Raw genomic sequence first — 144,179 nt, 5'->3', positions numbered from 1 at the left:
GTGGATACGAGTGAGTACAAGTTGATTGATCAGTTTAAGCCATACTGGTTAAGTGCTGGAAACATCCATAGATAATGGAGTTTTGAAATTGCGAATAAAGGGACTGACTCCCATGGGCTGAAGAGCAGAGGCAAAACCCATTAAGTTGAATTGGCCATATTGTCTTCGCAAACTTGTCTTTAATTAGTCTATAATGAATATCATCCATCTTATGACATTTTATGGCATGAGCAGTTTAATACATTTATGCTACAAGGAATAGCCAAAGTGACAACTTCTCAGTATGAACTACATGTATATACATGTGATATATATATACATTGTATTAATAGCAAGTCTCTCATAAACCGTCAAAAGATATCATACTAGATGTATGTGTGGTTAAGGGTCAATAGGATTTATTGTAACTGTTTTAGTTAAAACTTCATGTCATATTTTCAGCTGTTAAGGAGATTGAAACCACAGCTGATTTTCTCTGCACATTGGCATAAGGTAACATATAAGAAAAAATGATATCCATTTCAAATTGTAATTTATTTTTGATTGGTATAATAACATATCATATAATATATGATGATATATAATTGTAATATATAATGTTGATTAGATTTTCAATAAAAATCGGCATATAATTTGTTTGTCATATATCCAAACATCTCCTAAAAGTGACATAAATACGAACAGTGCGGTAACTGTGACAGATTTTAAGTGTGTGAACACAGCAACCTATAGCTATGCTCAGAGACAGCAACCTATAGCTATGCTCAGAGACTTTCCCCCCGAGAGCAAATTCATTTGAAATTTTAAGGGAATCAAAATATCACTCATTTCTATGATAAATTCCGATGAGTTCAGGAGGGGACTGGAAATGATTTTTCCCAAAAAACACTAACAACACACTAGACAATCTATCTCCTTCTGCAAGTATTTGTTTGTTATTTAGTTATATATGATTTAGGATTTTATACGTTGAAGACATCTGCTGAGTCCTGAGTATTTCAAACTATTTCCTTTGCAAATTATTATGCTTGCTGCCTGGTTTGTGCGAGGGGAGGTAACTCATACACACTCTAGTTGATGCGAGATAGGAAAGTACGTCAGCTCTAGAGTTGATAAAAATGGCCCTCACCCATCGAGTACTGTTTTTACTCAGGCATTTTCAAATTGGCAATCAATAAGTGAAATTTCAAATTGCTTCTACATTTGATACTTAAAATGAAAGAATATTTCTCATTGGTTCTGACCTCATTTCCAAGAAATAGGTCTGCAAAAATGACTGTGCTGGGTGAATTGATAATGAGGGAAAACCTAACGTTAGCTTGTTTCCGTAACAAATTCAGATAGCAATAGAGGTTGCATGGTTTAAATCAGTGGATAGTGAAATGCCTGTACAATGTATATAGCATGAACATGCGATTCAACATGTCACCGGAACTGATAAAGTATTCATCAATTCATCAGTAACAAATTCAGTTTCCGAGACAAGTTTCTTCTTATGAAAGTTGTCAAATACCTAATTATGAAACAGATCAATTAAGATATGGAGAGAAAAGGGCAGTAGATTGAGTACAATTTAAAAACTTAGGAACAAAAATGTACTGGGAGAGTAATTCGCAGGAATCTTATTTACATAGGGAAAATCGCTATGTGGTTTATCAAGAAACATGACAAACATCACAGATTAATCAATCTAAGAATTAAAATTAATCATTTAATGCCAATTCAAGTGAGGTTTTGAAGTAATTCTTAACCATTCAGCAGAACTTTAATACAACCACTGCCTTTACAAAGTAAATAAACTTCCTTAAAATGATACGGGATAATAATCAATAAAACAAATGCACCTTAAAAAGTCTTCCCTGCCATTTTATATTTATATTCTACTTCAATTTGAAGTCTGTTCCCTGTCCATTGTGTCTAATGTAACATTACCCATTACTGTGATGTCAGGTGTCTGTCCATTGTGTCCATAATGTAACATTTCACATTACTGTGATGTCAGGTGACTGTCCATTGTGTCTATTATGTAACATTTCCCATTACTGTGATGTCAGGTGTCTGTCCATTGTGTCTATAATGTAACATTTCCCATTACTGTGATGTCAGGTGTCTGTCCATTGTGTCTATAATGTAACATTTCACATTACTGTGATGTCAGGTGTCTGTCCATTGTGTCTATAATGTAACATTTCACATTACTGTGATGTCAGGTGTCTGTCCATTGTGTCTATAATGTAACATTTCCCATTACTGTGATGTCAGGTGTCTGACTGTCCATTGTGTCTATAATGTAACATTTCCCATTACTGTGATGTCAGGTGACTGTCCATTGTGTCTATAATGTAACATTTTCCATTACTGTGATGTCAGGTGTCTGTCCATTGTGTCTATAATGTAACATTTCACATTACTGTGATGTCAGGTGTCTGTCCATTGTGTCTATAATGTAACATTTCACATTACTGTGATGTCAGGTGTCTGTCCATTGTGTCTATAATGTAACATTTCACATTACTGTGATGTCAGGTGTCTGTCCATTGTGTCTATAATGTAACATTTCACATTACTGTGATGTCAGGTGTCTGTCCATTGTGTCTATAATGTAACATTTCACATTACTGTGATGTCAGGTGTCTGTCCATTGTGTCTATAATGTAACATTTCACATTACTGTGATGTCAGGTGTCTGACTGTCCATTGTGTCTATAATGTAACATTTCCCATTACTGTGATGTCAGGTGACTGTCCATTGTGTCTATAATGTAACATTTTCCATTACTGTGATGTCAGGTGTCTGTCCATTGTGTCTATAATGTAACATTTCCCATTACTGTGATGTCAGGTGACTGTCCATTGTGTCTATAATGTAACATTTTCCATTACTGTGATGTCAGGTGTCTGTCCATTGTGTCCATAATGTAACATTTCCCATTACTGTGATGTCAGGTGTCTGACTGTCCATTGTGTCTATAATGTAACATTTCCCATTACTGTGATGTCAGGTGTCTGACTGTCCATTGTGTCTATAATGTAACATTTCACATTACTGTGATGTCAGGTGACTGTCCATTGTGTCTATAATGTAACATTTCCCATTACTGTGATGTCAGGTGACTGTCCATTGTGTCTATAATGTAACATTTCCCATTACTGTGATGTCAGGTGACTGTCCATTGTGTCTATAATGTAACATTTCCCATTACTGTGATGTCAGGTGTCTGTCCATTGTGTCCATAATGTAACATTTCCCATTACTGTGATGTCAGGTGTCTGACTGTCCATTGTGTCTATAATGTAACATTTCCCATTACTGTGATGTCAGGTGTCTGACTGTCCATTGTGTCTATAATGTAACATTTCCCATTACTGTGATGTCAGGTGACTGTCCATTGTGTCTATAATGTAACATTTCCCATTACTGTGATGTCAGGTGACTGTCCATTGTGTCTATAATGTAACATTTCCCATTACTGTGATGTCAGGTGTCTGTCCATTGTGTCTATAATGTAACATTTCCCATTACTGTGATGTCAGGTGACTGTCCATTGTGTCTATAATGTAACATTTTCCATTACTGTGATGTCAGGTGTCTGTCCATTGTGTCCATAATGTAACATTTCCCATTACTGTGATGTCAGATGTCTGTCCATTGTGTCTGTTCAGCTGCCACACCATTGACAGTACATTTACACCGACCAAAACAAAACAAAAAACAGATAATAACAGCAGAGGTGGAGTATGATAAAAAAAAGTCTCTTGAATTCAATTAATTGATTTTGTCTCTTTAAATTTAGAACTTCATATCAAGATAAAAAGAGGAGCTTAAAATTTTAAAGGATGGACAGTCCATCATGATGATAGTAATAGTTTTAAGTACAGTATGAGGTAACTTCAAACTTTCCATTTTAACATATTTCTGTTGTTTTTTTTAGTCTATTGTCTTTGTCTGTGAAAACTGCATGGTGGATGATGACTATACTTGGCCTGTCCACCGTCGCAATCTGGCATGGATGACAGAGTACATGTCTGTCAATTTAACTATCAACCAGAAGGCACTGACGGAGGTGATGGTGCCTACTTGTAGTTACCGTATGGGCGAGAAGGATATGGGATATGGGGTGGCTGTTATAGGTAAGAACATTATTACAACAAGTGGAGACCTTTTATACATTTCTGATCTTTCAGTTTTAAGTTTTAACTATCCATTACTTTGTTTATAATTGCTAACAAATGAGTGAATGATCTGTATAGGAAACCAATCCAGTGGTTACAGTTTGCTGACATTTGTAGCAAAATAATTATTTTTTTCCATTTGTTACAGAGTCAACAGGAGAGATGAAGTATACAGTACTATGGTCGCCACGACGATATACAATGCTATATGCATACTTAATAGTGTTTGTGCCACTCCTTCTTGTTCATATGTACTTCAAGTTCCTTCCATATCTTATGAAGAAAATTCATAAAAGACGGAAATAGTTTTGTTTCAATCATGTTTGATACACATTCCAGGATTATGCAACATAAACTCAGGACTGATCCCAAACATTTTTTCTCTGCTAACACACAAACACACAAACATTGTTTTTCTGCCAACACACAAACATATTTTGGTCATCTGACCCGAAGGGGCCGGATGTCCTATAGTCATCATGCTCGTCGTCGTGTGCCGTCCGCTGTGCGTAAACTGTTCACATGTCAAACTTCATCTCAAGTTCCACTGGTGGGATTTAGCTGAAACTTGCCTGGATTGATCCTGAGATGGTCCTGACCAAGTGTTGTTATTTTTCAGGTCTGTCAGAAATCCAAGATGGCCGCCATGGCAGTCATCTTGAAAAACACATTTTAAACTTCTTCTCCAGTTCCACTGGTGCCATTGAGCTGGAAATTGGTGAGGATGTTATGGATGGAGAGCCAACAAAGTGTTGTTATTTTTCGGCCTCGTAAAAACTTTGACATGGCAGCCATGGCGGCCATTTTGTAACATGATTGCGCAATCATGGTTTTCCTGAACAACACCTTTTTCAAACTTCATCTCAAATTCCACCAGTGGTATTCAGCTCTAACTTACCAGGAATGATCCTGAGATAGTCGTGATCAATTGGTTTTTTTTTTTCGGATTGGTCTAAATTCAAAGATGGCCACCATGGCAAACATTGCCACTATAATCGCTACAGAGAATGCATACTTCAATAGTATAATGGTCTTTAATTTAGAGTCAGATGACCGGTAAGGCCCTTGGGCCTCTTGTTATGTTTAAAGACATTTAAGATATATATAAGTTATAGAAAAAACAGTTAAAATCATGCATACTGATCTGTTTTATCCCTGAGCATTCCGAACTATTTTCTGTGCAAATTATTACGCTTGCTTATACCAGAGACCTACATGTATATTAATATACAGGTCTCTATGTAGGTCTCTGCTTATACTGGCTTGTGGAAGGGGAGTTAGCTGGTATACACATTAGATTGTTTCCGCAACGAAGATTTCGATGGCAATAAAGAGGTTGCATGTTTAAAATCAGTTGATAATAAGATGCTTGAACAAAGTATATAACACGAACGTGCGATTTAACAAGTAACCAAAACAGATAAGGTAGGCCCATTCATCGGGAACAAATTAAATTTCCGAGACGGGTTTCTTCACAAAAGTTATCAAATATTCAATAATGATACGGATCAGTTAATGCACATATAGAGAGAGAGAAAAATTGGGTGCCATTTAAAAACTTACGAACCAAAATATACTGGGAGAATAATTCACAGAAATGTTATACATAGGGAATCGCGATGTGGTTTATTAAGAAACATTACTGACATCACGGCTTAATCGATCTAAGAATTAAACTTATTATAGTAGGCCACTTCAAGTGAGGTTTAAACACGTAATTCCTAACCGTTCATCACAACTTTAATGCAACTGCAGCATTTTTAAAGTAAATAAAATTCCTTAAAATGACATAGGATAATCATCAATAAAACAATCAGGAATGCAATTTTTAAAAACAAATCTTATTTACTGCCATTTTATATTTATATTCTTTCTTAATTGCTGCCATTTTATATTTATGTATATACTACATGTACTTGCTTTTCTCCTTTGTTTCATCCCCTCATGTACAGCACCTATGAGTGGCTTTGGTACTTTAATTTTCTCTGCTAATACAAACATGGTTTCTCTGCTTAACACACCTTTTTCTCTAAACATTTATATGTGTAATGTATTCGACCTTTAAGTGCACTGTGCGCAAGCAAAAATTCAAAAGGGATGCGCTTAATAAACCCAGGTACAGGGAAAAGGACTCTTTTTCTCATTTGCATATACTAGTACATTGGAACTTCGTTAACTCGAACTCGGATAGCTCGAATACCCCGCTTAAATCGAAGTACCTCGCCGGTCCCGGCCGAATTCTCTCTTTATCTTAGTAAAAAAAACTCGGAAAATTCGAATTCGGATAACTCGAAAAACTCGGATAATACGATAATACGAAGTTTGGTCCCAACAATAAAAATCCTACTTGAAATGTTCGAATAACTCGAAGTATAATTTTCGTCGATCGGTGGCAGACGCCGACATTTTTTAAGAGCTAAATTCCGTTTGTAATACTGAACAAATCGGCACTACTAACCTACATGCTATTATAAGTGTTTCATGAATTCATAAAAGAAATTGTCGGTTGAATCTTATAACAACAAGTCTTGGTGATAAAAAGTACTGCTTTACTTACATCAGGTAATTTCCCAAGGCGGTCGCCGATATCAGTACACACGATAGTCAACAACTCATCTACCCGTTCGCTCAAGCGGAACCAATCTCTGACACACCGGTAGATCTACCCGGCTGATGTTTTTACAGGTGTAGAAATGACACAGTCACCGGCGCCTATTAAATCTTTAAACTGCTGAAACAATAGCGTAATTACTGCCGAGGTGTTCAGAGTACAACTGTAACGGTCAGTGCTGTCTATTAAATCGGATAAAACGCCAACTCAGTTACAGCAGAGACCTATACTAGTATATAGGTCTCTGGTTACAGTAACATTTTATACGCACATGCGCAGCCCAACTTCTGGTGCTAATACACATGGAAATGGCGTGGTTATCAATAAAAAGTAAGTAGGCCGATCAAACAGTATTTTATATATGTCCAATAAAAGGTAATGGTTCTGTTACGTTTTGTATGCAATCTGTGTTAAACTTAAACGGTTATTTGTTTTGACATTAATAACTTGTTATTTTGTCGAATTCCGTTTTATCGTTTACCTTTTGCAAACATGACTTGCACATCAGATCGTTATTGAAGTGACTAAGTGAAAGAAACTTTATCGTGACTGTATATCGACAAAACTACACCAAATTACAAGTGACATAACGAAACATTACATATATATTTACATGTATTGACCAGTCTTCACACTAAACTGATGAGCGACAGAGCGAAGTTATAATGATTATATAATGTTGACAAATATTGACCAAACTTTTCACCAAAAACGATAACTCGCTTAATTCGAACACTCGGATAACTCGAAGTTTTTCCGTGGTCCCGTCGACTTCGAGTTAACGAAGTTCCACTGATATATATATATCGTTTTGTAGTCAAAATGATCCGAAGTCTTGGGGTAAAAAGACTGTAAATTAAGTGAGCACATTAGTGAGGCATCGAAGCTTTATGTTTTAATTAGCACTCGCAGGGACGTACATACATGTCCCTGGCTCTGGCATCCCATTTACTGAAAAAAGGTTATAGGGGCAGGTTATTATAAGGTCGAATACCGTACATGTAATCATTCTGACTACTACTGTCTCATAATATATATTTATATATATGTACAATGTAATATAGAAACTGAACACGTAAAGTTTTAGTACTACTTGTATGGATGGTCATGTGAGCTAACGCTCTGGCATAGTAGCAGTGTGCCACCATCTGTTACCTTCGCCTGTACTTGTAACAACTAGACAACAATTAATGTGGGACTGGAAGAGGTCTCGCCTATTTCGTCGAAAGGGGAAATTGCCTTAAAAGTCGTATGTACGTGTATTTGCAATGACAGCTGACATAAGGTGAACGATTTCTCTATTAAGATAAGGTGAGCAATAATGGCCTTGTTTATTTCGATGTATTTTAAACCACTGGGTCTTCTTTTTAATGTGTAAAATACCACTTGCGTTTTTAACGTATAACCAGAAAAGCAGGTAAACACAATAGATAATTCAGGGGCCATGAATTCATGCTTGTATGATAAAACATTCTCCCACCGGTGGTTAATCTCACCGAGTATCATGAATCTTGTATGTTTTGTACAGTGTTACAGTCGAACAATAGATGAGTGTACTAAGTATGTATGAAGTATGCATTTGGTTACGAAACTAAATATGTATCATAATAATTCGTGCAAATTCTTTTTTAGAATAATTACATGCGGTCACTCAGCTTTCTAGCTTAGCCCTTAATCAGTGATTGACTTCAACTAACCACCTGCTATAAATAAAATCCATATTTTTAAAGCCCTGTTTGTTATGTAGATATAACAGAAGTTAGGATCCTTGATCAGGCAATTCAGGATAAAATCGCCCCTGATGAAGGACCAAGGTAGAAAGCTTGGGAATGGGTCGACTTTTCACACTAGCAAAACATATCGAGAACAGTATTTTATATTGTAGCAGCGAAAGGGGGCATTTCTGATCACATAAATATATGCACATCAACAAATTTGTAATATGCTGTAACCTTTGTTACAGGTTTTGTGCGAGTGTGTGCGTTAATTGTAAGTGTAGAATGTTTGTTGGAGTTTTGTTGGTCTACATTATATGTTGCCCTATATGATTATAAAGGTTTTTTATGTGCATAATCCCTACATAACATTTTATGTTTGTCCTGTACAGATAGTCGTGGTGTATGTCCTGTACAGATAGTCCTAGTGTAACTATAGTGGGTTGAGTTGTACTGTCATCTTATTATTGAATTTCCACGGTTACTATGAAAGGATGTAGTTTTAAATGAGCATGAAAGCTATCCGTGACCATTATTTTATGTGAAGGGGATTCTTCCTCTCGCCGACAAAACAGACTACAGTCGGTGAGACGACGCCTAGCGATTGGTGGTGTCACGTTGGGGAAAAAACAGTATCTAAGAAATCATTTTACGTTATATAGCATGATCCTTGTGTTAAAATAATCAATTATCATCTTTTTTATCCAGGCGATCGATAGCCATTTGATAATACAGCCTTATGTTCTCGTTGTGAATATTATCTCACAAAACAAGATAATTATTTTACCATTTCTCTGCAGGCCTGGTGACAAGTCCCACTACAGTTCATTTGTCATACATTTCTTATGTTTAGATAAGTAGTGGGATTTATATTCGTTTTATTGTTTTTGAGAGAAAAAAAAATCGATGGTTCAACAGTGCGTTATGTTGAAAGGCGTAAGGTCTGTTGAAATATGTAGGCTTCGGTTTCACCTTCTGTGGACACACCGAAGGAATCTTCATGTTATCATCGGTAAAACTACTAATGGAAAAATAATAGGGATGTGGAGCTGAGTAGTTAGCAAATAGCATAATATAGGCATTGACTAAGTTTACTCTAAACTTAAAATGCTTGTATTAATCAAGTCAATTGTAAACTTAAAATATATATGTCTTAGTTAAGTCAACCCTAAACTTAAAATATATAGGTCTTAATTAAGTCAGTCCTAACTTTAATACATATTGTATATATATCAATCACATCAATTTTAAACTTAAAATATATCCTAAACATAAAATATACAGATCTTTAATAAGTCAATCCTAAACTTAATATATATAGGTCTTACTTACGTCAATCCTAACTTAAAATATATAGGTTTTAATTCAGATTAACTAAGTCAACTCGTATTCATTAAAGCAGTAAAGTAAAGCATTTGCAAAATCCATCATAAACGTCAGTAAAAGGTCGGTACCACCAGACGGACTAAAATGATGGTAAAGTGATTAAAAAATAAAGTGGTTACGTTTGACTATTTCTAATTCAGAATCAAATAAAAAGCTTATATATACGTTTATACTAGTCAGAACTGACTCAGAACTAACTCACTACTGAAGTCTAATATTGTATCTGCTTTCGGTGGCGTTTTTACAAGGGACATGCATACAGCTGAGGTTATTATGTTTTTATAGAAGTCTATATTATCATATTTTCGAGGATGTGATGACGGTCCTGAAAGTTAATATCAGAAGTTGTGTTCCACAGAAGTACACATCCGCTTTGGTTTATTTTTTGTAAAACTGCGGAAATATAACTAATGAGGGGAAACGTTATAATAGGTTTGTAACCAGAAATAGCGGTAGGATGCACGTAACACCGACGGTATATTTGTTTGCTTAGGTCAATATTAACCGTTGTGCTTAGTGTCAAGAAATATGGAAACGTGTATAATAAGTGGACTGCTGGACAGGTTCTTTTTGATTAGCTCTAAGAAACGTTATAAACAGCATTTCGTTACTTTACATCAGATTGTTAATTATACGTGTATATGTTATAAAGCTGGTTGTGTTTTGGGAGTCTCAGAACATTTGTAACTGTGTTCAGTTTTCACGCGGATACATGCATTCACTCTTCTTAATTCTAGTCGTGTGGCGGAATTTCCAAAGATTCCAAAAATATTTACACGGATATTTTTTTAGATTTAGTTATTAAAATAGCATAGATTCTCATCTACAAAATTTACGTGTAGCAGGCTAATCAATGTGTTGTAACATGGTATATTAAGTCTCTGTCTGCCGATACAGAGGACCACATTAATGACATAATTACGGGTTTATGAGGATAGAAGTTAATACTTCATTATTTTCCATCTAAGACGAGCTAATTTCGAGATGGGCTCTGAAGTTAAATAAAATACGAAGGTTTTGTAGTTAAATTGAGGTTGGATATGGTAGCCTTGTAGTTAAATGGAACATTCTTCGTTTAAATGTCAGATCGGAGTTACATAGTAATTAATTATATGGTCTTGTAAATAAAAAGATGTTTCCACTCCTATTTGTGCCTAATCCGAAGGTTTCTGATGTTTTATCGGCCTGTTAAAAATGGAATGTGGACCGACCTACATACAAACTCCATTAAAACGAGGGGGAAAGCCGACCCGCCCTCAGGTCTGCACTTCAGATTAGGTTTTCGTCATCATTACCGCCGTGTGGATAGAAAACATATATGGAAACATCGATTTTTGACACACCTGACCATACAGACTTCCATATCACCTCACATCAATAGATCGGTCCACCCATTTTATAATCTAACTCAACCCTTTTCGCGGTAACAGGTCGGAATGGCTGTACATGAATGTAAAAGCTTGTGTGATAACTACTGCATTCCTGTTGGTTTAATGGTTTGTTTAATTGATGTGACCTGATTGTGATACATTAAGCATTTCTGCACAATATTGTTTTACTTTATTATAATAATAAATGAAGATTATATACAGTGTCTCTTATTATTACTTCGGCTTGTTAAGCTGGATCCTTCATCTTCTCTTCCTGCGTTTTCTTGTAATGAGAGCTTCCTTTTCAAAGAAAGACTAGCAGCGATATATACGGAAGTATACGCGTATTTCGTAAAACATACGACTAGAGCTCAAAATAAAACAAGCTGAAGATGAAATCGTGATCTTATCGACAACATCTTTGTAGACTCTGGTTACCAGGTCTTTCAATAGACTATTAGCAGGCATGTTAACAAACTGCGCCCCTCTGTTAACTGACATGTTTTCACACGAAGCTGATTATGTTGACCAGCTTATCAGAACAAGTAACAGCGACCTTGAAAAGTCCTTCAATTTCACCTGTAAATATATTGACGATGTGTTACATTTAGATAACAACGTTATGTATCATGTCGATCTGATGTACTATGTAGAACTTGAAATCAAGGACACTACAGACTCTTAATATCGGCCGCTTACCTTGATCTTTACTTATAATATAACAAGGGCACTACAGACTCTTAACATCGACAGCTTACCTTGATCTTTACTTATAACATAACAAGGACACTACAGACTCTTAATATCGGCCGCTTACCTTAATCTTTACTTACATGTATAACGTAACAAGGACACTACAGACTCTTAACATCGGCCGCTTACCTTGATCTTTACTTATAACGTAACAAGGTCACTACAGACTCTTAACATCGACCGCTTACCTCGATCTTTACTTACATGTATAACGTAACAAGGACACTACAGACTCTTAACATCGACCGCTTACCTTGATCTTTACTTACAACATAACAAGGACACACTCTTAACATCGACCGCTTACCTTAATCTTTACTTACAACATAACAAGGACACTACAGACTCTTAATATCGGACGCTTACCTTGATCTTTACTTATAATGTAACAAGGACACTACAGACCATCGGCCGCTTACCTCGATCTTTACTTATAACATAACAAGGACACTACAGACTTAACATCGGCCGCTTACCTTGATCTTTACTTATAACATAACAAGGACACTACAGACTTAATATCGACCGCTTACCTTGATCTTTACTTATAACGTAACAAGGTCACTACAGACTCTTAATATCGACCGCTTATCTTGATCTTTTCTTAAAACATAACAAGGACACTAGACTCTTAATATCGACCGCTTACCTGGATCTTTACTTACAACATAACAAGGACACTACAGACTTAACATCGGCCGCTTACCTTGATCTTTACTTAAAACATAACAAGGACACTACAGACTCTTAACATCGGCCGCTTATCTTGATCTTTACTTACAACTAAGCTGTATGATAAGCGTGATGCTTTCCCCATTGTTAATTTTCCGTTTCTAGATAGCAACATCCCTGCATCCCCTACCTACGACGTTTACATGTCCCAGTTGATTCGATATCCAGGAGGTTGTTCCTAATTACCACGATTTCCATGACAGAGGACTACTGATGGAGAAATTAACAACAAGGTTTTGAGACGTTTTGAAGTTGAGATCATGACTTCATTTGGAAATAGTTTCTTTCCTTAAGCGATATGAAGTCTGGTGTGTTTGATGCTCGATACGCCGTTTTTGTTAACCTAACTCTAATTTGAGATTGTGACTTAACCTGGATTCAACCTATATTTGTATGGCGGGTGTCGTCGTTGAAGATTTCATGGAAATCTATTATTTGTTCATATTTTGCCCTTTTAAAATCGATTTTTATTTTGAAATATTTCACTTAGTATTCTTTCACTTCGGCAGTGATGTCCGTCTCTCATCACCTTATTGCTGAGACTGTCAAAGTTTCCATCTTTCCTTCCTCTTGCTCCATATCCAACTGAAAGCGACTTCTTGCTATTGTGGTACTTCGAATTCCTCCTCGGTGAAATGATAAAATCCCTTGCGCGCTTTCATCCGAGCTATCCGAGCATCTAACCAATTCGGAATGTAATCGACTGGCTCGGGCATAAAAGGGATATTATCAGTACAAGTAAAATGTTCTTTCATTAAACACCTTGTAAATACCATTAATATACATGGTATTGTATTATTTCGTCAGTTATTTTACTGTACAATTAACTGGGACCATGAAATACCGGGGCGTCATAAAAACAACCTCTACTTTCTATGTATGCATCGTCAGTGAATCGGATTATTTAGAGCGACAGAATATATCATAAAATAGAAATTAAGGTGGTAGTTTATTCTCTATACGTGTTTCTCTACAGGGACAATCGTGTGATGTCATTAATCTTATGACGGTAAAATAGTGTCATTACACATGTGTGTTAGGTAGGGTATTTATGACATTGCCGTATTACATGGTAGATCGGACCAGTGATGTGATAAATTCGGTTTAATATGAAGCTGTTTTAGTAAAAAAAAAAAATTGAAGAGAAGAAAGATATAATAGTATTGTTCATGTAGTTCCTAATAGAGTGAATGCAGATATGTTTAGTCTTGTATTTAAATGAAAAACAAAACAAAAAAACCGAAATGATAGATCTGTTAAACACATAGTTAAATGAAATATCGAGAATAGATCTGTCAGTCTTATGTTAACCTTTGTAGTTAAACTGAATAAGGAATAGGAATGCTAGTCGAGTTTGTTAGTGTTGTAGTTCCATTACAAAAGGGATAAGGATCTGTTAGTCTAGTTTGTAAGTGCTGTAGTTAAATTAAATAATGGAATGGAGATGTCAGTCTAGTTTGTTAGTGCTGTAGTTAAATAAGGGGAAATGTTAATCTAGTATGTTAGTTTGTAGTTCAATTAAATAAGGGAATAGAAATGCAAGTCTATTTTCTTAGTGTTGTAGTTCAATTAGATAATAACTAATAAAAGACCTGTTCGAAATTAACGACTATATCGACAATTGCCATAGGTGTCTTCCTTCTCTGATTTGTGCTTACATTGATGTGATTGAGAATCATTTGATGACAGCTTCCCCTACGACAACGTATAAGCTACTCCGTAAACAAACAGTATACCGACGGGCAAACACACAAACAGTATACCGACGGGCAAACACACAAACAGTATACCGACGGGCAAACACACAAACAGTATACCGACGGGCAAACAAACAAACAGTATACCGACGGGCAAACAAACAAACAGTATACCGACGGGCAAACACACAAACAGTATACCGACGGGCAAACAAACAAACAGTATACCGACGGGCAAACAAACAAACAGTATACCGACGGGCAAACACACAAACAGTATACCGACGGGCAAACACACAAACAGTATACCGACGGGCAAACAAACAAACAGTATACCGACGGGCAAACAAACAAACAAACAGTATACCGACGGACAAACAAAACCGGATTTCTGATATAAATTCGATAATTTATGGGAAAGTATTATTATGATATAGATTGGCAGAGAGATTCTTGAACAAGTTCCTAGAGGTGCATAAAACAAAAGTGGAGGGTAAGTGTATCTTCTGCTTCAAATCAAGCTGAATTCACATCCTCAACCAGAAAGTTGATAACAGAACTACCAAACAATTTAAGGAATATTACCAGATGGAATTATGACGTCGAACATAAATTCGTTGTCTTCATTGTCACCGAAATACTGGCAACAGGAATAAGATCATAATTTCGAGCAAAAGCGCCGTTGCAGGGATCGGTGCACAGAAAGTGATGTTGTTTTCATCATCTTAAATTGTAAAGAATCGATTTATTTCGCTTGTATTGGATTGAGATAAAGGGATTTTTTCTCTTTCGTTTTGTTTGTACTCCTATGATTCTGAAGATGTTTTGTCCGAAAATAATGATGAAGGTATTGAATGACAAAGTAGCAAATTTGAAACTGAATTCAATAAATGTATTTAAACTTGTTGTCCTTCTGGTGGTGGACAAGAAAATTGCTTTTTGATAAGGAAGCTATATATATTGAGATGGCAAAACTTGTGGACCAATCAAATCTGTCTGATCTTCCCAGGAAGTGCTGTGCAGCGTTGACAACTTTGTTTTATTGTCATTAGGTGAGATATTCAAACAATCTCTATGAAATGTATATACAATGTATTGTAATATTCCCTTCATGCCATGCTAGTTCTACGGTGACTGATTTGCACCATTTCGTTTTTCGACTTTCAGCCCCGAATGCACGCAAATTAGCGACTTCAATTCTTGTCTTTTCGGGTTCATTAATCTCGACTTTTCGCCCCGAAAAGACGAAAGTTAACCAACCTTAATTTTCGTCTTTTCGTGGTGAAAAGTTGAAATAACGAATAACAAATCAGTCACCGAATAGTTCTGTGTTAAACTTCATACGCATGTTGGCATGCAATGTATAAGCTTTGCTCTATACATATCCTAATTTATACAGCTTTCTCGATTTCTGAGACGACAGTGAAAAATATTCAATTTTCCGGGTCGATGATGTAAAAGAAAGTTATCGGGATTGATTGACTTTTTACGTTACTTTTTAAAGGAGAGTGTTTTATAATGTTATCCATATCATTCCAATACCAGTTTTTATGTAGAAGGGGAAAAAGACTGTTGAGATAATTTTAAGCGAAAACGTTGATCTCGCAGTAATACGTACTACATAAATGATATGGAGCTGTTTTCCGAGATTCATTGGTAATAAGTTTATAAGAAAGTTAGGTGTTTTGTTATTAGATATAGAATAAAACAAAGCCAGTTTTATAGCTTCTGGTCTCTTGTTAAGTGGTATCAAACCATCAAACCAGTTTCGTGGTATAATAATTCTGTTTTTGTGTATATATATTTGCATAATTTCTTTTAAAATAACAGAACAATAAGTCTTCCGTGATAAAGTGCAGTAGTCCATCTTTATTTTGTTTCATTAGATTCGTTCATATTGTTACGGTAAGATGTTAACCCCAATGAACGACTCAATTTACCCCGTGAAAGGAGATAGCTCAGACAGCCCCTTCTCCAGCAGGACGGCCCTGGTATCATGATCAGTACATGACAACAAAGACAATAGCCTAGCGACATAGGACAATATCCAAGGAAGTTGTGGCGAACGGTAGGCTACACTGTTTTGTACATGTATGTATATGATGTTTAAAACCGATGAGTCGTTTGACTCAAGGTAATAAAGAACTTGAACTTGTTTGATACATTGCTAACACCATTAGATTGTAACATGGTGACGAATATCATGTTCTGAAAATCACAATTTGAAAAAAAAAAATTAAAAAAAGACTCATGAGTCATTTAACTGATGTTATTACTGTAAACGCCGTGGCTGCATGAGGGCATGACTATCTGATCATCTGACTCGTTTGAAGAGGTTTATGTTGTGATACATGTCCATTGCCACAAATCTATATACGTAGTGTAGTGAAACATAGCAAGTAACAATTGTAGTCGATAGATAAAGTACGTCGTGAAGAAAACATCAAGGTAAAAATAGAATTGATAAAATAATTCTTGTTTGTATTTTTGTAGTAGAACGTTAGACAGTCGGCACCTTGAAACGTGGTAACACAACACAATATTTATATCTACCTAACACATTATCATCTTGTTATGCATGTAGGTATTGTAATGATAATTGATACAACTATGGTTTATTGAGGTAATAATTGATATACATGTATGTATGGTGTATTGTAATGATAATTGATATAACTATGGTTTATTGTGGTGATAATTGATATATGTATGGTGTATTGTAGTGATAATTGATATATGTGTGGTGTATTGTAGTGATAATTGATATATGTATGGTGTATTGTAGTGATAATTGATATATGTATGGTGTATTGTAGTGATAATTGATATATGTGTGGTGTATTGTAGTGATAATTGATATGTGTATGTGTTGGTGTTTGTCGTGCTCCTTGCTCTCTGTCTGGTGTCTTGTCGTGCTCCTTGCTCTCTGTCTGGTGTCTTGTCGTGCTCCTTGCTCTCTGTTGGTGTCTTGTCGTGCTCCTTGCTCTTGTCTGGTGTCTTGTCGTGCTCCTTGCTCTCTGTGTTGGTGTCTTGTCTGCTCTTGCTCTCTGTTGGTGTCTTGTCGTGCTCCTTGCTCTCTGTCTGGTGTCTTGTCGTGCTCCTTGCTCTCTGTCTGGTGTCTTGTCGTGCTCCTTGCTCTCTGTCTGGTGTCTTGTCGTGCTCTTGCTCTCTGTTGGTGTCTTGTCGTGCTCCTTGCTCTCTGTCTGGTGTCTTGGTGTCTTGCGTGCTCCTTGCTCTCTGTGTGGTGTCTTGTCGTGCTCCTTGCTCTCTGTCATGGTGTCTTGTCGTGCTCCTTGCTCTCTGTGTGGTGTCTTGTCGTGCTCCTTGCTCTCTGTCCGGTGTCTTGTCGTGCTCCTTGCTCTCTGTGTGGTGTCTTGTCGTGCTCCTTGCTCTCTGTCTGGTGTCTTGTCGTGCTCCTTGCTCTCTGTCTGGTGTCTTGTCGTGCTCCTTGCTCTCTGTCTGGTGTCTTGTGTGCTCCTTGCTCTCTGTCTGGTGTCTTGTGTGCTCCTTGCTCTCTGTCTGGTGTCTTGTTTGTGCTCCTTGCTCTCTGTGTGGTGTCTTGTTTGTGCTCCTTGCTCTCTGTCTGGTGTCTTTTCGTGCTCCTTGCTCTCTGTCTGGTGTCTTTTCGTTCTCCTTGCTCTCTGTGTGGTGTCTTGTCGTGCTCCTTGCTCTCCCTCTCTGTCTGGTGTCTTGTCGTGCTCCTTGCTCTCTGTCTGGTGTCTTTCCGTGCTCCTTGCTCTCTGTCTGGTGTCTTCTCGTGCTCCTTGCTCTCTGTCTGGTGTCTTGTCGTGCTCCTTGCTCTCTGTCTGGTGTCTTGTCGTGCTCCTTGCTCTCTCCCCCTCGCCGTTTTATGTAACTTCTTTTAAGTAAACCAAACCTATGCTATTTACATATAGTTGTCCTACCTTAGGATATATCATGTTCGGCGATATTGAACTTGGATAAAATTTCAATTAAATTAACCACATACCGAAACCTCACCATGTATTAATGGATTCCGTCCTTTACCTTTGGTCAAAATCATCACCATTATTACATCTCTGTTATATTTAGCTCGTCACGGAACGTATAAAAAAACTGTTCATCCCGTAAAAACGATAGCTGATACGTGACCGTAAGTTTATGGAGAGTTAAAAGGGACATAAGTCAAACATAATATTTTCATTCTTATTTCTTTTCTTTTTTTTTACTTTTCTAAATGCAACTTCTCATTGTTTGTCATTACTGCTTTATTTTCCACAATTTTAGTGCTTCATTTTACGTTATTACTATTTTGAATTCAAACTCTCCATTTTAACATTTTATCTTCATTATCGCATTTTATCTGGGTTTTTTTTTTACTGTTGTGTAGATTTTATATTTAAACTTTAAAGTTTGAAATATAACTTTATTGTTCTCCAATTTTTCAACTTGTAAAATAACTATTATTGCTAAAACATGTTACATGTAAGATGAAAACTAAAAATGAAGAGGAAAAAAAGGGGGGAAAGTAAGAAATAGAAAGTTAGAATTATGTCCCAAAAAACCCTAATGCATTGTTCATCTTCATTTTAACGCCAGAGGGTGCTCAAATCAATCGCTTCGGAAGTAAGGATTACTCCCTACAGCAACCATGGCAACAGTGACTCTCAAATTCCTACCAATGCCCGATTGAAACACTTCATCATTGTTTGGATTAAGCTTAGGCCCTAAATTATACACTCACTGCTTTTTATCCTTAATATTCGAAATAATATCAATATTACACCGAGCCCGTTTTTTCGTGTCTGCTTTCGTTTCGTGCTCCGGTTGAATGGCACAGACAGTAGGCCTAGAGCTCGAAATACTAGACTGGTCTTCGTATTCCCGCAAATCATACAGCGCCCGCGCTGCCAGTTCCAAGACTTCGGATATATCAACCGATGATATTGCAGAAAATTGATTCAATATATCAATTGTTCTTTCCAGTTCATCTTCAATGTTAATCTGTCGTTCTCTTATCTGTTTGCCAAACTAATCAATTTGTCTGTCTTACCACCTCAAGATGATCCATACTCCATAGGCCTATAGCTATCGATCGACACACAGACCTAAGGTCTAAGGCACCGACCATTTAACTTAAAGGTGGGATTTTTTTTTGTTTCTTTTATTTATAAATGACATTGTGAAAGACATACGAGCTAATATAAAATTATTCGCAGATGAAACCTCTTTGTATGTCATTATCGACTCACCTAGGATAAGTGCAGTCGATTTGAATTTCGATCTTCGTAAAATTCATGAATGGTCAGTGAATTGGTTGGTTAACTTCAATCCTACTAAAACAGAAACCTTATTAATATCCAAAAAGACTAATTCCCCAATTCATCCTCCTCTATATATGAACAATATTTTGCTTTCTGAGGTAAGTTCACATAGGCATCTCGGTTTGACTCTGTCCAACAATGGCGGTTGGACTGATCATATCAACTTGATCATATCCAAGGTTTCACCAAAATTGAATATTTTACGCAGATTCAAATTCACTTTAGATCGTACTTCCCTTCAAACTCTGTATTTTACTCTTATCCGACCTATTTTTGAATATGGGAACATTGTTTGGGATAACCTTACAAAAACTCAGTCTGACATGCTAGAAAATCTCCAATTAGAGGCAGCGCGTATAGTTACTGGCGGAACTAAACTCACAAGTAGAGTAAAACTTTATCTTGAAACAGGCTGGCTTCCCTTAGAACAAAGACGTAAACACCACAAAATAATTCATTTCCATAAAATGGTTCACGGTCTCCTTCCTCAGTATCTACAAGAAATTCTTCCTCGACGTAATAATAGCATCCATGATCACAATACTCGTGTTGGAAATAACTTTCGCCCTCCTCCTTGTCGCACAAGTCTTTACATGAAATCCTTCCTGCCATCTGTAATCCCTTTGTGGAATTCCTTGCCAGATGCAATCAAAAGTGATCCGTCCATAACTAAATTGAAAAGTTATTTGAATAAACCACGCCACAAAGTTCCACATTACTTCCTTAGCGGTAATAGACTGGGTCAGATTCACCATGCAAGATTAAGGATGGAGTGCAGTCCACTAAAATTTTATCTATTTCATAAAAATCTTATAGATAGTCCTCTATGCATGTGTAATCATGAAGATGAGACCAACGAACATTTTTTATTACGTTGTCCACTTTTCGCGCAGTTTCGCTTACGTTGTTTTAGCGCTCTAAACTATCCCTTATCAACTGAAATACTACTCTTCGGTGATAACGAACTCACGTATGATGAAAATCTTTTGATTTTTTCCAGTGTTCAAGAATTTATAATTATTTCTAAAAGATTTGAATGATTGTTTTTATTTTTTTTTTATTATTCTTTATTGTTTGCACAGCTGTTACAGCAGGTTGTAGATCTCATGTCATGGCATAAAATTCCTCTCTAATCTTTTTCTTCTGGTCGTTTCATCTCTCCTCTTTCCGAATTTCCCCATTTTTCATTTATTCAAGTATTACATTGCTCACTTACGTATTCTCCCACTTGCTGCCGTTTACTCAATGCGTCATAAAAGGAAACGGATTAATATAAGTCTTATACTTGTTTCCGAATCCTATTCACATTATGATTGTATGATTGTGTATTGTATATGTATGAATTGAATGAATAAAATAAAGTTTATATTAAGGTGGGATTTTTATCAGGGTCATTACTTTTTTTACAAAATCAGTGGAAAACAGTTTATTTTTTTCTGCCTAGAATGAAAGGCAAACTTTTTTTTGTCAAAACATTTAGCAAAATTTAATAATTCTAATATTTTTACTTCCATTTGAACTTTTCATTTTTTTTTATTATTTTCCAATGGCATTGTGAATATTTCATTCGTTTTGAAAATTAAGTGTTAATATTTGTGTTTTCATCATCCATTGCTATCTATATCAGTTTTATCAAATTTGATCATTCATCGTGTACAGCAGTCCATCTTTTAATTGATCAGAAGGATACAGATCTAATGTACATGTCAAATATCAGAAAATATCTTGATTGCCCACTTAGTAACGGCAGATATATGTCTCTGGTAAAGGGAGATAATTAAGTGTGTTTTGTGTGATCAATAGGTTTAATAAAATAAAGCAATACTAGCTGTTATATATGCAGATTGAAACAAAACAACAATTTAATACACCACAATCATTTTGATTATGCTGATGTAAGAACAGATTTCACACAATAGTTTTGAATATATAATTATGAAGAAATTCACAAATTACACACGTATTAGATATTAAAAACAATTATCACCTAGTAAATTTTTCAATTTTGGATTCTTTCAATCTTTTAAATGCATCAAATCAATTTTTTTTTCTTTTTTTTTTTTTTTGTAATCTTAAAGGAACAAATGGTTGGTGAGGTATAATAGTAGTGTCGTTTACGATCTAAGAGCCTTGTCATGCACCTTGCTCTGATTACCAATCAGACCCACTTCCGTCACACAAGTTGAGCGATGTCGTAAAACGACACGGACAAATCGTTAATAACAAACATATTATTGGTACACAAACGGTTTCTCAATACTAATAATTACATATCTAATTAGCACAATGCCTTGAATTTAACCGTTTTGATAAAATCATAATATGAATTTACCAGTCGGTGGTTGTTGGGGAGCGCTCCGTGATTATATATTTATGTTTAGATTTTACTGCCCCCTGGTGTTAGAATAGTTTGAAAAAATGCATCAAGGGTTTTTTGGGACATAATTCTGATACATTAACGTTGTTGTTGTGAAATGAAATATACTTAAATAACCATTCAGGATAAGAAGAAAATAAGATATTTAACCACTAAATTTGAAAACCATAAAACTATCAAGCTGAAACTGAAAAAATTACATATTAAATCAAAGTTTTTGGTCACAAAATAGAAATACCCGACTAATATCTAAAATTGTTAAACACAATTTTACTTAGTTTATAACATCAGTCTGCAGCAATAGGAAAATAAAATAAAGAAACAAAAACTATCTAACGCTGAATAAAAGAAATTAAATATCAACACTTATCACCATGTAAAAATAAAGAAATGAAAAAAATTAAAAGATAAAGGAACAATAATCAAAATAATAAGTTAAATGGTTAAACAAACAAGAAAAGTTAAATATAGAATTATGTCCCTTTTAACCCTCCATATAAGTTAGGCCCGCCCTGGATGTCCGACGTCATTCGTAAGCTGATATCCGACGTCATTCGTAAGCTGATATCCGACGTCATTCGTAAGCTGATATCCGACGTCATTCGTAAGCTGATATGTAACCGTAATGTCGGCCCGCCCTGGATGTCCGACGTCATTCGTAAGCTGATATCCGACGTTATTCGTAACATATCCGACGTCATTCGTAAGCTGATATCCGACGTCATTCGTAAGCTGATACGTGATCGTAAGTTCGGCCCGCCCTGGATGTCCGACGTCATTCATAAGCTGATATGTGATCGTAAAAAGCTACATGGTAAAGCTAGAAAATATACTTCAAGACAACTCGTTAATTTTAATCAAGTTCGAAATAAGAGCGTTAACTTTTGAGTCAGAACATCAAGACATTGATAAACTTTTCCCAATGTGTTCATAGTCCGCGCATGGTTGGAAACAGTAAATTTTCTGATGTCCAATTCAGATAAAAACTCGCGTGTTCCTTCTTGCTGATTAGTACTACATTATATGACGAAGGTATACATAATACAACTTTGGCAATTGCTTAACTTCTTAGTATTAGTTTTATTTTCAGTCAAACGTAGATGACACGTCACGCCAAAGCTAACTTACATGCTGAATTTTAATCTGAAATAACAATGACATCTGGAGATATACATACCCTAGACCGTTCGGAGGCCGCCCGACTTAATCAAACCTCGCTTGTTAAAAGAAGCACCTGATATACTGTACCCATTTCGAACGTTATTCAATATTTCTCCATTTAAATCAAACTTCCCTTGTGAGTGGAAAAAAGTTTCACCAGACTATAGAAAAGGAAACTCCTCTTTATAATGCAATTACCATCCAATATCGTTCGTCTCAGGGTACGCTGCACTGAGGTATATTAGTTAAATTATCCTGTTCCGTTATTATCTGGAAACTGCTCTCCTGGTTCAAAAGATATCATGAAAATTGTAAAAAGCAAATTTGCATACTTGTACGTTAAAGCTAGCGTACCAGACCCATATTAGGTCACTTTCTTTTCCACAAATAAAATGTTATTAGGAAGTCTTCAAAAATCAATCTATTGTGTGCACTTAGATTTGAAAGTGATCGCTTATCTCTTAAAAAATGTACACGAATTGTCCTTCATCCGTCCATTCTTGGAATACATTATTTAAAACAACATGACGATTGCTTAAGTACAAATCATTGAAAATATTCAACTGGAAGTGGCACATATTGTGACGGGTGTAACGAAACTAACTAGCTTTCTGCAACTTTAAAAACAGGATGAGAACCCCTATAGAATTATTGAATTTCATAAAATGGTTCACAAGCCCCCTCCCTATCTACAAAATATCCTCTCCTAGAAACACTCTTATTGCCCACAATACTAGAGAGGCCAATAACGATCTCTCTAGAGAACAAATTAATATTTTACTGCCTTCAACAATTCATCTTTGGAATAACCTTGGAACTGCTGTCGTAAACGGTCCGTCTCTCTCTAGACCCAAACAGCATTTAAAGGCTAACTCTACTTTAATGCTAACCTATTACTCTTCTGGATTCAGACTTGGACAAATCCCTCACGCTAGATTACGCATGACAATTTATTCAGGAAATGTTTTAAATCTCAGTTTTATAATTACAGGTTTTCATATGAAACTGTTGAACATCGTTAACGTTATCTGTAACATTATTCCAAAGATATTAACAATAAATAAGATTATTTCGCTGACTTACCTTTACAAATAACCTTAAATAGTCTATGGAAGTACTAACTTACCGAGAAATACGAATCACCTAATATTTAAATAGAGTTTTCAAAATTACATATTACGTACAACAAAAACTTGGATGATTTGTTCATCATGTATTGTATGTTACTTATCATTCCTACTATTGTTATCTGGACTGTATCGGCGGGTCACTAGTTGGTGCAATTACTATTGTTATCTGGACTCTATCGGCGGGTCACCAGTTTGTGTAATTACTATTGTTATCTGGACTGTATCGGTGGGTCACTAGTTGGTGTAATTACTATTGTTATCTGGACTGTATCGTTGGGTTACCAGTTGGTGTAATTACTATTGTTATCTGGACTCTATCTGCGGGTCACTAGTTGGTGTAATTACTATTGTTATCTGGACTCTATCGGCGGGTCACTAGTTGGTGTAATTACTATTGTTATCTGGACTCTATCGGCGGGTCACTAGTTGGTGTAATTACTATAGTTATCTGGACTCTATCGGCGGGTCAGTAGTTGGTGTAATTACTATTGCTATCTGGACTCTATCGGCGGGTCACCAGTTGGTGTAATTACTATTGTTATCTGGACTCTATCGGCGGGTCACTAGTTGGTGTAATTACTATTGTTATCTGGACTCTATCGGCGGGTCACTAGTTGGTGTAATTACTATTGTTATCTGGACTCTATCGGCGGGTCACTAGTTGGTGTAATTACTATTAGTATCTGGACTCTATCGGCGGGTCACTAGTTGGTGTAATTACTATTAGTATCTGGACTCTATCGGCGGGTCACTAGTTGGTGTAATTACTATTGTTATCTGGACTCTATCGGCGGGTCACTAGTTGGTGTAATTACTATTGTTATCTGGACTCTATCGGCGGGTCACTAGTTGGTGTAATTACTATTATAATCTGGACTCTATCGGCGGGTCACTAGTTGGTGTAATTACTATTAGTATCTGGACTCTATCGGCGGGTCACTAGATGGTGTAATTACTATTATTATCTGGACTCTATCGGCGGGTCACTAGATGGTGTAATTACTATTAGTATCTGGACTCTATCGGCGGGTCACTAGTTGGTGTAATTACTATTGTTATCTTAACTCTATCGGCGGGGCACTAGATGGTGTAATTACTATTATTATCTGGACTCTATCGGCGGGTCACTAGATGGTGTAATTACTATTGTTATCTGGACTCTATCGGCGGGTCACTAGTTGGTGTAATTACTATTGTTATCTGGACTCTGTCGGCGGGTCACTAGTTGGTGTAATTACTATTGCTATCTGGACTCTATCGGCGGGTCACTAGTTGGTGTAATTACTATTGTTATCTCGACTCTATCGGCGGGTCACTAGTTGGTGTAATTAATATTGTTATCTGGACTCTATCGGCGGGTCACTAGTTGGTGTAATTACTATTGTTATCTAGACTATCGGCGGGTCACTAGTTGGTGTAATTACTATTGTTATCTGGACTGTATCGGCGGGTCACTAGTTGGTGTAATTACTATTGTTATCTGGACTGTATCGTTGGGTCACTAGTTGGTGTAATTACTATTGTTATCTGGACTCTATCGGCGGGTCACTAGTTGGTGTAATTACTATAGTTATCTGGACTCTATCGGCGGGTCAGTAGTTGGTGTAATTACTATTATTATCTTGACTCTATCGGCGGGTCACTAGTTGGTGTAATTACTATTGTTATCTGGACTCTATCGGCGGGTCACTAGTTGGTGTAATTACTATTATTATCTGGACTCTATCGGCGGGTCACTAGTTGGTGTAATTACTATTAGTATCTGGACTCTATCGGCGGGTCACTAGTTGGTGTAATTACTATTGTTATCTGGACTCTATCGGCGGGTCACTAGTTGGTGTAATTACTATTGTTATCTGGACTCTATCGGCGGGTCACTAGTTGGTGTAATTACTATTATAATCTGGACTCTATCGGCGGGTCACTAGTTGGTGTAATTACTATTAGTATCTGGACTCTATCGGCGGGTCACCAGTTGGTGTAATTACTATTGTTATCTGGACTCTATCGGTGGGTCACCAGTTGGTATAATTACTATTGTTACCTGGACTCTATCGGCGGGTCAGTAGTTGGTGTAATTACTATTGTTATCTGGACTCTTTCGGCGGGTCACTAGATGGTGTAATTACTATTATTATCTGGACTCTATCGGCGGGTCACTAGATGGTGTAATTACTATTAGTATCTGGACTCTATCGGCGGGTCACTAGTTGGTGTAATTACTATTGTTATCTGGACTCTATCGGCGGGGCACTAGATGGTGTAATTACTATTATTATCTGGACTCTATCGGCGGGGCACTAGATGGTGTAATTACTATTGTTATCTGGACTCTATCGGCGGGTCACTAGTTGGTGTAATTACTATTGTTATCTGGATTCTATCGGCGGGTCACTAGTTGGTGTAATTACTATTATTATCTGGACTCTATCGGCGGGTCACTAGTTGGTGTAATTACTATTATTATCTGGACTCTATCGGCGGGTCACTAGTTGGTGTAATTACTATTAGTATCTGGACTCTATCGGGTCACTAGTTGGTATAATGTCTAACCGACATACATCTACTAACCATTTCCTTTCTTCGGTCTCCCGTGTTTTCTCCTCCTCTGCCTTGATACCTCAATATGATTCCCTTCCTTCTTCAGTCTCTTAATATTTGAACTATTTATTTATTTGAATATTAACAATTGTTTTCAGTGCTTTTACGACCAGTGAAAGAGACAGATTTATATAAGTGTTTATCACTTGTTTCTGAACATTTTTCTCCGTTTATCTTGTTTGAATACCATGTTCTGTATCCAGGAAAGAAATAAAGTTTAAACTATTATTTCATCGCAGACATAACGTTATCTTCTTTACATGAACCATTTTAGATATTGGTCAGAATTCAATTTACCACTTTCTCTTTTCTTTTAATATCAATAAATTATTTGTCATAATATTTTCATAATGTTGTGTCCGCTTTGACAGGAAAATTGATGAAACATGCCGCCTTAGCCCTGTTATAATGAACTTTTCATTTCCACTAAAACACCACGCCTTGAGAAGAGGTTTGGTATAATTAACACAGGTAATCTATAAGTTAATAAATTTACTATCAACGGGTAATGTTAAAGAATTAAGTAATCTGGGCAAGTTTTTATACCAATCATCGCTACTACGTATTACTCTGTTGGCTTCTGGTAACTAGCAGTTTGATCCATACTATTCATTTCCTTATTGAGTCACACACACTAACACACACACATATATATACAAATATGTGCATGTTATAATGTCATATGTGCATTGCGCTACCCGAGCTCACTTGTATTATTTTCTTGTATTCTTGTAATATTGTATTATGTCGATGAGATGTAATTCTCAAGATTAATAAAGAATTGTATTAACTAAAACAGGTGTCAGGATTGTACAGCGACTCTCGTATTCATTATAATTAGTATGTACTATATAGTCTCTAGATAATTAGGACTATATCTTGGTTAATTAGTTTATAAAATACAACCGAGGAGGAACAACAAAGAAAAAAGGACTAAACTGGTCACATGTAGGTAGTTGTTAGCGGATTAAGTTGTATTTACATGTGTTTGTAAATAAAAATACCCTTTTAAATTTGGAAACTTCGCCTAGAAATCAAGTAATCTATAGTAATGCTAAAAATAAATTGCTACATGTAACCAGGGACATACATATGTATGTACGTCCCTGATGTAACCTGTCTTTAATTCTACATCCTTCATTATCTATTTCATCTTCAATTAATTTGTTTTTTATTTACAAGAATTGAATGTCTAAAAACTAAAACTGATTCCGTTATCATGAAATAATGTGATAAACACTTGATTATTTTGAAAAATACACGTATACAATCACGTGTATATAGAACATTTTATGTACAAACTAACTAATATATTTAAATATCATTAGTAACAGTGTACACGATGTATTTGTTTTTGTAATCTCGATGTGATTATACCGATAAATTTTACATTTGTGATATTCCGTTTGGAAAATATACAAATAGTCAATGTTATATTTCAATACATTTCAAATGGCAACATTAGTACAATATTAATATACTTATATGGGTAATATCAATTTTATAAACCATCAATGTTATATTAGTATTTAATCGTCAACATTTCTAGCCAGCTACGCAGCGCATTGAACTATGTGCAGAGCGCTGCGGCCTCAGATATGCTAATTTCTGACGTCACTCGATAGTATTATGGGATGTGGTAGCCCTAGCGTTGTGGCGATCGAACGTATGTGTCGGTCGTAATATTTATCGTATTTGGGGGCATATTATGGAAATAAGGACTATGGGGGAACGCGTTTTTGCTGCCGAATGCATACAGAAGAAGCGTATACGCAGGGTAAGTTTCTGTGACAGCTGGTACGGGTATGAGAGGGATATTCTCGATCTCGGGGCTCCCGGATTTCCGTGATTTCGACTTGACACTGTTGGCCTACAATAATGATATGCTTTACATTACAGGGAAAAGTCGAATTCTTCGTCAAGTGGAAAGGCTGGTCCCCAAAGTAAGTACTCGTATTCACGGTCCCCGGTCAGTCTACACATGTCACGTGCCGCCCGCCCCCCGGGCCGGTGCCCTCGATCTTGTTACACCTCTTTGTTTTCTTTCCTAGGTATAACACGTGGGAGCCGGAGGAAAACATCCTGGACGCCCGACTCATCCAGGCCTTTAACTCGCAGTGAGTAACACTTGATTACCGTCCTCCAGTTATATACCAACAACTATTTATTCGGGAATGTTGTGCATGGTTGACTTTCTGTAATTGCACCGATTTCAGTGATTATGTAATTCGATCTTTCGAATGTACTTTCTATGTGAGGTTGGGGAGGTGTTGATGGGGGATGGTGGACTCCAGCACGCAAAATAAATAGGAATACACTTTTATTTTGAAAATCAGAAAATTGGCAAACTGCCGACGTTCTCTTTGATTCTATTCTTTTTGTTTCCATGCTATTAAAACTACCAGTTAGCCCATAGAGAATATTGTGTTAAGCAACTTGACGTATCATATTTTCTCAACGTTTATTTAAATTCTGGTAGAATATGCATACTTACAGCACAAGTTATTACAAAACTATCCATGCACTTTCCTTAAAACATCTGGTTTATCTGACAAAGATATAGAGATGTACACAAGTATTCCATGCGGTTTTTTTTTAATTATTATCCAATATCGAAATAGATAATCCAATTAAATTTTATAAGTATCCATCTATAATTATACATTAGTTAAGGCCTATTTTGGTTTTCTTGGCTCCTTTACTGGATTAAATTATCATTTTTAAGCCTTAGTATCACTTTCAAGTACAGAAGGAGTTTGATACAGTTAAAATACATGAAATGTACATAATGTATAAATGCGTACCTAATCCATTAGTGCTAAATATAGATACCTGAATATGTACATCGAATGAAATGCGATTTTTAAAGCGTTGTTCGTAAACCAGAATATACATGTATTACTTAAAAAATTGTGCACGATTCTTAATATTAATATATTTGCGTCTACTGTATCAGTTTTGCTCCGAAGAGATTAAACGAACTTGATTTGCATATATTTATATTTCAAAAATCAAGGAAAACGAAACTCCTTTGTAGATGGCAGCGGAGAAAATTCGAATCAACAGTTAAAATTTACAGTTAAATTTCAGAGGTCGGCTAGCAGTTTTAAGATTTTAAAACAATTAAAACTATTTTAAAATGTTTACCGAGTGAAATTCCGTTTCAGCTGCATTTGCTAATTGGCGATAAAATGAATATTGAACGCTGATATTAATGCTTTAATTCTATAGTATTTTTGTGCTATTTTTCAATACCACAGCGATAAAAAAAATGTGTTTGAATGGTTGCGTTATTTTAGCGGATTCTCTTTTGATAAGATCAACGACATGCCTCTTAGTGGAAGCGATAATTGTGTCGTCCGTCCTATTTTCAGCATGTTGCAAGGATCAATATTTAATCTTTGGAACCAATTATAACCTGTCATTGTTTCCTTCATATTGAATAGTTGATTATTTCAATCCTACGATCTGTTTGATTAAATTCCCAGCTTTGTTTTGTTCTCTCTAGATATTGCTGCTTGCATTACTTACACGTGCCAAATAACCATTGTCGTAGGAAATCGGTTGATATGACAACTCGTATCGTGTCTGTTTCCTTGTCAATGTCAAATGTCATTTTTATAGTCTGGTGTAAATAAAAAATACGAATTGGCCCCTTTTCATGTATGTCCATGGGGTAGGTACAATATTGCTGCAATTAATAACTCACTGGAGATATTTATCTCGTTATTAGAGTCATTGTATGTTACCAGGGTGTACATTTATATTCTTCTCACGATTGCTATAAATGAAGAAAAATATTTAGAAAAGTAAAGTTGAATACTGAGCCGTCCATTTCTTACTAAAGTTCCAGATATATCCCTATCCCACATCGGATGTCAAATTCATAATTCTGATTCGGATGTCAAATTTGTAATTCTGATTCGGATGTCAAATTTATAATTCTGATTCGGATGTCAAATTTATAATTCTGATTCGGATGTCATATTTATAATTCTGATTCGGATGTCATATTTATAATTCTGATTCGGATATCAGACTTATAGTTTGTAATTCTGATTCGGATGTCATATTTATAATTCTGATTCGGATGTCAAATTCATAATTCTGATTCGGATGTCAAATTAATTCTGATTCGGATGTCAAATTTATAATTCTGATTCGGATATCAGGCTTATAGTTTGTAATTCTGATTCGGATGTCATATTTATAATTCTGATTCGGATGTCAAATTCATAATTCTGATTCGGATGTCAAATTAATTCTGATTCGGATGTCAAATTTATAATTCTGATTCGGATATCAGGCTTATAGTTTGTAATTCTGATTCGGATGTCATATTTATAATTCTGATTCGGATATAAGGCATATAGTTTGTAATTCTGATTGGGATTTCATATGTATAATTCTGATTCGGATATCATATTTATAATTCTTATTCGGATGTCATATTTATAATTCTGATTCGGATGTCATATTTATAATTGTGATTCGGACGTCGGATTCATAGTTTATAATTCTGATTCAGATGTCATATTTATAACTTTATTCGGATGTCATATTTATAGTTAATTCTGATTCGGACGTCAGATTTATAATTAATAATTCTGACGACGGACGTCAGATTTATAATTTATAATTCTGATTCGGATGGCAGATTTATAATTTATAATTCTGATTCGGACGTCGGATTAATAATTTATAATTCTGATGTCGGACGTCAGATTTATAATTTATAATTCTGATTCGGATGGCAGATTTATAATTCTGATTCGGACGTCGGATTAATGATTTATAATTCTGATGTCGGACGTCAGATTTATAATTTATAATTCTGATTCGGACGTCGAATTTATAATCTATATTTCTGATATCGGACGTTAGATTTCTGATTCGGATGGCAGATTTATAATTCTGATTCGGACGTCGGATTAATGATTGATAATTCTGATGTCGGACGTCAGATTTATAATTTAGAATTCTGATTCGGACGTCGAATTTATAATCTATATTTCTGATATCGGACGTTAGATTTCTGATTCGGATGTAGGATTTATAATATATAATTCTGACTCGGACGTCGGATTTATAATTTATAATTTTGATTTGGATGTGAGATTTATAATTTATAACTCTGATTTGGATGTCAGATTTATAGTTTGTTTTACCTAAATGTCTTAACTGTGGATAGGCAGTAGTAAAATAATGCACGCAATGCAAAGGAACAGTTGATATACCAGTGAATCTTAGTGATGTGTCGATAATCGGGAATGATCGATTAACGGTTGATTATTGTCAACCGATTACGATCATCGATCATGTTTTGTATAATCGATTAATCGGGTCCCTATGTTTATATACATATAATGCCATCAGAATTTTTATTCTAATTGTTAACTAATTCAATATTCTTTATTCACATGAGTTCGACATCTTTGGCTCTAATCTTTAAGCCCTTCAGTATTAAAAAATCATTGTCTGATTGAGGCAATGTAGTTGTCTAGTTGATACTCATAGCTCAGTGAACCATGATATTTCAAAACATATTTATTTAAATGTATATACACGCAGTATGTTGCATCTAAACAAAACAAAACATTAAATGATAATAAGTGTTAACTTAAAAGCTGCAATCATATGTGTATTTTCTAGTCATAATAAACTTGTCAAGTTTTATAAACACTAGTTTGATAATTTTTAATTTCAATAGCATGTTTTAATGGCATTATACATTATTTGTCCCAAAGATATAAATAGCAAATGAATAAGTAAGTGCCAGTTGCCTTCTCTGGCTCAATGTTGTTTGCATTTTTAATTTCAAACAGACTAATCCATAGCAACCGATTATAATCGTATAATCGGTTACCGAGATCATCCGATTACAACCGATCATCGGTTGCCGTTTTCAACCGATTACCCAACACTAGTGAATCTATTTACTGATGTATTTCGTTATTTATTTACCACATTACAAGATTAACCCTCATATTACAACACTTGGTTAGGAAATATCATTCCACTTGTATTTTAAAATGACAAGTAAACCCAGACTGTAGAACGGAACATATTAATTCGGGTATGCTTGGCATAACTTGAGTACAACTTAAGTTTTCAGCGATAGAAAAATTAAGATCATGGACTTAGACATACAATATTTATGTGTTTAAGATAAACGTATTGTTTAATGATAAAAAAGATGGAAAGTACTCGCTTGGTCAGATTTACTGAAGTATGCTACTTTCCGAACTCCAAGTGTGTGTGAGAAATCCCAGTGTGTGTGAGAAATCCCAGTGTGTGTGTGTGTGTGGGTGGGTGAGTGTGTGTGTGTGTGTGTGTGTGTGAGAAATCCCAGTGTGTGTGTGAGAAATCCCAGTGTGTGTGAGAAATCCCAATGTGTGTGAGAAATCCCAGTGTGTGTGAGAAATCCCAATGTGTGTGAGAAATCCCAATGTGTGTGTGAGAAATCCCAGTGTGTGTGAGAAATCCCAATATCCCAATGTGTGTGAGAAATCCCAATGTGTGTGAGAAATTCTAGTGTGTGTGAGAAATCCCAGTGTGTGTGAGAAATCCCAATGTGTGTGAGAAATCCCAGTGTGTGTGAGAAAAGATAGATTGGAGACATGTTTAGACGGAATAACTGGAACATAACATCTTCACGGCCTCTAAGGTTTAGTATCTGTTTTTAGTGTCTGTTCTCCCATTATGACATTTGTACTAAGAAGTAAGCAGCCTCGTGTAGCCATTTGGATGTTTTTCTTTCAACAGGTACGAGAAAGAAAACCATGTACGGCGAAGGGGGCCGAAACCCAAGAAGATGCGACTTCAGGTAAAGGACGTTTAGTTTTTTCGTTATCGGTTAATACATATACTACTTGAGTATCGTCGCCGTTATAACAACATAAGACCGCCAGTATTAACTTTGTGAATGAGAATGAAAAAGAACAAATGATAATTTCCATCAGTTTTGAAACTATTTAACCAAAGAAGATAGACCTTTAAGTCTGTTGTGTATCTTTGCTGGATGTGGGTGATAAGTCATCACGCTGTATGAACATTCTAAAGATTCGGGTGTTTTAGCTCGCCTGCCCGAAGAATCTTTAAACGACCTCTCAATAATCAAGAGGTCCAGAGACCTGATTTGGGCCTTTAGCATGTTGGCGCAAAGGGCTGCCAAGTTTGTTTAATTAATGATTTTGACCTACTTTCATGGTCACAGGGATCAAATATGCAAAAACGACTTCTGAATAACCAAGAGACTAGGGATAGCCTGCAGCAGTTTGGCTTGAGGGGTACCAAGTTTGTTCAAATGAATTACGTTGACCTACATTTGAGATCACAGGGGTCAAATATGCTTAAATTTATGGATGTCTTCTTGCAAGTATTATGCCCGAATGAAGGGCTACAAAAAATAATTAAATGAATCAACCTTGCCCACTCTTATATTTGAATCAAGTGGATAGGAGCAGGTGAGCGATAGAAACCGATTGGGCAATAGTAGGTGGCTTTATGTGGTCTGTCTCACAGACCACAACAGTTTGTCTTTGTCGGATAGATGACAATAGGTTATCTATGACTGGTACATCACATAATGATTGATTTTATCTTTACAGTTCAAATATCGACTGTAGTTCTAATTCTTGGCAATCTAAACGACAAAATGTAATTGCATGCCACCTTTCTTTAGCTCTTTATTATAGATTATTAAGATATTATAAATAGGAATAGGAGGTTATTTCGTGTGTTGTCAAAAGTTATTATAAATAGGAATATGAGGTTATTCCATGTCTGCCCCTGTTGTTCGGTGGTCCTTTGTGGTAACCTATTTCAATCGTTTTCCATTTTGATGCATGACATAACGTTTCCTTTCAATATGTGTCGAAAAAAATGCTGAAATTTATACTGAACTACTGTCTGTTTCCAGGAGTCGGACGACTCCGACCAGAGACGACAAGACAGTTCAGAGTTCTCGGCAGCAGACAGCGACAAGGACCCACCCAGCGACGACGATACAGACGACTCCAGCTCGGAAGAAATCTCGTTTAAGATATCGGACCGAAAGAGTCCGATTTCTTCTCACCATGGAGATGGCGCTTCCAACTCCGTGTTGCCAGAAGGCGACCTTTCAGTATCGAAGGAAGATACGGAATCGCCACAAAATAACGATTCATTCAACTCTATGTCCTCTGGTCCACGGGTTCTCTCCGCCCGACGGATCCCATTCACCTCCACCACCACAACTGATACCCATTAAACGGCCGCGAGGTCGTCCCCGTGGCCGACCGCCTTTGTCTGGAAGGGGCGGTCCACCCACTTTGAGGCTCAATGTTGGCGTTATTCGTGGTCGTGGCCGTGGACGAGGGCGTGGTTCTCCTGGCAGAGGACGTGGACGAGGCCGCCCTCCTCTTGGGGGAAGGGGCCGTGGTATATCTGGAAGGGGAAGAATGTCACGCGGGAGAGGGTTAGGTAGAGGGTTACGTGGTGTGGGACGAAACACCGTTATCAGAAAGCCGAACTCGAATTTATTATCACTAACCAATAAACCCAAAGTCAAGAAAATCCACGAAGGACAAATGAAAATTAAAGATATGGAATTTCCCAAATCTAAAAAGATTGAGACGGGAATGTTTCTGAAAGACAGAAAAGATAACCTACAAGGTGTTAGTATACTTGAGAAGGAATCTCGACACGAGTCTGGCAAATCGATCCATTTTTCACAACCTGTGGAGCAGAGAGACTACTGGCGTCCTCCTTCAGACGTCAAAACCATGTTGGACCACGTGATGGTGACTGACGTCACAACAACAGGAGGGACAATAACAGTGCGCGAATCTTCATCCAATTCCGGATTCTTTCAAGAGAGAGATAGTGAGCTTTCTGTCGAACAAGCATAAACAATGCGTCACGCATGTCCAGTTTGTGCAGTCATCACGACCATTGAAGTGATGTATGAACGGTGTTTTAAGTTAATTAATGTCATATGATCGCCATATTCCGCTCAGACGCAATTGTACAGACAGGGACCAGACGCACTGTTAGAGGGACACTTTAGGGAAGGTTTATTTATCTTGTTATATTAGCAATTTATGCCAAAATATATAGGAAGGGCGCAGTTTTCATGTAAATTAAAACTAAATAACCAGAAATGTCCAGTTCTTTGATTGTAGGTGTACGAGATAGCTGATAAACACTGAACAACTGAAGAGGAAGCGTGGAGGAAATTAACGCTTTCCTGTTCACAATCATTTATTCTGCATCAATATACTGTAGCATGTATAGCTAGGAATCCGGTATCAACACATAATTTAGTTTATCATTTAAACATGCTGATATGCTGAATAAGTACAGGACGTCACCGGCTGTCCCAAGTAACAAAACTGACCACAGTGAACAAAGGTGTCTTTTAATTTATTATATAAACTTTGGTGATAATATGTTCAGTTACTGTTGGATTTCATTTATAAGCGGTAGTTGACTAAATTGTCCCTTTAAAGCGGACACAGGGACAGCATGTATACATACCCTACAGCCAGTAGTGTGTGTTCATACTGTCCATGTGTTTATGCGTCAATGTGACTGGTTCGTGTGGTTTTATGTATTTCATTTTTACATATTCATCTTGTTGACTTATCGTGATTTGACTCTTAATGATTTAAATATTGTGGTAGTCTAGGAAATAGCGTTACACTGAAAGAGTGCTGTTGGTGGTATTTGTATATATGTTGAGGGCCAGCCGTATACCGACAGTGTGTTATATGTATGTATACCGATGTTGAGGGCCAGACGTATACCGACAGTGTGTTATATGTATGTATACCAATGTTGAGGGCCAGACGTATACCGACAGTGTGTTATATGTATGTATACCGATGTTGAGGGCCAGCCGTATACCGACAGTGTGTTATATGTATGTATACCAATGTAGAGGGCCAGACGTATATCGACAGTGTGTTATATGTATATATACCAATGTTGAGGGCCAGACGTATACCGACAGTGTGTTATATGTATGTATACCAATGTTGAGGGCCAGACGTATATCGACAGTGTGTTATATGTATGTATACCAATGTTGAGGGCCAGACGTATACCGACAGTGTGTTATTAGCTCACCTGCCCGAAGGGCAAGTGAGCTTATGCCATGGTGCGGCGTCCGTCGTCCGTCCGTCCGTCCGGCCGTCTGTCCGGCCGTCCGTCCGGCGTCAACTTTTCATTTAAACAACTTCTTCTCAATAACCAAAAGGCCTAGGGACTTGATATTGGATCTGTAGCATGCTGGGGTGAAGGGCTACCAAGTTTGTTCAAATAAATGACCTTGACCTTCATTCAAGGTCACATGGGTTAAAAAAGCTATAATCTTCAAACGACTTCTTCTCAATAACCAAGAGGCCCATGGACCTGATATTAGGCCTGTGGCATGCTTGGGTTAAGGGCTACCAAGTTTGTTAAAATAAATGACCTTGACTTTCATTCAAGGTCACATGGATCAAATAGGCTGTAATCTTCAAACGACTTCTTCTTGATAACTAAGAGGCCCAGGGACCTGATATTAGGCCTGTAGCATGCTGGGGTGAAGGGCTACCAAGTTTGTTCAAATAAATGACCTTGACCTTCATTCAAGGTCACATGGATCAAAAAAGCTATAATCTTCAAATGACTTCTTCTCAATAACCAAGAGGCCCAGGGACCTGATATTAGGCCTGTAGCATGCTAGGGTTAAGGGCTACCAAGTTTGTTCAAATAAATGACCTTGACCTTCATTCAAGGTCACATGGGTCAAAAAGGCTATAATCTTCAAACAACTTCTTCTCAATGACCAAGAGATCCAGGAACTTGATATTAGGCCTGTAGCATGCTGGGGTGAAGGGCTACTAAGTTTGTTCAAATAAATGACCTTGACCTTCATTCAAGGTCACATGGATCAAATAGGCTATAATCTTCAAACAACTTCTTCTTGATAACTAAGAGGCCAAGGGACCTGATATTAGGCCTGTAGCATGCTGGGGTGAAGGGCTACCAAGTTTGTTCAAATAAATGACCTTGACCTTCATTCAAGGTCACATGGGTCAAAAAGGCTATAATCTTCAAACAACTTCTTCTCAATAACCAAGAGGTCCAGGAACTTGATATTAGGCCTGTGGCATGCTGTGGTGAAGGGCTACCAAGTTTGTTCAAATAAATGACCTTGACCTTCATTCAGGGTCACATGGGTCAAAAAGGCTATAATCTTCAAACAACTTCTTCTCAATAACCAAGATGCCAAGGGACTTGATATTAGGCCTGTAGCATGCTGGGGTGAAGGGCTACCAAGTTGTTCAAATAAATGACCTTGACCTTCATTCAAGGTCGCATGGTTCAAAAAGGCTATAATCTTCAAACGTCTTCTCCTCAATAACCAAGATGCCCAGGGACTTGATATTAGGCCTGTAGCATGCTGGGGTGAAGGGCTACCAAGTTTGTTCAAATAAATTACCTTGACTTTCATTCAATGTCACATGGGTCAAATAGGCTATAATCTTTAAAAGACTTCCTCTCAATAACCAAGAGGCCCAGGAACCTGATATTAGGCCTGTGGCATGCTGGGGTGAAGGGCTACCAAGTTTGTTCAACTGAATGACATTGACCTACATTCAAGGTCACAGGGTTGAAATATTTTTAAATCTTGCCATAGCCAAGAGTCACCAAGACCTGATATTCTGCCAATAGTATGCTGGAATGAAGGACTAGAATATTTATTGACATGAATAAATCTAGCTTACTCTGATATTTGAATAAATTGGTTATCGGCATAGTATCTGTAGAAATAACTTCAATCAACTGCAAATTTGCTGTATAGCCAGGTGAGCGATACAGGCCCATTGGGCCTCTTGTATGTATGTATACCAATGTTGAGGGCCAGCCGTATACCGACAGTGTGTTATATGTATGTATACCAATGTAGAGGGCCAGACGTATATCGACAGTGTGTTATATGTATGTATACCAATGTTGAGGGCCAGCCGTATACCGACAGTGTGTTTTATGTATGTATACCGATGTTGAGGGCCAGACGTATATCGACAGTGTGTTATATGTATGTATACCAATGTTGAGGGCCAGCCGTATACCGACAGTGTGTTTTATGTATGTATACCGATGTTGAGGGCCAGACGTATATCGACAGTGTGTTATATGTATGTATACCAATGTTGAGGGCCAGACGTATACCGACAGTGTGTTATATGTATATATACCAATGTTGAGGGCCAGACGTATATCGACAGTGTGTTATATGTATGTATACCAATGTTGAGGGCCATACATACCGGTATACCGACAGTGTGTTATATGTATGTATACCAATGTTGAGGGCCAGACGTATATCGACAGTGTGTTATATGTATGTATACCAATGTTGAGGGCCAGACGTATATCGACAGTGTGTTATATGTATGTATACCAATGTTGAGGGCCAGACGTATATCGACAGTGTGTTATATGTATGTATACCAATGTTGAGGGCCAGACGTATATCGACAGTGTGTTATATGTATGTATACCGACAGTGTGATATATGTATGTATACCAATGTTGAGGCCAGACGTATATCGACCGTGTGTTATATATATGTATACCAATGTTGAGGGCCAGACGTATATCGACAGTGTGATATATGTATGTATACCAATGTTGAGGGCCAGACGTATATCGACCGTGTGTTATATGTATGTATACCAATGTTGAGGGCCATACATACCGGTATACCGACAGTGTGTTATAAGGAATCGAAGATGATGATGAATATAACTTGTTGTACAATATAAAACTAAAGAAACCAGTGAAACAGATCTTAGTCGTTCTAAGTTGTTTTCTGTAGTTACTCCACACAATTACAAAAGACCATAATATTTCGGATGAGTTTGAGTTTCAGATTTGTTGGATCAATGTCACCGTTACTATTTTTAGAAAACCTTGAGCGAATTTGGTCAAACTTGAAACACTTGACGTGACGACAACAATACAATGATGTCACGTCGACAATTCAATAACGTCACGTTAACATTGTGTGTGTGTTTTAGGTTACCTGAGACGAAGTCTTAAGTGGCCTATTCTAACCGCCTTTTGTCTGGCGTCGTCGTGCGTCGGTCGTGCGTTTCACCAAAACCACTGAACCAAATTAACGGAATTTGACAGGAAGCTTTCATGGCCAAAGATCAACAGAAAGTGTGAACTATATGGCCCCAACCTACCAGGTACTTGAGGGGCAGGACTAAAAAGGGTCAAATTGACTAAAATTTCAAAACTCTTCTTCTCAACTCCTAGATAGGGTAGAATCGAATGCTCTCTCACAGATAGAAAGGTCTTAAGGTGCTTTACCATAACTGAATTTCATGACCCTGGAGTCTCGCGTTTCCCCTTGGGGAGGGGGTAAAGTTTACTATAGTTTATATGGGGAAATTACATTTTTGAGCATTATTTTTTTCGATTGTCAGTGGAATTAATACACGTACAGACTTGGTAAGAATTATCATTATGGGATGCCTGTCGTAAACTACATGTATATTGGCACTCACTGACCCCCAGGGGCTTATGGGTGGGACCGAAAAGGGTCAACTTAACTGAAATTTCAAGTAACTTCTCAAGAACCAAATAGGGTAGAATCAAATACTCTTCATAGATGGAAGGGTCTTAAGGTCCTTAACCAAAATTGTGAATTTCACAACCCTGGGGAGGGGGTAATTTTTAACTATAGTTTATTTAGATTGTTTGATTTCTATTGGAATTAATTCTAATTTGTTAACATTATCAGCATTAGATGACAGCTGGATGGTATGCACAAGTTGGCACTGACTTACCTCCAGGGACTTATGGGCGGGGCCAAAAGGGTCAAATTAACTGAAATTTAAAAAAAAAAAAAAAAAAAAAAAATCTCAAGACCCAAATAAGGTAGAATCAGCCACTCTTCATACATTTGTAGATAGAAGGGTCTTTAGATCAATTACCAAAATTGTGAATTTCATGGCCCTGGAGTCTCACGTTTGGCACTGGGGAGGGGGTAAACTTTACTATAGTTTATATAGCGAAATCATAACTTTGACTATCATTTGTATAATTTCTATTGGAATTCATTCTAACTTTGTTAACATTATCAGCATTGGATGACAGCTTGATGGTATGTACATTTTGACACTGACTGACCACCTGGGCTGATGGACGGGGCCAAAAAAGTCAATTAAATTAACTTAAATACATGACTCAAAATTCACGACAACAACGACCCTCATTTACCTTTCATACACACTTCACTTTCTCCCTTAAAATCAAGCGTAATTATTGAGGGTGATAGATGGTACAAAATAATCACCTTTGATTTCCACCAGGTTTCTTGACCATGCTCTACGTCACCTGCTTCTTCACCAGTCATACCTGATAAATAAAGTACAGTGTACAACAAGCAGAGAGTACAAAGTCTATATACAGTTTTTGGTTGACAGCAACCCTCTTTCAAAGGCTAAACCAATATTTTTACCAAGGTTAGTTAATTCATACACTTGCGTTTTTTTGCAAAGTATTTATAAACATTACATTTGATTTAGAAATGGAATTCGTCCTCAATGTCATTCTCATTACAAAGTGTACCTTTCCTCTTGTTTTCTGTGTAAATTCACGTATCTTCCTGTTTCTGTGTGTAAGTCATGGGCAGATGATCGTATTTCTGATAGGAAGTGTCTGGTGGTTTATTTAAATATGGTTGACAATATGGGGAAGCGATATATATCTGTATGAATTACATTTAGAAGTGTTGTTACCATAGTCAAACATTCTTGCCGAAAAATATCATTTTATTTCAACTTTAATAACTCTAGATCAGCCATATCAACCGTATCCAAATTTTATATATAACTATGTCTATATATATAACCAATTTCGCAATTATTTAGTTCCTGTTTCAAATTTACAGTCCAGCTATGATTGTTCTCTTCCATCTCCTAAGACACTTAATTAAGATTAAGTTGTTAGTTTTCTTTTTCTTTTTTCTTTTTAGGTTCATCCAATAGCAAAAACTTTCCTGATAACTGATACAGACACTCCCGATTTTTCTGATAACTGATACAGACACTCCCGATTTTCCCGATTACTGATACAGACACTCCCGATTTTCCCGATTACTGATACAGACACTCCCGATTTTCCCGATAACTGATACAGACACTCCCGATTTTCCCGATTACTGATACAGACACTCCCGATTTTCCTGATAACTGATACAGACACTCCCGATTTTCCTGATAACTAATACAGACACTCCCGATTTTCCCGATAACTGATACAGCCACTCCCGATTTTCCCGATTACTGATACAGACACTCCCGATTTTCCCGATTACTTATACAGACACTCCCGATTTTCCTGATAACTGATACAGACACTCCCGATTTTCCTGATAACTGATACAGACACTCCCGATTTTCCTGATAACTAATACAGACACTCCCGATTTTCCCGATAACTGATACAGACACTCCCGATTTTCCCAATTACTTATACAGACACTCCCGATTTTCCCGATTACTTATACAGACACTCCCGATTTTCCTGATAACTGATACAGACACTCCCAATTTTCCTGATAGCTAATACAGACACTCCCGATTTTCCTGATAACTGTTACAGACACTCCCGATTTTCCCGATTACTGATACAGACACTCCCGATTTTCCTGATAACTGATACAGACACTCCCGATTTTCCCGATTACTTATACAGACACTCCCGATTTTCCCGATACTGATACAGACACTCCCGAATTTCCTGATAACTGATACAGACACTCCCGATTTTCCCGATAACTGATACAGACACTCCCGATTTTCCCGATAACTGATACAGACACTCCCGATTTTCCTGATAACTGATACAGACACTCCCGATTTCCCCGATTAACTGATACAGACACTCCCGATTTTCCCGATAACTGATACAGACACTCCCGATTTTCATGATAACTGATACAGACACTCCCGATTTTCCCGATTACTTATACAGACACTCCCGATTTTCCTGATAACTGATACAGACACTCCCGATTTTCCTGATAGCTAATACAGACACTCCCGATTTCCCCGATTACTTATACAGACACTCCAAATTTTCCTGATAACTGATACAGACACTCCCGATTTTCCTGATAACTAATACAGACACTCCCGATTTTCCCGATTACTTATACAAACACTCCCGATTTTCCCGATTACTGATACAGACACTCCCGATTTTCCCGATTACTGATGCAGACACTCCCGATTTTCCTGATAACTGATACAGACACTCCCGACTTTCCCGATTACTTATACAGACACTCCCGATTTTCCCGATTACTGATACAGACACTCCCGAATTTCCTGATAACTGATACAGACACTCCCGATTTTCCCGATAACTGATACAGACACTCCCGATTTTCCCGATAACTGATACAGACACTCCCGATTTTCCCGATAACTGATACAGACACTCCCGATTTTCCTGATAACTGTTACAGACACTCCCGATTTCCCCGATTACTGATACAGACACTCCCGATTTTCCCGATTACTGATACAGACACTCCCAATTTTCCTGATAACTGATACAGACACTCCCGGTTTTCCCGATAACTGATACAGACACTCCCGATTTTCCCGATAACATACAGACACTCCCGATTTTCCTGATAACTGATACAGACACTCCCGATTTTCCCGATAACTGATACAGACACTCCCGATTTTCCCGATAACTGATACAGACACTCCCGATTTCAAGATAAACCATAAAACTGGATCTTTTCAATCTGACGCTTTACGAAATCCCATATTCCACACCCATAATTCAAAACACTTCTTACATAAGTATCAAGACTGATATATATGTTGTTTTTTGCTAAAATAATTGCTTACATACATTCAAAATAACGCACAGCGCTTTGTTCCCTTGCTCAGAACTCAGAAATATGCTTTTGAGTTCAAAGAATTTCCTGTTATAGTTCATCGACAACCCAATATGATTAAATTCATTTACTGTCTCTATATTTTCGTTATTGTAATAGTATCACTTCTTGTTATCTCTAATACATCTCCTGTTTCTGGTTTGGTCCACGTTTACGGTTAAACTCCATTTCTGTTTGTAATCTTGCAACGAATTCAACATGATTTTGAGATGATCAGGAGACTCGGAGTGTAACACCATATCGTCCGTATGCACGAGTATACAGACATTTATAAACTGACTTACAAATCAGAAGTACCATGTTATACACAGCATCTAACGTTGTCAAAAAGACTTCTTATAATCTTCAACATTTACCGTCAATACCTTGTTTAGTATTTTTTTACCAGAGATTTAGTTTGCTTATAAAATCAAATGTTTAAGCCTACTATTGTCATCAGATGATGATGGGCTATTCAAATCGCCTTGCGTCCGTGGTCCGTCCGTTCGTTAACAGTCATTGTTATTGCTATTTCTTGAAAAGAACTGCAAACATCATGTGTAGCTTCCCCTTAGTCCCTTGTTGTGCCAGTCGAATTTATATTTTTGATCAGAAGCACAAAATGGCCGATAGGCGGCGATCTTGGATTTTGAGATTTGAAGTTTGTTATCGTTATTTCTTGAAAAGTACTGGATGGATATTCCTGAAATTTCATCTGCAAGTTCGCCTTGGTCCTTGGTTGTGTCAATCAAATTTAATTGTTGATCAAAAATACGAAATGGCCGATAGGCGGCTATCTTAGGTTTTGAGAATGAAAGTTTGCTGTCGCTATTTCTTGGAAAAAACAAAGGGAAGGGATATTCCTCAGACTTCATGTTAATGTTCCCCTTGGTCTTTGGTTGTTGTCCCATTTAAATTTAAATAAGATTTTTGATCAGAAAAAAATGGCCGACAGGCGGCTATCTTGGATTTTGATAATTCAAATTGGTTATCGCTATATCTTGAAAACCAAGGGATGGGATATTCCTAAAACTTCCTGTGCATGTAGGTTCCCTTTGGTTCAAGGTTGTGACATTTGAATTTAGATTTTTGATCAGAAAAACAAAATTGGTAACAGACGGCCATCTTGCATATTGAGAATTGAATATTGTTATCGTCATTTCTTGAAATGTACTGGAGGGATGTTCCTCAAACCTCATGTTTAGGTTCCCCTTGGTCCTTGGTTGTGCCATTTGAATATAAATTTTGATAAGAAAAACAATTATATGGACGACAGTCGGGCGGGAAGTTTGCTCCCTTGAGCATTTTTGAAAGGAAGCAAGAGACCATGATAAATTGATAGTATAGATAGAGTACCTAAAGAAAATGGTTGGTGTGAGTCGCGCATGCGCATATCAGTTTTTAACGTCAGGGTGCCTTTGGCACCTGCCGTTATAGGCGTGGTGGGAAAATGTTGTTACTGACAGATCTCTTCCGGCTAACAACTATTCCTCTTTTCTGTCATACAAATGATATACATCCGCAGCCTAATATAGTTCCTATTTTGATAGCAATTATTGACACAATTTAAGTGATGTAAACCGTGTTTACTGCAATTATTTTAAATGAAATGTTAATGTTTGGTGTTCTAGACTATTTTAGAGTATAATTATTAACCTTTTTCCTCGTCAGTATATGCAATTTTGTTGGCGTAGGATTACGTAGTTCTGTCTCGATACTGCCTTGAAAACGAAAGTAGAAAAATCAGTTTGATCGTCGTGGAAATTTACATGCATTCACAGAGAAACTATCCACATCTGTTCATCCTGAGTTCATATGCAGGAACATTTGATAGCTTAAAACCAATCCTATTTACGTAGTCAAATGCACCCGAGCATTCCACGAGATAACTTCAGCTGTCACGTGACTCTTCACTAGTCAGCCAAAATGGCGGTTATGTCTACTGTAACTAAACCAACGACCGTTCGCAGTTTCATATTCATTTGTAAGTCGCTAGAATACGCAAGAAATATGACCAGGAATTGAGGGCAAGTTGTAACAAACTACATTGCCGTTTTTCGTGAGGATTTTATTAAATAAGGTTATTATTTGTTGTTTGAAAAGAATCTAATGATTACGATCCGTGACTGATGTACTGACGGTGTCAAAACTAGATATGTCTCGTCGGACAACGCGACCGCAATTTTCTATCAAAGTTAAAATGTGTTACTTAAGGGGTCATAAAATAGATGTTTGATAGGCCTTATTTATAACTTATAGTATAAATAAAATTTAAAAAACTTCGGCTGTGTACATCTTGGATTGTATCTTTAGTTGTAGTTACTTGACAACATGTTCTGTTAATAGATTAATAGACCAATTTGTCGCTCAGTTGATTCTTTTTTCAAAGTTTACAAGCAGCTTTACTGATTCAGGAGTGTATCAATAATCTTCCACAAGCATTAAAGAAATGGGGAAAGAACTATACTCAGCTTTTGTAAAGTTGTCAGCTGATATATATGTTATACATGTTTTCTTGAATATATATAGAATAGAAATACCAGGGCCAGATGAAGACATTTCATCTGATACAAATGTAACTGTCTGACAATAAAATCCAATTTTAAATTTCTTATAATATGACCTCAGACCCTGACGTTTGTCAGGGCCTTTGGCCCTTTGATTTGAGTCATTAAAATGGCCGTCCGAGATATTCTGGCCATGTATAAATTGATCAATATGTCACAGGGTCAAATATTTCCAAAATGTGACAACTTCCGGTGGAGCGAAAATCTACTTGAAACATCATTGAACAGCAACCTTCTACCATTAAGGCCGCCATTTGGCAACAAAACGTATGAATGTGTCATTTATGCCATTGTTTAGGGTTTAAAATCGCTTGTTATTGCCGCCATTTCGTCCATTTCTTTTCCCAGGGACTGGTTAAAGTCTAAGTTGCTCCAAAAATTCAGTGGAGTTATCGATCATATCAGTCTTCCCCTTGGAGGGCATGTAGACAGAGATCACGAGATATTTTGAGTTTCTGGTAGATACTTCAGCACACTGAATTCGATTACCGCCGTCCTTATGTATGGTGTAGTGGAGCTACTACAACTTGCGGATGATTAAAGAGTGCAGTAGGTCGGCATGGGTGTTGATTCTTTGTCTAAAACAATGACTGTTATTGTTGTTGAACCTCATGTTGAACCTCGCCATGGGATTTTTTAGAGGGGATGATATGAATACGGAGGCGGTTGATGTGGCGTGATCGTAGAAGAACAAATCTACCACGTTTTAGTGATGTGGAGTGGCAGTTGGGAAAGTGGGACCGGAGATCACATGTACATGTGCCATATCTGACATGGGATGCAAATGTGAAGGAAGAATGTCTACTTTGGAGTACACACTTACTTTACCCTCTGGGTATCCGTGTGGTTGATTAGGGCGTGGTCATGTGATGAGAAAGTGACCCGAATGACCACGATTGCAATCAGCGAATTGGAAGTCGAAAGTAAATCACGTGACTCATTTTCGCACAAGATGTCGGCATTAGACCCGTACGTAGATATTGTTCGATTAATGGTAGAGGAATGGAAATACTGCTGCTCTGATGTGTCCAACACACTCTTTGTAGACAAAATACTTTTGAGTCATCGTATGATGATTGTGCCACCGCCATGCTGCACTAGCCTACTTTCGGTTTCGCGGTTCTGGCAGTCGTGGTCATTCCGGTGCTTTGAAGAGATGAACGAGTTTTGATATTTTGGAACTTTGAACGGCAAAGGTCTTGATATCCAAAAACTCAAAATTGCGAAACGATTTTGGATATTTGACATTTTAGGTTTTTAGTCAAAAACTTGAAAAAATCTAAAAACTCAAAGCAATTTTGAAAGTTGAAAATTTAGAATTTTTTCAAAAATCTACAAAACTAAAAACTCATTATTGTTTTGAATTTTGGCATTTTAGGTTTTTGGTCAAAAATCTAAAAATCTAAAACTCTAAAACTTTTTAGAATTTTTAATTGTTAAGTGTTACACGGACCTCTTGCGAAGCGATATTTATTACGAAGTAGTGGGTTTGACTCTAACCCATTAACGAAGGGAAGTAACTCTTATACATCGGAACGCTGTCATCAGGATTTGTTTTCGCTTGTCATTGTCATTTCAATTGATAACAGAAGCTATATGACAAAATAATACAATGAATGGTTTAAGCATTGACATGTAAACATGTTAACGATAAAAACATGTAGTGACTACTCTCCGTTAGCTATATCATGCTGATTTTGAAATACATGTCACTTGTAAAGCTTACAGATATACGGACGCTTACAATTACCATCACAATAATGTAACCAAAATAGGAATATTCCTTAGAAAAGGTGAACGCAAAAGGTCATTGCCCGCTTTGTCGGAATCTGCTCCCGTGATATCTCGTGAATTCTTGAACGCATAATAATGTTTACAATAACATGAGTGCAGGCCTGTGTGATTTAATTAGTTGTCGGTGGGAAAGATCAACAATCTTATACAGTCACGTGAATTTCAAAGTAAAAATCTTTTGAAAAGAATACACTTTCAATTTTAACCAAGGTTTTCCCGGCAGATAGCGGCACAGTAACTAAAACGCATGTCAAATTTAACCAAACTAGACACCACATAGTGGACATCTCATCCACATAACATTTACATCCAGACCGTACGTTACAGTGGATCTTAAAATGGAGAAACTAGTAATACTGGGAAATCAGTTTTAAATTTAGATTTTATCATGGATAACCGGTGTTACATTATTGTTTGGACATATCAAACCACATTATAGATTACGTAATTCTGAGTTGTATTTTTGGGATAAGATTGACACTTTGAGAGATTGATTTACGTTCTAGTGTGTAGCCTCTTTAATTCATTGAAAATTAATATTTAGTAATGTTGGACCAATTTCTGTCTTATATGGTAAAGAAAAAATATCTATCATTAATTAAGTAAGGTAAACATTGTGCAGTGATAGATGATGATAAATATTACACTCAGAAAGAATAAAAATATGACCTTACCATGGAAATATAAATAATACAAAACATTCTTCTCCCCTATAAATGTATGTGTCAGCGCACAGCATTGATGGATCTGGTGTAGGGCAAGCGTGCACTGCTACATGAAAACGTGGAATTCTCCGACACGGTTTGGTGTCGCAAAGAATTTGGTGCAGACAGAATAAATTTGTTTGGCAAAATATATATGTTTGCGTTGCAAATTCTGATTGATAGAACACTGAAAATAAGGCTGTATTTCCGCTTTATCGATTATGGGAAAGCTTTCGACTTTATCAACAGACAAAAATTGTGGTTTAAATTAATTAAAAGGTAGGATAAGCAAACGAATTTTAATGGATATTCAGACAAACCCGGAAAAAATCGCGGGTCAAGGCAAGAAAACCTTGTATGCTGTTGCCTAAGTATGTAGAGATAACTATTTTAATATTGAAGCCCGATCATCTGTCGTAAGTAGTGTTGTAAATTGTGTTTCCAAAATTTGGGGATTCAATCAAACGCCCGATGTCGAGAAATTACACATCAGTTTTTGTAAAAAAATAATGTATATATCTTAGGTGTAAAACAAGTACATGAAACAGTTCTATCTATAAGGAATTGGGACGATACTCTAAGTATTATTAGAAAATTTAGAATTTTCAAATATTGGATAGAATTGAGGCATACAAGCAACTGTATTTTAAAATCATGTTATAATGATCTACTGGAGAACGGCGATGTGTGGTTAATGAATGTTAGACATACATGTATATCTGGGAGTCAAATGTGGTCGACAGCAGCTCATTTGATATAATTAAAAAAAAGATCATGTGATCTTTTTCAACAGAAATGTGAAGAAACCATAACGTAATCTCCAAAAGGTCATATTTTTTCAATATTTAACAAAGTTTTCACTTTACAAAATTATGTAATGAAAGTAAATAACAGTAAACTTTAAAAAAACGAATAGAAAGAAAAAGAGCTCGTCATAATTAGAATGTCTTCATATAAACTAATATAGAAAGTGGTTCATTTAGGAATGTTGCACGAAATGAAAGAAAATGTACGAAGTGTAACCTCGAGGAGACTGAAAACGAATACCATATTGTAATGAGCATGTGTGAGCATGTATTGATTTATATAGATGTGCGTACCTGTATGTATGCATTACCTGTCGTTCAGAACTTTAGTATGTAATACTATAATCTCAGTTTACTGCATAACGTATTACACTGTATATCTTATGTGATTCGTGCAATATTACAAATATTCTTATTTGCGAAATAATTGTTATCCCCACGATTTCATTAAATGACCGCAAAGTTCGTTGCATCATCGGGCTATTGTATCATTCGAAGACGGTTTATAGAGCGCATCAGAAGACCAACTTTTACAATGTCTTATTTCATTATTTATACAAAAAGACAAATACAATCGTATTCTTTAACAGAGGTCCTCCGATGCGCTGGTATCGAAAAATTGAAAAAGAAATGATTTAATATTAATTAGACTGACCAGAGACGTATATATCACATATACGTCTCTGGACACAGCTAAATACAAAAACAACATTATTTTATATTTTATAATTTAATTAACTTTGTTGTTAACAGGTAATAACTCATAACAGGTCTAACAACACATGTGTAACAAGTAAAAGCACTAGATATTGTCAGTCATTTACATAATTTACGAATTACAGTATATAATTAAAATGTCCATTGTATGACCACATCACGTACAATATAACAGAATTTTCCGTTGACAGTTCCATTGTCCACATATTATATACACTGAACATTTTTGCTATTTCAGTCGCGAACACACACACTGAGTCCGTATCTCATCTCGTTCTCAAATGAGTTGAAGTCGTTGGTCGCGGTGAAGGTCGAATACACTTCGCTGAGGAGGGCGTCGCCATGGTAACACGGTCTCTTGGCTGATGGTCGATGATCGAGTTCGCCGGAATTCTTCCTCTTCCTGTAGGGACGCTCCGATCCTTGGTGAGGACTGCAGAGGAGAAAGTCGAAATCAACGATCGGTAAATGTGCTGATGAGGACGACGAATCTAAACTCGGCGACATCTGGTCGATGATATAGGAGCCCCACAGGAAATCCGGCCAGGTCTCATCTATAAAGGTTGTATCTGTGCTGGATAGAGCCGTGTCTGGAGACTTGAAGTTGTCACTATCTGGTGAGCTTACTGCATCCGACATCATCAACAGGCCATCCGTGGAACCGAGCACATCATCTGTAACAGAAATTAATTGTCTTAGATTGATATAATCAGGGGTATATTTCTACTAGTGTACTGTGTATCAAGTTTTGTTTAAATTCAGATCAGATCAGCTTATTATAAGTTAACACATTTCTACGAGGCAGTAATTGTAGTATACGAATGGTTATTTTTTTCTTAAGTGTTATTTACACGGGTATTTATAACATTGATGTAGTACAGTGTAACAACAATGTTTTGACCGTTCCATTCAACTTACCAACAAATGATGACAGTTCGTCCTCAGAAGACTCCATATCTAAGCAGAACTCCTCGATGATTTCCTGGAGCTGGTCCTCGGTAGTACTGAATTCCCGTAGGATAGTCTGGAGCTCGTCCTCAGGAGACGGACATCCGTGGTAACATAGGCAAGATTCGTGGCCGGGGAGATGAAGCAGTAAGGCGGTCTGGGCCCTGGCCCGGGGGTCGTCCCAACCAGGGAACCTGGTCATGTCCAAATCATATTCCACGCTACAGTCTACATACAGTGGCTGGGTGAGATCCATCATCATGGCAGGCAAGAAGTCGGGACAGTGGTAATGTTTCGGTGTTTCAAGTAATGACAGGATCAGATGTTTTATATCGTTTTGACAATTCACGTCAATTTATGGCCCTACCCGTTTGTGTAGCGTGTAATTCTCTGTACCCATTGGTCAACATCAGCTCAGGGGGTTGTCCGGAGTCTGGCTTCTCCGCTGTTAGTTGTGGAGTGTACTCAATGCGGTCATGTTTGGACAGTAGTGACAAGTGGTTACGGAAGTTAAATCGACACTATCAAAGAGTCGTGACGTCACAAAGGCCATAGTGATCGTGGTCTTATGGCAATTAACACCCCAATTAACAACGCGTTAGCCGCTCGCCCCACACGCGGCTCCAGTATACACAAGTAGGTGGCCAGGGTTGTGATTCTATCGGGATTAAACTAACATTGGCCACAGCGTGACATCTGGTAATGACACTGCTTACAATTAATAAACAATTTATCTATTGGTTTGAAAGGTTAAAACAATGTTTTCAACGTTATATAGTTTTATTAACTACAGAAACAATTAACATTTTATCTATTGGTTCGAAAAGTTAAAACAAAGTTTTCTACGTTATATAGTTTTATTAATTACAGAACGGACTAATTCCGTGTACAAAATATGAATGGGAAGAGACCCTGTCTTTTTATTATTTAGGAATATATTTTTGCACATTCGTTACATGAAATAGGGATTGAAATACAGACAAAACACGTGATTCCTTCTTTTTATGATATTATCAATGCAATTTTGAAGATAAGAAGCCTTCCAGAACAGCCAGATAAGCTACAGATCACACATGTGACAAGACACTTATTAAAGTGATAATAACACGATAAATATTGATGTAGATCTGGAACTAAAGACGGTGTAAAAACCAACATCAATTTGGAACTATTGCTAACAAAGAACAAAGGAATTATTGTGAAAAGTTAATCATAAAATCATTTAAATTTTGACAAAAGTGGTGAGTGTTATATACTGCATATAGAATGGTTCATGTAGTGTTTATAAACTTCAATAATATGACATTTTTTGAAAGTTATGTTAGTCGAACTTCTACCTTATTTTATTTTATTTTATTTTATTTTATTTTATTTTATTTTCGCGTGTCCTACGAGGGTCTGTACATTCTTCCTGATTTTTCATGTAAACTATATAATTCGTGAAATTAACACTATGTCAGTTATTAAGGAAATTCTACTTTAATTGATGTTGTTATTTACTACAGCTAATGATCTTGATTAACATGCATCTTATTTACAAGTACACGTTTATAACTAATACAAAGTCGTACAAATTTTTCGGGGGAATTTACATTTCTATGAACCATTAACCACTTATCCTCAGATTTCTGATTTAATAGTGTCAAAAGTCAAACTGTTGAGATGCTGATTAACGTAAGACTTTAGGACTTCTAATGGGATGATAAACTTGTAATTTGAACACGTGACGCGTTGATATTGCATCGTATTGTACTGTACAAAGTCGCGCTAAAATTGTACCCTGAAATCATAAATATATATGATACACTTGCGTTTTTTCATCAAATTGTTACAGTAATAAGATCATTTAACTTGTACATAAACTATGAACTACTGTAAGGGTCATCTGATAATATATGATGGTGTCATTATAATTCTTCGGCATATAGCTGGTACACGTACAAAACAGAAAGGAAAATTACTTACAATATTGTTATATGAACAACATTTTAAGGAATTTTCTAATGAACCCCTCAACAACTGTTGAGCATGGTCAAAGATTCTTTCTTCCATACAGGAAAAATTGATTTAGTGTTCGATGGTGAATGGTTAGCCATACAAACTACGTCATGGCCTTGATTACATAGCAACCCTTGTACATTTGAAGTATACACCAGTGTTTTCCTTTAATTGATGTAATATAAGAAGTTTATAGCAATATTTAGTTGTTATATACCTCCTTCTGTATAAAGGTACCAGTTCCCAGTACACCATTACACTGATCGTAGATTGTTTAACTTACATGACTTAGACTGTACCAGAGGTATATAGGCCTTACGGTTTTTGCCCAGGAGATAGCATCAGATGCCATGGGGAAGTTTGGGTGTGGTATACGTCTATCTACTCCCTGGTTACAATTATCCGTATCATGTTGACAAAGCGGTGTGTGCGACACTTTCATGTACATTCCGCTATTCGTTATGTTATTTTGAAAGTACAATAGGCACGTGAGAGTTGTCTCCCTGTTAATATTATTATGCCGTTCAAGTACATGTTCTTGTCTCGAGTAAAATTGTCAGTCTTACACGTGACATTTTATGGGGTTAGAATATTCCAGAATAAAATGTTTTACTCCCTCAGGCGAACTTATGGTCTTATTAAACATAAACAAGTCATAACTATCCTACCAGAGGACCAGTACGATGCTAACGGTTCAATTTCCTTCAAAAGAAATTATATGACCAATGTATAAATTTACCTCCGACTTTAAACCAAAGTAAGTGGGTAATCATGGAATTCAGAATCCAGACCTCTAAAACATGATTTTTTTGCTGATAACGTTAGATCTCGTAGATAATAAACGTTTTATGTATGAGAAATTGAATCAGGGATTTCAACTGTAACCATGTTTATATAGCGATAGTGACGCCAATCTAACACATTTAGACTCAGTGAACATGACTTATAACTTTCCTGTGGCCGAATAAATAACAAACCAAGGAGGTTCACTTTTTGTCAGTTGCGAGTTGCGAGTTGCAAAATGCGAGTTGCGAGTTGCAAAATGCGAGTTGCGAGTTGCAAAATGCGAGTTGCGAGTTACAAAATGCCATTATTAATGTTTCTTTAAAAAAAGTGTTGGTCTTTAAAACATACATCCCCAGAAAGCATGTGATTGTCATCGTAGGCTTCATTTTATCGCTAAAACTTGTGCAACCGACATTGTTTTCTTGTGCACTTTCACATATATACGTAGAAAAACATAGAAATGGTTTTTTTTAATAATCAGTAGTCATAAAATCTACTTATATCTGTATTACTTCGGTTACTGAATATACTCGCAACTCGCAACTCGCATTTTCCAACTCGCAACTCGCAAACTCGCATTTTCCAACTCGCAACTCGCAACTCGAAGAAAAGAAACCCTCCAAACCAAGACCCTAAAACGAGTCTTTCATGTTGGTAGTATTATTGAAAAAGAAATAAACTGTTGTCTATAAATGTCCTTATTGTGACCAACTTAGAGAAATGTTTCTCACAGTGACATGTTTCACATGGTGATCCGTTGTTTGTAGGGGTGGGATTAAAAGGATCGCCTTGGAGTGAGCCAGGGGGATCCCGTCTCACTCCCGAGGGGATGAATGATCATTTTTCTCATATCCTCTTTACCCTTGTATATATTTATTATCGCCGTTACGTCATTCCAAGACAATATTGACGAGATTAAATTTTCGACTTGGCGTCATTGTATTGTTGCCGTGACATCATACAATTGTTGAAAACGTACCAATCTAATTAAAATCTAGATGGTCATTATCACTACGATACATGAACATCTAACAACATCCCATAAGGGGTCACGTCAGGGTGACCTTTTGGATTAGCCAATCAAATGACTGCTTCAAGAATCTTGGAAGTGAATTTAATTGTCCGAATTTGCATGACTTGAGTGCATAGCTTGTATAATCTGTCAATTTGTTTCAAGTCATTTCGTCCCTAAAAGCATAATGCTATATACTGTGCCGAAATGGTTTGCTTCAGATGCATGCTGTGACGAAATGTTTTGCTTCGATGACATCGACAAAATGCCAATTCGCCCTGAAAGCGAAATACTCACATCTCCGAGGTCATCAGAACGTGACCCCTTATGGGATGTTGTTAGATGTTCATGTAACGTATTGAGAATGACCATCTAGATTTTAATTAGATTGAAAACGTAAAATATTTGAAGAATAAGTTCTCACGCCTGAGAAGATAATTGACATGTCTGTGTAACATTAATTGGCCAGTGTATTGAGAGATTTCCTGAGGCTATACCTGAATTGTCCATGTAATAAAAGAGTGTCACACCTGTGTCAGCATGGGTTGGGAGGAGGATTTCCTACAGACCTCCATTTTCACCTATGATATATACTCAGAATTCCGTAAGACTGTCTTTATGATAACTTAAACCAGATGTAAACCTACCTTGACTGTTTAAAGATACAGTATGATTTATCATATTGTGTCGGATAAGAAAGCTCTATCGAGCTAAGAACACTTCTTTTGCATTCAAACATATTTCATTGTGCAATTGATATTAAGTACAAAAATAGTTGAATGCTAAAGAAATCAAATATGAAAATTTGACAGTATTCGAAATAATACATACAAGCTTTTACAACTACTTTTCTCCTACAATAGCTTTACATTAAATATTCCATAAGTATATTACAATCATTGTAGATATTACATAACATATGCTATAAGCAATATGAAGACTACGGAAGCGTATTATACGGAAGCGTATTAGGGCCACGTTTAAACTTTTTTAATTTTTAATTTCCACTTTAATGTGTAAATTATGCACTTTGATGTGTAAATTATACACTTTAATGTGTAAAATTTACACTTTAATCTGTAAATTTTACACATTAATCCGTAAAATTTACTCTTTCTCTTTCACTTACTTTAACCCTCGATAAAATACCCAATTACACGTCTTGTATATTGATTTCAACAAGGTCAAATAGCCTACCTTCCAATCTCGAAGACCTCTCAAGGTATCGAAATGACTCCATGAAAAGCCAAGATTAAATTTTACGGATTAATGTGTAAAATTTACAGATTAAAGTGTATAATTTACACATCAAAGTGTATAATTTACACATCAAAGTGTGGAAATTAAAATTAAAAAAGTTTACATGTGGTCCTAATACGCTTCCGTAGGTTTAAGATAGCTTTGAAAATTCAAAATTTAGACTGTGCAGATATGATATAAAATGTGTCTTTGCTACATACCCATTTAAATATATAAAATCAATTTCGGGTCAATAAAAAAAAAAAAAAAAAAAAAAACACAGAACACTTAAGCATACAGTTAATTATTACACAGACACGGTATGATTTCTACAGGTCGTCTAAGGAATTTGCTCCCCATTCGCCGTCGCCAGTTACGAGGGCTCTACCTCGTACTACCGTCCCTTCATTCACAGCAACCAAAAAGTGTAGACATGTTCGAATATTACTGTTGTAATATTACTGCTTACAACAACAGCATAGCGGATTCTTACAAAAGTTAAAAACAATTTTTTCCCTACCCCTATGAAATTAAAAAAAATACTTTTGAAATTGATTTTTAAAATCAAAACATGTTTATGTACAATAACTGATGTTATAAGGGATTCTTTTTCACAAATCAATACACAACGTCAAATGCTGTATTGTGATGTCACATCTTTCGCGCCATTTGTGGATTATATATATATATATATATATTGCATAGAGGTATGAAAACAAATCTCAACCAATCAGAAAGCCGCATTCAACGTACAAACAATGGAAAATTAATATATTACTTATGTACATGTGGTATGTACATTGTAAATATGATTGTATCGCAAGACGTGTGCAAACGTGCCGGCTGGGTGAATGTATTGTTGTGTATCATACCAACGTAATAGTACTGTAAAATGTAATACAGTAACTGTATATCACTTTAGGATGATTGTTTTAATTTGAACAGTGTATGGATATTGGCTATGAATAGTGAAATGTCGCGTCTATCGTTGTATGAGGAGTATAAAGATGAAGATGTGTGCTTTACTGTCAGTTATATCATTGTATTATTGTATTTCATATTGACCTCTTGTCGCGCACAATATAAAGTGCGCCTGAGTGAAATGAATAAATAGAAATTGATTGGCTGAAACACCAAAAGATTAAATGAATGGACTACTAACTGACATACACTTGTAGAGGAAGAGCACCGATAGATATAATAATCGACAGGACTTTGATAGCCAGCCAACTCGGGTTGTGGTATCCCTGTCGACTGTACATGTCAACGTAAGATTCTATATATCGGCTTATAACTCTGAGAGTGTGCGAGTAACTTATACATTCTTAAAACAGCTATTAGAACAGAGGAGAGTGGGCTTACATCCACGTAATCAAATGATATACTTACATTGTTGGTACTCTATGTTTGTATAAGTGTATTAATCTAGGTTATTGAAACTGTGCAATAAATATTTTGAAATGGTTTGATAATGAAATCTTTTCTCTTTTCTCAACTGCTCGATTTGACCGCAGATTTTACCAGGACAATTGTATTTCGACATGTGATTTGCTGTTCAAATCGCCCTTCGTCCCCGGCCCTTAAACATCACATGTTGTCGATATTGCTTTATTTCATGGCCTCTTGCCACCAAGTTATTTGATTTTCAAATCTAACTGCATGGATAAATAAAAAATGGCCACCGGGAAGCGTCTTGGATTTTTTTAGGCCACCGCATCATAACGCGTTTAGTCTGTCGTCCGTCCGTAAACAATTCTTGTTATCGCTATTTTACCGAAATAACACGATGGCTCTTTGTTATTTTTTATATGTAGGTTTCCTATTTGTTCAAATCAAATTTTGAAACTGATGGGAACTAAGGCGCCAGTTAAACAGGTTCAAGTTTTCGACCGCTTTTTCTCAGAAAATACTTAATCGATCTTCATCAAATTTCATATCTAAACTGATGAATATTTGTTCACTCGACCGAGGATAGGGGGAATAACTTTTGTAAGACGACAGCTAAATAAAAAACAACAAAATTATTTGTTTTTCTGTTATTTAATTAACTTTGATGTTATAACAAGTAATCACTCATAACAGGTCCAATAACACATGTGTAATAACAAGTAAAAGCACTAGATAATGTCAGTCATTTACATAATTAACGAATTATATAATTAAAATATCCATTGTATGACCACATCACGTACAATATAACAGAATTTTCCGTTGACAGTTCCATTGTCCACATATTATATACACTGAACATTTTTGTTATTTCAGTCGCGAACACACACACTGAGTCCGTATCTCATCTCGTTCTCAAATGAGTTGAAGTCGTTGGTCGCGGTGAAGGTCGAATACACTTCGCTGAGGAGGGCGTTGCCATGGTAACAGGGTCTCTTGGCTGATGGCCGATGATCGAGTTCACCGGAATCCTTCCTCTTCCTGTAGGGACGCTCCGATCCTTGGTGAGGACTGCAGAGGAGAAAGTCGAAATCAACGATCGGTAAATGTGCTGATGAGGACGACGAATCTAAACTCGGCGACATCTGGTCGATGATATAGGACCCACACAGGAAATCCGGCCAGGTCTCATCTATAAAGGTTGTATCTGTGCTGGATAGAGCCGTGTCTGGAGACTTGAAGTCGTCACTATCTGGTGAGCTTACTGCATCCGACATCATCAACAGGCCATCCGTGGAACCGAGCACATCATCTGTAACAGAAATTAATTGTCTTAGATTGATATAATCAGGGGTATATTTCTACTAGTGTACTGTGTATCAAGTTCTGTTTAAATTCAAATCAGATCAGCTTATTATAAGTTAACACATTTCTACGAGGCAGTAATTGTAGTATACGAATGGTTATTTTTTCTAAAATATTATTTACACGGGTATTTATAACATTGATGTAGTACAGTGTAACAACATTTTGACCGTTCCATTCAACTTACCAACAAATGATGACAGTTCGTCCTCAGAAGACTCCATATCTAAGCAGAACTCCTCGATGATTTCCTGGAGCTGGTCCTCGGTAGTACTGAATTCCCGTAGGATAGTCTGGAGCTCGTCCTCAGGAGACGGACATCCGTGGTAACATAGGCAAGATTCGTGGTCGGGGAGATGAAGCAGTAAGGCGGGCTGGGCTCTGGCCCGGGGGTCGTCCCAACCAGGGAACCTGGTCATGTCCAAATCATATTCCACGCTACAGTCTACATACAGTGGCTGGGTGAGATCCATCATCATGGCAGGCAAGAAGTCGGTGTTTTCGGTGTTTCCAGTAATGACAGGATCAGATGTTTTGTATCGTTTTGACAATTCACGTCAATTTATGGCCCTACCCGTTTGTGAAGCGTGTAAGTCTCTGTACCCATTGGTCAACATCAGCTCAGGGGGTTGTCCAAATTCTGGCTTCTCCGCTGATAGTTGTGGAGTGTACTCAATGTGGTCATGTTTGGACAGTAGTGACAAGTGGTTACGGAAGTTAAATCGACACTATCAAAGAGTCGTGACGTCACAAAGGCCATAGTGATCGTGGTCTTATGGCAATTAACACCCCAATTAACAACGCGTTAGCCGCCCGCCCCACACGCGGCTCCAGTATACACAAGTAGGTGGCCAGGGTTGTGATTCTATCGGGATTAAACTAACATTGGCCACAGCGTGACATCTGGTAATGACACTGCTTACAATGTTAATAAACATTTTATCTCAATTCATTTATTTTATTCCGTATGCAAATAGCATATAGGATCACAACATACATACATATGACAACATTTTACATTTGTGCAAGACGGCGGAGATCACAGCCATTGTAACACAAAGTATTATACATTTCAATAAAGCATGTGTTAATATTTTTTGCCATCACAAAAAAGTGTATATCATATAATTACAATATTACAATTGCAATTTTAAACTACACGAATTTTTAAGACATAAAAAGACAATCACATACTTTAAATTATATTCCTAGACATATTTTCTCTAGAAGGTTCTGATAAAGAAAAAAAACTGTTGTGCAATTGCTTATTAATTAAATATATAAATACTTATTAACTAAGTAACAGTGACTTCCTTTTAGCCGTTGCCTGAATTAAATATTTTCCAAATTTTTTAAAGTTTTTACATTGGTACTACAGAACAATTCAGTCGTTTTGAAAACAGATGGACGGCGATAAAAATATGGTTATAAATACTTCACCCTTAAATCCGAATACTTCGGACATAACAAAATAAAATGGACTTCATCCTCAACTTCATGATTATCACACAAAATATACAGCCTTTGGGGTCTAGGGATACCACTGTATCACCATTTAATCTGTATTTTGATATTATTCGTTTTATTTTGAAAGTTAATGGTTTACTGAGATAGTCCTGTATGATAAACGTATCAACGATGTGTTTATATATATGATGCACTTAGAAGAGCTTTCTAAACTAGCTCTCATTTCTTGGATAAAAATATCTTGTAAACGTTGTTTATACAATAACAAAAATATTTTTTTATTTGGTACGTTATGTGCATACCATCCATCGCCAAAACCAAGTGAACATAAGTCATTTTTCAAATGACGAACCCAATTTACTTTGCTATTAGGCTTTTTAATGTTAAGTTCAAATAATTCATTATAGCAAGCCCTCAATATACAGTTTTCAGTCTTCAATAGTTGTAGCCAATATTTAACAATAAAAATCTTTCTAGTCCTAGTTCAAAATAAACCATAGAATTGTTAACAGATCTTTTAACGCCCAAAATCGACTTTAAAACCATCAAGTGTAGTTTTTCAACCTGTGGCGCAGTGTTATAGCCCCACACCTCACAAGCGTAATTCAAAATACATGATACGTATGTAACAAACAATGACAGTTTTGTATTTTCATTGAATATCAACTTTTTCATTTTACGATTAAGAAGATAATATGATTTTCTGCCTTGTATAGCAATATCATTTTGTGCTATTGTAAACTTACCATTGTAATTAAAAACTAAACCCAAATAACAAAACTGGTCTACTACTTCAATAACTTTACCATCATATTTCCATTGTTCATTCGGAAACAAACGCTTATTTTTTCAAAATACCACAATCTTTGTTTTATCTACATTGTCGGACAAATTCCATCGATCAGAATATCGTTTCAAGAAGTCAAGCATATTTTGAAGGTCATCAATATCTTCAGAGAACAAAACAGTATCGTCTGCGTACATGATCAAGAAAAGGTTAAGCATCTGTATTTGATAACTTTGACAATTAGATTCAATAAGTTCTGATTCCATATCGTTTACAAACAGGGAAAACATTATCGGCGACAAAGATTCGCCTTGTAATAAACCGACCTCTAGGTAATACATAGGAGATATCTCGCCATGTAATTTTACACAAGATTTGATACTATTATATACATATCTAATTATCATTTAACAAACGTCCTCTCACCCCAGATTTCCAAAGCTTTAGCCATAAATTACTATGAGATATACTATCAAACGCTTTTCTGTAATCAACGAATACACAATACAATCTTTTATTGCTCTGAAATGTTTTAGTAATTAAACTATCAAGGACAAAAATGGCGTCTCTGGTACCACTTCCTGGTTTAAACCCAAATTGAGCATCAGATATGACGCCCTCACTCTTACTCCACTCTAACAGACGCTTATTCAAAAGTGATGTAAATAGTTTTGCTATATTACTAATCAAAGTGATGCCCCTATAATTATTAACGTCATTTTTATCTCCTTTCTTGTGCAAAGGGATGATAACTCCTTCAGATCAAGCTTTAGGAAAATAACCAACATGTAAAATCGTATTAAATAGTTTCAATAGAACTGGTGCAAAAACATCACTGTACTCAATGAAATATTCATTAAGGATCCCGTCTAGCCCTGGAGACTTACCTCTAGACAACCCCTTAATTGCAGCTAATAATTCTTCAAGGCTAAAAGCATTGTCAAGTTCAGGATATAGGCACTCATAATCTCTTATTTGATCCAAATTTACTTCAGAACCCTCAACCGTATTATTAGCGATACCTTTAAAATAATCATAAAACTAGTCCAGGCATAAATTTCCTACATTTCGACTCTTCCTTTTTGAAAAATGCTTATAAAACGATTTGGGGTCATTTGTCTTTAATATGTTTCACATATCTCCTTCCATTTGGAGATAATTACGTTTTACCTTTGATTCGTAAACCTTATACTTTTTCTTTTGACGAACTAATATTTCTCTGTTGCCAGGGGATCTACAATTATTAAACGAATGCAATGAATTTTTATACTCATTATACAATATTTTGCATTTCCTATCAAACCACGGCTTATTTGGCTTGGTTCGAAAGGTTAAAACAAAGTTTTCAACTTTATATAGTTTTATTAATTACAGAAACAATTAACATTTTATCTATTGGTTCGAAAAGTTAAAACAAAGCTTTCAACGTTATATACATCTATTCACTACAGAACGGACAATCACTTACAATTAACATTTTATCTATTACATAGCTTTATTTATTACAGAACGGACTAAATCCGTAATACAAAATATAAATGGGGAGAGACCCTGTCTATTTTTTATTGATTTAGGAATATATTTTGCACATTCGTTATATGTAATAGGGATTGAACAACACGTGATTTTTTCTTTCTATGATAATATCAATGTAATTTTGAAGATAAGCCTTCCAGAACAGCAAGATAAACTACCTATTACACTTTTTTTCACCATCTCTATTATTTACTATTATATCTATTTTTCATTTTCTATGTTTGTATTATTGACATTTTCTCTTCTCTGTTATACTTTCTCTTCATTACATTATCTTCTCTATTGTAGAGTCAAACTTTCCTCTCAATCATGATTTTTCTTTTCCTCCATTAACTTATAATAAACATATATACATATAAAATAATATTTATATATCTATACATGTATTAGAAATACAACTATATCATTAAGATTATTTATAATATTTATAGAAGTACGGAAAGGACCTGTAGGCTTAGCCTGTTGTCCAATCCATTTTTTATATCTAGATTCCATCTTTATTATTAAATATTGTATGTAAATTAATTCAAATGTTTGATTTTGGTTTTGAAATGAAATGTGACAAGACACTAATTATAGTGATAATAACACGATAAATATTGATGTAGATCTGAATCTAAAGACGTCATTACACACGTGACAAGACACATATACATGTACTAATAATAACACGATATGTGGAACAATAAACCACTACGATTTCTGTTGTAATAGCCTCATGAGTCAAACTGGTTATATGTCGGATGATGTAAGTTTTTAATGTCTGATAAACTTGTAATACTGACATATGATAGGTTTATAAAATGTTTATTACTAGTAAGTTCCTGTAAGATATTCAGACTCGTAGATACTCGTTACCGGGAATGGTATACTAGTATTGATATTTCATCTTTTCGTCTCGTGTCTTTGTATGTCGTAAGTGATAAATTTTTCATATACGGTCAGGTATACATGTAACCAGAATTACATACTAAAGTAGGTTACATGTCTGCATATCGTCACAACTACAACGACATCGACCGCACAATTAAACTGGTTACAGAGCAATCTAATTAAAATCAAGATGGTCATTCTCACTACGTTACATGAACATCTAACAACATCTCATAAGGGGTCACGTTCTGATAACCTTTGAGATGTGTGTATTTCACGGGGGAATTGTCAATTTTTCGATGTCATCGAAGCAAAACATTTCGTCACAGCATGCATCTGAAGCAGACCATTTCGGCACAGCATGTATATTATAGCTATATGCTTTGTAGGACGAAATGACTTGCAACAAATTGACAGATTATGCCAGCTATGCACTCTAGTCATACTAATTCGGAAATATAAAATTCACTTCAAAGATGATATATCTTGTCGTCATTGTCATATGATATCGTCATTGTCATATCGAATGTTATATCTTGCCGTCATTGTCATATCGAGTATTATATCTTGTCGTCATTGTCATATAGAATGTTATATCATATCGTCATTGTCTTGTCGAATGCTATATCTTCTTGTCATTGTCATATCGAGTGTGTGGTAACTATTTCTTAAAGATAACAAACATTTTAATTATATATTTTTGTTTCTTTTTATTTCACATAATACATTGTTTTACTATTTAAGGCTTTGATGGTGCAACGGTTAAAATTAAAAGTGATATCAAAGCGACCACTGTCTATTGGTGACGTGTTACTGTGCTACCGGCGATGACCGCGAGATCTTGATAGAATGACATACAACTGTGTTAAGGAGGTGTGGTCACACGGACCTTATCTGGCTTTATCAATAAAACTTCAACCTTGGTCTCAATATGTGTAGGCGTGCGAAAATAGACACAAATCTAATGTTGTTTGATACTGACTAAATTAACGCGTCGGATGCGCTCAAAGCGCATGAAGTCAGTTAAATATGGCCCAAGTGTGTGATATGTTGTCTTTTTGTTAATGTTCGCAATCAAATACCCAGTGAGCGAACGGTAACATTACGGTCATTTCTTATAGCCTGTAAAGGACTTCTATAGTCAGAACGAAATGATCTATATCCTACCGACTCCATTCACCACACTGATCACCATACTGACCCCAGTCACCATACTGACCACCATACTGATCACCATACTGAACCCAGTCACCATACTGATCATACTGATCCCAGTCACCATACTGATCACCATACTGATCCCAGTCACCATACTGACCCCAGTTACCATACTGATCCCAGTCACCATACTGATCACCATACTGATACCATACTGATCACCATACTGACCCCAGTTACCATACTGATCACCATACTGACCCCAGTCACCATACTAACTCCGGTCACCATACTGACTCCAGTCACCATACTGATCACCATACTGATCACCATACTGATCACCATACTGATCACCATACTGACCCCAGTTACCATACTGACTCCGGTCACCATACTGATCACCATACTGATCCCAGACACCATACAGATCCCAGTCACCATACTGATCCCAGTCACCATACTGACCCCAGTCATCATACTGATCACCATACTGATCACCATACTGATCCCAGTCACCATACTGACCCCAGTCACCATACTGATCACCATACTGACCCCAGTCACCATACTGATCACCATACTGACCCCAGTCACCATACTGATCACCATACTGATCACCATACTGACCCCAGTCACCATACTGATCACCATACTGACCCCAGTTACCATACTGACCCCAGTCACCATACTGATCACCATACTGATCACCATACTGATCCCAGTCACCATACTGACCCCAGTCACCATACTGATCACCATACTGACCCCAGTTACCATACTGACCCCAGTCACCATACTGATCACCATACTGATCACCATACTGACTCCGGTCACCATACTGATCACCATACTGATCCCAGTCACCATACTGATCACCATACTGACCCCAGTCACCATACTGACACCATTCACCATACTGACCCCAGTAATCATACTGACCCCAGTCACCATACTGACACCATTCACCAAACTGATCAGTATTCTTATCTATCAGAGTTACTTCCCTTCGTGTAATTATGTCAGTCCACAGATGATAGCAAAAGCTTAATAGCCGATGGGGTCCAAGAATGACGGATCACAGGCTAGTCGATATTCAAATATACCCGTGTCCGTTCCACCAAACATCTTTATTTCTTTAGCATGTAAAATTGATACAGATCTGTACAAATTAGTCAGGATATCGTTTATTTTGTAATGAGAGGAGGTATTTCTTTATACAGATACAATTCATTGTACATCTTTAATGATGCCTCACACTGATATGGTATTCATTGAGTACACATAAAAAATGATATAAAAGCTTATCATAACAAGTGAAATATATACTTTTGTTCGTGTCCTCAATATTACTGCTGAACATAGGGACGCACGTGTATGTCCTAACTGAAGAGGTCATCGCCCGTAAGAATGATTTCGCGCCAAGGTTCACGCGACAGCGGCAGGTCGTTATAGCCGGACTATACTAGTTTTTAAATCCGATCACTGATTAATGATTGTGTATATCTTGGAATTCCGACCAAATGAAAAAAAATATATAAATGAAAATGAAAAAAAAACCACGTCAATATAAGACCAAAATAATGTAGCAGCTGCCCAGTGGCGATGTCATATCTTTGTGTTTGACAGTTGTAGCTAAAGATGTTGAAATATAGTATGAAAACAAGGTTATTCTCGGAAACGTGCACATGACAGCTTTAAGATGAGCCTGTATATAACAAATGAGACATTATTTTAGCATTGTTGTAAGCGGTATGGGCCTCTAAGCACATCCCTCCACGTTAAAGGAATAGTCACAGATGAGGAACTGCGGATGGAACGCACGGCCGGGCCCACAACTCGTGCGATACGTGATACCGTGCGAACACTCGATAAACCTCTCACACGAATGCGGGTCTTTGTAGATGCCATCCACTCTGCTCCGACAAAAATCTCTTGTCCTAGTTCCTCCAAAATCTAACAAAAAAGAAACATATTGTTTCAAATGATGTTGTCTGTAATATGATACTGGATTATCTAATCATTTTTAGAATATCATATGGAATTATACATAATTTCTACAAGCATAGTTGAATTTGTCATTTAAAGACCGAGATAGTTTCGATATATACTTAATTACTCCACAGACGTTAGAAACGATTCTCGTTGGATTTACAAACTTGAAGTGTTAGTCGAGTGGTCACAAAAAGAAACTAAAGGGGATTGAAGTGAGGTGGGTATGTGACCGTCAAGGATAAGAGATTTGGGATCGATTGGGATGTGAAGAAGGGGTATTTGTCCGTCAGTGAGAGGAGATTTGGGGCTGATTGGGGTGTGAAGGTGTGTGTCCGTCAGTGAGAGGAGATTTGGGGTCAATTGGGGTGTGAAAGTGTGTGTCCGTCAGGAAGAGGAGATTGATTTGGGGTCGAGTCGGTCGAGAAGAACAGGATTGTGTCCGTCAGGGAGAGAAGATTTAGGGCCGATCGGGGCGACATAAAGGTGTGTATTCGCCAGTGGGAGGAGTTTTGTTTTGTTTTTTTGTTGTTGTTTTTTTTTTGGGGGGGGGGGGGGGGGGGGGGGTCTTTGAGCCTAGAAGAAGAGAAGAAGAGGTGTGTGTCTGTCAGGGAGACGAGATTTAGTGTCGATTGGGGTGTGAAGGTGTGTGTGTCCGTCAAAGAGAGGAACTTTTTGGAGTGGTTGCGGCGAGAAAAGAGATTGGAGAAAAATAGGACTGGCCTGTATAACACCAAAAGGTGAGGTGCTATATATATATCTGGTAACCTACTAGTATGTGTTCGTGTAATATTATATATATGGGTGCGTTAATTGATAAGCAGTACAAGCAACGCAGGGATCGCAAAAAACACCGTGGATTGTATGATATAAAATAAAAGCAAGCGGTAATCACATGACGCTAGTAACATACAGCACACCAGTATAAACATGTGATCATGTGACATTCACACAGAACGCAGCGGTCAAGCAGGTGATCATGTGACCTGTCGGTTGTTACACGATATTAGTAGAAGCAGCGCAGCAAACACCAACATGGCAAAGATCACGTGGTGACAACTGATACAACATGGCGGCTGTCACCATCAACATGACTTACACTCTGTTCTCACAAATTGTTTCCGTACAGACTTTTATCGAAATTCTGCGACTGGTGCCTATACCTGATGAAAGGAAAGAACTTTTATTTCATGTATGATTTTTTAATTTTTGTACAAATGATTTACCAACGGAGATAAGTTGGCGGTGATTGTTGTTATGACTGGCCAGTGTGTTTAATTGTAATGAACAGCATGGTACACAACTACATTATTATGTACTTGACGCACATCCCGACGGCATCTACCCTGAGCTTCAGTTTAATCCAAGGTTCTGTAAATGCAGTCAAGTACTATAGAACCGGTCTCATGTTTAATTTGGCGTTATTATTCTGATCCTTCTGTGGCATCATTAAGATAACGGTATCTGGGTAAAACTTAATGGTTATTTTACATCTTGTTGAATTGTAATATATTGTAAGAATTAGCGGAAACCAATCCAAAATCTAAATATGGCTTTTTCAAGATAAGGTCAATGCCAAGTAGCTTCGTATACTAGTAACGAGATAGCGAGATGGGGATTCGCGTGAATTAATTTCAATATTCGATGATACAAACTAAAATAGATCTCATTTGGTATTTTTTCTACATTTAGACGCAAGTTGAATGTCTGTAATATTCTCCTAAATGTCATGATTTGGTCATAGGAAAGTGCTATCTTCCCAGGAATGAATAATACAGACGAAAGATCGCAGAACACACGAATACATCGTCCACACACGAATTATATCTGTACCATCTCACGGCTACCCAGAGTGTTTCTTTCACCCACTTAATTACTGACAATGGCTAAAAAGTAGTCTGCAATATAGTTTGCTTTTTGTCAAACAGTACAAAATGGCGGCGTAGCATTTGAACATAAGCTATTTTAAACATCGACATAGAGCTCGTCCTGAGTCGTGACCACCACACACTGATATCTATATATGTTTAAGACAGATCTGGTTCAAAATTCCTTGCAATCTCGTTAATAATACTATATGTATAATATTTAGTGTCCATCTTTCATACAGGATGTGGTAACGATGTAGGGTTGTTGATGTGGTGTATGTAGATATTCAGATAGAACCGTTCCAGGTTTAGGTTGAACATGATCTTACAACAGCATGCTACAGACCTGTAAATGGTATGCAGTACAGGAAGTTTTAACTAAGATTCCTGGCGTTTAGTAGTAGACAGAGGTGTAAGTGGTTGTAAGGTACGACAACTCTGGGTAGATAGTGATATTTGTGCGGTTTGATTTATAAATTGGTTGATAGATATTACAGATAGAAAATTACTTCTGACAGAACATCGGGGAAATGAAAGGCATTCGGTAGTCAACTAGCCCGTGTGTTAAGTGTCTGGTGTATGGCGTTCTGACATTTTCATATCCCCATTTTAAATAAATCCATTAATTTTATTTAGTTGTTAGGCTGAGCATGCCATCAAACATGATTTTGAAACTTTAATATAAGAAAGCTCAAAGACTTGAATATATTACTCTGACGATAAAGATAGATATATCTATACTAGAGACTATATAATAAAAACGACTGAAAATACATGTACATGTATTTTGTTGATATACATTTTATAAATTGAAATAGATTCTGCTTAAAGTTTTCCCACGCAGACTTACGTAATGTCTACGAAAACTACAAGTGGTTCACGCTTAAGAGGGTTAACCTTATTTCATAGAAATACAATTTATAGGTCTAACAACATTTTTAGAAATATCTTTTAATCCTGAATGCTTGTTACAGTAATTGTACGCAATTACACACAAGAACTCACTAAAGTGTAAATATATGGAAAAATTGAAATTAAAAAAAAAAAAACATCGGATAGAGAAATTTCCCCGTAGACATAGGGAATGTATATATAAATATACCATGCAAAGATACAAAAAAACTTTACTTTATGCCACATACATATTAATGAACAATAGCACAAGCGAGCTATTTATTAGAAACAACTTACTGTTTAATAACTGTGTTGCTCCTTCAAAAAGTTGCGCCAACTCCATGGCTGTGACTGGGGACACATTTGTGTCCAGTGGCGCCTGTCCCTGTCCCTGTCCGGCGCTAAGCATATCTGGTGGAGGGTTCGGCGCTCCTGTTTCCTGAAATAAGCCCGGTTGTGCAACACTGGGCGTGGGAGTCATTTCCTGGACCATTGCTCTATTGGCAATATCCCAGGAGCTCGAACCTGTCGACTGGGGAGGATTCCACTGCGGCTGGTTTGGGGACGTGTCCCACAAATTTGTCACTTGTTGCTGGGGTTGTAGAGTGTGTACAGACTGTGCCACCTGGGGCTCTAGAGTGCGTACAGACTGTGCTACCTGGGGCTCCAGGCTGTTTACAGGTTGTGCCACCAGAGGCTCCATAGAGATTAAAGGTTGTGCTAGCTGGCGTTCCAGTTCCTGAACACTTTGCATCTGACGTAGGTCGGTAGGTGGAGCGGGAGGAAAGTCAGTCTGAGTCGGTTGATCCCAGATATTCTTTTGTTTGGTTGGTACGACCATATTGGTGTTTGTAGGGACTTTCTTTTTCACTGGTGTTTTAGGTTTGGAACTTTTTTTCTTTATCGAACAGTTTGCCTCCTGCGGCCAATCACACCTACTAATCACTCTGTTGAATTCCAGTTCTCCATAACAACTTAACTCGAGTTTCACTCCACCAAGACACCGAAAAAACTTCTTGCACGTGTTTTCATGAGGAAGGAAAGAACCGTCTGGTACGCCATCACATATAGAACTTATGGGTTTGTTGGTTCGGATGTTTTCTGTAGTAACAGAAACAATTTATTCCTTTATACTGCCAAACAGTCGGAAGACCGAATATATATCTACCTGGAGTTGTAACATGGATTATGTTCCTTATCATCATAGAGTGTATTGATTAATTATTTCGGTACTCGGACAATTGTAATTTCTATTTAAGGTAGAACATATTGACACGATTGTTTGGATTCAAAATAGTATAAATTGAAGTCATCTGGGGACAAGAAAAAGATAGATCTAGATCTTTCATGTTCCAGTTAGAAGGGGAAACTAATGATTCTATAGAACTTTGGCAATATATGTCCTGACAATGGTTGTTATGTGTTTTACAGTATAGAAGGGGACGTAACTCACTTGATTTCGGAATGTCTGGCGGCCTAATTACACTGGTCTGGGCTCTGGCGTTGGTGGCTGTCTGTGTGTGGATCAGCTTCTGTCTGTATATACAAATACCAACATTAAAGCAAACGTACGATCTTCAGTTTACCAAAGAAACACAGGTATGTTGATAGGTTATCTCCCTTAGATTTGGAATTATCACCCTATTATTCCACAATGGCTTTATTGAGTTGTAATCTCCCTCAGACTCTGGATAGGCACACTGGTATCCTACCACGATGGATTATTGAGTTGTTACCTCCCTTAGACTTTAGGTGGTCACTTTGGTATCCTACCACGATGGATTATTGGGAGGTTACCTCCCTTAGACTCTAGGTGGTCACTCTGGTATCCTACCACGATGGATTATTGAGAGGTTACCTCCCTGAGACTCTAGGTGGTCACTCTGGTATCCTACCACGATGGATTATTGAGAGGTTACCTCCCTTAGACTCTAGGTGGTCACTCTGGTATCCTACCACGATGGATTATTGAGAGGTTACCTCCCTTAGACTCTAGGTGGTCACTCTGGTATCATATCACGATGGATTATTGAGAGGTTACCTCCCTTAGACTCTAGGTGGTCACTTTGTACCCTACCACGATGGATTATTGAGAGGTTACCTCCCTTAGACTCTAGCTGGTCACTTTGGTATCCTACCACGATGGATTATTGAGAAGTTTCCTCCCTTAGACTCTAGGTGGTCACTTTGGTATTGAGCCCCCTTGGGCTTATTGACAGGGAACATACCTTTGTACTTTGGGCTGTAGTTTGACCCCTAGGGCCTTGTTGATAGCAACAATGAGGGGGTACTTCTGTCCCGTACACTGTCCGTTGAAGTCGTCCAAATCCAATGACCAGATCATCACTCCGCCAAATCCACTTTTCTTTATAAAGTTGACCTGAATGACAACGCCAGCGATACAATATTTCTTAAGACTCAATGACATGAAGTGAAGCACACTCCCGGTATGTGAAGGCTAGATCTACTATAACCGATTTATATAGTTTGTATTAACGTACAAGATATTTATTATGACATTTTATAGAAAATGTCAGCTTATCATGTGTAATACTTTCAATTTTAGTATATATGAATTATACATATTCAGCAAATACTGAGATTTGAGACTTACGTAATGTTACGTTCCGTAATGCCACCCTGATTGACACCGGTTGTTTACATTATACATGTTAATGCTATTAAGTAAGCCTCCGTTAGAGTTCATTTTCCTTGTTCGCGCCTGAAACTTATAACCTACCACACTTGCATCGACAACCGAGCAGCAAATCCACAACTAGGACCTAATCATTGACAGTGAAGATTTCCGGGTCATCATACCCATTCAGCGTGTACATACCTTGGCTCTAAGGCTGTCCGAAACCTCGCACCTAATCCACATGTACCTACCTTGATCCTCAGGTTGTCCGAATCATCATAACTAATCCACATGTACATACCTTGATCCCCAGGTTGTCCGAATCATCATAACCAATCCACATATACATACCTTGATCCTCAGGTTGTCCGAATCATCATAACCAATCCTCATATACATACCTTGATCCCCAGGTTGTCCGAATCATCATAACCAATCCTCATATACATACCTTGACCCCAGATTGTCCGAATCATCATAACCAATCCACATATACATACCTTGATCCCCAGGTTGTCCGAATCATCATTACCAATCCACATATACATACCTTGATCCCCAGGTTGTCCGAATCATCATAACCAATCCACATATACATACCTTGATCCCCAGGTTGTCCGGATCATCATAACCAATCCACATGTACATATGTACCTTGATCCTCAGGTTGTCCAAATCATCATAACCAATCCACATATACATACCTTGATCCACAGGTTGTCCGGATCATCATAACCAATCCACTTATACATACCTTAATTCCAAGGTTGTCCGGATCATCATAACCAATCCACATGTACATATGTACCTTGATCCTCAGGTTGTCCAGATCATCATAACCAATCCACATATACATACCTTGATCATCAGGTTGTCCGAATCATCAAAACCAATCCACTTATACATACCTTAATTCCAAGGTTGTCCGGATCACCAAAACCAATCCACATATACATACCTTTATCCACAGGTTGTCTGAATCATCATAACCAATCCACTTATACATACCTTGATCCCCAGGTTGTCTGAATCATCATAACCAATCCACATATACATACCTTGATCATCAGGTTGTCCGAATCATCAAAACCAATCCACATATACATACCTTTATCCACAGGTTGTCTGAATCATCATAACCAATCCACATATACATACCTTAATTCCAAGGTTGTTCCGGATCACCAAACCAATCCACATATACATACCTTTATCCACAGGTTGTCTGAATCATCATAACCAATCCACATGTACATACCTTGATCCCCAGGTTGTCCGGATCATCATAACCAATCCACATATACCTACCTTGGCTCTAAGGCTGTCCGGATCATCATAACCAATCCACTGATCACCATCTACAATGTACGGTACTTTCTGGTCTTCGATTAAGTATGTCTTCACGCCAGACTTCTTCCTCTTCTCACAAATCTGAGGATAAGTCAATTCTATACTATAAATATTGTATTCAGCAATCTCTAGTCGATGAAAACCCTACTTAAACTAAAGCTGATCAGATTTCATAACGTTGATGTTCGTTAATTTTAACAAACATTGAAAAAATGATGACGAGATAAAAATCGAGTGACAACAAACATCAACCGTGTTACCTAACAATAAAATGTTAGCCATCCCTAGCCATACCTCGTAATAGGACAGGAAGCCGTCTTCGCGCGTAAACTTGCCTCCCTTTCCTTTCTTTGCAGCGGCCCCTACTCCATACTGCGAGGGGTCGGTGAGGGTAAAGGAACGGCCATAAACAGCCAGTCCAATATTCAGTTTGTGTTTTGGTACTCCCTCCGTAAACCAGTAGCTGGCTGCCCAAGCCTGTAAAACACAATTAGCTTTGTATAACCTGTTATTGAACGGTTTATTACACATTCACACAACGTGTTATTTAGTCTGGCATCACGCAACTGTTTTTGGGTCTGGTATCACACAATGTGTTATTGAGTCTGGTATCACACAATGTGTTGTTGAGTCTGGTATCACAACTGTTATTAGGTCTGGTATCACAATGTGTTATTGAGTCTGGTATCACAACTGTTATTAGGTCTGGTATCACAATGTGTTATTGGGTCTGGTATCACAACGTGTTATTGGGTATGGTATCACACCACGTTGTACTGGGTCTGGTATCACACCACGTGTTATTGGGTCTGGTATCACACAACGTGTTATTAGGTCTGGTATCACACAACGTGTTATTGAGTCTGGTATCACAACGTGTTATTGGGTCTGGTATCACATCGTGTTATTGGGTCTGGTATCACACCACGTGTTATTGGGTCTGGTATCACGACGTGTTATTGGGTCTGGTATCACACCACGTTGTACTGAGTCTGGTATCACACAACGTGTTATTGGGTCTGGTATCACATCGTGTTATTGGGTCTGGTATCACGACGTGTTATTGGGTCTGGTATCACACCACGTGTTATTGGGTCTGGTATCACGACGTGTTATTGGGTCTGGTATCACACCACGTGTTATTGGGTCTGGTATCACACCACGTGTTATTGGGTCTGGTATCACGACGTGTAATTGAGTCTGGTATCACACAACGTGTTATTGGGTCTGGTATCACACAACGTGTTATTGGGTCTGGTATCACAACGTGTTATTGGGTCTGGTATCACACCACGTGTTATTGGGTCTGGTATCACACAACGTGTGATTTGGTCTGGTATCACACCACGTGTTATTGGGTCTGGTATCACACCACGTATTATTGGGTCTTGTATCACACCACGTGTTATTTGGTCTGGTATCACCCAACGTGTTATTAGGTCTCGTATCACCCAACGTGTTATTAGGTCTGGTATCATGCCACGTGTTATTGGGTCTGGTATCACAACGTGTTATTGGGTCTGGTATTACGACGCGTTATTGGGTCTGGTATCCCACAACGTGTTATTGGGTCTGGTATCACACAACGTGTTATTTGGTCTGGTACACCCAACGTGTTATTAGGTCTGGTATCACACAACGTGTTATTGGGTCTGGTATCACATCGTGTTATTGGGTCTGGTATCACGACGTGTAATTGAGTCTGGTATCACACAATGTGATGTTGGGTCTGGTATCACAATGTGTTATTGGGTCTGGTATCACATCGTGTTATTGGGTCTGGTATCACACCACGTGTTATTGAGTCTGGTATCACACAACGTGTTATTGGGTCTGGTATCACACAACGTGTTATTGGGTCTGGTATCACACAACGTGTTATTGGGTCTTGTATCACAACGTGTTATTGGGTCTAGTATCACACAACGTGTTATTGGGTCTTGTATCACAACGTGTTATTGGGTCTTGTATCACAACGTGTTATTGGGTCTGGTATCACACAACGTGTTATTGAGTCTGGTATCACACAACGTGTTATTGGGTCTGGTATCACACAACGTGTTATTGGGTCTTGTATCACAACGTGTTATTGGGTCTGGTATCACACAATGTGTTATTGGGTCTGGTATCACAACGTGTTATTGAGTCTGGTATCACACATCGTGTTATTGAGTCTGGTATCACACAATGTGTTATTGGGTCTGGTATCACAACGTGTTATTGAGTCTGGTATCACACAACGTGTTATTGGGTCTGGTATCACACAATGTGTTATTGGGTCTGGTATCACAACGTGTTATTGAGTCTGGTATCACACATCGTGTTATTGGGTCTGGTATCACACAACGTGTTATTGGGTCTGGTATCACACAATGTGTTATTGGGTCTGGTATCACAACGTGTTATTGGGTCTGGTATCACACATCGTGTTATTGAGTCTGGTATCACACAACTGTTATTGGGTCTGGTATCACGACGTGTTATTGAGTCTGGTATCACAACGTGTTACTGGGTCTGGTATCACGACGTGTTATTGAGTCTGGTATCACAACGTGTTACTGGGTCTGGTATCACAACGTGTTATTGGGTCTGGTATCACACCACGTGTTATTGGGTCTGGTATCACACAACGTGTGATTTGGTCTGGTATCACACCACGTGTTATTGGGTCTGGTATCACACCACGTATTATTGGGTCTTGTATCACACCACGTGTTATTTGGTCTGGTATCACCCAACGTGTTATTAGGTCTCGTATCACCCAACGTGTTATTAGGTCTGGTATCATGCCACGTGTTATTGGGTCTGGTATCACAACGTGTTATTGGGTCTGGTATCCCACAACGTGTTATTGGGTCTGGTATCACACAACGTGTTATTTGGTCTGGTATCACCCAACGTGTTATTAGGTCTGGTATCATGCCACGTGTTATTGGGTCTGGTATCACACCACGTGTTATTGGGTCTGGTATCACACAACGTATTATTAGGTCTGGTATCATGCCACGTGTTATTGGGTCTAGTATCACACCACGTGTTATTGGGTCTGGTATCACAATGTGTTATTGGGTCTGGTATCACACCACGTGTTATTGGGTCTGGTATCACACAACGTGTTATTGGGTCTGGTATCACAACTGTTATTGGGTCTGGTATCACAAAACGTGTTATTAGGTCTGGTATCACACAACGTGTTATTGGGTCTGGTATCACACAACGTGTTATTGGGTCTGGTATCACAACTGTTATTGGGTCTGGTATCACACCACGTGCTATTGGGTCTGGTATCACACCACGTGTTATTAGGTCTGGTATCACAACGTGTTGTTGGGTCTGGTATCACGACGTGTTATTGGGTCTGGTATCACACCACGTGTTGTTGGGTCTGGTATCACACCACGTGCTATTGGGTCTGGTATCACACAATGTGTTATTGGGTCTGGTATCACACCACGTGTTATTGGGTCTGGTATCACAACTGTTATTGGGTATGGTATCACACCACGTGTTATTGGGTCTGGTATCACAATGTGTTATTGGGTCTGGTATCACACAACGTGTTATTGGGTCTGGTATCACACAACGTGTCATTGGGTCTGGTATCACAACGTGTTATTGGGTCTGGTATCACACCACGTGTTATTGGGTCTGGTATCACACAACGTGTTATTGGGTCTGGTATCACACCACGTGTTATTGGGTCTGGTATCACAATGTGTTATTGGGTCTGGTATCACACAACGTGTTATTGGGTCTGGTATCACACAACGTGTCATTGGGTCTGGTATCACAATGTGTCATTGGGTCTGGTATCACAACGTGTTATTGGGTCTGGTATCACACCACGTGTTATTGGGTCTGGTATCACAATGTGTTATTGGGTCTGGTATCACACCACGTGTTATTGGGTCTGGTATCACACAACGTGTTATTGGGTCTTGTATCACAATGTTTTATTGGGTCTGGTATCACAACTGTTATTGGGTCTGGTATCACACAATGTGATGTTGAGTCAGTTGTACAAAACGTGCCATCAAGTTTTGTTTATCAATTACTTTACAAAACTACTACGTAACTCACCAAATTTAGATTAGCTTCGTTTCCTCTCTCCCACCGCCCCCTAAACAATGGACTGTTATGACCGGTCTTAGTCTCCCAGCCTCCATGGAGGTCATAGGTCATCACACTGATGAAGTCCATGTATCTGAAATCAAAATGAATAGTGATACCATCTATATAAGCACAATCATACCCCGACCAATAATATATCATAATAGTCTCAACCATGTCGAATTCTTTAACTACTGGTGTCTAAATCGAGTTTAACTTCCAGTAAATAGTAGCATCGGTGTTTCTATTTGGTAACATAATTATCTTTTAAACCAATTTACTTGTCTATATCGGCGATAAATGAATTCTTTATACAGTGTACCCTCGACCAGAGACGTATATATCTCTTACCAAACATCACGCACGACCGGAAGTAGCTATTACCCAGGTGTCACCGAATTCGCCGCCATATTGGCTGCATCGCCTCGTAGCGTTTCGAAATACAATGGGACTGGGGCAATATTACACTACTGTACATATCTATATGGCGATATCTTATATTCCCGTCCATATCGGCTATATCACAATTAACTGTCCATATCGGCTATATCATAATTAACTGTCAATATCGGCTATATCACAATAACCTGTCTATATCGGCTATATCACAATTACCTGTCTATATCGGCTATATCACAATTACCTGTCTATATCGGCTATATCACAATTAACTGTCTATATCGGCTATATCACAATTAACTGTCTATATCGGCTATATCACAATTAACTGTCTATATCGGCTATATCACAATTAACTGTCTATATCGGCTATATCACAATTAATTAGCTGTCTATATCGGCTATATCACAATTAATTAGCTGTCTATATCGGCTATGTCACAATTATCTGTCTATATCGGCTATATCACAATTAACTGTCTATATCGGCTATATCACAATTAACTGTCTATATCGGCTATATCACAATTACCTGTCTATATCGGCTATATCACAATTACCTGTCTATACCGGCTATATCACAATTAACTGTCTATATCGGCTATATCACAATTAACTGTCTATATCGGCTATATCACAATAACCTGTCTATATCGGCTATATCACAATTAACTGTCTATATCGGCTATATCACAATTAACTGTCTATATCGGCTATATCACAATTAACTGTCTATATCGGCTATGTCACAATTAACTGTCTATATCGGCTGCATCACAATTAACTGTCTATATCGGCTATATAATTAACAGTTTTACTGTCTATATCGGCTATATCACAATTACCTGTCTATATCGGCTATATCACAATTAACTGTCTATATCGGCTATATCACAATTAACTGTCTATATCGGCTATATCACAATTAACTGTCTATATCGGCTATATCACAATTAACTGTCTATACCGGCTATATCACAATTAACTGTCTATATCGGCTATATCACAATTACCTGCCTATATCGGCTATATCACAATTAACTGTATATATCGGCTATATCACAATAAACTGTGTATATCGGCTATATCACAATTAACTGTGTATATCGGCTATGTCACAATTAACTGTCTATATCGGCTATATCACAATAAACTGTATAAATCGGCTATATCACAATTAACTGTCTATATCGGCTATATCACAATTACCTGCCTATATCGGCTATATCACAGATAACTGTCTATATCGGCTATATCACAATTAACTGTCTATATCGGCTATATCACAATTACCTGTCTATATCGGCTATATCACAATTAACTGTCTATATCGGTTATATCACAATTAACTGTCTATATCGGCTATATCACAATTAACTGTCTATATCGGCTATATCACAATTACCTGTCTATATCGGCTATATCACAATTAACTGTCCATATCGGTTATATCACAATTAACTGTCTATATCGGCTATATCACAATTAGCTGTCTATATCGGCTATATCACAATTACCTGTCTATATCGGCTATATCACAATTAACTGTCTATATCGGTTATATCACAATTACCTGTCTATATCGGTTATATCACAATTAACTGTCTATATCGGCTATATCACAATTAATTGTCTATATCGGCTATATCACAATTACCTGTCTATATCGGCTATATCACAATTAGTTGTCTATATCGGCTATATCACAATTAACAGTTTTACTGTCTATATCGGCTATATCACAATTACCTGCCTATATCGGCTATATCACAAGTAATTGTCTATATCGGCTATATCACAATTAACTGTCTATATCGGCTATATCACAATAAACTGTCTATATCGGCTATGTCACAATTAACTGTCTATATCGGCTATATCACAATTAACTGTCTATACCGGCTGTATCACAATTAGCTGTCTATATATCGGCTATATCAAAATCAACTGTCTATACCGGCTATATCACAATTAACTGTCTATATTCGCTATATCACAATTAACTGTCTATATCGGCTATATCACAATTAACTGTCTATACCGGCTGTATCACAATTAGCTGTCTATATATCGGCTTTATTAAAATCAACTGTCTATACCGGCTATATCACAATTAACTGTCTATATTCGCTATATCACAATTAACTGTCCATATCGGCTATATCACAATTACCTGTCTATACCGGCTATATCACAATTAACTGTCTATATCAGATATATCACAATTAACTGTCTATATCGGCTATATCACAATTAACTGTCTATATCGGCTATATCACAATAACTGTCTATATCGGCTATATCACAATTACCTGTCTATATCGGCTATATCACAATTATCTGTCTATATCGGCTATATCACAATTACCTGTCTATATCGGCTATATCACAATTAGCTGTCTATATCGGCTATATCACAATTACCTGCCTATATCGGCTATATCACAATTAACTGTCTATATCGGCTATATCACAATTAACTGTGTATATCGGCTATGTCACAATTAACTGTCTATATCGGCTATATCACAATTACCTGTCTATATTGGCTATATCACAATTACCTGTCTATATTGGCTATATCACAATTACCTGTCTATATCGGCTATATCACAATTACCTGCCTATATCGGCTATATCACAATTAACTGTCTATATCGGCTATATCACAATTAACTGTCTATATCGGCTATATTACAATTACCTGTCTATATTGGCTATATCACAATTACCTGTCTATATTGGCTATATCACAATTACCTGTCTATATTGGCTATATCACAATTAACTGTCTATATCGGCTATATCACAATTACCTGTCTATATCGGCTATATCACAATTACCTGTCTATATTGGCTATATCACAATTACCTGTCTATATTGGCTATATCACAATTACCTGTCTATATCGGCTATATCACAATTACCTGTCTATATCGGCTATATCACAATTACCTGTCTATATCGGCTATATCACAATTACCTGCCTATCTCGGCGATCTCGTAAGCCTTGTCTATAGTTGCCTTGCCCGCCGCTACCGCTGCCGTAAGCAGGAGGCGTGGTTTTCCCGTTATCTTCGACTCTTTTCGGAACTCATCGTACAGCTCCTGTACATAATATCAAATAATGATATGCAGTACAACTGAAAATCCCAAAAGCGAGGGACTAGGGCTTCAAGATTTGGACGAGGGACTGTTGTTTGAAGACTTGGGCAAGAGACTGGAGTTGAAAGTCTTGGGCGAGGGACTGGGGTTTGAAGACTTGGGAAAGGTCCGAGGCTTGAAAATTTGGGCGAGGGACTGGAGCTGGAATGCTTGGGTAAGGTATTGGGGTTTGAAGACTCGGGCGAGGGACTGGAGCTGGAATGCTTGGGTAAGGTATTGGGGTTTTAAGTAACTGTTAGAAGAGATACATAAAATTTTACTAACAAAGCAATTTGTGGACCTAGGGATGGACAGATAACGGACGTATATATAAACATGACAGACGGACGTAGTTATCAATAAGACGAGCTGTCTCGTGTTACCTTTACAAGCTTAGTAAACCTCTGTTTGTCCTTGGCCGGACTGCCTCTGTTGCCAGGATACTCCCAGTCCAGATCGAGGCCGTCAAAGTTACGAGACCTCATGAACACTATAGCAGAAGTTATAAACTTGCGACGGTTGGTGGGATTCTTGACCATTAGTGTGAATGGTTCGGACCCCATGTTCCAGCCACCCACTGCTATAAGAGTCTTTAGGTCAGGGTTCCCATTCTTCAAACTATTGACCTTTTCGAACCTGTGAGATATGATTTATGTATATGAGATGAAAAATTCTTATCAAAATGTTTCGAAATTCAAAGAAATTTCAAATATAGTGAATGTTAAGCTTCAGTACCTATTTGAATTATTTGCTAAATTAAGACGTTGCAATACTCACATTCCTTTTGACCAATCCGTAGAGTCATCGTTCCATTCAAATGGAGTCAGTGCATGATTTGTAAGTTTAGCGAATGAATAAACTATGTGAGTACACAAGCGATCGTCTATGTTTTCCGGAGTATACTTTCCGGCCTTGGGTCTATATTGAGCCCAGTTAGTATAGTAGCACACCCTCCTCATTCCGTAACTCCCTGTAACCAATAACAAATCAATTTAATGTACCTCTAACCTATATATTAGTACATGTACATGTCTTTTTCATCATTTCTAAACGATACTTAAACTGATTAAGCTTTTCAATCCTCCACATGTTTATACTTCCCATTATACGCCTATTGTACCCGTCCTACGTCCAATCCTCCACATTTTTATACCTCCCATTATACTCCAATTGTACCCGTCCTACGTCCAATCCTCCACAATTTTATCCTTCTCATTATACGCCTATTGTACCCGTCCTACGTCCAATCCTTCACATTTTTATACTTCCCATTATACGCCTATTGTACCAATCCAACGTCCAAACATCCACAATTTTATACCTCCCATTATACTCCAATTGTACCCGTCCTACGTCCAATGCTCCACATTTTTATACCTCCCATTATACTCCAATTGTACCCGTCCTACGTCCAATCCTCCACATTTTTATACCTCCCATTATACTCCAATTGTACCCGTCCTACGTCCAATCCTCCACATTTTTATACCTCCCATTATACTCCAATTGTACCCGTCCTACGTCCAATCCTCCACAATTTTATACTTCCCATTATACGCCTATTGTACCCATCCTACGTCCAAACCTCCACAATTTTATACTTCCCATTATGCTTTCGTTCCCATCTTACGCCCATAGTGTCCTATCTATCCATATTACATTCCAATCATTGTTGCTCTGTATTTTATACTTACCGAACACCATAGACATAAACAACAGCCACAGTGAGTCCTTATAGTAATTTTTCATCTACAAAATAATACAAGAACATTATTACAAAATGTATAGCAACAAAATGTCCGTACTCGTAGTAAGCAATGAACGTTGCAGTAAATGGCGATATGGTTCTTTGACTCGCATTACTGACAAATTAATAAGTGACCTTGACTGTATACCAGTTATATGTTGTGTTACCCGACTCCTCCGAGTGTTACCCGACTCCTCCGTGTGTTACCCCCACTCCTCCGTTTGTTACCCGACTCCTCCGTGTGATATTGTGTACTTAATTCATTAATGTCAGTCTCACACATGCGACACAGGAATTATTCAATATGGAGCATCTTTGCAAGGCATGGGTTCATCCACTTATCAAAGTGTATTTTCCCTGTGTTTATATCCACTCATCAAAGAGTATTTTCCCTGTGTTTATATCCACTCATCAAAGAGTATTTAGCCTGTTTTTATATCCACTCATCAATGAGTATTTAGCCTGTGTTCATATCCACTCATCAATGAGTATTTAGCCTGTGTTCATATCCGATCATCAAGTAGTATTTAGTATGTGTTCATATTCACTCATCAATGAGTATTTAGCCTGTTGTCATATTCATCCATCAAGGAGTATTTTGCCTGTGTTTATATCCACTCATCAAAGAGTATTTAGCCTGTGTTCATATCCACCCATCAAAGAGTATTTAGCCTGTTGTCATATTCACCCATCAAGGAGTATTTAGCCTGTGTTTATATCCACTCATCAAAGAGTATTTAGCCTGTGTTTATATCCACTCATCAAGGAGTATTTAGCCTGTGTTTATATCCACTCATCAAAGAGTATTTAGCATGTGGTCATATCCACTCATCAAGAAGTATTTAGCCTGTGTTTGTATCCACTCATCAAAGAGTATTTAGCCTGTGTTTATATCCACTCATCAAGGAGTATTTCCCCTGTGTTTATATCCACTCATCAAGGAGTATTTAGCCTGTGTTTATATCCACTCATCAAGGAGTATTTAGCTTGTTTTTATATCCACTCATCAAGGAGTATTAAGCCTGTGTTTATATCAACCCATCAAAGAGTATTTAGCATGTGGTCATATCCACTCATCAAGGAGTATTTAGCCTGTGTTTGTATCCACTCATCAAAGAGTATTTAGCCTGTGTTTATATCCACTCATCAAAGAGTATTTAGCCTGTGTTTATATCCACTCATCAAGGAGTATTTAGCCTGTGTTCATATCCACTCATCAAGGAGTATTTAGCCTGTTTTTATATCCACTCATCAAGGAGTATTTAGCCTGTTGTCATATCCACCCATTAATGAGTATTTAGCCTGTTTTTATATCCACTCATCAAAGAGTATTTAGCCTGTGTTTATATCCACCCATCAAAGAGTATTTAGCATGTGGTCATATACACTCATCAAGGAGTATTTAGCCTGTGTTTGTATCCACTCATCAAAGAGTATTTAGCCTGTGTTTATATCAACCCATCAAAGAGTATTTAGCCTGTTGTCATATCCTCCCATCAATGAGTATTTAGCCTGTTTTTATATCCACTCATCAAGGAGTATTTAGCCTGTTTTTATATCCACTCATCAAGGAGTATTAAGCCTGTTTTTATATCCACTCATCAAGGAGTATTAAGCCTGTGTTTATATCCAACCATCTAGGAGTATTTAGCCTGTGTTCCTATCCACTCATCAAGGAGTATTTAGCATGTGTTTATATCCACTCATCAAGGAGTATTTAGCCTGTTTTTATATCCACTCATCAAAGAGTATTTAGCCTGTGTTTATATCCACTCATCAAAGAGTATTTAGCCTGTATTTATATCCACTCATCAAAGAGTATTTAGCCTGTCTTTATATCCACTCATCAAAGAGTATTTAGCCTGTGTTCCTATCCACTCATCAAGGAGTATTTAGCCTGTCTTTATATCCACTCATCAAAGAGTATTTAGCATGTGTTTATATCCACTCATCAAAGAGTATTTAGCCTGTTTTTATATCCACTCATCAAAGAGTATTTAGCCTGTGTTTATATCCACTCATCAAAGAGTATTTAGCCTGTATTTATATCCACTCATCAAAGAGTATTTAGCCTGTTTGTATATCCACTCATCAAGGAGTATTAAGCCTGTTTTTATATCCACTCATCAAGGAGTATTTAGCCTGTTGTCATATCCACTCATCAAAGAGTATTTAGTATGTGTTTATATCCACCCATCAATGAGTATTTAGCCTGTTTTTATATCCACTCATCAAGGAGTATTTAGCCTGTGTTCATATCCACTCATCAAAGAGTATTTAGCCTGTTTTTATATCCACTCATCAAGGAGTATTTAGCCTGTGTTTATATCCACTCATCAAAGAGTATTTAGCCTGTATTTATATCCACTCATCAAGGAGTATTTAGCCTGTGTTTATATCCACTCATCAAAGAGTATTTAGCCTGTTTTTATATCCACTCATCAAAGAGTATTTAGCATGTGGTCATATCCACTCATCAAGGAGTATTTAGCCTGTGTTTATATCCACTCATCAAAGAGTATTTAGCCTGTTTGTATATCCACTCATCAAAGAGTATTTAGCCTGTTTTTATATCCACTCATCAAGGAGTATTTAGCCTGTGTTTATATCCACTCATCAAGGAGTATTTAGCCTGTGTTTATATCCACTCATCAAGGAGTATTTTCCCTGTGTTTATATCAACCCATCAAAGAGTATTTAGCCTGTGTTTATATCCACTCATCAAAGAGTATTTTCCCTGTGTTCATATCCACTCATCAAGGAGTATTTTCCCTGTGTTTATATCCACCCATCAAAGAGTATTTAGCCTGTGTTTATATCCACTCATCAAGGAGTATTTAGCCTGTGTTCATATCCACTCATCAAGGAGTATTTAGCCTGTGTTTATATCCACTCATCAAAGAGTATTTTCCCTGTGTTCATATCCACTCATCAAGGAGTATTTTCCCTGTGTTTATATCCACTCATCAAAGAGTATTTAGCCTGTGTTTATATCCACTCATCAAAGAGTATTTAGCCTGTTTTTATATCCACTCATCAAGGAGTATTTAGCCTGTGTTTATATCCACTCATCAAAGAGTGTTTAGCCTGTTTTTATATCCACTCATCAAAGAGTATTTAGCCTTTGGTCATATCCACTCATCAAAGAGTATTTTCCCTGTGTTTTTCCCATTGCCACCTAGACATTGAGTTATCACCCTTTTCTACCATTTTTTTAAAAGATTATTCAAGCATTGGCCGCCCTTATGCGTCATTTACATTAAGAATATAGTCAAGTATCTCTACCAAATATAGAAACATGACATAGTCGACAAAGCCTACCAACGGTCCATATATATGGATATAGACCATGTTTTGGAATTTCGTTCCAAGACCATGAGTTCTCATGCACTGATTATCAACCAGTGTATGATTTCATTGGGTGCTCCGAAAAGACAGGATACAAAAACAAGACTAAGTCCGTGTGGGGCGATTATGTAAATACGAAATGAACCCTTGGTTAGCGAACATACGATCTGAGGGGATACAGAGGAGATGTAAATATAGTACTATAAGTGTCGGCACTGTCTGTATGATACATTGACAACTGGTCACGAAATGGCGGTATATCGCCAAAACAAGTGTCACGATTTTGTTTTCGTCCATTGTTCTTTTTCTTGGAAAGTTAATTTATTCTGAAATTTCACACTTTTTTCAAATAAACATGCTAATCAATTCAGGGTGAGGTTAGATATAGTTTCGGCGGTTTATATTTGACATAATACAAACGTGTATACAATAACACTGACTCACCGCCTCGTCAATATATATATAAGGGTTACAGGATATGATCTGTTAATAGGCCTACTACCAATCAGGCTGTCATACACACAACCGTCTCACACAGGATATTATACACAAAACCGTCTCACAAAGGCTATCATACACACAACCGTCTCACACAGGCTGTCATACACACAACCGTCTCACACAGGATATCATACACACAACCGTCTCACACAGGCTGTCATACACACAACCGTCTCACACAGACTATCATCCACACAACCGTCTCACACAGGCCACCATACACCCAACCGTCTCACACAGGCTATCATACACACAACCGTCTCACACAGGCTGTCATACACACACCCGTCTCACACAGGCTGTCATACACACAACCGTCTCACACAGGATATCATACACACAACCGTCTCACACAGGATATCATACACAAAATCGTTTCACACAGGCTATCATACACACAACCGTCTCACACAGGCTGTCATACACACAACCTTCTCATACAGGCTGTCATACACACAACCGTCTCACACAGGCTGTCATACACACAACCGTCGCACACAGGATATCATACACAAAACCCGCTCATACAGGCTACCATACACACAACAATCTCACACAGGCTATCATACACACAACCGTCTCACACAGGCTGTCATACACACAACCTTCTCACACAGGATGTCGTACACACAACCGTCTCACACAGAATATCATACACACAACAGTCATACACAGGATATCATACACACAACCGTCTCACACAGGATATCGTACACACAACCGTCTCACACAGGATATCGTACACACAACCGTCTCACACAGGCTGTCATACACACAACCATCTCACACAGGCCATCATACACACAACCGTCTCACACAGGATATCGTACACACAACCGTCTCACACAGGATATCGTACACACAACCGTCTCACACAGGATATCATACACACAACCTTCTCACACATGCTGTCATACACACAACCGTCTCACACAGGCTGTCATACACACAACCATCTCACACAGGCCATCATACACACAACCGTCTCACACAGGCTATCATACACACAACCGTCTCACACAGGCTACCAAACACACAACATTCTCACACAGGATATCGTACACACAACCGTCTCACACAGGATATCATACACACAACCGTCTCAAACAGGCTGTCATACACACAACCGTCTCACACAGGATATCATACACATAACCGTCTCACGCAGGCTGTCATACACACAACCTTCTCACACAGGATATGATACACACAACCGTCTCACACAGGCTATCATACACACAACCGTCTCACACAGGCTGTCATACACACAACCGTCTCACACAGGCTACCAAACACACAACCGTCTCATACAGGATATCATTCACACAACCGTCTCACACAGGCTATCATACACACAACCGTCTCACACAGGATATCATACTCACAACCGTCTCAAACAGGATATCATACAAAAAATCGTCTCACAGGATATCATACACACAACCTTCTCACACAGGCTGTCATACACACAACCGTCTCACACAGGATATCATACACACAACCGTCTCACACAGGCTGTCATACACACAACCATCTCACAAAGGCTACCAAACACACAACCTTATCAAACAGGATATCGTACACACAACAGTATCACACAGGATATCATACACACAACCGTCTCAAACAGGCTGTCATACACACAGCCGTCTCACACAGGATATCATACACACAATCGTCTCACACAGGCTATCATACACACAACCGTCTCACACAGGCTGTCATACACACAACCATCACACATAGGCTGTCATACACACAACCATCTCACACAGGCTGTCATACACACAACCGTCTCACACAGGCTGTCATACACACAACCCCATCTCACACAGGCTATCACGCTTGAAAAACAGGAGTATCCTGGACCATTTGGGTAATTTTGACCCCCGGCACGATACGAGTTTTTGTATTTTTGTATATCGACCTTAATTTGAAGACAAATTTACCTCTCATAACATCAATGAAATAACGCAAACTTTACACCGATTTGTTAGATTATACCAAACCAGAAATCAAACGTGTGACTTGTGTTTAATGTCGGTCTATTTCGCCACAAAATAGGCTTTAAATCCCAGTGTGTTTCGAAACGCTACGAGGCGATGCAGCCAATATGGCGGTGAATTCGGTGTCACCTGGGTTTCAGAACGAGGCACTCCGATACTTCCGGGCATGGGTGATATTTGGTAAGATATATAGACTGTTACCAGTCTCCCTGATACGAACGAGATAAAAAGTCAGTCGTATGTACGAGATAAAAAGTCAGTCGTACGAACGAAATAACACACAGCACTGTCGTACGAACGGGGTTGGAATAACAATTGTACAACGACAAAAAAATCGTACGATCGCGTTACAAAGTCGCACGAACTAGTTAAAACGCCTTGCGAACGAGATAAAAAGCAGTCGTACGAACGAGACATAACGTCCTACGAAGATATTAAAAAGATGTACGAACGAGATAAAAAGTCGTATATTGCATAAACGCTGATTGTGAAGACTTACGTATGATATGTGTTATTATTAATAAGTATGTGTGTTAAACACACTCATGGTTGTCATCATATTACAAAGCATTTATCCGTAAGGTAGCTTAAAACCCATCCTGTTCATTGTTGAAACTACTCCACATCCATCAACTTTTCAGCGTAATAACTGTTCCTCTGTATACCATTAATGTAATCAGTCAAATTGACAGGTCTGTACCGGAAGTCGTATGACGACACACTGTTTAATTTAGTTCGGTTCATTACAAATTTAGCACTCAGAATATGGAAATATGAAACTGGCAATTCCCGGGTTTTTTTAATGGTTTACACTTTGCCCTGTGAATTTTCCTTCATAAATTATCTTTAATAGTTAACACTCATAGTTTGATTGATGTCACTACATCATGGCAAAATGGGAAGACGATCGGGCTTCAAAAATCATTAATCATTAGGATTTCCGGTGAAAAACTGTAACGGAGTAAATATGTCTCTCAATTTCTTAGACGATACACAGAAACTCACTGTTGTGATAAGAGGGAGGGGGTGGGTAAGTAGACCCAGTGGACCACTTTGTGGAGAAAGGGAAGGGGTGAGTAAGTCGACCACTTTATGGAGAAAGGGAGGGTAGACCCAGTGGACCACTCTATGGAGAAAGGAAGAGTAGACCCAGTGGACCACTTTGTGGAGAAAGGAAGGGTAGACCCAGTGGACCACTCTATGGAGAAAGGGAGGGTAGACCCAGTGGACCACTTTGTGGAGAAAGGAAGGGTAGACCTAGTGGACCACTTTGTGGAGAAAGGAAGGGTAGACCCAGTGGACCACTGTATGGAGAAATGGAGGGTAGACCCAGTGAACCACTTTGTGGAGAAAGGAAGGGTAGACCCAGTGGACCACTTTGTGGAGAAAGGGAAGGGGTGAGTAAGTCGACCACTTTATGGAGAAAGGGAGGGTAGACCAAGTGGACCACCGTATGGAGAAAGGGAGGGTAGACCCAGTGGACCACTTTGTGGAGAAAGGGAAGGGGTGAGTAAGTCGACCACTTTATGGAGAAAGGGAGGGTAGACCCAGTGGACCACTGTATGGAGAAAAGGAGGGTAGACCTAGTGGACCACTTTGTGGAGAAAGGAAGGGTAGACCCAGTGGACCACTGTATGGAGAAAAGGATGGTAGACCCAGTGGACCACTTTGTGGAGAAAGGAAGGGTAGACCCAGTGGACCACTGTATGGAGAAAGGGAGGGTAGACCCAGTGGACCACTGTGTGTAGAAAGGAAGGGTAGACCCAGTGGACCACTGTCGGGAGAAAGGGATGGTAGACCCAGTGGACCACTGTATGGAGAAAGGGAGGGTAGACCCAGTGGACCACTGTATGGAGAAAGGGAGAGTAGACCCAATGGACCACTTTATGGAGAAAGGGAGGGTAGACCCAGTGGACCACTGTATGGAGAAAGGGAGGGTAGACCCAGTGGACCACTGTCGGGAAACACGGAGGGTAGCCCAGTGGACCACTGTATGGAGAAAGGGAGGGTAGACCCAGTGGACCACTGTATGGAGAAAGGGAGGGTAGACCCAGTGGACCACTGTATGGAGAAAGGGAGGGTTGACCCAGTGGACCACTGTATGTAGAAAGGGAGGGTTGCCCAGTGGACCACTGTGTGGAGAAAGGAAGGGTAGACCCAGTGGACCACTGTATGGAGAAAAGGAGGGTAGACCCAGTTGACCACTTTATGGAGAAAGGGAGGGTAGACCCAGTGGACCACTGTATGGAGAAAGGAAGGGTAGACCTAGTGGACCACTGTATGGAGAAAGGGAGGGTAGACCCAGTGGACCACTTTATGGAGAAAGGGAGGGTAGACCCAGTGGACCACTGTATGGAGAAAGGAAGGGTAGACCTAGTGGACCACTGTATGGAGAAAGGGAGGGTAGACCCAGTGGACCACTTTATGGAGAAAGGGAGGGTAGACCCAGTGGACCACTGTATGGAGAAAGGAAGGGTAGACCCAGTGGACCACTGTGTGGAGAAAGGAAGGGTAGACCCAGTGGACCACTGTGTGGAGAAAGGAAGGGTAGACCCAGTGGACCACTTTATGGAGAAAGGAAGGGTAGACCCAGTGGACCACTGTGTGGAGAAAGGGAGGGTAGACCCAGTGGACCACTTTATGGAGAAAGGGAGGGTAGACCCAGTGGACCACTGTGTGGAGAAAGGGAGGGTAGACCTAGTGGACCACTGTGTGGAGAAAGGAAGGGTAGACCCAGTGGACCACTGTATGGAGAAAGGGAGGGTAGACCCAGTGGACCACTGTATGTAGAGAGGAAGGGTAGACCCAGTGGACCACTGTATGGAGAAAGGGAGGGTAGACCCAGTGGACCACTGTATGGAGAAAGAGAGGGTAGACCCAGTGGACCACTGTATGGAGAAAGGGAGGGTAGACCCAGTGGACCACTGTATGGAGAAAGGAAGGGTAGACCCAGTGCACCACTTTATGGAGAAAGGGAGGGTAGACCCAGTGGACCACTGTATGGAGAAAGGAAGGGTAGACCCAGTGGACCACTTTGTGGAGAAAGGGAGGGTAGACCCAGTGGACCACTTTATGGAGAAAGGGAGGGTAGACCCAGTTGACCACCGTATGGAGAAAGGAAGGGTAGACCCAGTGGACCACTTTATGGAGAAAGGGAGGGTAGACCCAGTTGACCACTGTATGGAGAAAGGACGGGTAGACCCAGTGGACCACTTTATGGAGAAAAGGAGGGTAGACCTAGTGGACCACTGTATGGAGAAAGGGAGGGTAGACCCAGTGCACCACTGTATGGAGAAAGGAAGGGTAGACCCAGTGGACCACTGTATGGAGAAAGGAAGGGTAGACCCAGTGCACCACTTTATGGAGTAAGGAAGGGTAGACCCAGTGGACCACTGTGGGGGATTCAGCACCCCAATAGTAGACTACATCTTCCCCTTCTACACAAGTGAACTCTTTCTGTTCTCATCTCATTTTGATCGACAAATGCGCCATCAAGCCTTACTGTGTCGATAAATCATGATAAAATAAAACAAAATATTCAGAAGCCGACTTAAATATCTGCTTTACCGACAGCTCCAACATTTGGGGTCAACAACTGAAATAGCCGGTTGTCGCTTCAGATTGATGAACAGAATGGTGCCATGAACTTATAAAAGTAAACATCATTATTTATAACTAGCACCGTTATTTATTTATTTATTTATCTATTTATCTATCTATCTATTTATTTGTATACGATTTATTGAACAATATAGTGACAATTTTCCACGAGGAACTGTTAATGTTTTCGATTTGTCAGAATTGTCACCCGGGATCAATTTTGCGCATAAATTATATTGATTGACGTTACACCGTCTAGCAGCCATTTGTATATATCGGCGTCAATTTTGGATGTGCAACTTTGAAATTTTAAATATGCAAATAAGAAACATGAGGTAAAGTTATTCAGCGACTACATAGATAAATGATGACAAATGGAAGTCGGTAGAATACTTCTATTTTTAGACACAGTGTCAAGAACGGTTTATCGGGATGGAATATTGTGGTGAAGCAGCTGATGGAGTCTAACGTGTAATTACAGTGTGCTAATTTTGGTACGGTTCAGCTATGTGGTAAGATAATTAAACATTATACATGTGTTTCGTCTCGAAATTTTGATCATTTAAACATTGAATGGCTGTTGCCCGTAAATAAGATTATGTATTCATAAGCATGGTAAGATGTCACGATTTGGGTGTCATTTATTGTCTCTACAAATCTATCTAGTTAGTTTATATGGTGAGCATATAATCCAAATCTAGATATGCATATACGTCTCTCGTAACACCAACCTAATAAACTGCCTGTGTGAACGGAGAATGCGTTACCACTGCGCCGACTGGAATATATATGTCATTTTATAAAGTACGAAGTGGGTGAAAAGGTTCACCATTTCTGTGATGATTTCTAAAGTACATAAGGCGCTGATCTATATTATACTGGCGAATATCACATTCCACGTGTTTATAAACATCTAGTGTGGTCAATAATCACCTTGTTTCGTCATCGACATTAATTGATGTACGTCACTAGGATGTCCAGCCTTGCAAACAATAAGTCAATGAGAGTGTCTCGTCCTGAACAAATTAGATTTATTTATTTATTTATTTATTTATTTACTAAATTATTATAATGGGTTTATAGCTAATAGCAATTAGTAACCCTAACCGATAGTAAGGTAATTAAAAGATAGGGACCGTGCGATTGTGTGCAGTGAGATACAATGTACATTCTGATCTATCGGAGTTACTCCCCTTCGTTTCCCCTGTCATATATAGATGGCGTGGCAATGTTCACCAGAGCCATTGAGCGCGCAACACGCAAACTTAAATGGGATATAAAGCACTCATAAAACGTTGTCTCCCGGGAAAGCATTTCCAATCGAACGACAGACCTGCATTTGAGTGCAGATTGCATGTTTTCCCATGCGAGTGCTGGGCTGTGATACCGGAATATGTTGGAGAGGTAACTCTCATTTCTGTGATAAAAAGAAAAACATAATGTCACCCCCTACATTGTCAATCAAAATTTATATTGCGAAGCATATAAAAATGTTATCAACATTACACTTCATATGCTATTTGTGCTAACCGATTTCTGCTTTCGGGACCTGTTTGCTGATATAGGCCAGCAAAGTTGGACAGAGAAAAATACCAGGGTCAGTTTGAGGCAGTGTCTCCTTGTAGTAGCTGGTGACTTCCTCACTGAACAACATACGGGAGGCCCGTCGTACGCTACCCAGAGCAATAAGGGCAGTGTGACCTGGTCACCGGAACTGAGAAGTAAAGGCCAGTCGATATATGTATTTCAGTGAAAGTTGATTGTAATGTTATGTATACTAGCTACAGTATCTTTTATTTCGGGACAGGACATGGCGAGCAGGCATATAATTATATATTTCACTGTTATGTAATATGTATTTGTATTGTGTAACATTAGGCTGTGTGCTGACTTGTCAATAGTGTTTCTTAAACTAAGTCTAATTAATAGTAACTAACCCTCTAACGCTTGCCAAATCAATCCCTGGAAACTAAAAGTGGGATTGGTAATTCGTTAGAGCGGATTTGGTGCAATGGGGTTTATCTTGTGCGGTACCTGCGGATAGACATTCGGCGCGGATCGTACATTTGCGAGTACTTGTAACAATTTTCTATTTAATGTCCGGCCAAGAAATAAATCTCTTTCCACTGATACATGTTTTTCAAAGTATTTGGTTTTGCCATATACACTGGACATTAAGACTACAAAACTCCAACTGACCGGTCACTGCTGTTTAGTGGACACTGACAGTACACTGGACTGAGGGTGTGATCAGAAGTCACTGCACGTTATGGTTAAATTCATGAAGCACACACAGAGTGGATAATGCCAACTTGTAGAAGTACGACTCAATGCTGTTAACGTAAGGACAGAGAGAACAACGAAACTGACGACAGGTAAATCAGGTGTATATGACATATCGCCATCAGGTAAAAAAACGTGATTGACAGGTAGCCGACTTCGCGTAAGTCATTGAGAATACTACACCGTGTCTGCGGTGTTATACTCTCATATAAGTACTTTATCGCGTCCTACAATGTACGGTATTGATAAACAAACCAGTTCCGTCGTATTCAGACATAAATTCGTGAATCGTGATCTCCCATAACGTAATTAGGCTAAATGACCAAATGGATCACAATTCTCAGGTAAAATCAACCATACAACACAAACTCAGTATTTAGACACACACATGTGGATCGTCGACTAAGATGGGCAAGGGTCTTAATAAATATCGTTGGCTGGAAACAACTGATATAGTTACAAATAGTTCATTATTTTTTATGATTAATCTCGTCACAGAGTTACAAATAGTTCATTATTTTTATGTTTAATCTCGTTAGTCAAAGTTTTAACAGAGAAAATATATAATTCTCAATTATAATTTGAATAATAACTGAGGACGCAGCTTAAAAGTTGTCATAAATTATACGTGTGTCGTCACGAATTATTATTGTCGTCACATTTTAGAAGCATGCCGTCACAAGTAATATGTATGTCGTCACAGGTTATATGAATGTCGTCACAGGTTATATGAATGTAGTCACAAGTAATATGTATGTCGTCACAGGTTATATGAATGTCGTCACAGGTTATATGAATGTCGTCACAAGTAATATATATGTCGCCACAGGTAATATGAATGTCGTCACAAGTTATATGAATGTCGTCACAAGTTATATGAATGTAGTCACAAGTAATATGTAAGTCGTCACAGGTTATATGAATGTCGTCACAAGTAATATGTATGTCGTCACAGGTTATATGAATGTCGTCACAGGTTATATGTATGTCGCAATAGGTTATACATATGTCAGTATGTCGTCACAGGTTGAATGTCGTCACAATTTGAAAGAATGTTGTCACTTGCGATAAGTGTGTAGTAACAGGATTGTGTGAGGTCACATATTTTGTGTGACATCACAGGTTATAGATTCGTTACCTTAAGGTAAAACTCACAACATTTTAAATATTTATGTAGTATGAAAATGACATTATAACACAAGTACAATCATTTTTCTATTTGACAAATCAAGTCCAAATATCTTAGATATTGATTATATCAATATAACAGTATTGAGATGGAGAGTACGAGTTTTTGTTGAGACAGTAGTTGTACCTATAACACACAAATTCCCAGCACTGTCATTGTATACACAATTCACCAATAGAACCACGTACACTTACCTTGTTCCTGAAAAATCTTCCACGTCGTAATATCCGGTTGTTTTGTTAATTCCTTATCATCCGCTAATTGTATTTTTATTGTTTAGAAATGTCGGACCTAAATAAGTCCTTACACATCAAGGAAAGGTGCATCTCATTAGCATTGTGTAGGATAGCTCCGGGGCTACAAGAAACCTAGTCACGTGCTTTGTGACAGCTACACGTCAACGTAATACGTCAAACACAAATAACCTGACGAGCGTCGTTGTTATCTCCAAGTGCACCGATCTAAACGTACATGCAATTAACACGAAAGGCGGTAGTCTTCTGACCTTTACTTTATTTTTCCATTGAAAACAAAGAAGAAAGATGTGGACACTAACCTAAAGGACGTTACACCCACACATTGTCCCTGACCAGGTGTGACACGGTCATGGGGACACAACAAGTGTTGTCGGGACACGGGGTTGTTATTTAATCATTCCCTCCCGTTATGTAATTGCATATGCTACGAGGACCGTAAAATTGCGGCAAAGGTTCGCTCATGTGAGGAGAAGTGATTTGTTTGGTGTGAAAATGTGTGTGAATGTGATGTATTATCTTCGTAAGCTATGCATGATAGATAGTAATTTCCTTTTTAAGTATCTTACCCTTCGGCGATATAGCTGATATATAGTTATACAGGGCTACGATTTACAAACGAGTTCCATTTCTGTTTTTAAACCTGAACTTCTCCCCCACGCGTTAAGTAGAATTCCTATTACGTTTCTTTTAAATTTGAGTTTTTTGCATATAATTATATTTCGATAGTCAGACAGCCCGCTGATAAAGGACAGACACGGACGTATTTATTTGTGAGTCCAGTACAAACTACATATGTATTAGATAAAATGTAAATTTTGATTGATATTTAAGTACAAAAGAAATAACGTGACTTGGAAGTACACAATATACATATGGACACTTTTAGAGGAAGTCAGTGACTCAAAGTTTCATAAATTCCAATAACATAGCTTTACATGCATGTAAATTTTAATGATTGACCTAAATTGTATAGGTACATTTGGCATTGTATTATTTTAAGAGAACAGAAAGTATGATAGTCCTTTTCCAACCTGCCTCAAGTAGATGTTTTATTTCAAATTTATTTTCAACTGATCTGTATTAATAACAATAAATATACTTTAAAAAGATAAACGGCATAGTTTTAATACTGGTAAACTACTGGTGAAATAAGTTAACAAACTGATGCGTTTCAGCACGGATAACAAAATTATATCAGTTTGAATAATCTTTGGTGACAATAAGACTGCATTTGAATCAGGAACATAATTTTATTAATGTGTCATTTGAAAAGATACATCCACTTATTTAGCTTACATTCAATCTTAATTTTGTTTCGTTTTTAACTGCATTTTGCATTTACCGCTACATTGACCAATCACATACTTCATTTTGACCAGTAACACCACCTGTCGCGTCATATCCGGGGCAAAATGAAAATTATACGGCTATGCCGAAAAAAATGGAAATCAATCTTGTTTGTCTATACATGTGATTTCACGAAATCAGCTGATTTTGTCTTTACATACAGGGACTTCTTATTTAATGACACAAAAAATATCTAATAGCCAATAGCAAAACAAGCAGAATCCAACAAATCATATTGTTTAAGTAAAACATTCCAGTCCCTGCTGTTACATCAAGGTCATATTAGAGCCACCGTCGTGAGATGTTGTGCTATACAAACGGCCCTTCATCCTTGGTCCATCTTCCGCCTTTTAACATTTGTCTACGGTGTGTTGTCACCAATCAACACGATCACTTTAGTATTAACATATCTATTTCCTCACATGATCAGATTGGTTGGAATGTTAAGGATGACAGCCACGGCGACCACTTTTAACATGATTGTGCAATCTTTTTAACCTCTTAAGTTCCACCAGTGGAATTAAGCTCCAAATTACCTGGGCATGCATTGTTATTTTTTTGAAATCCAAGATGACAGCTAAAACGGCCATGCTGGAAAACATATTTTAAACCTCCTCAGTTCCCCTAATGCAATTGATCTGGAAAGTGGTAGGGAATAATGTAAAGTGTTATTTTTGGCCATCTTATAACATGGTTGCGTAATCAATGTTTGCCGGAATACCACCGAGGAAAATTCGTTATAAGTTCTACTAGAGAAATTGATCTTGAACCTATTTGGAAATGATCCTGAAATGGTCCTTACCAAGTGTTGGTATTTTATCAAACTGTTTTGAAATCCAAGGTGACTGCTATATTGGAGAAAAAATCGTCACCTGAGACGAAGTCTCATGTGATCTAATCGTCCTTTGTCCGTCCGTCGTGCGTACTTAAACAATTTACATTCGACTTCTCAATAAATGTAAAGCTCTGAAGCTGATATTGAACGGTACCATTCTTGAACAAGGGACTACCAAGTGTGTTCAAATGAATGCCATTTACATTCATGCGAGATCATAGTGGCCAAATAGGCTGAAATATTTAACTTCTTCTCAATATCCAAGAGACGAAGAGAACTGATATTGGGACTGTAGCCTGCTGGGATGATCACTTTGACCTTGACCTACTGTTCTACGGTACTTTAACCCAAATTATTTTGCGCGAAAATTCATTAAGACATCCGTTGATGCAAATTCGATATGGACACAGCTTGTCATAAGAATCAAAATGCCATATGTAGTTTGATCATTTTGAACAACAAAGTCATCTCCTGAGTTTTATGTTTTCCGCGAAGTTCTGTTCCTTCTGGGTCCAAAATATCTATCAAAATTATTACTTCTTCCTTCCTTGCATTGATCCCATGACCTTTTCATTTTTTTTTTATACATCCAGCGATATCCATGCATTATTCCTGATCCCTTATGTTCAGATTGTATAAAAGCTACAACGTCCATAACGTCTGGTCTATGTTTTTATCACATACCTTTATTAATTACAACTTTCCTTAATTATGGAATCCATTTGCGGTTTCAAGTGGCGTCACATCACTATGTATTATTTTCGTTTTCAATGAAGAAAAAAAATCGTCATCTCGTCATCATGAGTTCGTCAACTGATTAAAAGTGTAGGCCTAGTTGACAGATCTAGGCAGTTTACACTTGATCAATATTTTTGTACTGATTAACTCCCTTCTGTTTTCAAACTGAAAATGTAAAGGAAAATCACAGCACTAATTGATGCGAAATCTTTTATTTTCAATCAGATATATGTTAATAAATTCTCCCAACTGTCAGTGAAAGTGTTTGGCATTTAATTATGATTTAAAATACAACATCGTTTACTTCAAGCAGCAAACTTTACAAATACTGTTTAATTTAATTTGATTTAGCATTAGTTAAGCATTGATATAGTAAAAAAAAATCAAATTAAACCTATATATCGATGGCATCAAACACATTCTCCATACCTAGACATATAGCTGATGGGCTGTCGTTGAGCGACTACGTCACAGCGCGTGCAATTCATTCACAAAAACAAGTGACATGTCACACCGAGTCATCGTCATCGTCAGTGATTCATAGGATTCTACGATATTTCCTATGAGGAGATATAACTTGAGAGGAAGATTGGGAAGATATTTGAAATGAAATGTTAAATGTGCCGCCAGTAATATTTGCCCCAGAAAACATTCCCGTGGCAAGATTTTGACAAACTTCAGATGACCTTGGCATTGGATTTTTAACTGGTTCGACCACGTTTTCATTTCTGGATATTTCTCTTTGCCACTTCACTACGAGAAATTGTCGATCGGACAGACTTTGTTGACAAAGATGTTTCGGGGACATTTTGTAGAAGTTCGCACATTTCTCGTTGCTGCTGCATGGATGCCACTGCATAATATTATTCACACTGTTGACATTTTTATGACCACTCAACTGCATGATTGTTGTCGGTGCTACGCCAGAATGCAAAAGTTTTGTGCACAGAGTTTTACGGAGGGATTGGTTGGTCTTTTCATCATATCAGAAAGCTTATTTTTCCCCACTAGCTGATTTTTAAACCAACGTTTACCGTTCTCGTTGTGATTGACAGCAAGATAAAAGGGAGATTCTGCAGTGTTCATTTCGTGTGGCCTGTGTTTCGCGTAAAGTTTAAATGATTTGATTGGACATCTGGATGAATTCTCGGGATTTACAAAAAGTTTTGGATTAAATGACCTCTGGTGAGTTGAATTGCCTCCTCGAGTTTTTGTTGATCTTTCATTAAATTCCAAATATTCTTGGCCGTTTTCGTCAGTTTTCAGTTCAAGATCCCCCCATTTTAATTGCCCGTTTTCGTCGCACCCCCTGAACCCCAACAATTTTGTATTATGATACCACACAGTGTTGAGTAGAGACTGCGGATTTTCTTTTACTCATTATGTAATCACGCAAGTCTGTTAGGCCTATCTCTGATGTGAATGATCAGACGGTGTTGTCATTGTTTGGGGGACGGGCGTTGGTGGGGGGGGGGGGGGGGGGAGAGGCATAACTTGGAGAGGAGACGCAGGTAATGAGGGGTTAGATGTTTGTACGGGCTGCTGTGAAGGAACAATGTGATTTTCTTCGTCATTTACAAACCCTTCCTCGTTATCCCCTCATCAAATATAATATCATGAAGAATTTCAAAGTTAACGTCCGAAAGTTCCATGTTATGATGATAGACTATTGTAACGCGCAGCACGTGTACCGCAGGGGTGCCACGTGTGTCGGACTGCTACCAAGTTTTTGCCCAGGGTTCGACTGCCGCTTTCGCTTGCAGATTCCAGATACAAATGAATTTTCAAGCAATAGACAAGATTTAGTAAACTGGTGAGAAAGAAAATAGACTCGTCATATAAAGTTCAACAATTTATTAACATGTGTAAAAATAACAAAGTACCGAAATAATACCCGTGAGGCACAGTGAGGAATTCACAATTATATACGTCTAGCCTAAAACATTTGCCAACCATCGTTTAATCACAACCAACCATATAAATGAAATAAATGTAGTTTACCCCGAGTCTCAAGCACGTGGCATGTCCGGTCAGAATACAACATTTGCTAACCACCCGTCTTTTCTCCCGTATCTACTTACGAGGTTACCAACAACCATCCCTCGCTTAACCGGTATAGAAACAGCCCGAGAGGCGGAAATATTCACTAGCCACTCTGCGAGTGCTCTCAAAATGGAATAATTCCTTCAAGCAACAACCTGACTTCCGACATGACACAGGCACACGAGACTCAAGCTCCTGGGAATAATCTAGTTCAAGGTGTCATTTCGGATTACACAATTCTGTATAGTGGACATACTCAACATCCTTTTATGTTTTCACATAAATTTTCTTCCAAATTATGATTTTACATCCGAGATGCTCGCCCATTATAGTTGCCAGTTTACATGATTCAGCATTTCTGATGCCTAGTATAAAACAATATTTTTGTTGTTGTTTTTTTTCCCTGGCAGCATTTCTTAGGCCCAGTATAAAACAATGCATAAATGTGTTTAGCATTGATAATTAGGCCTCAAGCACTCTGAGCATGGAATATTTAGACCTTGAGCATTTCCATTCAAGTTCTGGATCTCAAGCATATTGAGATTCAAGTATAAACAAAGTATATGTTTAGTATTTAAGCCTTGAGCATTGACATTTGGCTTTCAGCATTTTGAGATTCAATATTTGGGCCTTGAGCATTTTGAGCATTGAATATTTGACCCTTGAGCATTTTGATTCACTCCTGAGCACATAAGTATTTCAAATTCCAAAAATGAATATTGACATTTTCTTTTCTTTTCTATTTTCCAGCCTGTCATTCAATAGGAATATAGTAACCATATAATATCTGGTCACATAAAAAAAATAAGTTACACATTACATTAACAAATTGCACATGTTACTTTCCACTGTGCAACCAAACTCGACACAATAAAAAAACCTAGACTTTCACAGTTGATGCTGGGTTATACTCAATAATATGTAGACAAGTGTCTTATTTCATTAGCAGAGATCAAATTCTAGGTATAACTGGTAATTTCTTTATCCTACAGGAACCCTGTGGCCAAATATCAATTTTAGGAGAACTAGGTGTTCCTTAAATAGAACAGTTAATGGCATTAAATTTAATTGGAGAGAAACCTCAAGGATGTAATTTATTTATAAATTTCGCACATGTAGAGTAAGCACATTTGTCAAGGGTCCAGCAACAACTGTTAGTTTGCAGGGATTTAGCTGTAGTTCACCTCCATAACTAAATATTACACCAACAAAAAATAACACATTACACACTACAATACAAACATAAAAACCCAAAAATGAAAAACATGGACTTTTGTCCGGTGTCAGCACTTAACCCCCCACCCTGACTAAATTTGGGGAAGCCACTCCCATTATATATAATTAACCACTATATAGACATTCTAAAACAATCTTAACTTCCTCCCTGAACTAAATATCTCGCCCGATCAGAGTTGACACAGTAGCAGACTATACCCACCCAACCTATCTATAACCATGCAGTCGCCCATACCCTGTGTTGGTCATATCAATTCTAGCCACAAGGACCAGAGCTCCTGCAACGGTTACACTAACCTATGTGCCAAAGAAAACCCACCCAAACAATTTAGGGAAGGGAGAGTCTTGGTTGAGTTTGCCTCTCAGTGTTGGTCATATCAACTCTAGCCACCGAAGGGACAACCCCAAACCGGTAACCTCCCAGCTAAGAGAAAAAACCCTACTCTACAATACCCTTACTGAACACCCCCCCCCCCCCCGTCATCTCTGATTGAGCCCCAATATCTAGTAAATACATTTAGTGATCACTTACACACTACTACAATTAAAGTGACTCCATACACCAACTATTGAAAAATTCTTTCCCCCTCCAGTATCCAGTTTATGTCTACCCCCCCCCCCCCCCCCTACCTACTTCAGACACCCCCTTAAAACCTAAACTTTCAACCCACAATACAACAGAATTCACTTCAATACATTACCGCACTCCTCACAATCCGATTACTGAAGTAATACAACTATAATTACTGTCCATGGTATCACTGTCACTAAAATGTCACCGACACACCTCCTGGGGAAGGGAAGGAATTCCAGGGGTCGACTCCAGTGTCCTCCAGGCCCCTGCCCATGTTGCCTGCCCGTGCGAACAACTTCACTCCACCACCACATGTATTAGGACAACTGTACCTGTTATATTTTTATGAAAGTTCCTCCAGACGTCTCCGACGGACTTTCCTGTTACATATATATAAAGCACTGCGCGATTGGGGGTCACGGTCAACCAGGGGGCAAAGTTGACTACCCCAATGTCCTGTGTTCACATCCACCACCATACAGCTCAACCCTGGTGGCCATCTAAGGTATTTTGCAAAAGTTTGTATGCAATTCCTATGTGGTTATTTCACATGCACCATCAGTTGATCAAACGCCATGTGCTGTCTAAGGTCATGATCATGGTACCTCTGGAAGCTGAGTGTATGTCCGGGCAGGTCTACCACGCGCGCGGTCATGTTGGAGCTCCATATGGTCACAGGGGCCTGGGTCCTCTTCCGCGGTTCCCTCCCCCAGGTCAGAGGGGGTGCCAGCAACACAGGATTTTACATGAAAGTAAACAAAAAAATAATCTATTAGTTGTATAATTATGACTTCAAACATTCTCTCACATGATAAATATCCTACACTACAGGAAGTGAAAATTGTAATTAAGTGAGGTCATAGGCCCCAGACCTCATCCAGTCGGCGGACGCCTACGACGTCCCCCAGCCCAAGGGGCTGGGCATCCCAATAAATTCAAACTCCGGCTTAAGTTCCAAAGGATTATCTATTACCCCCACCCCCTACTAACGAGTGGCTTCCCCTCGATAAATCCGTCGCCCATCCTTTCAGAACCTTCCATACACATTACACATTAAACCAAAAATTATCCCTGCAAGCTCAATATTACAATATTGCTTCCGAATTTATGACTTAAAAAAAATCTACCGCTTTACTTTACAAAACGGTGACCACAATATCACAAAAATAAACCGGTCCCGCCGGAGGTTCCACGCAGGGGTGCCACACGTGTGTCGGACTGCTACCAAGTTTTTGCCCAGGGTTCGACTGCCGCTTTCGCTTGCAGATTCCAGATACAAATGAATTTTCAAGCAATAGACAAGATTTAGTAAACTGGTGAGAAAGAAAATAGACTCGTCCTATAAAGTTCAACAATTTATTAACATGTGTAAAAATAACAAAGTACCGAAATAATACCCGTGAGGCACAGTGAGGAATTCACAATTATATACGTCTAGCCTAAAACATTTGCCAACCATCTTTTAATCACAACTAACCATATAAATGAAATAAATGTAGTTTACCCCGAGTCTCAAGCACGTGGCATGTCCGGTCAGAATACAACATTTGCTAACCACCCGTCTTTTCTCCCGTATCTACTTACGAGGTTACCAACAACCATCCCTCGCTTAACCGGTATAGAAACAGCCCGAGAGGCGGAAATATTCACTAGCCACTCCGCGAGTGCTCTCAAAATGGAATAATTCCTTCAAGCAACAACCTGACTTCCGACATGACACAGGCACACGAGACTCAAATTAAACAAAGTTCTATACATCGAAAATACTACACGTGAAAATAAAAATACATGTACGATAGTGGCAAATAATATCCAGCAGACAAATTAATATGGAATTTAGGAAAGGATGGGCGACGGTTAGCTAATTAATTTCACAGATTAAAAGTCAACACAACTTACCCTGCTGACACCCGGACGAAAAGTGATTGACCCCACAGCAGCACGGGTATCTTACGTAACCGGATGTTACAATTTTCCGGAATGAGTCCAAAAATAAACGAGCGAAACGCAACTGCGTTACACTATGAGCTCTCAAACAGACTCTAGCAGACGACAGAAATGTCGGGAGGACAATATTTAAATATTCAAGTGATTGATTTTTATTTGTAATTAAATATATTTATTTAAAAAAAATGTTTTTATAATTTTTAATCAATGTTGTAAGATACAGCTTCTCTTTATTTCTTCCAATGAACTTTCTATTTTTAGTTTCATGGAAAAGGGAATTCCCCTTAAAAGTAGTTCCGGCTAGTATGGTGATACAACATCTTGTATCACACATGTGTGATACAAACCGACAGAAAACATCCACCGAAATTTGTTGTATCACTATTGTAAGATTACATAGGTATGTGATAAAAGCAAAACCACCCATATGTGTTGATCTGTCGAGTCGGATCGCCCTCGTTTCTTGCGCGGAGGAAAATATCACGAGTGTGCGGTTTTGCTTATATACCTGTACAAATCTTCACGGTGCAATATCCGTATCAGCTGTCTACTACTGAGGCTAAATCCATGTAAAACTTATGAATTAAGATCCAACACATTTCATAATGCTTTAACACTAATGAGAAATAATTTCTTAACAGCTCCAAACCAGAATCCGCCACGACAAAACATGAAGACTACAAGACAAAATGGTATTTCGATAAAACGAAATAACATTTCGATCAAACGAATTATTATTTCAATAAAACGAAATAATTTTTTCGATATAACGAATTATTATTTCGATTAAACGAAATAACATATCGATAAAACGAATTAATATTTCGATAAAACGAATTAACATTTCAATAAAACGAAATAAAATAAGTTTGTGGCATGTCAGTCAAGGGGCTCCGTAGAGAACAAAATACTGAGCTTGCATTATACTGAGACAGAGAACAATTCCGATCACGAGGACAGCCGCCTTGTTATAATACTTCTTGTCGTGATTGCTCTGACATTTAAGTTATAATGATGACTATTTAATGGAGACAAGAAATAAAATAGCATGCACCGATCCTTGGCCGCGAATTAATCTGGAGTCTACATACATTTGACAGCTTGTCACCTGTTATTGGTGAAAGGAAACGTTATCAATTGTGTACATATAAATACTATTAAAGAATCAATAACTGCGGACGACTTTGACATTGAAGGACATACAAAAAAGAAGTTCATATTTGCTTGCGACAGGTAAGTTATCAATGAAAATGGGAACACAATAAGGGTACCGCTTGATTTAAATATTTGTCTCGTTGGATGTAAATACTGTCAAATAATTGATACCTTAAAACCATATTGAAATCGAACGACTAAAACAGGAGTACCGCAAGGAGGAACAATAGACACCCGTCCCATGCATGTGTTTTTCCTTCTTTTATTATTATTTTTTAATGGTATTAATGTCCTATCGACATCTAAGGATTGCCTTCCCTGTGTGCGAGATGTATGTGTCTGTTTCGGGAGGCTGTCCTGTAGTATGTTCGTGGCTTGTCTCCTTGTGGTAGCGCGGAACTGATGAAGTATGTATCTGCCGGGGACACCCTGCAGGACGACGACCAGTTCCACCCCCAAAATGTCTAGCCAAGCAGAAGCAGAAACTATCACTTTAAGAGACTTTGGTATATCTCGGCAAGGGGACAGAACGAAAAGCTTTTCTCACGGGGGCGAACGCTAGACTAAAGTCCAAAAGCAAGACAGTGTCAATGGAGACATAAGGGAAAATCCTAGAAAGAAGAAAAAAGATAATATAGGAAATTAAATCACCTCTTACGATCATGCAATTGGGACATTAGGTACAATTCTAACGCCCAACCTTTAGGACAGACACATATGTGTATCCATATTAAAAACTGTAAGTTATGCATTCACTTACAGGACATGTTTGCGGTTCTAGAAATGTCGGTAACAAAACTTTCCATTTTGTTTGCACTTCATGATGTATTTGCCAATAAAATGAAACCTTTATGTATATAACTACTGGCTGTAGGTTTCACATAATTTCCATACAAACTGAAAGTTTTATTGTTTGCTGTATGATTTATTACATCTGTCGTTAGACTGGTGAAGCTAATGAAAACACATCTTCATTTTCTAGACAACCCATCTGTCCTTCTTATCAAGACCCTTTTGTATCTAGATTTCCTTGTAATAGTGTATCCATATTTAAAACTCTGTATACGGTTACACATATACATGAACGATTACTGTTTCCATTATTGTCAGTAACACGTGCAATTTTGCTTGCACTACGATCTCTATCTATGCCAACAAAAATTCAAAAACGAACTTCATATAGCTTCTGGCTATCTGTTTAATTGCCCTTACAAATAAAAAGTTGAGCTGTTTACTATAACACATGATCCGTCACAAGAATGTGAAGATATTGTAAGAGTGCATTTTTATTTATTTTTTCTGACAATATATCTACAAATTCTTCTTTCTTAACCTATCGGGAACTAGCTGAATTTGCTTGTACTTTGCCTGTGATTTCTTGGCCTATATTTCCCAGATCCTCCAAGATACTCTGATTCCTTTGCCTATATTTCCCAGATCCTCTGTTTCCTCGGCCTATATTTCCAAGATACTCTGATTCTTTGGCCTATATTTCCCAGATCCAATACCTCATATCCGGATTTATCCGACAATCCTTATCGTTTAGTTTTCTTTTATTTAGTTACACCAGACAAGTTTTCACGCAATATTTTTACATATTGCTCAGTGTCAATGTTTTCTTATTGCACAATCTTGATACATGGTGTCTCGGCAGCATTTCATCAACTCTAAACAAGTGAAGAAGCTATCATCAAGTGAAGTTTTACTGATGATCATCAACTTTGAAAAGGCTGTTGTTGCGTTAACGCTCTACTGAATAATGCAGAATTACTTTTAAAAACTCACTGAATTGCCGTACTTTGTTCAGAGACGTATATATGACGGTGACTTATACGTCTCTGCTGTTAGTATGTGATATAGTAGTGTAATATCGCATGTCCCTCGTGTTTACAAGGTCATGACCTCGCGTTTACATGGTCATGATGTTCGGGTACATTAATATTGATCTACTTGTATAAATATCGATCTTTCTGTGTATAGGGCCAGTAACAAATACCTGTACTTCAGATCATGTAATAGTTTGATGTAAAAAGTTTAAGATAGTACGTGTCAGCAGAATAGTACGTGTCAGAAGAATTGTACGCGTCAGCAGGATTGCCCTGTTTACTTGTATAAAAGGACCAGCTTGTATCCGTGTTAATTTTGTCGACTACCTGGAGTCTGAGAAACAACATCTATGTTCTGTCTCCGAATAAATCTCCATTCATCTATACGTGTGTCATGACCTTTCATTTACAACACCACACCATTCATCTATAATTATCAAGTTATTAGATCCGTGGATCTTGGGGTTTCAAATGTCTGCACATTTCCTGATGACTGTGCAAGTTATAAACAAATGACGCCAGAACCAATCAGAAGTATTTTACTTTTATCTTAAGTATGAAATAGGGAAACAACCGGAGATAATGTGAGTCTAGAATCAGTTTTCGACAGGCGAAACGAGAGTATGTACGAGTTACCTCCCTTCACACAGACAAGGCTGCAAGCGATAAAAAAAAATGTGCTGTGAATAGTTCCGAACACTAATAAAGCAGGACATTGTATATGATTCTAATGGTGTTTTTTTTGATTGTTTTGTTTGGATAGGCTGTTTATGTTTGGTATGCTCGTGTTTGTCTTCAGTGACAGGCGAAACAGTCGTGCCACTTTCAAAATTCCTGAAGTAGCAACTACATTTGCTAGACTTTGGTATGTTTCGGACGGACACAGAAAGCAAAGCTTTCTTCACAGGGGCGAACGGACATCTAAAGCACGACAACTCGTGAAACACTTATGTCTTCATTCTGAAATGTTCACTACGGTAGAGTAGCATTTAGTATCCCGCTTGCGCCAAAAACTAGTACATTCAACTCATTTAAAGAACACCAACTTGATCATTTCTCTCTCGAGCGGACGGTGAGTGTTAACCCTAAGCGAGGTATCTTCTAGTGAGGTACGTACGTGTATTAGAAAATAAAAACTGTACACCACGTGTTGCGATAACTTTCTTTCGTATTTTCTGGTTAGGCAGCCAATATAAATCCGATCGGATCGCCATCGTAGCCAAAGCAGCTGCAAAGGGTAAAATAACAACTTTAAAAAAAAAAGGTTTTAAACATTTATGAGCCCAAAAAAGAAAATTTGCAAATACAATACAATTAAATAGTAGGTCTTGTTTTGTTTTGATTAATGTTCTTTCAACAGCTAAGGTCATTTAAGTCAGCCTTCCCTGTGTATGTGTGACAACAGCTAAGGTCATTGATGAACAGCCTTCCCTGTATGTATGACAACAGCTAAGGTCATTTAATGTCAGCATTCCATGTGTGTGACAACAGCTAAGGTCATTTAAAGTCAGCCTTCCCTGTGTGTGACAACAGCTAAGGTCATTTAAAGTCAGCCTTCCCTGTGTGTGACAACAGCTAAGGTCATTTAAAGTCAGCCTTCCCTGTGTGTGACAACAGCTCGGGCCATTTAAGGACGACCTTTCCTGTGTGGAATAACAGCTATGGTCATTGAAGAACAGCCTTCCCTGTGTGTGTGACAACAGCTAAGGTCATTAAGGTCAGCCTTCCCTGTGTGTGTGACAACAGCTAAGGTCATTAAGGTCAGCCTTCCCTGTGTGTGTGACAACAGCTAAGGTCATTAAGGTCAGCCTTCCCTGTGTGTGTGTGTGTGTGTGTGTGTGTGTGTGTGTGTGTGTGTGTGTGTGTGCGTGTGTGTGTGTGTGTGTGTGTGTGTGTGTGTGGGGGTGTGTGTGTGTGTGTGTGTGCGTGCGTGCGTGCGTGTGTGTGTGTGTGTGTGTGTGTGTGTGTGTGTGTGACAACAGCAAGGAGATGGGTGATTCCCGCTCTTGGTAACAGTAAATGTATCTTCATTACTTGAACTGCAGTTAGTGCAATTGTTTCATTATTCATTTAAAATAACAAATACACATTGTCATGATGGATGGTATGATTAACACTAGAGTCTGGGCAAATATCAGTTAAACCGGTTTAACCTGTAAAGATTGATGTACAGTTAGACAATGACATATTGTGGAATTCTAGAGGGAAGGTTAAGTCTCGCCTTCGTATGTAATGCATACGTCGAGTTGATTCAAATAGAAAGATGCTAAAACAATGAAAATTAAGACAAAATGAGTATAGTAACTAGTTTGATTACTTTTTTTCACTAGTAAATTTAGTAAAAAAAAAACAACTGTCCAACAGTTAAAATGCTTGATGAAAAAGTATAGGTGTTTTGGAAGGGTCTTCTGCTTCATCGAGGAGATCCAGTTTATCAGTTTAGGTAAAATCCCTGAAAAGTGGAAACTGATCTATGGTGATGTTTAATTGCCATTCCCCATTCTAACTTATTTATACCCGCAATGATTTGCTATATTAAGTGTGAAAATGCAAAAATACACCACTTCATAAAAAAGAAGCGGAGATAGTGCGACTTTGGTTTATTGTAAAGTCTATGGGTGTATAAACTGGTAGTTTATAATTTTCTATAAATAACACACTGAATGACACGTATCAGTTATACCTTAAGCCCATCTGCACGTGCAAATACCGGTAGCGCCACCTATTGGCATATCCCATACCAAAGAGAAAGTAATTACATGTACATCCTAATTCCTACAATCAACCGGTTGAAATTATATGATCGTCGGGTGCAAATCGCGCATTTCGGAGGTCTTTATCTCGGTACGGGTGGGACCGATTTCTCTTCTACATAATCCAGCAGGATCCAACACCACCAATACAACCACTGTATATTTCACAGGGACAGTATTCGAACATCTGCCCTCCAATTGTGTACAGGACACTCTCGATCCAATTCACGTGTGCTCGCTCTTACTTGTGTCGCGTGAATGACAGGTACCTAAGCCCTTTTGCTCGTGCAAACACCGGTGGCGCCACCTGTTGGCGTATCTCATACCAAAGAGAAAATAATTGCATCCTGATTCCTACCGTAAACCGGTTGAAATTATGTGATCGTCGCGTGCTTTCTTTAGAGAACAGATGGAATAAATCTAAATGTATATCAATTTGGTTCCGGATGTACTTTAAAGAACGCCTTGGTTGCTTTGCTATGATATTTTTTTTTCAAAGAAAGGTTTGGAATTATTGAACGTTCTATCAACAGCTATGGGTATTGAAAAAGGACGGTTGCCCTTATGTGTGAGATACATGCGTGTTGTGAGTGTGTTTTTTGAGGCTGCGGTATATCCATGTTTGTATCTTTATAACAGGACGGAAGTGATACCGACTATATAGTTGATATCTAACAGTGTCTTCAGTAATACCAATTATATGCCACGAGTGACATAACTTACCCCTTCTCTTGTTTCTTGATAATTGCCCAGGGAACAGACTCCAAGGCCTTCCTTACAGGGCGAACGCTCAACTTAAGACAAAAGTGAGACCTCTACCAATCGTACAATGGAATAGCATGCAGGTCTAAGGCGTTCCTATTTTCTGTCATTTAGAATATTCCTTTCGACGGCCACTCTGCATAGAGGACAAAACGACATCATATCTGATTTTGATCATATTCCTATATCTTCGTATATAATCCAGGTATCTGATACAGAAATAGTTGTGATATCGATCATACTCCATAACCTTTATTCTTCCCTCGAGCGTATCTTTCAAGTACACTGTTCATCCATGCAAGCATCCTTGAATGACTCTTCCGAGATGGATACCACCTGGGAAGCCGATTTCTTGCTGCTTCTTGTACTTCCGGTGTTGTATTTTGTCATTCTCTCATCTCTTCGCTTCGCTTTGTTTCGATCGGCCTTAAAAACGCCTTGTCACTTCCTGATTATGGGAGATGAAAGCAGTACAGGCACATGTCAACTTCATATGCCTCGCTTTCCCCTTGCGAATGCTTTCAATCTGAATTGCAGATATGCATCCCAAACAACATCAGCTCCGTTGAATGACCTTTTCCAGCCATTGTGTGGTACTAACACATTATCACTGCACTACTGGAATGTCGTATCTGTACAATTGCATAGGAACGGGTATCTAGCCTGGGTTCAGGTCTTCAACATCCAGATTGAATGGCGACCATGGGGGTCATTGAAGGACCGTGTGGCTGTGTTTGGAGACGGATTGTGATCCATATTATCTATCGCACTTGTTGAAAACGTACCTGATTGAAAGTCTTTCAGACAGCGTTGGACAGATTCGAAATACACAACAATAAGATGCACACAGACCAAGATCAAACAACTTGTCAGTTATCCCCAAATGTTCGTTTATGAACATCTGTCATCATCCCTAATAAAGAGACTATTGTGTCTCCTGATTTCGAGGGTTCCAGACTGTTGTGCATGAGGGTCTGCGTCGTTGGTGCTTTGTGCTTTTGTGTCGAATACTTTCGGATATTGCGAGTGCTGCAGGGCGAGCAATATTTACAGTTTGGTATGGATATGTTAGGACCCTCCATAATAATGCTTATTAAAGCTGTCAGCCGTGTCGTAACCAACTTTTCCTGACAGACACGAATGGATCTTGGAACGCGTAAATGTCGTACTATTGCAGCTGCATTTGCCAACGCGTTGTTGGCTAAAACTAGCGCAGGTGATGTTTTTGTAATCGAAGTGAATTTGAATAGCGATACGTTGGAAATATCAAGTTAGCATTTACACAATCTTGGAATACCTGAATAATTATATATAACATTGTATCACATTTGTATCATAAAACATGATAAATGGCTATATACAGATTGTTTTGGGGGCCATCTTAAAAATTCACAATTGCAGCCCAATACCTATTGTTTTGAATGTGTGAACCATAACTTCATGGTACGTCTTACCCCTTGAAATGTATATTTAGACCTCTAAAATCACAATTCTAAGTATCTAGAAACATTCTGTATGCATAATTTGATGGTGGCTATCTTGAAATTCAAAATTGCGGCCTAATATGTATTGTTTTAAAACTATCCAAAACCGCTTTATGATATTTCTTAACCTCAATCACATATGTATCCTAAAACGGGATTTATAGTTTGATACAGAATTACAAAGCGGCCATCTTGAAATCTAAGATGGCGGCTCTCAACTCATGTACTATCCACATGAAAATTTTCAGAATCATATTCGCAAGTGCACAATACGATCCTTTTCATGTGCCTATTCGCCTAACTAATATAGTTTTTTTTCTGAGAAATAGAGATAACAAACTTCATTAACTGACAAAATTCGAAATGGCCAACTGTTGGCACCACCTACATAATTTGAAATTGTAGAATAATCCACAAACGTCCGAGATAACAGTAACTAAATGTACAACTGGTGACCAAGGGCAACATATAGGTGAACTTTGAGAAAGATCCAAGAAAGGTTTTCTTAGACATAGCAATAACAAAACTTCAACTTGGGATGAATTGTAAGTATTTGGGAAATATCAAAGTACATGTAACATTGAATTTATCTCCTCACATTTTATTGATGTAAAATTTGATAGTTATCTGCCAATTTGTATTCAGTTCAAGCTTGACTGCTTTATACCACGTGCATCCATAACAAAATAAAGGCGTTCATTAGTGGGGCCTTTATATTTGTGAATATTCAAAGTTGTGTTTCCATGCGTCTTGAGAGGTGATCTTCATAATGATTTTATAGATCGACCTTGAATTATCATGATAGAACATTTATTGTTTCTAAAACTTTCAATGCTGTTCGATGTTCTGTCCTTTTGTCTGTAAAATTAAAAGTTAATAACAATTTGTATGTAAAAGTGCTAGTCTCTCATTAACTTAGGAATTTTTACAATGATTTGAAATTGAAATTAGTCAAGCTTAAAAACATACCAATTTTGTTACTGTTAAACAGTTCGCGGTTCTGTTGTCAAATATATTACATTTCCAAATGTTTTGAAATTTCTTACAATGCAAATGGATGACTCATATTTTAATACATTTCATGTTATGTTTGAATACTAGTCTATCTAATCATTTTAAGTAACATCAGTAGCCCATTTGAATCTGATTTAATCAGCATCTAATATTAATCATTATTGATGCCAATTTAAATTTCGAAATCTTTTCTCGACAGGTATAAGTACCTAGGAAGATTTTTAAATCGTTTTCTTGATAGATTAATCTCCCCAGGAGGAATCCTGACCTGTTTTGAGATCTCCGTAGATTTTTATTTATTCCAATATTACATATCTAGTATTAAACCAGAATATTGTTCCAAAACGTAACCGTAAGTTTCAGTTGATGATCTTGTTAAGTTTCACATCAAAATATCTATTTTAAAGCATCCGTACAGTAGACACCTACTTTATATATTGGCACACAATTTTCAGATTCAATACGGAGTTTATTCATATACCGAACAAGAAGTAATTGAAATACCATAGATAACATCCTCAATGATGTTTGGACATTTTTACAAGAAATAACCGCAATTTCAGCTGAGGATGAGCTTAGATTTCATATTAAAAGATCGGTTTTGGAGTCTGTAAATAAGACATCTGCTGTGTATTGACATACGATTTCCATATTCAAATGCCGATATTTACTCTTAAACTACACGCGAGGTCGCTATAAAACTACAGAAATATATCTCTAATCATATCTCTATGATTAAAATGCACCAAAATAATCTATCACCTACTAGGCCATGACCACAACAACTTAACATCAGCTGTACTGTACCAGCTAGGTACGATTACACGATACGTAACCATAGGACCTGTCGTTCTGACATGTTTAATGATTTCAAGTAAGGTATGTAACTCTTGATATCTTAACTCCTGTGTATATCTACCTGTAATTATTGTTACCTTAACTCTTGTGTGCATATCTACCTGTAATTATTGCTACCTTAACTCTTGTGTGTATACCTACCTATAATTATTGTTACCTTAACCCTTGTGTGTATACCTACCTATAATTATTGTTACCTTAACCCTTGTGTGTATACCTACCTGTAATTATTGTTACCTTAACTATTGTGTGTATACCTACCTGAAATTATTGTTACCTTAACTATTGTGTGTATACCTACCTGTAATTATTGTTACCTTAACTCTTTTGTGTATACCCACCTGAAATTATTGTTACCCTAACTATTGTGTGTATACCTACCTATAATTATTGTTACCTTAACTCTTGTGTGTATACCTACCTGTAATTATTGTTACCTTAACTCTTTTGTGTATACCTACCTGTAATTATTGTTACCTTAACTCTTGTGTGTATACCTACCTGTAATTAGTGTTACCTTAACTCTTTTGTGTATACCTACCTGTAATTATTGTTACCTTAACTCTTGTGTGTATACCCACCTGTAATTATTGTTACCTTAACTCTTTTGTGTATACCTACCTGTAATTATTGTTACCTTAACCCTTGTGTGTATACCTACCTATAATTATTGTTACCTTAACCCTTGTGTGTATACCTACCTGTAATTATTGTTACCTTAACCCTTGTGTGTATACCTACCTGTAATTATTGTTACCTTAACTATTGTGTGTATACCTACCTGTAATTATTGTTACCTTAACTATTGTGTGTATACCTACCTGTAATTATTGTTACCTTAAATCTTATGTGTAGACCCACCTGAAATTATTGTTACCTTAACTCTTTTGTGTATACCCACCTGTAATTATTGTTACCTTAACTCTTTTGTGTATACCCACCTGAAATTATTGTTACCTTAATTATTGTGTGTATACCTACCTGTAATTATTGTTACCTTAACTCTTGTGTGTAAACCTACCTATAATTATTGTTACCTTTAACTCTTGTGTGTATACCTACCTGTAATTATTGTTACCTTAACTCTTTTGTGTATACCTACCTGTAATTATTGTTACCTTAACTCTTGTGTGTATACCTACCTGTAATTATTGTTACCTTAACTCTTGTGTGTATACCTACCTGTAATTATTGTTACCTTAACTCTTGTGTGTATACCTACCTATAATTATTGTTACCTTTAACTCTTGTGTGTATACCTACCTGTAATTATTGTTACCTTAACTCTTTTGTGTATACCTACCTGTAATTATTGTTACCTTAACTCTTGTGTGTATACCTACCTGTAATTATTGTTACCTTAACTCTTGTGTGCATATCTACCTGTAATTATTGTTACCTTAACTCTTGTGTGTATACCTACCTGTAATTATTGTTACCTTAACTCTTGTGTGCATATCTACCTGTAATTATTGTTACCTTAACTCTTGTGTGTATACCTACCTGTAATTATTGTTACCTTAACCCTTGTGTGTATATCTACCTATAATTATTGTTACCTTAACTCTTGTGTGTATACCTACCTATAATTATTGTTACATTAACTCTTTTGTGTATACCTACCTGTAATTATTGTTACCTTAACTCTTGTGTGTATACCTACCTGTAATTATTGTTACCTTAACTATTGTGTGTATACCTACCTATAATTATTGTTACCTGAACTCTTTTGTGTATACCCACCTGTAATTATTGTTACCTTAACTCTTGTGTGTATACCTACCTGTAATTATTGTTACCTTAACTATTGTGTGTATACCTACCTATAATTATTGTTACCTGAACTCTTTTGTGTATACCCACCTGTAATTATTGTTACCTTAACTCTTTTGTGTATACCCAACTGAAATTATTGTTACCTTAACTATTGTGTGTATACCTACCTATAATTATTGTTACCTTAACTCTTGTGTGTATACCTACCTGTAATTATTGTTACCTTAACTCTTGTGTGTATACCTACCTATAATTATTGTTACCTTAACTCTTGTGTGTATACCTACCTGTAATTAGTGTTACCTTAACTCTTTTGTGTATACCTACCTGTAATTATTGTTACCTTAACTCTTGTGTGTATACCCACCTGTAATTATTGTTACCTTAACTCTTTTGTGTATACCTACCTGTACTTATTGTTACCTTAACTCTTTTGTGTATACCTACCTGTAATTAGTGTTACCTTAACTCTTGTGTGTATACCTACCTGTAATTATTGTTACCTTAACTCTTGTGTGTATACCTACCTGTAATTATTGTTACCTTAACTCTTGTGTGTATATCTACCTATAATTATTGTTACATTAACTCTTGTGTATATACCTACCTATAATTATTGTTACCTTAACTCTTGTGTGTATACCCACTTGTAATTATTGATACCTGTGTGTATACCTATTTGTAATTATTGATAAGTAATCCATCTAGATTCCTTGACGTCTTGATTGGTGATCGGTCTTGATAAAAAAAGTGTGGAGAAATCCGAATCAAAAGAATTAACGCAATTTAAAAATTGGTTGACACTGTTTTCTCCCCTTTCATATTCCGAAAGATTTTAATGATGTGAACGCTCACAATTAAAACAGAACTATCATTATAACAAAATATGTAACAACTAAGATTTAAGTCGGTGTTCAGGTCGAATCAAGTGTCCCGACATTTTGTTACCTTTCGAGGAGTTTATTCTAAACTAGAGCGATTCCAGTTCCTATTTGACGTGGATGTACGTCTCAAAAGGGTCAGAAATATCTCACTCTTTAATTCGGATAAGTTTCTGGTTAAATAGTTGTTTTTTTTCGCAGAAATTGAATGAATGTAAAAAAAAATATCTTAAATAATTGCTGTAATATCTATACTGTTGAAAGGTTTTGTCAAAAGGGGGTATTAGTAAAAATGGCTGGTTAATTGGCATGTTTAACAGTGCGCGAAAGATCAAAATTCATCAAATGTAGAGTTTGAGACTAACGCTAGCCCAATAATACGTCAAATAACGAAAATAAAATTTCCTTGACAAGCACCGTGTTTAAAAGTCGCCTATGACGTTAAAGGGAAACATACCTGACTGACAAGTACTGCCAACCATTTATAATAGCTAAACAATAAGACAACCGGAACCGGAACAAGAGGCTCGATCTCTGAGCCTGATATTTGATGGTTCAACTGATGCTCCGAATAAAGAGGCGGTTATTCTCTATGCTAATCTTTGAAATTCAAAAGTGTACACAATTGCCTGGTTCTGAAATTTGGAGATATTCCAGGACAGATGACAACCAAGGTATATAGTAATGACGACAATTGTTATGAAAAATTGTTAGGAAAATGTCTGAAATTATTAACCTGTTCTGTTATTGAAAGTCTCATTCTTTATATTTGCTCTATCAGGCCCCTGTCTATACTGGAGCATCTAAGAGTACAATTAAAAAACAAGAGCTACACCTAAAAATCAAATCTGATAAATATCCTTTCAGTAATTATCAAGAAATAGCAATACAAAAAAAAAACTGTTAAAGTGTTAACATCCAAAATGGACGTTTATCAGCCATTTTGTTTTCATATAAGATTCAAGATTGAAGGACACAATACGGAACCAAAGGTAACGTACACATTGAGATTGAGAAATATTCTTTTAATAGCAATATGAAATTTCAACTATTAACACTCAGATGGCTGCATTGCGGCCATTTTTTCCGATCAGTCTCAAAATTCAAAATGCACTACTACATAACAGGGGGACCTAAAGATGAAATATGTGTGATCCATAAAGAAAGTTTTGAAAATTAGCGATAAGACAACTGGCACTCTCGAAATTCAAAATGGTCGCTTGACCGGCACAACTAGAGAGCAATTTTGGTTTTTATTTACAAGAAAACTTCTTGTTCGACATGATTAACACAGCCTGTCTGTTTTGTAAACGATGTCAGAGTTGTACAAAAATTGAAACATCCTGTCTAGAATGTCCTGTAGGTATGGCCTAGGAATTGTACATGCTCTCCGCGACTAAATTATCTCTTCGTTCTAAACAACTTTTTGATTCCAAATGTCTCCCTTGGCCTTTTAGTCGAGCGTTGGCCTTCAACGGTGGGAAACAATACGAAACTAAATTTACTCATGATAATCGCTCATCAACGCAATAAAAAAAAAGGTCATTAGATCCAGTAAATGTTGGGTACGTGAGTTTAATAGCCAGAAAACTTCAAATCAATAATGTAAAGAAATGTACCCAAATAACATTACATAGACAGACTAGATATATCAGTGCTCGCACATATATTTGATAAAAGAAAGTGGCAATTTCAAGTTGTCTAATACTTTGTTGGTGCTATCCGGGATTTGAGAAAAAAAGATCTTAAAATGTATTTTATCGTAAATTGTTCCTCGCAAAGCGACTGAATACCCTCCTTAGGAGGACCGTAAGGAACACAAACTATTGAGGCCATGTGTTCATTAACTTATTATCTTTGTTTCTTGTCTTATTTGTTTGTTTACCTATTGCATAACTTTGCAACATGTAGGTGGTAAACGAACAAATCAGCTTGTGGATGGCAACAAATTAGATTATTAGAGGAATGTTGAAATTTTAGTAAATATGATCACTCAGATCAGGGCCCACAAACACCATATAATTCACAAGTTTGGTTCATTTTTAAAGGTTCTTGTGGTGTAAAAAAAACTGTGCAAAATTCACGGACGGCGCGTGACAGATACATGATAGTCATTGACGTACGCAAAGGAAGACGTTGTTCTTGTTTTAGTTTTCACGAGGATTAAACAAAGCTTTGAATAATTTCCACTGCATTCTATTGACGGTCATCCATAGTACCACTGAACTAAGACGGCGAATTAAATATCATATCAAAATGGGCCAGGAAGCATTAGAAACTGACAACTTATCAATTAAAAAGGGCGTAAACAGTAGAAAAGTTCAAGAATAATCAATGGTTTATGTTTACATCTGTGTAGATGATGTATTTTCTTTATATCCAATGAAAGTTTATGGAATTTTAGCGGTAAACGTCTCAATAGTTGTTTGTGTCGGTGCGATCGATTTCCTTATGGATATATCCTAGACCATACGAATGCATTTGGAATATTGTATACATATACACTGTATATGTAGCTATCACTATATGTACCCTATTCGGATAAATATGATTTTCGAAGCATAAATAAATCGATATATTGCTACATTTTATACAACCCTCTATTAGTAATTAACCACCTTTTCTATATACAAAAAGTCAACACTGATTTTGCTCAATTGACTTTAATATAGTATTTATTATTTTCGCCCAGTGTAAGTGGCACATGCGGGCACGTTAATAGGGTAATCACATGCGCGAATATTTTCATTGAAGGCGAGACCCGGGGGACAGGGTTCATGGAAGGCCAGGCCGAAGGCACATTGGTAGAAATATCCACAGTCTTGGTGATCAAGAAAGTATCCGTCTACCTTGCCAAGACAGACATTGTTGCTGTTAGTCGCTGAAAAAGAGACATATACAACCGTTACGCTTGTACTAGGGTTACAGAGACATGAGTAAATCTACACGGCTGTTGACGAGTACGGAATGGCGTGCTAACTTTACATACTGATGGTAAGTCCGTCAGAGACTGAACATAACCAAATAAATATTGTTGCAATTTGTAATGATTTTATTAAATAAATTACAACTATTTTGTAAAAGAATCATGGCGAGGCGTTCGTGCTTATTTCCCAGACCCCGCGCATTTTGGCACGTGCTGTGGATAGTCACAAATAAGGGATTTGTCGTTGAACACAGTTCCGGGAGAACAGCGCTCGTGGAATTCCAAACCCGCTGCGCACTCAAAGAAAAATGAACAGTCATTGGGATCGGAGTGAATACCGTCTGTCTTCCCGGAACAGAAGTTAACTGAAAAGCAGATCCATAGCGTTAGGCATTACATTAAACATAGCATTGTGTGACAAACCACATGACTGTATAAACACAAAACAGTTATTAAAGCTGAATAGGCAGTCGTGTACACCACGATTTAATGACGCACACAGTGTTTTACAAATGCAAGCATATGGTTGTATAAGCAAAAAGTGTTTTCGAATACATACAGTGCTTATATGCGTATACAGGTGTTTTTCAGACGAATACCGGGTATAACAGATATATATATATAATGTGTAACAGGCGCGTGCATGATTCACTGAAGCGTAGCTTTTAACATGCTTTCAAGGATGATTAAGATAAAATGCGTCAGTTACTTGTAAAGCAGGCTATTGAACGACATTGTAATAGATAATATAGATATATTGAAACATGGACACGGAACCAGGAACTGTGTAACATTTTCTGTGGGATTTACCTGGCTGATTAGGTTGCTGAGGGGCATTTGTCGTCTGAGGAGCTGAAGTTGGTACTGCTGTGGTTGGTGCTGAGGAGGCAAATTAAGCAGCATTTATTGAGTAAAAAGCAGAAGCTATTTAAGCAGACTTTCCGTGGTGTTATAACGCCATTCAATTGAAAGCATAAGCAGTATTGCGTTTGCACTACCTAGATGTCTTTACTTAGACCCATGACAACAAACCTCTCTCGGAAGATTGGTCTTGTTTTCATACGAGACTGCATTCATCGAAGATCTTATCAAAACAAAAAAAGACCTTACGAAGTCACGGCATTTCACCCGTTGATGTATTTATTTAATGCCTTTAATTACCAAAGGATGTATGGTCTATCGTATATACCATTGTAATCACGGTTCCTAAGGATACACGAGCTTTTGTCGATCTTCACTTGAACCAGGGACATATTATTATTTAGTTGTAAAAACATGACATGATTTTGTGTGTGTTCATGTTGCTTTCGTATCACTATTTAAAATTTTCCATTTTAAGACGGTAAATGTCGCTGTTTACATTTGATTCGAATCAATATTAAATGGCTTATATTATCAAAACACTACATACCACGATCAACACACTACATACAAATTATCGGCACACTACATACACACTATCACAACACTTCATACATACTATCACCACACTACATGCACATTATCGGCACACTGCATGCACTCTATCACCACACTACATACACATTATCACCAAACTACATACATACTATCACCTTACTATATAACACTATCACCACACTACATACACATTATCATCACACTACATACACACTATCACCACACTGCATACAAACTATCACCACATAGTATACACACTATCACCACACTGAATACACACTATCACCTTACTGCATACACACTATCACCACACTAGATACACACTATCACCACACTGCATACACACTATCACCACATTTTATACACACTATCACCACACTATATACACACTATCACCTCACTACATACACACTATCACCATACTACATACACACTATCACCACACTACATACACATTATCAAAACACTGCATACACACAATCATCACACTGCATAAACACTATCACCACGTTTTAAACGCACTATCACCACACTACATACACACAATCACCATACTATATACACACTATCACCACACTACAAACATATTATCAAAACACTGCATACACACAAGCATCACACTGCATAAACACTATCACCACGTTTTATACACACTATCACCACACTACATACACACTATCACCACACTACAAACATAATATCACCACACTACACTCACACTATCACCGCACTGCATACACACTATCACCACACTACATATACACTATCACCTTACTATATAACACTATCACCACACTACATACACACTATCACCACACTACATACACACTATCACCACACTACATACACACTATCACCACACTATATACACACTATCACCACACTACATACACACTATCACCACACTATATACACACTATCACCACACTACAAACACATTATCGCCACACTACATACACACATACTAATACACATATCCACACACACAACAACTATCACACACTACATACACACTATCACCCACACTACATACACACTATCACCACACTACATACACACTATCACCACACTACATACACACTATCACCATACTACATACACACTATCACCTTACTATATAACACTACCACCACACTACATATACACTATCACCTTACTATATAACACTATCACCACACTACATACACACTCTCACCACACTACAAACATATTATCGGCACACTACTTAACACAATCACCACACTATATAACACTATCACCACACTACATACACACTAACACAACACTACATACACACTATCAGTCGCATGTTGCACGTTTCCTGTTTTAAGACACGTTGTCCATTGGATTTTTAAAAGATATATTCATTGCAATGTAATTGTCCGTTGCAAGCAAAAAAACCGGTGACAGATTGAAGAAAATATTGTATTGCCCAGTGTGATAAATCCTAGATATCAGGTGTAAAGTAGCACGCCACTCCATTACTCTCCAAAGTACTCTTATTGTTAGTACCCAGAGTTTGTTATCAACACTTAACCATTTGTTTTATCCCTCCAAAGATATCAAGACGAAATACATAAACTTATTCATATAAATGGTTTCATACCATATCCTAGATACAAGGAATGTTTGCTCTGAACTTTTACCTGGCGCGTTGGTTTGTGGTGCGCTGGTCGGTTGTGTAGGCTGAGGAGTTACAACTGGTTGTGAGGTTTGGAGCGGCTTACTCGTGACTGGTGCATTTGTTCCAGGGGACATCGTCGTCATGGATACAACTGGCTTCTGCGTCAGTGCAGGTGGCTGCGAGGTTGTCTGATTTGCATTGCATTTGACATTTCTTGGCCAATCACAAAACAATGTTGAAGGATTAAACTGAAGACCGGTTGTACACGCCACTTCAAACGCGGCTCCACCGGCACAGATATAGTACATTGAACAGTCAGTGGGACTGGGGTAAAAGCCAGTGCTCTGAGAGGCACAGTTGAAGTGATTTGTTGTAGTTACCGTATGTTGGACGTTTGGAGCTGTTGGCATTAACAACAAAAGCAAGCAGTTGATGGCAATTCGAAAAGCTTTGCAAGGATCAGTCAAGCAAGCATGAATATCAACTCGCGCATAGTTAAAAACAGTAAGACCATTAGCAAATGATAAATTGCTGTAATGTTGTTATCATTACGTACTTATCAGGAGTAAAATGATACTGTATATTGTTTATAACTTCTTACATGTTGGTTATACATTCATATTCTGTATGTTAGATGTACACATTTAATCTACATCCTGTTTAAACGCAAATAATCTATTTGGAAATTCTTTTTGAATTAAAGGTAATATTTCGGATTGAAATATCGATATATTTCATTATCTTAGCCCAAGAATAATCATGGAACAATATAGCTAGCAACACTATTCAAAGACAACGATTCGCAAGCTAGCGGAAATATGTTTCCGATGAAGTAAGATAACAGTTAGATTGTGATATACCTGGGGAATTATTTGTTTTCAAAGTAATACTGGATATAAGCGAACTGGCCTTACTGCGTACATAAAAGGGCACAAGAAAACGTGATGCATTTCTTTCAATTAACTTAATATCATTTGATATACTGTATACCTGGTACTTTTCACCCCAGGTTTTTTTCGCCCTTATGGAACACAAAACATATTCGCCCTGTTTAAATTCGCCCTATATGATTTTCAAGAAATATCCTTTCCTCGTTTCTAAAATCGAAAAAATTCTGTTCGAAATTCTCAAAACAGTTACAATCGGACCACTCGGGACTTATCGAGTTCCCCTATTGTCTTGCCGGCATGAGATGTGAAATGTAATCAGGTGTGAGACAAAGAACGTTTACCTGTGCTCAGATTTGTTTTAGTCACTGCTGATTCAAGTAGTATCGGGTATGCATGGATAATTTTAAGCAAACATGATCAATTGTAAGTTCGCCGCACCGTGACTAATGACTGACCAGTATTTTCTCTTATTCACACGTACATGTATACATGAATGGAAGCCGCAATTAAGCGACGATGAACTCATAAAATTAGTCTTTTCCGTGGCAGGATTTGATGCCACTCTGTTTTTCATTATTGTCATGACCGGACTACATAATTTAAAACAAAATGTCTTAATTTTTTAAATAACTTATAATTTATCGTTTTTTTTTCATTTAGTACGTGATTTTACAGTTGAAAAGTAAGAGGGTATGTTTGTAATCTGATTACACTTAGCCCTTGTACTAAGGTTTATAAATCCTTCAATTCAGCTTGAAAATGTTCGCCTTCATCTTAAATTCGCCCTATCGTCAAAGGGCGAAATGGCGAAAATTAAAAGGGGGCGAAAATTACCAGGTAAACAGTAATGAAAAAATTAGATAACGGGAGGTCATCAGTCATTGTTTATATATACCTGACGTTGGAGGCAGAGGTGCAGAAGTCACTGGGGCGTTAGTTTGGGGTGCTTGAGTTTGGGGTGCTTGAGTTTGAGGTGCTGCAGTTTGTGGTGCAGCAGTCACCACTGGAGGACGAGTTGTCATTTGAGGCGCGTTAGTTACCACAGGTGGCTGGGTGTTCACGGGTGCACTTTTTGACGAAAGTCACAAAAGAGAGAAATGAATTATTATTGAGTTCCATTACAGATTTACAGTTCAGAGTAAAACCGACTCTCGTTCTTGACTCTAGAAATCGTTACAACCAGAAAGTGTACAATAGAAAATTATCAGCGTTATGTTTCTAATACTAAAATGACTCACTTTGTTGCCACCGCTCCTGAACCGCCCCTTGTCAATTCATCATTAATGGCGTGCAAAAGCGGGTATTTGCCTTCTCCACATGATCCACTGAAATCGTCGAGGGCCAGATCCCAGACCATAACACCACCGTATTGCTCTTGTTTCACAAAATCTACCTGTTATAAATGATACTCGTTAGTTCTCACAGTAGTAGCAATTCAAAATAAACAATTCAATATAACTAGAACATCGGCAGTTTAGATAGGGCCCAGTATTGTGACAACATATCTCCATAATCATCAAAAGACATCTTCCATATAGCTGAAGTTGATGTTTGACATTTGGACTTCAAAAGTAACCGCAAGAAGCAAAACATACATTTTACCCTTGTTTCCTTCTTCCTTCATTATTTGTTTGGCTAACAGAAATTTAGATCTTGGTACAGTCTTGATTTGTTTTATTCCAAAAACCTCTGAAGTCAAGAGTCAGTGTCATAGACAGAGATCCTCTGAAGTCTTTGAAAAATGGATCGAAATGACCCTAGTCTTTAATCCAATGAGGGGTTGCGATATCTCATATCAGTTGGTTAGACTGTTTGCCACATAACTCAAGTAAAGATCCCAAATTATTAATGTGATACCCACTACCCGTGGTGTTTTCTCGAGAAGCTAAGAAACAAAGATTTCAGAAAGAAACTTAACCCTAATTGCCCTATTTTTACTTCATAATGTCATCACAAAAAAATTACTAGTGAAAAGATATGGATTCTTTTCTAATTCTAATAAAAACTGTTAAAATAAAAACAAAAATGTGTATTATTAAAAGCTAAACAGTTTGAGTTTCACCTTTGACCATATGTCCTTAACCTATGAACCGATAACCTGACCTTTTTTCAACAGACTCCTTGTTAAATTGTGAGGAAACTTTGCTTCATCATGTAATACAAAAAAAATGCTTATCCGTGAAAAGCTGCAAAATTTGACCTCATATCCAAATACCTTCACCTTCGGTCAATAGACTCTTTGTTTAATACTGAACAATGTTGCTTCATCATGTCATAACAAAATGTGTATTAGTGGAAAGATAAAAAAATGACCTTGAAATTGTAATAACTATTTAATTATGAAAAACTTCGCTTCATCATGTCATAACAAAATGTAAATCAGTGAAAAGATACAAAATTTGACATTTGATTTTGAGTTTAATTACCTTGACCTTTGACATTGATTCATTAGCTGACTGTGTATTTGTTAACTCAGCACTTGACCACGTTTAATTTAAATCGGTCAATACCAAAGTCATAGCCAGTGGTAAAAAGTGTGGACACAGAGAGTCATATAGACAAAGGTATTACTATAGGCACCCGTATCTTCGATATGGGATCCCAACTAGTGTAAAAGGGCCACCGATTTTTATGAGGATCAAACGGCATTTACCTTCTTACGGAGACTTTCCTTGTCGTCGTAGCCTACCCACTGGTTACCCTTGACGAGGTATGGTACTTCCTCTCCTTGTATCATATGCTTCTGTGCGCCAGGGGATCATTTTACAAATCTGAAGGATAACAAAGAATCAGAAGAAATTAATATCAAGTAGTATGACATGGCGTAGCCTTAAACGCTAGGTTGGTTTCACGGGACCAATATGATTTTGTTATTATGTACAAAGTCAATCATAAAATACATAGTCATTGTTTTACATTTCGTATATATTCATTCATTCACTAGAAAAATGGGCAAAACAGATTATGCCTGCGTTCCGAGGTATACTATCGTCTACATTCCTCCACTTAAAAGCCATGACTATTATGACTAATTGCAGCTAATTTAACAAGGGCTATTTCACCGCAGCCAAAAATGAATAGATTAGCATTCAAACCCCTCATCAATGTTTGTGGACTTAAACAGTCGATTTCTTTTCCTTTTTTTTTTTTTTTTTTTTCCTTTTTTTTTTAAAGTAGATTTGGCTGGGCATTAGAGACAATTATATAGTTAGAAGCAAATTAGCTGCATAAAGCTATACAATTTTACCTCATAGTATGCCAAAAATCCACTCTCTCGGGTATACGTCCCAGCAGTGCCTCCTCCTCGGGCGGGAGCGTACAGACCAGTGTTAGATCCACTCAGTGTGAAGGAGCGACCGTATAGAGGCATTCCGACGTTTAGCATACTCTTCGGTGTTCCTCTTCTCACATATTCATGGGCAGCCCATTCCTAACAACAAGAATTACTTCCATAATAGAAAAACCTAGAACAACATAGTCTATTGCCGCTGAATAACAGGACTATGGTGTATTCTGATTTTTGTCATAGTGTGTTCATTACATCCAAGTGAAATGTTGATTTTTATTTACAGGACACTACATAATGTTCAAAAATCATTTTGACCACCGATTTATCCTACATACCACGTTCAGGGTGGCGTCGTCACCCTTATCCAATGGACCTGCCTTTAGTGGACTGTTGTGGCCAGTGTGGTCCTCGAACGAACCATGAAGGTCATAGGTCATCAAGTTAATCATATCCAAATACCTACATAAAGAAGTTAATCATTTGTCTCCACATCACTTGCTTATCATCTTTGTTACTGTCTTGAAATCAATACATTTGTATCCTTTGGATGATACAGTTGGAAATTCCACTAATGGCGGGAATGATTCGGAATATGAGTTATAGGTTCTATGTTTTTCTTTATCGAAACCATTTCCCCGTCTGATCAGAACGAAGTCAATCGTTATGTCGAGACCGGCATTAACACGAAAACACAAAGGATGCACGACTAGGACAGATTGAACTTACTTCACGAGCTGGGGCAGATCGTACGCCGTTTCAATTTTAGACTTGCCCGCTCCAGTAGCTGCTGAGAGTATCAAACGGGGTTTGCCACTTGTTTGTGCGTCTGCATCAAATATTTCACGTGTTGTCTGCAAAGAAGCGAAATGAAAAATGTATTTAAAACAAAATTCAAATCAAAATCTAAATGTTTCAAACAAACAAAATTTTAAAAATATAGTATAGCCGGTTATTTTCGCAGGGATAACATTTTCGTAATTTCGTGGGTCGTTGAAGATGTCGCGAACACATGCTACATGCAACACAAGATTTATCCACGGTATAGCAAATATAACATGGTTTTACACATCACTTGCGTTTATAAGCATTAATCATGAATAAATGAAATTAAATAAGTTATAGTTTAATGAACACCAATATGACTGGGTGATGTTTCTACGAAACAATGGACATTGATATCGCTTATTTCCCTCGCCATGACAGAGGCTTTTGGACACTAACCACCTATGAGTATTAACCAAATCGATCAATGCAATTTACAAACCGAACCCTAACTATGTCAGTAGGGATCTACCTTTCAATTCTACGAAATCACAAGGAGACAAACAAATATATCGCAGCCTCTCAAAATGTATACTCGCCACATGCATCACTCTGTCCTAACATGAGTAAAGCTATGTATGGGACTTTAAACAATAATAACCCAAACAGCAATGACAACAGAAAGTCGACTCTCCGAACCATAGCAGAAGCTAGAACCCCTCATACATTATTTATTCCTTCAATGTGTCAATAATGCATTTTCTGAAAAAAATAATGGATGCGACGTGGGCATGCAAAAGCACGAACTAACCTTAACAAGAGAGACAAAGTTCTGTTTGTCTTGTGGAGGGCTCCCTCTGTTGGCCGGATACTCCCAGTCGAAATCAAGGCCGTCAAAATCGTGTGTTCGAAGGAATTTCACTGCATCATTGGCAAAGTCCCGGCGACTTGAATCGGATGCTGCTATTCTTGTGAAAGGTGCAGATCCCATGTTCCAGCCTCCTACAGCTAGCATGGTCTTTACAGTCGGGTTCTGTTTCTTCATTGCATTAAATCGTTCGTACCTTCAAATATACATATGAACAGGTGATATTATACCAAATTTTAGACCTGAGATATTGCTGGCTCAATATCTCAATATTGCACTTGGATTTAGGGTTGAACATTGTTGAACATCCTATCAGTAGCTATTGGCAGCTATTGACGGTCTCTCCTGTTCAAGGGTGAGTGAGTGTATTTGTTTGGAGAGATTGAGGTATGTTCGTGTTAGACTCCTTTCCATAGCTTGGAACTGATGCCGACTCCCCAATATACCTCGACAAACTGCCCCCCCCCCCCCCCCCCCCCGCCCCTCCCTTCTCCAATACTTACATGCCTTTGGACCATGCTGTGCTCTCGTCGTTCCATTCGAATGCCTTTAAATGGTTACCGTTGAGAGTTGCAAATGCATAGATGACATGGGTACAGAGACTGGCGTCGATGTTCTCTGGGTAGAACTTAGCTGGGCTTTGTCTGTATTGTGACCAGTTAGAATGGTAACACACACGGCGGTAGGCGTTGGTAGCCACTTAAATGCAAATCATCATTGTCAGTTGTATACCAGAAAGTCGTACTACATGTATATGATAATTGCAAAAGACATTGTCTTTGCTATGAACATTTATAAGCATTTTAATTGCAGTATAGCCATAAAAAAATAACACTTTGTAGACAGACGACGTCAATTTTGGTAAAAATGCAATTTCACTAACCTGCCAATACTACCACCAGGCACACGAGTCTGAACATCTGTAAAAAAAAAAATGGTATATATGCATTAAAAGCGTATCGTATCATTACTGTGACTAAGATGTTCACGAAACCTTTAACTAAATATATGAAGCAAACATGTGCTACAGGTTCCAAAATGCTGAGTGTATAGCAAGAATGACAATCATAATATAATAGACCCTAATATGTCTCAGCCAGGGGACATAACCCAAAGCCTCATGACAAAGGCGAACATTTGACTAAAGCCCCAAAAAAATCAGGGCGGAGAACGTTCAGAATCTGACGAGTCTTCTCTTCACTAGCCATGGAGACCGTAGAGAAGTACGAATCAACACACCCTACTTGCAGAACAAACCTTTGTTCAAATGGACATTCCGTTATTGGATTGAGTTTATGTTATAAAAACAAAAGTAAACGGGGATCTAGTATTTTTCTCAATCCCAATCCACATGTATAAGGAATTTTGTTGTTTACTGGTGTGTAAACAGCATTTTTTTACAGATATTTTGAATGATGTGCATTAGTGCATCATGTTTGAATAGCTAAAAATGAATTCAGTTTACTCACCAGTAAGCAGCAAAAAAAGAAATTACTAAGTATATTTCTTATATTGTTGCCCCCAAAATATTTAGAAAACACTCAGTAAATGTAAATATGTTGGCATAATTGAAGAAGTGGACAGTTATATGTTCTCAGAATCCGTTTCTTGTATAGCTGGGTAATGTTGGCAGTTTGTGAGATCCTGTTATAAACTTTACCTTAATACAACACTTAAAGCCGAAGGTACCCCACAGTTTTCAAAATATAAAAGTTCTTAAAAATATCACCGTCGACACATGTGGACCCGAAGTAAGAACGACTATCAATACGAGTATGCGCAGACGAATTCACGAGCAGAAACGAACATAGCTTATACGGCTGCCCGAGTTGGCGATTAGCTAAATGGGTCAATCGACGAGAAAATGAGGACACGACAAGATAGCGAACGTCATTTAAAATCCTATAATTATCGGCAACTAGTTGGAAAGATGAATGAGAGCGAAGATGGCCGTGTCAGTCGAGTCGAACGGCTTCTGGAAAGTTCTGGTGGATATACTGATAGTCAACACAACAGACTGACAAGTTCATAATGAAGTTCTGCTCGAAGTTACACTTTTACCGTGCTGACAAATCACAGACACTATAACTAAATATTACCTCACCGAACAACAATAAAATATTTTACAAGTATACTGTGTATTTGTGTATTAAGCCATTTCCTTCCTTTTTACATTCATGTACACACCAGCTTGTAAACACGGCACACGTATTTGCGCCCTTGGGTGCGAATGTTTATGCGACTTTGTGCAAGTGCAAGTTAATGTTTGTGTTCATTATTTGAAACGTTTTTTTATATACATTGTACATATATTCTTTAATCATTTATTAGCTATGCATGTTATCTTTACATAAGTAATTGATGTAAAACGGGCTATAATTTCGGTTTATCATCACAACAAAAACGTTATACCTACATCACTTGCTATGCCATGATCAGTTTATAAAATCTTTCCCATCGAATCATTGTGTGCGTTATCCAGTTAAGAATTAAATTTTACAACGGAGACCCTCAATCCACATTCAACTAAAAGGAAAGTTTCTGGAAACTGCGGACCCTTCATCAAGTGTGACGAAGTTCAACATTTTGAAAAATGCGTAGATCACCAATAACTTCTGGTAAGTTATAATGAAATTATGTGATAAGATCGCCTTCATATTATTCTTATCGGTCACATCACCTGATGGTCGCGGCCAAGCAGATGTCAAATAATTATAGTAACGTAGTATCTAATTGTCAATGTTGTTACGCAACAGCACGCGGTAGTCACTTGCCAGTGCTTGAAACCACTGGACCGTCAATGGCGACGCAGTTGCACTTGTGTGAAGGTACATATTTGCATGTGTGACCTACTTGTGGGAAAGATAAAGACTGCTCTATCTCTAATTCCACAGGAAATAAATGACAGGTGTTCGTTCTCAAGACAGAGAAAGACAGCGAGCCGCCGATAACAATATAAATTTTGTTGTAACACCGCGAAATGAACTATTCATTTGACTTTCATGAAACATAGCTTCCCCGCCCTGACTCAAGGATGTTTTCAACATAAACTTAGCATACACCACTATGCAATTTGATACTTGTTTTATTGTCTTATTTTACGTTAGCGTATTGGCAAACTATTAAGATCAATCCATCCCTTTAATGAATCCCTACATATGACAAAAGAAGGGAAATAAAGTCTCAATTTCCTCTCCAATGAATATTATACGCCACTAAATAATAATAGTAACAGTAAAAATAAGACCATACACAATGATATTCATAAATAATAAATAAAAGTCAGTTTTCGGGGCAAATCATATGATTGAAAACCTTTTCAAAACTCGTCAGGGTTAGGCACAAAACAACTTCATTGTATTTGGCAAACAGTTAACATGTAAGTGTTCGGTGCAAAAACACCCACAATTAGTTAACCGGTCGGAGCAAATTCATACAAATATTTACCCCTTCAATTAACGTCAAGTTTAGGGGCAAACTTTACAATTATCATTTACATATATTAGTGTTAGGGACAAACATATATACAATTTCCATTAGCATATACAAACTGTATTAGTGTTTGGGGCAAACATATATACAATTATTATTAACATGTATTAGTGTTAGGGGCAAACACATATACAATTATCATTAACATGTATTAGTGTTAGGGGCAAACATATATACAATGATCATTTACTTATATTAGTATTAGGGTCAAACTGATATACAATTATCATTAGTATACATTAGTTTTTGGAGCAAACATATATACAATGATCATTAACTTATATCTGTGTTAGGGGCAAACATAAATGAAATTTTCATTAACATAACTTAGTGTAAGGGGCAAACAGATATCAAATGTTCATTAACATTAATTAGTGTTAGGGCGAAACATACGATTGAAGACCAAATCAATACCCGTTACTGTCCTTGACGAAATAAAATTAATCTTTCGCCACTGGAGCAAAAAAAACAACACTAATTGAACGTCACTAATAGTGCAAAAACAGTACTACGTGTATATACATATATTACGCTTCTTTCTTTTCATTCGCTATTCTATGTATTCTAATCTAATGATTTATCTACTCACATTGTTGGTCTCGGCACACAACTTTATCCCATGTAAGTCGACAAATGGTTTGCTCCCTCCCTGGAACCTAAATAGTCTGACGTCTTATCTATGAGCGCCCTAGATATACCTGCCGGTGCTATCAACTGTTGACCCGGTGTCAAGGGAGTCAGTAGGTCTTCTAGGACACCAAAAATTAGAGCAGTATTCTACTTTTACCGCGATTGTGCATAATCAGCAAGATTAGTACATTAAAGGTTATAGCGATCATATAGCTGTCACCACAATTGTACTCATATGGAATGAGTTATAGCAATTTGCAATCAGTTCAATGCTCAAATTCTATAACCTAAAACAAACTGTGTTTAAATTTCCCGCTAACGAAATTCGCAACATCAAAACCACTTTTGTCACAATAAATAAAACTTAAATAATTTGCTGTATTTTATTTGTGAAAAGAAGAGGTTTTTTTTTGTTTTTTTTTGTTTTTTTTTCGCAACAATTTGAAGTTCATTAGATTGTTCCTTATCGGTTTGGAATATTGGGATAGAATATTGTTTTTCAAAAACTTGTCAATCTTTTGGGGGAAAAAATGCTTTAAATCTCAAAACAATGGTTTTCCCCTTGCTTTCACTTCTTTGGATAGTAATAGACACAAACATGTTATTTTTTTTAGAAGTTTTTTTCAGGTAATAAAATGACACTTTGTACATACGTAAATTGTAATTGATAACATGACTTTTTAAAAATAAATCTGAATGAGATGCGACATCTACGACTTCTACCTATCTTTGATAACAAAACCGGTTCCGATGACGTAATCTTGATGAAAGATTTCAGTATGTAGATTAACTTTATTTGAAAAATCCTTTATTCCTGGTACACACGATAGATATTCACACCAAAACATGTAATACTTTTCTGACAATTAGAAATGAATATCCTACATAGAAGACAGCAATATCCTACATAGAAGACAGTAATATCCTACATAGAAGACAGTAACATCCTACATAGAAGACAGTAATATCCTACATAGAAGACAGTACTATCCTACATAGCAGACAGTAATATCCTACATAGAAGACAGTAATATCCTACATAGAAGACAGTAATATCCTACATAGACGACAGTAATATCCTACATAGAAGACAGTACTATCCTACATAAAAGACAGTAATATCCTACATAGAAGACAGTAATATCCTACATAGAAGACAGTAATATCATTATTAAATTCAGATACACACATCAGTAGCAGCTAGATGAATTTATGGCCGAACAAAACGGATTTCAGTATGTAGATTAACTTTATTTGAAAAATCCTTTATTCCTGGTACACACGATAGATATTCACACCAAAACATGTAATACTTTTCTGACAATTAGAAATGAATATCCTACATAGAAGACAGCAATATCCTACATAGAAGACAGTAATATCCTACATAGAAGACAGTAATATCCTACATAGCAGACAGTAATATCCTACATAGAAGACAGTAATATCCTACACAAAAGACAGTAATATCCTACATAGAAGACAGTAATATCCTACATAGCAGACAGTAATATCCTACATAGAAGACAGTAATATCCTACATAGAAGACAGTACTATCCTACATAGAAGACAGTAATATCCTACATAGAAGACAGTAATATCTTACATAGAAGACAGTAATATCCTACATAGCAGACAGTAATATCCTACATAGAAGACAGTACTATCCTACATAGCAGACAGTAATATCCTACATAGCAGACAGTAATATCCTACATAGAAGACAGTAATATCCTACATAGAAGACAGTAATATCCTACATAGAAGACAGTAATATCCTACATAGAAGACAGTAATATCCTACATAGAAGACAGTAATATCCTACATAGAAGACAGTAATATCCTACATAGAAGACAGTAATATCCTACATAGAAGACAGTAATATCCTACATAGAAGACAGTACTATCCTACATAGAAGACAGTTATATCCTACATAGAAGACAGTAATATCCTACACAGAAGACAGTAATATCCTACATAGAAGACAGTAATATCCTACACAGAAGACAGTAATATCCTACATAGAAGACAGTAATATCCTACATAGAAGACAGTACTATCCTACACAGAAGACAGTACTATCCTACATAGAAGACAGTAATATCTTACATAGAAGACAGTAATAACCTACATAGAAGACAGTAATATCCTACATAGAAGACAGTAATATCCTACATAGAAGACAGTAATATCCTACATAGAAGACAGTAATAACCTACATAGAAGACAGTAATATCCTACATAGAAGACAGTAATATCCTACATAGAAGACAGCAATATCCTACATAGAAGACAGTAATATCCTACATAGAAGACAGTAATATCCTACATAGAAGACAGTAATATCATTATTAAATTCAGATACACACATCAGTAGCAGCTAGATGAATTTATGGCCGAACAAAACGGAAACAGGTGGAAATATTTGAAAGATAGCTTGACATAAGGAAGCGCTGGTGGCATATTAACGGTAAAAACTGATATTTTACAAGCCAATACTTACAATGTAGTCGAAATAACTTGATCAGCCTGTTTAGGGGTCACAGTTTGCCCATTTGTTCACATATTTTGAAAGAAATAGCCATGCCGTTTTGCTCACAAGTGTTTAAAGCACACAATAGGAGCAATGGTTTAACAAAATTTCACTTCATAATTTGCATAAACACTGATTCAGTTTTGGCCTTGAAATGCAAATGGTGGTATGTACCGAGTAAACCGAGTATTAAGACAATTGTGTTTTATTTTTTTATGTAATTGTTCATTTAAAGTATGAGAATGTTACGTGTGGTTTGTCTACTGACTAGCTACCAGCAAGATCATCTTAGATTCTGATTTCTCTCCTACACCCATTTTAGATTTATATTTTATGTATATATTTACATATGGTATGTTATGTTTTTGTGTATGTATACATAAGTATGTGTGTATATATATATATATAGTATCAATTGATTATACTTATTCTTTTCCGTTGCCGACAACAAAAGAGAAACGGATATTCAAGGAAGTAAGGAGTGAAAGGAGAACGAAACATTGGCATGGGAAGTGATGAACATTAGTACCAGCAGCAAGCTTTTGAAAGTGCTTTGTGTATACTTCTGTTGTCGGCATCGGTGAAGATTAGCTCTTGTCTAAATTGCTTGGGTGGATATATATAGATATGTAACTCTCTCTCTCTCTCTCTCTCTCTCTCTCTCTCTCAATTAAATATGTAAATATGCCATCTTGTTGTAATGATTATGTATAATTATATCGGGAAAGGGCTTTATATAAGTTGTATAACTTGTACCCAATCCCTTTGTAAAGTTCAGTTACAAATAAAAATATGTTTAAATCAAGCAAGATATGTACTAGTTAATTATAAAACAATTCCTTATCATATTACCTGGATTAATGTATACTAATCCCGGACCTTTGAGATATAATTTTACATTTATACAAAATAATAACCTAAAAAATTGGCAATAACCCGACGTCAAAAATAAACCTTCCCTTCACTTTCCTACGGACTCTTGAAAATACGACTCATTCGAAAACAAGACTGTTTCCATATCTGATGGAAAAACGTACTTATGATACTTTAAATGTAAAAGGAATGAAACAAAAAGATAAGATAGAAGAATCAAGATTCATTTATTGCTTAGTCATACCTTTATTTGTAGCATGCAGGAAATCAATTAAGAAATAATGTCATATTTAAAAAAAATACAAAGTTCCAATCATTTGACTTAAATTACTTTCAAATATTAAAATCGAGCATTCCGAAGTTCATAACAAAGGAATTAAACTACACAAAGAGTTATTTAAACAACTTTCAATTATAAAAATAATCTATCATCTTATCACAGCGTCTCCGTACTTAAGATACCGTAGTAACAAATTTAAAGTGTCACAGACATGACTTTGCTATGTAATCATTGTAGATACTGCAAGATGTTCATTTATGTACAAAAAAACACGAAAATTATGTTTTAGATAAACCTGTTCGTCGCACCAGGCGTTTTGTTGAAACTTCACGGAAACTCCATGCCATCCAAAAATACACACCATGTTTAGGTCAAATAGAAACGGGGCCTGGTCCATGTTCACATTAGGTTTGTTACGGTCTCTAGAGGCATTTTTATACGCCGCCTGCCAAATGTTACGGTAGTATTATGGCATGGCGTTGTCCGTCAGTCCGGCGTTAACTTTTGTTTGCCCGGTATTATACTTCTATATAGTGTGATCATGATATGAATTTGTGCCTTTCCTTGAAAAGAATTCAGACTCTCCCGTTTTTGAAAGAGGTATTCCCCTTTGTTTATTTAAGTTTTTTTCTAGATATCTATATATTAGACTGATTTCTTTAAAACTTGGTAGTCGTTAAACATATACATACATACATGTATATCACGCATTCCTACTTACTGAAGCCTCAGTGCATCGCATGCAATCTAATTGAAATTAGACTTGTATTGTCCGCTCCTCTACGATGCTCTCCGATACACTTCAATACAAGATTTTGTACCCAACAATTATCTGAACTTTTGGAATCCATACAGTTAGATGCAGCAAGAATTATCACAGGACTCAGATCAGGAACCTCACATCATAAGCTGTATACTGAACTTGGTTGAGAATCTCTCGAGGAAAACACAAATACATCATGATGTACAACCTAATGCATGGACACGCACCAACTTGTTTACAAGGTGTACTCACTCACAATTTAACCCGCCACTATGCAGAACTTATAACTATTATGACAGTTTCTTTCCTCTTATGTATCGCACAATCAATAATAATGCTAATCTTTTTGATTCTCCTACACTTGCAAACTTTAAACATAAACTAGATAAAGATAAAGTGTCTGATATAGACTCTGTTAAAAAAATTAAATCTGAAGGGGAAAGAAGGGCAAATATTATTCTTTGTCAGCTTAGAAATTATTGCAGTGATTTAAAATTTGATTTACATCATGACCACCTTACAGCCAGTCCTCCTTGTAACTGCTCAGACGCACTTGAGACAGTTTCTACACATGATCATAACCATATTAGTATTGACATTTTCCTATATGGATGTCCTAACTGTAATGTTTTCATAAATATGCAAATTCTAAATAACATTCATTACTTTATAGGGAAGTCTAAAAGTGAGTCACTTCACAATGCAAATTAATGAATAAATTTGTTAACTATAATTATTATGACATCTATTTTATTTCGAAGTTTTTAATCCATGATATGTGAAGCCAGTTGAACATGCGAAATAAATTAGTTCAGTATTAATAAATTTACTTTCAATGATCTTGTTTGTTATTTATATTGTAATTCATTTGTTAAAATCATGTGCGTGCATTTCAATTATATAGCATATCCTGATTGTCTTAAGCATTAAACAGTTGGGGTGGTGATGACCTGTGCAGTAATTGCACATGGACTTTTGGTCTAGCCACTCAACTGTAGTTAAATTAAACAATTTGTATGTGCACGATTAATTATACTTACTACTGATTAATTTCAACTACATGTATATACTAAACATTGACTATGTTTGTAGCTATTGTACTTTTCGTGAGTGGATGTATTGTATGTATTCTTGTGTTAACTTGTTATAATTTCATTCAAATGAGTTACCTCCCCTTACATTGTTATTGTTAACGTTTGTGTATATGTTTATAAATTTCATTTCATATATCATTATTATGATACAATGCATAATGATTTGTAAAACTTGTTCGACCACTTGATTTTTCCATCTGTCAATAAAATTTGTTGAGATAAAAAAAAAACAGGTCTAACGATGCTCCGTAGGAGGTCATCTCAGCATGACCTTTGAGCTTCAAAGAAAATTGGCCAATGACGTCATAAATTAACCAATGACAAAGAGTCTTATACGAGCCTTCGGTTGTGTCTCCTTAGTATTTTCGACGCAATGCAACGCTTGATTAGAAATGCATGTACGCAATATTTCACAAACATAACTGCATTATCTTAATGGCCACGGTACTAAAAACTTTGCTAATCCTCTGAACGTAACATTGAAAGTAGAACAGAAAACGATTAAACAATATCTCGTCGACAGGACGGAATGTGTTGCCAACTGGATTTCGAAAATTGTAACAGTACACGTTATAATTATATTCCCTTTCAAACTTTTTTCCCGACGCTGTTGCCTTTACTATCTATTTCTCCTATGATGATCAATTCGTTGAAGTTTCTTGGTGAGCCGGAGAGGGTGAAGCAATGTTGTTTACCATTGCTATCGACCATCGGAATACCTCGGAAACATTTTGTAAGTATTTGTACTTCCGAAGAATGAAAACAGGACTCGTATGCATAAAAATTCTTAAATGGTTAAGCATATGCTTAAGTCAATACATTCTGCTTATCATATTGATTTTTTTACCTAGCATATCGCTTATCTCGTTAAGTGGCTTGCATGATTTTTCTTAACGCTTGAGAATATTCTTAAACTTAAACAACCCACTCATCTGTCTTAAATCGTTAAGCAAGATACTTAATTTTGCAAAATGACTGCCGCAAATGGACAGAAATGATGCACCGCAGCAGATTACAAGAGCTTTGTTACAAGAAAGGCACTTCCGAGACAGGTTTGACCCTCTTCAAACTTTTGACGGTCTTGAACTTTATCAAAGATTTAGGTTTGATAGGGAAGGAATCATTTTCATAATTGATATTCTAAAAGATTACATTGCCCCAACGACGGGAAGACAGCAAGTCTGCCCCCACATTTGCAAGTCGTGATCGCTTTGCGATATTATGCTACTGGGAAAATGCAGCTATGTAGTGGCGACAATTTTAATGTTGACCAGTCCACTGTGTTCAGGGTGATCCAAAGAGTCAAGCATCAACGAACCAGAATTTGTGAATAGGAAGAACTTCCATTCAATAAATGTTCAGATTGTTGTGGATGCAAATTATCGCATTCTAGATTTAGTTGCGAGATGGCCAGGGTCAGCATGTGACGCAAGAATTATCCGTGAAAGTCGCCTAGCAAGGATATTTGAGGCAGGAATGTTACCAACAAAATATCACTTACTTGGTGATAGCGGTTATCCGTGTAAGAACTGGATATTGACACCATACCTTAACCCACAACCTGGACAACAGACACGCTACAACAGGTAAATGGTCCTTAAACTGTGTTTTATTTCGTCGAACCTTGTTACAAGTTTCTCTTTCAGTCGCGCGATTGTTGTCAGTTGTATTGGAGATTTTCTCAGAAGGGGACTAACTCTAATTTGTATAATGACAGGGGCTCAAAACAGGGAAATTTTATGTACACCATGTTGTCATAGTCCAGCTCACCTTATTTTATAAAGTAGATGATACTGATAAAAAATATGTAGAGTGTCTGGCCTAACCACTATATTTAAATGTACAATCGCATTATTTCCATCACCATTTTAAATTGCAACAAGTGTACATGCTCATGTAACATGTACTACACTGCAAAAGTAATTAATATATTAGGTTAATTAATTTGATTGAAATGCATTGCATATTTCCAAATACATATTTTGCAAATTTATTAAATGTATAAATTAATAGGCACACTTCTTTATCAATATATCAAATGATATTGCTAAATAAACAAATTAATTTATTAAACGATAAAATGAAAAATCGGTAAAACAAGAATAATCAATCAGCATGTAGAAATCTTGTTAAAATATTTCATCTGGAAATAAAATAAAGAGAAAATAACTTAATGGTATCTGTTTACATTGATACTGGTAGCTGAGATTATTGGGTTGTTTTTGTACATATCACATATTTCATGATTTTTTCATGTTTCAATTTTCAACTTATGGAGTCAAATTTGAATTAGGTAATACATACATTGTGATTACAAGAAAAAAAACAGTATATATATATATTGTAACCAATATGGATTTGGATCATTACAGTATAGCGTAAGATAGTACGAAAGCCGGTTGGTACCATTTCCGTAGAAGAAAATAATATTTTTTGTCGCGTTATTACGCGAAACTAACGCGTAATATCGCGAAACTAACGCGATATTACGCGAAACTAACGCGTTATATGGTGAAACTAACGCGTTATTACGCGAAACTTTCGCGTTATTTCGCGAAACTTACGCGTTATTACGCGAAACTAACGAGCTATATCTCGAAATTTCGCGTTATTTCGCAAAACTTACGCGTTATTACGCGAAACTAACGCGTTATATCGCGAAACTAACGCGTTATATCGCGAAACTTTCGCGTAATTACGCGAAACTAACGCGTTATATCGCGAAAGTATCGCGTAATAACGCGAAACTAACGCGTTATATCGCGAAACTAACGCGTAATTAGGCGAAACTAACGTGTTATATCACGAATATATATAGATAGCTCTAAGAAGTATCGGCTACTTTTGAAGAGTATTGACATGAGGCACGCCAGTTTAGTGAGATTTTATTTTGAGCTTGGCCTATCCCAAGCTGAAATTTTGAGTTTTTTAACAATAGTGGATAGTGTTGTTTTCAGCAATTCAACACTTAAACGATATTTGAAACGATAGTGTTTAACAATAAGGAAATTAGTTCTCGGATATATACGATGTTGCATTATTCATTCTCAATGAATTACAAAATTCTTGACAGAAAAACAACTTTGTTCTCGCCCTCCATCTTTAGAGTCAATATCTGATACTCTGAAACCATTTCATCGTCTTATATAACCTGCTGCGCATAATAAAGCAAATGTTTTGTGATATTATACAATTATCGACCTGTTTTCAGGTGAATATTATGATTTATAAACTCGAGAAAATTATATTTCCCAAGGCCGAAGGTCATCGTGTTCACCTGAAAACAGGTCGATAACTTGCTTTATTATATGACAAAACTGATACATTTTCATATTACAGAATTATTATCATTACCTGTCATAAGATTGAAAAAAATAATAGTGATCGACCGGAGAAAAGTTCAAAATGACAATTAATAAGACAAAGTCAACAATGAATTTTAACTATATTATTTATTATTGCTTAAAATTTAAAAAAAATGTTAAAGCTAAAACATTTAAGAATTCAGTCTATTAAACTCTGTCCGGGAGCACATGCCTACATGTACATGTAAGCATACATTTTTGACGACATGGATAGTTGAAAATTCCCTTGTTACTATATTTGGGTGCGTAATCGAGTTGTTGGATTGTTATGTCACCCTGGATTTGACGTCAAGGATTGCGGGATAGGCCCTGTTATTATATTTGGGTACGTACTTTATTTTTTGGTGATCATATCACTCTGTAGCGAGAAGGAGTACGGACAAAAGCCCCCGTGGACATTAGCCTCTAGGACAAAAGCACCTTCAAACTAATCAAAAAGTGGACAAAAGCCCCTTTATAGAAATAAATATTTTTTATTGATTTTTAAAAATAATTTCAATGTATGTTTTTAGCAATGGTTATGTTGAGTTAAATTAAGTGCTACATATACATATATGTAAAAGTGACCTCAGTCACCAGTGGCTTCTGCAATATAAACAACCGCTTAAAACAACAACTAATTGAACTGTTGTATAAGTTTGTTTTTATATTATTTCTATGATTTCCTAAAATTACAATAATTACAACACAGAGCAATATATTTGGTAAGGCAGTCATTATATTATAATTTGAAACACAGATACTGAAAAAGGAGATGTTTTAGGAACCTGCTGGCACCATGTAATCGACGATTGTTGATGAAATACTACTTGTATTATAGCATAACTATTTACTATTAAAAAATACAGATTTACTAATAGTATATAAAGTATACCAACTAAATTTATATAGACGGGACTTGTGTCCGGGGGTGGGTGTGGGGGGTGTGGGGTGTGTGTGTGGGGGGGGGGGGGGGGGGGGGGGTTAAAGTCCGGGGGTGGAGGTGGGGGTCGGGGTGTTTTGTCCTACACTTTAGCACGGCTTCGGGGTTGATAATAATATTTGAGCAAAGTGAGAATGTTTAGAATTAGCCAATCCGGAAAGGGGGAAAATCATAGTCATATCATAGCCTAATACGCGTTAGTTTCGCGTAATAACGCGTAAGTTTCGCGTAATTACGCGAAAGTTTCGCGATATAACGCGTTAGTTTCGCGTAATTACGCGAAAGCTTTGCGATTTAACGCGTAAGTATCGCGTAATAACGCGATAGTTTCGCGATATTACGCGTAAGTATCGTGTAATAACGCGATAGTTTCGCGATATAACGCGTTAGTTTCGCGAAATTACGCGAAAGTTTCGCGATATAACGCGTAAGTTTCGCGTAATTACGCGAAAGTTTCGCGATATAACGCGTTAGTTTCGCGAAATTACGCGAAAGTTTCGCGATATAAAATGGTCCCAACCGGCTTTCGTAGCAATGCAATATTTAATAAAAATGATATTTATGATATATATATTTACTGTATTTTTCACAATTTTTAAACTGCATACATGTAGGATCCTACATGATCAGTCAATGGGACATTCGAAAAAAAATATTGAGGAAGTAACATGTTTCAGTAAAAACGTGAATTTTAAACAATTACACACTTTTTATATATTTTCATTTTGATTTGCTAATCCTAATCAATATGGTCATGAAGTTTAATCGTGACCTCATCACGAATAGTCTAACACTGCACTGAATGGGAGT

At 37.4% G+C, this 144,179-nt stretch overlaps 7 protein-coding genes and 1 long non-coding RNA gene across 9 annotated transcripts in view; 3 read left to right on the top strand and 5 right to left on the bottom strand.

Annotated features, from left to right (window-relative positions):
* LOC117326954 (metallophosphoesterase 1-like) overlaps window positions 1-4,810 on the top strand; it is a gene marked incomplete at its 5' end in the record, with an annotated part of 6,990 nt that extends 2,180 nt beyond the window's left edge. Inside the window, 3 exon segments of the mRNA XM_033883759.1 lie at window positions 442-492; window positions 3,933-4,131; window positions 4,322-4,810. Of these exon segments, the coding sequence (XP_033739650.1) occupies window positions 442-492; window positions 3,933-4,131; window positions 4,322-4,479 (408 nt within the window).
* A 2,770-nt stretch (window positions 4,811-7,580) lies between these two features.
* LOC117326946 lies at window positions 7,581-11,476 on the top strand. The gene is made up of 2 exons (XR_004532534.1): window positions 7,581-9,686; window positions 9,821-11,476. It is a non-coding gene; the product is annotated as an uncharacterized LOC117326946 (long non-coding RNA).
* A 5,067-nt stretch (window positions 11,477-16,543) lies between these two features.
* On the bottom strand, window positions 16,544-20,334 carry LOC117332280 (splicing regulatory glutamine/lysine-rich protein 1-like). Its single transcript, XM_033891199.1, has 3 exons — window positions 20,105-20,334; window positions 17,330-18,296; window positions 16,544-16,645 (listed from the first exon to the last, which is right to left on the bottom strand). Exons 1-3 carry the CDS (start codon window positions 20,332-20,334, stop codon window positions 16,544-16,546), a joined length of 1,299 nt encoding a protein of 432 aa, XP_033747090.1.
* Window positions 20,335-28,623: 8,289 nt separating this feature from the next.
* On the top strand, window positions 28,624-36,134 carry LOC117326938 (chromobox protein homolog 8-like). Its single transcript, XM_033883742.1, is given in 6 exon segments — window positions 28,624-28,768; window positions 28,891-28,934; window positions 29,043-29,108; window positions 33,757-33,817; window positions 34,913-35,214; window positions 35,216-36,134. Coding segments are annotated over 6 exon segments (1,209 nt in total). The 5' UTR covers window positions 28,624-28,699; the 3' UTR covers window positions 35,883-36,134.
* Window positions 36,135-50,563: 14,429 nt separating this feature from the next.
* On the bottom strand, window positions 50,564-51,731 carry LOC117332180. Its single transcript, XM_033891098.1, has 2 exons — window positions 51,443-51,731; window positions 50,564-51,198 (listed from the first exon to the last, which is right to left on the bottom strand). Exons 1-2 carry the CDS (start codon window positions 51,729-51,731, stop codon window positions 50,759-50,761), a joined length of 729 nt encoding a protein of 242 aa, XP_033746989.1. The 3' UTR covers window positions 50,564-50,758.
* Window positions 51,732-57,600: 5,869 nt separating this feature from the next.
* On the bottom strand, window positions 57,601-59,898 carry LOC117326191. The gene is made up of 2 exons (XM_033882877.1): window positions 59,449-59,898; window positions 57,601-59,208 (listed from the first exon to the last, which is right to left on the bottom strand). The coding sequence occupies exons 1-2, from the start codon at window positions 59,738-59,740 to the stop codon at window positions 58,769-58,771; spliced, it is 732 nt and encodes a 243-aa protein (XP_033738768.1). The 5' UTR covers window positions 59,741-59,898; the 3' UTR covers window positions 57,601-58,768.
* A 4,719-nt stretch (window positions 59,899-64,617) lies between these two features.
* Window positions 64,618-96,509, bottom strand: LOC117326911 (chitotriosidase-1-like). Of its 2 annotated transcripts, XM_033883724.1 has the most exons (13): window positions 96,344-96,509; window positions 83,170-83,224; window positions 82,253-82,445; window positions 81,859-82,111; window positions 81,315-81,439; window positions 77,902-78,025; window positions 74,116-74,298; window positions 73,780-73,902; window positions 72,062-72,213; window positions 71,287-71,369; window positions 70,131-70,934; window positions 68,171-68,234; window positions 66,899-67,035 (listed from the first exon to the last, which is right to left on the bottom strand). In XM_033883724.1, the coding sequence occupies exons 2-13, from the start codon at window positions 83,222-83,224 to the stop codon at window positions 67,020-67,022; spliced, it is 2,175 nt and encodes a 724-aa protein (XP_033739615.1). In that variant the 5' UTR covers window positions 96,344-96,509; the 3' UTR covers window positions 66,899-67,019. The 2 variants fall into 2 exon arrangements, with proteins under 2 accessions (XP_033739606.1, XP_033739615.1); XM_033883715.1 differs by lacking the exon at window positions 68,171-68,234 and having other exon boundaries at window positions 64,618-67,035; window positions 96,344-96,507.
* Window positions 96,510-120,282: 23,773 nt separating this feature from the next.
* On the bottom strand, window positions 120,283-133,590 carry LOC117326926 (chitinase-3-like protein 1). The gene is given in 14 exon segments (XM_033883733.1): window positions 120,283-120,516; window positions 121,372-121,440; window positions 123,627-124,004; window positions 125,390-125,562; window positions 125,733-125,887; window positions 127,148-127,252; window positions 127,254-127,265; window positions 127,742-127,924; window positions 128,119-128,242; window positions 128,510-128,634; window positions 129,357-129,609; window positions 129,917-130,112; window positions 130,297-130,333; window positions 133,495-133,590. Coding segments are annotated over 13 exon segments (2,013 nt in total). The 5' UTR covers window positions 133,495-133,590; the 3' UTR covers window positions 120,283-120,313.
* Window positions 133,591-144,179: the final 10,589 nt, after the last annotated feature.

The sequence above is a fragment of the Pecten maximus genome, chromosome 1, assembly GCF_902652985.1.
Source record: "Pecten maximus chromosome 1, xPecMax1.1, whole genome shotgun sequence".
NCBI classification, from domain to species: domain Eukaryota; kingdom Metazoa; phylum Mollusca; class Bivalvia; order Pectinida; family Pectinidae; genus Pecten; species Pecten maximus.
Note: the sequence above shows the minus strand (reverse complement) of the source record. Positions and strands in the feature narration are given on the sequence as shown.

Bases quoted from the DNA above. Each gene is read 5' to 3' on its own strand.
- LOC117332280 (XM_033891199.1), bottom strand. From the start codon at position 20,334: ATGGCAGGAAGGATTTCATGTAAAGACTTGTGCGACAAGGAGGAGGGC. The intron at 18,297-20,104 runs GTGAGTTTAGTT...TTTACTTAAAAG, and splicing joins GATAAAGTTTTACTCTACTT to AAGTTACATAAAACGGCGAG. The intron at 16,646-17,329 runs GCAAGGAGCACG...TGTGATTTTCAG, and splicing joins GACAAGACACCAGACAGAGA to AACATGATATTCGTCACCAT.
- LOC117332180 (XM_033891098.1), bottom strand. From the start codon at position 51,731: ATGATGGATCTCACCCAGCCACTGTATGTAGACTGTAGCGTGGAATAT. The intron at 51,199-51,442 runs GTAAGTTGAATG...TTTCTGTTACAG, and splicing joins CGAACTGTCATCATTTGTTG to ATGATGTGCTCGGTTCCACG.
- LOC117326191 (XM_033882877.1), bottom strand. From the start codon at position 59,740: ATGATGATGGATCTCACCCAGCCACTGTATGTAGACTGTAGCGTGGAA. The intron at 59,209-59,448 runs GTAAGTTGAATG...TTTCTGTTACAG, and splicing joins CGAACTGTCATCATTTGTTG to ATGATGTGCTCGGTTCCACG.
- LOC117326911 (XM_033883715.1), bottom strand. From the start codon at position 83,224: ATGAAAAATTACTATAAGGACTCACTGTGGCTGTTGTTTATGTCTATG. The intron at 71,370-72,061 runs GTATGTTCCCTG...TTGTATATACAG, and splicing joins CTACAGCCCAAAGTACAAAG to ACAGAAGCTGATCCACACAC. The intron at 70,935-71,286 runs GTGAGTTACGTC...CTGTTACTACAG, and splicing joins GCCAGACATTCCGAAATCAA to AAAACATCCGAACCAACAAA.